Source organism: Amborella trichopoda, chromosome 2 (genome assembly GCF_054954075.1).
Source record: "Amborella trichopoda isolate Santa Cruz 75 chromosome 2, AtrichopodaSantaCruz75HAP2 v2.0, whole genome shotgun sequence".
NCBI lineage: Eukaryota > Viridiplantae > Streptophyta > Magnoliopsida > Amborellales > Amborellaceae > Amborella > Amborella trichopoda.
The window spans coordinates 2,011,291-2,121,792 of NC_142337.1; the positions used below are offsets into that span (position 1 = coordinate 2,011,291).

At 34.1% G+C, this 110,502-nt stretch overlaps 5 protein-coding genes across 10 annotated transcripts; 2 read left to right on the plus strand and 3 right to left on the minus strand.

The window, feature by feature from the left end:
• Nucleotides 1–6,439: 6,439 nt before the first annotated feature.
• LOC105420111 (pentatricopeptide repeat-containing protein At3g26782, mitochondrial-like) lies at nt 6,440–8,827 on the plus strand. Its single transcript, XM_088857338.1, has 2 exons — nt 6,440–8,266; nt 8,369–8,827. The coding sequence occupies exons 1-2, from the start codon at nt 7,933–7,935 to the stop codon at nt 8,605–8,607; spliced, it is 573 nt and encodes a 190-aa protein (XP_088713464.1). The 5' UTR covers nt 6,440–7,932; the 3' UTR covers nt 8,608–8,827.
• A 1,102-nt stretch (nt 8,828–9,929) lies between these two features.
• On the minus strand, nt 9,930–21,658 carry LOC18427218 (Tetratricopeptide repeat (TPR)-like superfamily protein). Its single transcript, XM_006836272.4, has 7 exons — nt 21,440–21,658; nt 20,447–20,759; nt 19,301–19,591; nt 18,696–18,944; nt 11,158–11,282; nt 10,824–10,922; nt 9,930–10,724 (listed from the first exon to the last, which is right to left on the minus strand). Exons 1-7 carry the CDS (start codon nt 21,487–21,489, stop codon nt 10,136–10,138), a joined length of 1,716 nt encoding a protein of 571 aa, XP_006836335.3. The 5' UTR covers nt 21,490–21,658; the 3' UTR covers nt 9,930–10,135.
• Nucleotides 21,659–33,082: 11,424 nt separating this feature from the next.
• LOC18427217 (polyamine oxidase 2) lies at nt 33,083–42,335 on the minus strand. Of its 2 annotated transcripts, none has more exons than XM_006836271.4 (10): nt 41,892–42,335; nt 39,260–39,375; nt 39,041–39,129; nt 38,824–38,937; nt 37,231–37,318; nt 37,026–37,111; nt 36,791–36,893; nt 36,582–36,679; nt 35,399–35,828; nt 33,083–33,598 (listed from the first exon to the last, which is right to left on the minus strand). In XM_006836271.4, exons 1-10 carry the CDS (start codon nt 41,929–41,931, stop codon nt 33,287–33,289), a joined length of 1,476 nt encoding a protein of 491 aa, XP_006836334.1. In that variant the 5' UTR covers nt 41,932–42,335; the 3' UTR covers nt 33,083–33,286. The 2 variants fall into 2 exon arrangements, with proteins under 2 accessions (XP_006836334.1, XP_088713465.1); XM_088857339.1 differs by lacking the exon at nt 33,083–33,598 and adding an exon at nt 34,449–34,761.
• A 23,907-nt stretch (nt 42,336–66,242) lies between these two features.
• On the minus strand, nt 66,243–98,469 carry LOC18427215 (putative ALA-interacting subunit 2). 5 transcript variants are annotated; one of them, XR_002279799.2, is made up of 11 exons: nt 98,228–98,469; nt 97,984–98,101; nt 96,690–96,748; nt 96,502–96,576; nt 96,289–96,405; nt 95,874–95,944; nt 93,366–93,663; nt 92,454–92,743; nt 92,243–92,312; nt 67,106–67,319; nt 66,243–66,816 (listed from the first exon to the last, which is right to left on the minus strand). XR_002279799.2 is itself a non-coding variant. In XM_020663004.2 (10 exons), the coding sequence occupies exons 1-9, from the start codon at nt 98,291–98,293 to the stop codon at nt 92,258–92,260; spliced, it is 1,149 nt and encodes a 382-aa protein (XP_020518663.2). In that variant the 5' UTR covers nt 98,294–98,469; the 3' UTR covers nt 66,243–66,816; nt 92,243–92,257. The 5 variants fall into 5 exon arrangements, 4 of the variants coding, with proteins under 4 accessions (XP_020518663.2, XP_011620771.2, XP_006836332.3 ...); XM_020663004.2 differs by lacking the exon at nt 67,106–67,319; XM_011622469.3 differs by lacking the exons at nt 66,243–66,816; nt 67,106–67,319 and adding an exon at nt 84,655–84,867.
• A 5,947-nt stretch (nt 98,470–104,416) lies between these two features.
• LOC18427214 (pentatricopeptide repeat-containing protein At4g35130, chloroplastic) lies at nt 104,417–109,417 on the plus strand. The gene has a single exon (XM_006836268.4). The coding sequence runs from the start codon at nt 106,356–106,358 to the stop codon at nt 108,504–108,506; it is 2,151 nt and encodes a 716-aa protein (XP_006836331.4). The 5' UTR covers nt 104,417–106,355; the 3' UTR covers nt 108,507–109,417.
• Nucleotides 109,418–110,502: the final 1,085 nt, after the last annotated feature.

A 110,502-nucleotide genomic window follows, 5' to 3' on the forward strand; every position in this document is an offset into this window, starting at 1 on the left:
CCAAACATATTCACAATATAACTATTTACAATATAATATAGGGAAAATATATTCATACTTTTTATTTTTAAGTTTTATATCTCAATAGACCCAAAGTTTCAAAACATATATTGGGTCAAAAAAAATTTGAGTTTTATATCTTTATTTTAACCCCTTAAGTTAATTTTATCCACTTTAAACTTATTTTTTTGCCCCAAACAAATATAAGAAATACATATCATTTCTAAACACCATCATTTTTTTCTCTCTACGTGAATATATCACGTAAAGAAAGAACGAGTTCAGAATGAACATATCTTTTTTATATTTGTTAAGGCTAAAAAAATAGTTAAAAATAATAAAGTTAGTCAAAGAGTTAGGAGATACATTTTGAATCGGTCTATTGAGATAAGAAAACCAAAATAAAGGGTACGGGGATATTTCTCCTATAATATATTATATAATATTTTATTTATATATTAAACAATATATGTATAATATATCCACCCTAATACATAATACTTGTATTATTAATATAATATAATATAGTGTAATTATAATATTACATTATAATATTATATTATATTATATTATAATTATATTATATTATATTATATTATATATTTATTTTATTAATATAATTTGTTTTATATAATATATTTATTATATTCTATATAATATATAAATATCATATATATTATATAAAATGCAAGTTTAGTAATAATAGGTGTAGAGATGAAGAAGTAGCTAAAATTAACGGTCAGGAAGTATAAAAAGACTGCACTTTTGATACCTTGGGTCGATAATCTAGGAAAATTGAGAGATTGGGAAAGATGTTGTAGATAGAATTATACGAATGAAGCAGAAGGGCAAGTTCTATAGAACAACTGTGAGACCACCTTTGCTATGTAGGGCAGAATGTTGGGCGAACAAAAAATAATATACCCATAGAATGAGTGCAGCGGAGATGATGATGTTGAGATGGATGAGTAGCAAGACAAAAAGGGATAAAATTCAGAATGAATCCATTAGAGAGAATTTAGGTGTGACAGTAATAGGAGATAAGATGAGAGAGTGTAGACTTGGGTAGGCCGGCCATGTGTAGCACCAACTAAGCATAACACCTGTTATGAAGCGAAGTTAGTTCAAGTGGAATGACTGAAAAGGGCCTGGGGTAGGCCTAAAAAGACGTGGTTGGAAGTAATCCAAAAAGATATGGGGAGTTATGAACTCATTGAGAGTATGACCTTTAATAGAGTATGACCTCAATTAATTGAAAAAGACCATGATGATGATGATATAAATATAATATATTAGATTATGTTATACATTATATATTTAATTTACATTTATATTGTTAATATATATTTGTTATTAAACACAATTACCCAAAACTTCTTCCCCGCAAGTTACCAAACACATGTATTCAAAACTTCTTTATACTTTTATAACATTCCACTTCCAAGAAAGAAGAACTTTTTTCCAGAAAACATTTATGTTCCAACCAGCGTTTTAAAAAACGCCGAGTCGAACCGGACTCGCCCGGTTCGACTCGAAAATAGTGAAAAAGGAACCGGATCGCCCAAAAATCGGAAATCGTCCGGTTCTAGAGAGAACCGGACGATTCTGTACAGTGAATCGCCGATTCACTGTACGGAATCGGCGAGTCCGAACAGTGAATCGGCGATTCCGTACGGATTTTTTTTTTTTTTTTTTTTTTTTTTTTTTTTTTTTTTTTTTTTTTTTTTTTTTTTTGGTAATCCATGATAGATTTTTTTTGTAATCCATGATCGAATTTTTTGGTTTTTTGTAACCCATAATAGAATTTTTTGTAATCCATGATCGAAATGTTTGTTTTCTTTTCTTGTAATCCATGATCGATTTTTTTGTTTTTTTTTTTTTTTTTGTAACCCATGATAGAATTTTTTGTAATCCATGATCGAATGTTTTGTAATATATGATCGAAATGTTTGTTTTTTTTTTGTAATCCATGATTGAAATGTTTGTTTGTTTTTTTTTAATCCATGATTGAATTTTTTGTTTTTTGCTTTTTTTGTAACCCATGATAGAGTTTTTTGTAATCCATGATTGAATTTTTTGTAATCCATGATCGAACTATTTTTTTCTTTTTTTGTAATCCACGATTGAATTTTTTGTTTTTTTTGTTTGTTTTTTTTTGTAATCCATGATCGAATTTTATGTAATCCATGATCGAATTTTATGTAATCCATGATCGAATTTTATGTAATCCATGATTGAATTTTTTGAAAATTTGTGATTTTTTTTGTTTAATCCATGATCGAATTTTTTTTTGTAATCCATGATAGAATTTTTTGAAAATTTGTGATTTTTTTTTTAATCCATGATAGATTTTTTTGAAAATTTGTTTTTTTTTTTTTTTAATCCATATTATTCAAAGAGAAAACGAGAGAGATGATGATTCTGAGGCCACCCTATCCCAGCCATATTATTCACATATCGAGTCCCAACAACAACAGTGTAGGGATGAGCACGAAATACTGTAAATTAAATGCTGAATGGCGGTTCATGCAGGGAAAGAACATATCAATATTCGCATATTCATTCAAAAACATGAAAATTCTTAATGGAGTACCCTCATTTTTTATTGAATTCCTAAAAACCAATATTTATAATGAATTTTAATAATTTTTTCGGATTTTTTTGAAGCTTTATTCTGACCGATTCACCCGATTCCGATCCGGATCGCGGATTCGCCGATCCGGATCGGTTTTTGAAAAGCCCGATCCGGGTCACCGATCCGGTTTTTAAACCATTGGTTCCAACAAAAAAACGTGCTTGTAGAAAGAATCATTTGCCAGATTTGTTTTTTTCCTTTTTGAAACATTTTTTTTTTTCCATTGCTAAAATACAGAGGAGGTCCATGTCAAATTTGGGGTGAAGGGTGAAAGAAACACCGCAATGCCTAGACATAATGTCCCACACCCTCCATTCCCAGTACTAAAATACCCACCCTCCATTCCCACTACTAACATATCGAGCCTGTAAGAATCTTTGCATGGGACAGTTCAGAGCAAATGCAAAGAGCTGAGGGATGAGACCTCTAGCAAGTATCTGACCTTGAGCTGCAATGTCCTCTGCTTGGCCTATGGCTATCAACACCGACCCGGAGAACCAGTAGAGGAAGCAGAGCACGAAAGAGGCCAGGAGCATGATGATCATGGCCTTTTGGCATATGATCCCCAACATGCTGTATTTTTACGCACCATAAGCTTGCCCGCATACTGTTTGTACAGCGCTCGCCATGCCCAACTGTTTGTGTTTTTTTTTTCTCCGAAGAATGCCGCAGTTAGAGCCATAAATTTGTTCAAAATTTGGAAGATTTCTACTAAATTTTGTGGATTTTGGAGTATAGAATAATGTTCACATGTAATTTAAACATTTAGAGAAATTTATCAAAATACACCTAATAACTATTTAACGATTTTCTCATTTTTCAATTATTCTAACTCATAATTATGTGAATTTTGATAGTGATGTGCTTTCTGAAATTAAGTAAAAATGGAAAAGTGTTAAATAATAAACCTTTCAGGTGCATTTTGATAAATTCTGCAAAATTATAGATATATATAGGAAAAAGATTATGTATGCCCATGGGCGTACTGCTGAAGTGTTTGAATTTTAATTTTTTAATTTTTTTATAAATCCAAATCACTTGAAATTTTATGTGCGTGTTCTTCAAAAACAGGCGAATTTACGAAAAATATCAAAATAAATTGATCAAAATACCCCCAAAAAGTTTTGGGGGTATTTTGGTCAAATGTTTTTGCAAATTTTTATTTTATTTTATTTTGTTAGGTGCGCTTTGATAAGAAAAACACACGCCTAAAATTTCAAGTGATTTGGATTTATAAAAAACAAAATTAAAATTAAAATACGAAATACGAAATGAGGTCGTGAACGTCAGATCGGTCTAGATTCAATCTAAGCCATTTGGCATTTACTGTAGCGGTCAAAGACTGAGCGTACATAATCCACTCCCATATATATAGGAAAAAAATCCATGTATGCCCATTTGTGTACTGCTACAATAAACACCCAATGGCTCAGATTTATTTCATGTAAATTTTTTTTTGATATTTGTCGAAGATTTACCTAGTTTTGATAAACACGTGCCTAAAATTTCAAGTGGTTTAGATTTATAAAAATAAAATAAAATTCAAACACTATCAGACACATGTGATAGCTAGATCGGTCCCGATTTAATATGGGCCGTTGGGCTCATATGTTCATATGAACCAGTGGGCTAATCCCAGCTTTTTCCATATATATATATATATATATATATATATATATATATATATATATATATATATATATATATATGTGTGTGTGTGTGTGTGTGTGTGTATGTGTGCGTGCGCGCACCCGCACGCACATTGTAGCATTTCGGTTTCAAACAGTTAGTTAGCAACTTCGCGATCGTCACATCCAGCCCAGGCCCTGGCCGACTTCTATGGTCCCGGCCCGATCGCCCAGCGCTTTGCCACTCCTAAGATATGGGAATGATATCATGAGCGAGGCCCATTGGTATTTAAATGAGCCAGCATATGGTTTTCTTAAATATTAGAATTAATATGTCTACAGTTAATAATTAATACATTGACTGAGCAAATGGGCGTTCGATGTTGGTACCTGCTCTGAATTTTTAAAATGTTGTCCAATGTAATTGCATTAATCCAACTTAACTTGGTCTGAATTAGCATGGGTCATTTAAATATCTAATAAATTGAATTTTTATTTATTCTATGACGAAAAGTTTTATTGCTGAAAGTAATAATTGTTGCGCAAACTTAATTCATCACAGTATGGCCCTAAAAAAACTAGGGCCTGGGCCTGGGCAACACGGCCAGAAGGTAGGACTTGGGCCAAGGCCGGTGCGGCCCTACCCGCCCCTCTTTTTTTAGTTTTTTTTGTTTTTAGGAAGAGCCTTGGCCCTGGCCTTCTTGGTTTCGCTCGGTTATGGCCTCGGCCGGCCCTATTGGGACTCGGGCGGAGGCTAGGGCTGGCCGGTTAGCAGCCCTAATTATGAGGCTCCCCATAAGTATCACAGTAAAAATAATAATAATAAAAAAATAAAAATAAAAATAAAAATAAAAGAGATAAAAATTGGTTAAGTACCTAATTCTAAAAAGAGAAGGCAGATAATGAATGAGATTTCAATATCTTTCCATATGCTATTTATCCGAAGTCTCTGCCTACTTCCATTACGTATCAAGGAATTTGATATTTCCTAACAATGTTTAAGAAATGGATCGGTAACACCAACCAGTCTCACCCATATCTGTGTCGGATGGGTGGATTGGATTGGAAAATCGGCTGAATCAACAATTTTTGTTTCATTTTTTTTTTCAAAAAATCAATATAACTTTTTAAAATAATGTTTTTTAGTTTCTAAGAAATTAGGAGTGATGTTGTATGTACTTTCATTACTTTGTAAAAGTAGGTGAATATTGAGAAGATGATTTCATGTCTGGATGTCTGTATAATTATTAATTATAACATAATATTATAACATTACATTTATATAATTTTAAAAAATTAGAAAAACACTTCCATATTATAAAATTAGATAAACAATTTTTCATATAAAAAATAATATAAAACACTTTCATATAGGAGGTTTTAAAAAAATATATATTATAATTTCTCAAAAATTTAATTTTGTAAGTTTCTAAAAGAAATAGTGACATTATTATTGTGTAAAAAATATGAAAATATTGAGAACTCATCGCATCATGAATGTATGTTGTTTATTAAATTTATTTTATAATCAAAATAAAGTTTAAAATACAACATGACAATAAAATAAATCTCTCTAATTTAATTTATTTATTTTTATTATATTAATTCAGGAGTTTTGATTTTTTAAAAAATTATATAAAACAAATTTAATGGAATAGATTATTACCAGAGAAAGAGAGAGAATTTTACTATAATTATTTATTTACAATTACTTAATATAGAGAGAAAGAAAGAATTTTAATAGAGTTATTAGTAGAAGATACTTTTGTAGAGAGAGGGAAAGGTTGTTAAGAGAGAGACGCATGGTGGGGGGAGGTGCGGGCATAAGGCAGTGCAAAACCTAACACACAATATGCTTTATTGCATAGGTGATTGAAAGTATTTTGAGATTCTATTTTGACCTATCAGATCAAAACGTGACATTACGATTGGAGCCATCCTAGCCGTCCATTCAGAATGGACAGTGGGATAAAGGAAAATATATAAGTTTTATATTGTAAGGGAAGCATAAAAAGCTTAAAAAAAAAAGAAAAAAAAAGCCGTAACTCTATGTTGGTCCCTCCTACACAAAATCCTAGGAGGGGTGAGCTGGAGTCACTCCTAACCTTTGGCTTTTTATGCACAAAGTGGCCGTTAGTACTCGAACCCGCACACTTGGCTACCCAAACCTTTTACATCCTTACGGTCCATTTGAGATTCCCGCTATCGTGGAGAATCTTAACCGTCCATTCAAAATTGCAAGCTTCATGGAAACCCGGACTTTAAAATTGGGGCTCCAACTAAAATGTTTGCTGAGTTTTGGTTGACACAAATTGCTCCAACATAACAACGCAGTCGGACCTTTTAGGACTTGAACCTAACTCTTTAGGTATCTTGTAGGGTCCAGGTTAAGTGGACCCTGACCCCACCCTACGGCTTTATCATTGATTATGGGTATTTCCACTACCTAATCCTGAGGAAATTTCACTCTTTAAGGCATTACCTCCTCTCAATTACTCCACCTCTGCTAAAATAGGGAAGAGCACTTTAAAACTAGCTGAGCTCTCACATGGTAGGCTCATAGAACAGAGACTCACTCTCTCTTGCACAGATGTAGCACCCTTAAGCAACTCTACCAGATTCATGCCCCAATTTTCACTGAAAATCTCTCTCAAAATTGCTTCTTACCCCCGAAAATCGTCGCTTTTTGTGCCATTAAAAATAGCATTGATTACACACGCCCACTCTTCAACAAGATGCTTCAACCAAATGTGGTCCTCTATAACACTATGTTCAAAGAATAGGTAGAGAATGGATATTTCTTGGAAACACTAGGGTTGTACAAAAACATGCATTCTAGAGATGTTGGACCTAATAATTTCACCTTCCCTTTCATTCTGAGAGCATGTGCTAAATTCTTTCATTATGAGAGCCTGTGCTAAATTAAATTAAGAAGGAGAATGGATTCATTGTATAATTGTTAAGACCGGACTTGAAGATAAATTTTTTGTGGGCACGGCATTGATTGATATGTACTCAAATTGTGGAAGGATTTTGTCGGCTCATTGGGTGTTTGATCAAATGCCTCAAAGAAATGTGGTTTCTTGGACCTCAATTATACAGGGCTATATACTCTCTAATGATTTGGTATCAGCTCGTTACTTTTATGATATTGTGCCTGAGAATGATGTGATCTCGTCAAATATCATGGTTGGGGGTTATGCAAAATTGGGGGACGTGTGTGGCTCGAGAGCTTCTTGATTCAATGGTGGAGAAGGATGCAATTTCTTGGAACACACTTTTGGTGGGTTATGTTGATAATGGAGATTTGGGGTCAGCTTTAAAGGCTTTGGGAGAGATGACTGTTTTCTTGGAACGCCATACTTGGGGGCTATGCACATGGTGGTTTTCACTGTGAGGTTTTGGAAACGTTTAGAGAGATGCTAAGGTTGAATGCAAAGCCTAACAATGCGACTCTGGTGATTATGTTGTCAGCTTCTGCTAGATTAGGAGTTCTGGAGATGGGTGAATGGATCTTTAATTATGCTAACAATAATGGATTTAAGGGGAAATCACTCATTTCTAATGGATTGATCGATATGTATTTAAAGTGCGGGTGTATAGAGAAAGTGGTTTGTGTGTTCGCGGAGATAAGAGAGAGAGACAGAGAGAGAGGTCACTTGGAATGTCATGATCGGTGGGCTCGCAATGCATGGCCATGGCCTGCAAGCATTAGCAATCTTTAGAAGGATGAGAGAGGAGAGAGCAAGGCTAGATGGCATTACCTTTGTGGGGGTCTTATGTGCATGTACACATGCTGGTTTGGTCGATGAAGGCTCTAGAAACTTCCATTCTATGACCCATGACTACCATATTACTCCTACAATTGAGCATTATGGATGCATGGTTGATCTTCTGGGGCGAGCCGGAAGGATTGAAGAGGCACTGGAGTTGATAAAAAGGATGCCTATTGAAGTGGATAGTGTAGTTTGGAGCTCATTACATGGAGCTTGTCGCACATTTGGTAATGTAATGGTGGCTGAATATGCTATAGAGTAACTTATTAAGATAGAGCCTACAAACCCTGCAAATTATGAGTTGTTATCTAAAATTTTTGCGGCAGCAGGCAGGCGGAAAGAGGCTGCGAGAATGAAGGTGGTGATGACAGAGAGAGGGATTCAAAAGATACCAGGGTGGAGTTCAATTGAGGTGAATGGTAGTGTTGCTAAGTTTTACTCTTCAGACAAGAGGAACCCAAGATCAATTGAGATCTTTGAAGTGTTAAGTGGGTTAACACAGTCATTGAAGTCTATAGGATATGATTCAAAGATTGATATTCTACATGATGTTAGAGAGGATTCCTAAATTATGTTTTTTTTTTTTTCCCCATTTTTTTCATGTAATCCTAAATTATGTTTTTTCACCATTTTTTTCATGTAATCCTAGATTATGATTTTTCACTATTTTTTTTCATGTAAACTTTGCTTCAAGGATAATCAAAGTGATTTTGAATGATGTAGGTATCAGAAAAATGGATTGCTTAATATGTGAAGTATATAGAATACAATCCAAAGTTATATTGAATGATCTAGATGTAAAGAGAAAATGTATTAGATTATATGATTTGATTTTGATATAGCCTTCAGTTTTTAAACCCTAGACCTCTGATAAGGTTTTGCATACTTGATTTAGGTGTTAAACCTTCATCAAACGTTTTAAGATATAGAATCAACACTTCCCTAATACTTCTCTTAAAGTACCAGACTTCAAAGGAAGTGTTGAGACTCCAGATGAGCAGCAAGTACTGGCTTCAAAATGAGAAATACTTCACTTAGGTATCTAAAAGGCACATGAATATGTAGCACCATTGTTAGTTTTGTGTCCCTCATTTCACAAATTTCTTGAATGACTTGTCATTTTATGAAGAAAATATTATGATGAACAGTTGGACCAAAAAGGCGTCCTAAAAATGATATCAAATAATGGATCCAAATACCATTGTAGTTATCTCCCTGGAGTTTTTATTTGTCCTGAAAAGTAGAATTGCTGGAAAATATTAATGGTAAACAGTCATCTTGTAAATCTTGAGGTCCTCCCAGTTTTCTGGTATTACTAATATATGCTGTACTTACATGTTGGCATATATGTGCTGATTGTCATTTCTTTGATGATTCAAGTGCACGTGCGTATCGGGTGTGAAACTTGCTAGAGAATTCCCAACAAGTTGCCATCATGTGACTAAATTGCAATAAATCCATGCATATATGTAGGCATCCATGTGACTCTCATATCACATTCCAAGAAAAATTTTCTTTTTTAAAAAAAAAAAAAAAAAAAAAAAAAAAAAAAAAAAAAAACCTTGAAAAGGTGAATAGCTGAAGATATCAAGAAAAGGGTGAGGTTTGTATAGAGCCTAAGCTCTAAACAATCACATTAGAGCCTACCTTCAAATAGTGTCGAGAAATGTTGTTTTACTACTGGAAATCTTTGTGATAGCCTTAAAATATATTTTCATATTTATTTATAAAGTTCAAAGCTTCAAAAATAGTATAGATCGACAAATCTATGAAATCTTGAAAATTGACGGTCTAAAAATGCGTTATAAAATACACTATTTCCAAAACTTGAAATCCATTTTTTTTTATCATGTCCATATATCTTGATGTCGAGATGTCAATTTGAAGATATTTGGGCATCAAAACAATCTCCTCTAGTGAACTTTTTGAGGTAGGCACAAATTTGATTGTTTAGAGCCTCGGCTCTATATAAACTTTTCCCTCAGGAAAATCAGTTTGTGACTATGTTACATGGAAACTAGTTCAAATCAAGCTCTGCTATACCATAGAGATTCTCGCCTTTTAGCATCAACAGGAACTATGGAAAGTTGTTGCCTCTATTCTTGTGAAACTTTTTCAAAGACTCCCACAAAAGGATATTCTGCTGCAATGTCGTCGTCGTCGTCATCATCATCGCCATCATCATCACCACCACCATCACCATTGCCATTATCATCATCATCATCATCATCCGACACAAGATGCAATTCATTAACCGTTCCATCCACGTGTTCTTTCATGGCATCACTCATCAGTTCCTTCGCTTCCTTTTGTTCCTCTGGTGTTTTTGCCAGAGACAAGAGGATATTCTTTGCTTTTTGGTCAGGCATGCACCCATTGGACTGCATCTCCTTGTACCAAACAATACCACTTCCAAAATCTTGCTTGCCATGAGCATCCATGAGAATTGTAAAGATTGTCACATTTGCCTTGATCCCATGCATCCTCATCTCATCATATATACCCATCATCTTCTCTAGATTGTTCACTTTGGCATAACCTTTCATGAGTGTACCATATGTCACGACGTTGGGCTCAAAACCATCTCTCTTCATTCTCACAAAGAACTTCTCTGCTCCGTCCATATCAGATGCATTCACATATGCAGCTAACATGGTGGTATACGAACATAGATCAGGGTGGCACCTAGAGAGAGAGAGAGAGAGAGAGAGAGAAGCAATAGGGTCAAACAATCATGGATTGATGCCCACCCAAAACAGAGATGAAATGAGAAGAAAAGATTACTTGTCTCTTCTCATGCTTTTGAACGCAGTCCTAGCCTCCTCTACCATCCCAGTTAAGGCGAATGCGTCAAGTAGAATATTATATGCTTTACGAGTGGGCCTGAGAAGATAACAATGGACAAATGGTAACATTTCAATCAGGTGCAAAATCGTAAAATCTCTCTCTCTCTCTCTCACTCTCTCTCTCTAACACACACATCATCTATTCTATCTACCAACACATGCACACCAAGACAAATTTAGAGAGAGAGAGAGAGAGAAAACAGCCAATCAATCAGAAATTAAAAACAAAATACAAATAACTAACAAACTAATAAAACTATAGAACTACCAACCTCACACCGGCATCCAACATCTCCTCAAATACCGCAAGTGCTTCATCTTCCCTTCTGGCCTTTGCATAAGTACTTATCAGCAGTGAATAACTTGCAACATCAGGCTGAAGGCCAGCTCTTTGCATCTGATGGTCACATATTTTACTTAAGAATTAGGCCATGAATTCTTACTCTAAGCAATAAATCAAAATATCTCAATAAAACATTAGTGGCTATTCATAGATATGCATCTAAAAAGATATAAGGATATACTTGTTAACCACAAAAAAGCATTACTAGGATGTGTCAATAGAACATTACCAGGAAAACTAGTGAAATGGCAGTAAATCCATAATTAAGCATGACTAGGATTGATGGATCACAATTTTACAGCACGTTATTTTGTTTTTTGTGAATGTGTTGAAGCCTTGATCTTTTTTCCCTTATATTGGTACATAAGCCCAAAATGCTTAAGATGCCCCATATAAGTTCCACACTTCACACACAAAGCAATTAAGAATGATAGCCAATCCGCTCCTGATTTAGGGCAAAGGGACAAAACCTCCACATGGTCTTTATTTATCTAGAGAAAGCTTATGATAGAATACCTCGAGATTTGATTTGGCGGGTGTCAGAAAAGAAAGGAGTCTCTAGACACGACATTGCTTGGTGAAAAATATGTACGATGAAGCGCTAACTAGTATACGAACAACTGGTGGAGAGATGAGTGAGTTTTCAGTAACAATAGGTCGACATCAAGGGTGAGCATTGAGCCCGTATCCCTTTGTCTTAGTTATGGACGATTTAACTAGGCACCTACAGGATGAGGTACTGTGGTGCATGTTGTTCGCAAATTGCATAGTTTTGATCGATGAGACTCGAAACAACATCAACACAAAGTTAGAACTTTGGAGGGATACTCTAAAATCCAAAGGTCTTAAAATTAGCTGGACTAAGACAGAGTATATGGAATGCAAGTTTAGTAATAATAGGAGTAGAGACGAGGAAGTAGTTAAGACTAACGGCCAGGAAGTACAAAAAAGACTGCACTTTCAATATCTTGGGTCGATAATCCAGGAAAATGGAGATATCGAGGAAGATGTCGCACATAGAATTAGAGTTGGGTGGGCGGAGTGGAGATATGCAATTGGAATTTTATGTGATCGCCGCATACCAATGAAGCTGAAGGGCAAGTTCTATAGCACAGTTGTGAGACCGGCTTTGCTCTATGGGGCGAAATGTTGGGCGGACAAAAAACAATAAACCCAGAGAATGAGTGTAGCAAAGATGACGATATCGAGATGGATGAGTGGTAAGAGAAGAAGGGATAGAATTCGAAATGAATCCATTCGAGAGAATTTAGGTGTGGCACCAATAGGAGATAAGATAAGAGAGAGTAGGCTTAGGTAGGCTGGCCATGTGTGGCACCGACCAAGTAAAACACCTGTTAGGAGGTGCGAGTTAATTCAAGTGGAAGGACTGAAAACGGCAAGGGGTAGACCTAAAAGGACATGGTTGGAAGTAGTCTGAAAACATTTGAGGGCTTATGGCCTCACTGAGGGTATGGCCTTTAATAGAGCAAAATGGCGGACCAAGATTCTTGTAGCTGACCCTAATTAATTGGAAAAAAGCTATGATGATGATGATGAGCCAAACTGCCCCTGATTACAGATGCAACATATATGCAAGTGCTCATGACACCCACCCTCATACATAAGCATCCGTAGATGCAAGACAGTTTATTCACAAGGTAATTATGCCTATTATGGATATGGTTAGAGACTTGATAAACATGTCAGCTATTTATTCTGAAAAATATGATACCAGTAAAACTGGTCTGTCTCAAAATGAAGCACAAATTACCGACATGAGTTTCATTTGTCATTCAAGATGTGAGGCGATAAGAATAGCACATTTATCTCTCTCATGAAGATCTAAAAGCTAGAAACTCAAACACTAGATGGACCTAAAGCTTGGGGCCACACAAGCTCTCTAGAGGCAGCTGACAAGGATCTATACCCCATCTTGGGATTGGACTTATTATTCTTTTCTTGATAACCAAGAAACAAGTGAATCTGACAATAAATGACAGTACCGCGTTGTGGATTCCCTTCTATCTGGGTTGTTGTCCAATCAAAATATGCATAGGCTGTCAAGTGAAGATCTTAAGGGCCCGTTTGGGTACTTGGCAGTGTTCGCAAAACCGGCCAATCTAATCGCTAACCGCCCGGTTAGATCGAAACCAGCCATTGGCCGGTTTCGGCTTTGGGCAGTTTTGGTCATCAACCGGTATTTTAAACTTTAAATAGAATACTACTTCAAATTCATATCAGATATATCAGAATGGTTTACTGGTTAACTTTGACGATTAAGTTTTATCTCAATCACGGTTCAATTCCGCCGCTTTTTTTTTTTAAGACTTCATTTCGTTGGACTTCAAAAGAGTTCTTCAAAAGAGTTCAAAAAAATTACCTGCCCACCGGAATCGAACTAGAAACCTCTTATAAAGAGGCCCTTTAATATTAGGCGCATTAACCAATACGCCATTTACTACTTGGTTGACAAAAAGAAGGGCCTATATTATATATAACTTAATTTTTTCTTCATTTTCTTTTAAAAAAAAAGAGTTGGTAACACTATTTTAATATTCTTTACATTATGGTAAAGATTAAAAATTGTTTTGGGCATTAACACTCACTTTTATATTTCCCATCTTTTTCAAAAAATTTTAAAAATACCCCTAAGCACAAATAGATTCGTTAAAATCCATTTTTTTCATTAATTTTCAACTTCATTTGAGTGTGTTTTGTTTCAATCACATTCTTTATATGCTTTTCATATTTTAGTAGGATTTTTTTTGTATCTTTTCTATTTTTTTCAACACTTTTTTTATTGTTCTGAACTTGCCCGGTTAGAGCGGTTGAATCAGCCGGTTTACCGGTTAGGCCGGTTAAATCACTTCCGGGCCCTTGTCCAGTTAATCGTTCCGGTTCGATTTTGCGAACATTGGTACCTGGAGAAGCCTATCCTGGGAATAGGCTTCTCCTGGAATTGGGTTATCCTAGAATTGGTCTGTCCCTGGGATAGGGGTGTCTGCCGTTTGGATAGCATCTAATAAGAAATATGGAATATGCATGTCCACTATTTGGATTGCTTGGAAGATGTGAATCCATGGATATTCAATTGCAATTTTTATGTTATTACCCTACATTTAATTTTATACTGATTAACTTCTCCCATTGATTCCAAACTTCAATATTATTTCTTAACTAAGATGCAATCCTTATTTTTTTTCGTATTCCTTTCATTGTATCCTGATGTATAGATATCCTACATTCCAAAGATTCTATTAGGAGGGTACGTTTGGTTTGTGCATAAAGTATTCCTTGAGAAATATTTACATATGTAAATCGCATTTAATACGTTAGGTTCGTACAAATGCATATGCAAATAAAATACCATGGTAAAAACTTTTACCATGAAATGGTCTAATCCATTGTAAAATAAAACACCTATTGAGGTGGGGAAACATTCCCTGTGCACTTGTTTTCACATGTGGACACAATATTCACCATTCACTATTCATAATTTATAATATAATATATTATGGACCTGGTTAGCATGTGGGCCAAGCCTGCACATGTAGAAAGCCTCTTAAAAATATTTTTTTGAGATGGATTTTTGGACTTAATTTTTAAGAACATGTAATCTCTATCATGGAGATCATGAATATGAAAAATAAATAAATTTTAAAAGCTAGAAATAATAATTTTATTAAGAAAACATTTGGACTGTTAGTTTCTATTGTTTTTAGATGGACCACCTACTTGCATCCATCTTTAAGAGGGATGCTTTACACTTCTGGACTGTATATGTAGAAAATCTTTTTTGAGATGGATTTTTGGACTTAATTTTTAAGGACATGTAATCTCTAACATGGAGATCGTGAATATGAAAAATACATAAATTTTAAAATCTAGAAATAATAATTTTATTAAGAAAACATTTGGAGTGTTAGTTTCTATGCTTTACACTTTTGGACCGCATATGTAGAAATGTGGTCCAGCCTGCATGAAACAATTTTTCATATATTATTATAATATTTTATTTACATATAAATTATATACTTAATATATAAATTATAATGCAATAATAATTAATATATAATTTATAAATAATATTTTATTATTTATATATTAATAATATTCTATATATATAATATATTATTTTATATGATACTATAGTTTATAACATTAGAGGAAATATATAATATTATAGTATAATACATAAATATGTTATAAATATTTTATAAATTATATTATATAATGTATATACTATAGAACAATAATACAAAATAGTACAATAATACATTATAAGATAAATATATAATAGTATATTATATAATATATATATATATATATTATAATTTGTATCATATTATATGTGTTATATATTTATATTTATTTTATCAATGTAATTGTTTTATTTTTAATATATGTAATATATGATATTTATATACTATAGTATATATTATGGGCGTGGTTTGTATAGAGCATAGGCTCTAAACAATCAAATTAGAGCCTCCCTTCAAATAGTGTCGAGAAATGTGGTTTCATAATTGGAAATCTTTGTGATAGCCTTAAAATATATGTTCATATTTATTTATAAAGTTCAAAGCTTCAAAAATAGTGTAGATCGACAGATCTATGAAAACTTGAAAATTGACGGTCTTAAAATGCGTCACAAAATACACTATTTCCAAAACTTGAAATCTATTTTTTTCTCATGTCCATGCATCTTGATGTCAAGATAATCAATTTGAAGATATTTAGGCATCAAAACAACCTCTTCTAGTGAACTTTTTGAGGTAGGCTCAAATTTGATTGTTTAGAGCCTCGGCTCTATATAAACTTTTCCCATATATTATACAATTAGTATATATATTATATATAATATATATAACATAGAGGAAATATATAATATTATAGCATAATGTATATTATACATGTTATATAAATATATAATAAAATATGATGTATTTAATATACTATGATATAAAATTATATATAATATACTATAATATAAATTATAAATAATATACTATAATATAAATTATATATAATACATTTTATATTATATTATATTTATTTATTAATGTAATTGCATAATTTTTAATATATATTTATTATGTATAATATATGTAATATATGATATTTATATACTATAGTATATATTATACAATTAGTACATACATATTATATATAATATATATATATAACATGGAGGAAATATATAATATTATAGTATAATACATAAATGTATTATACATATTATATAAATATATAATAAAATATGATGTATAAAGTATACTATAATATAAATTATATTATATATAAATTATATTTTATTATATCTATATTTATTTTATTAATGTAATTGTATTATATAATCGGAAATGTTTATATAGAGCTCAGGCTCTAAACAATCAAATTGAAGCCTACTTCAAAATTTTCATTAGAAGAGGTTGTTTTGATGCCCAAATATCTTCAAATTGATCATCTCGACATCAAGATGCATAGAAATGAGAAAAAAATGGATTTCAAGTTTTGGAAATAGCGTATTTTGTAGCGCATTTTTGGAACGTCAATTTTCAATATTTTCAAGTTTTCATAGATCTGTCGATCTACACTATTCTTAAATCTTTAAAATTTATAAATAAATATGAAAATATATTTTAAGGCTATTACAAAGATTTCCAGTATTGAAACTACATTTCTCGACACTATTTGAAGGTAGGCTCTAATTTGATTGTTAGAGCCTAGGCTCTATACAAACCGCACCCTTATATAATATATGTATTTATATACTACTATATGTTATATAATTATATATTATATATCATATATATTGATATATAATATAATATTATATATTGATATATAATATAATATTGTATATTATGTATAATATAATATATATCCATAATATATATATTACTATATATAATATACATGTTATATACATTATATATAATCTATATATTACTTGTATCGTATATGATATTATATATTATATTATAAAAATATTATATTATATTATATAACAAAACTACTTTCTCTTTAGGAGGTGGAGAAATATATATTAATAAATAATACAAAATACATTATATTACAGATTATATTATGGTATATATATTACATATTTATATTTATGTTATTAATATATATTTTATTATAGATAATATAAATATTTATTATATTATATGTAAAATATATATTAATAACATAAATATAAATATGTAATATATAATTTTATATTTAAGTAAGATGTCTTTGTGATTCGTGGACTTTAATGTTCCAAATTAACTTGAATGAATTGTAAAATTTCGGGTCCGACGGGGATTGGCCAATCCAAAAAACCGTGGATGGCCCTATTCACCCATTTTGGTGGAATAGCATCCTCCACGTTTTTGGCCCAAAAATATAGATCGGCCACTATCCGGGATTCAGCTATCCACGCAGGATTGTATTACCCAAACAAGGGATAAGGGCCCAATACCTGAATAGCCTTACCCTGGAGAGTCCAATCCAGGTACCCAAACAGGCCCTAAGAGAACAACACAGGAAGCTCTTATGTCATGCATTGACATATGCATGACATGATAAGAAGACAACCATTAAGAGAGATATCTGAGGTGACTGAAGGAACTGATTACATGACTTGCATAAGAGACATCCATTCTTTGAGATAGCGACACAACACTACAAAACAAACACTTGTATACATAGTGTATCAGAAAGGGTAGACCATACTCTGTTCATGCTGAACATTCAGCTTGAGAAGTGTATCAATCACCTCATTATTTGTAAGTTGAACACAAGATGCATACGTATTGCCATTGAATGGTGAGGATAACGTAATTGTAGTGAAGAGCTACAAGCTCAAAGAAATAAGAAAGCTAGCCTGGATGATTCATCAGAACCTATTGTTCTTAAAAACGTTGAGACAATTAACCCCTTTTGGCAGTTCATGAGAAGAAACTGATCAACCAAGTCTATGGAGCTTGCTTGAGACAATAAAGCGCCTTCCATAGACAAATAACTTAGAGATAGATCGGTAAATCAAGAGTGAAGTGATATTGGAGCAAAAGGCATATTGGATAGGCAAAATAAAACCCAACACTCAAACTGGTTCTAGTACCATAATAGAATATATGTTCAGAGAACAATTACAGGAGAGAAGATTATAGATTTGCATTGCAAAAAAAACAATGGCAAACAACATGAAAGCCTATCAATTATTCTCATATCAACAATGAGAACGAAAGATCTGGTTGATACATGTATTAGCTGCACTGAGCTGTAGCATGCTATAGGAAAGGTAGCAATCCTGCATGAAATTGACAATGAACACCCGCACACATATTTATATATGTAAGGAGGGAATGAGGGAGGGAGGGATGGAGGGATGGAGGGAGCAGGAGAGAAGGAGAGGGAGAGCCCACACACTCTTGAGAGAGAGAGAGAGAGAGACAGAGAGTGCGTTCAGCCATATATTACCTGGTCATATGTATTCGAAGCCTCCTTGAAATTGGTCTCAAAGGACATTAAACTGTTAAAAGTAACAGTAGATTGTGTCATTCCTTTAGCACCCATGTCTGCAAATAATTTACGAGCTTGCTCATAGTTTCCTGCTTTCCGATACATGAAAATCATCATGTGGTACATTTTTTGATCAGGCTTCAGTGGTGCATTCTCATTGTCCAGAAGGCTATTAAAGATCTCCTCCGCCTCTTTGAACTTCCCAGCCTACGACATCCCATTCACAGGCTATTTAATTAGAAGATATACCATATAGAACCAAAACCTCAAAAGCACCATAGAAAAAGTAAGGAGGGATCACAGAAAGTTGAAAAGATCATTCGGCCTCACACTTAGTGAGGCCAAGCTTGTAAGTATGTGGGGGTGTAATTCCAAAGTTAAACTTGAAAGCCCATAGAAAAATTAATCAAAGATATTCTGCTAATAAATAGCAATTTATACTTCATTACAATTAAGAATAATATATGGGCTCTCACAGAAGGAAAAAAAAGTCATATAGGTGATTATAAAATTCCTGAGGAAAGATAAAGAGTGAGTATTGGTACAAAGACAAGCATACATACATCAACAAAAGTCTTGAGTATTATTTGATATGTCAAGGCTGAGGGTTCAGGGCCAGAAGATTGCATTCTTCGAAATATGGCTTCTGCCTTGTTGTATTGACCAGCTCTCCCATATGCTTCCATAACGGCGGTGTGAGAGCCCACATTGGGAGGATATCCCTTCTTGTTCATATATCTTAAGACCCTCTCGGCTTTATTGAAATCCCTAAGTTTTCCATAAGCTGTAATAAGCATTAGGAAATCCATCTCATTGAAGTCCCACCAATGTTGGCACCTTAGCCATTCCAAAATCTAACATAGAAAGAAGGGTTCAAATGTTATGAATTTTAAAACACAAACCATGTCCATACAAAAATCAAGATAAAGAGTCTGTATAAAATGCTCAAATGACAATAAAATGAACCACCAAGCCAGTACATATATATCAGGGACAAATTCCAATTACCCCCAAAAAAGCTTAAACCCAGATCAAAGGCAAGATACGGAAGACAAAGAAAACAATTTCCAAGTAATTAAATACATGGACAGTTAATTTCACTGATCTTGGTACAAAGTCTAAATGGAAGTGAAAATCAGACTATACTAACTATCACAAATTCTCCAGTGATTTATCAAAAAGAATAGCCATGGTGATTACTTAGAGATCTGAAACACCAAAAAAAATGGGGAATAACGTAATAATGCATACATTGAACTGCTAATTTTTCTTAAAGGAACATGTTTTGATACCGTATCAAGATAAGTAAAGTTTTGGCGTTGGAAAACCTTCAAATCAATCATCTCGGCCTCTACCATTATGGTTGTGAAAGAAAATTAGGATCTCAAGCCCTAAAAATAATGTATATTGTAACACATTATCTAGACCATTCATTTCGCCCCAAAAAAATCAATTTTAGAGCCATCATGATATTTCCAATGCCCAAAGCATTTCTGGATGAGGATTCGAGGCGAAACTTTACCTTGTTTTCATAAAGCCTAGGCCTTATTGAAACTGCATCCTTTCTTAAATGGAACAAATGGAAATTCAACTAATATTCACCTTAATTTCTTTGTAGACTTGCCTGTGCACGCGCTGAGCATGCGTGTGTGTGTGTATGTGTGTGTGCGTGTGTGTTTGTGTGTGTGTGAGAGAGAGAGAGAGAGCACCTCACTGACAAGGTCCCATTTCTTAAGCTGCTTGAATCTCATTAGAGTGCCCAAAACCAGGTCTTTCGGCAAAGCTTGACCTCTCGACCTTTGGTTTCGGAGAACTGAGACAGCTGAACCTGACTCCTCAATGTCTCGCATCACTTTCCTCCAATTCTTCTGGTCGGCCTCATCTGCCTCATCCTTAAAAACTTCTATTTTTCTCCTCCTTTGCATAAACTTTCTTGGTGCTAACATCCCAAGGCAAACCACCTCTCTTCTTTTAGAGGTTTCAATTTGGTGGAGGAAGGGAGTTCCATTAGGTCTTGGCTTCCTGATAAAAATAAGCAAATGCCATATTAAGAATCAAACAAAACCTTAAGAAGAACTCCAATCATGGTTTTTTTTTCTGTTTTTTTCTTTCCTTGAAGAAACAGACCCATGTAGAATGTCACCAGCCCAAATTGAACTGAAAATCGAACCTTCTTTCGAATTGTTACAAAAAGAGGAGGGAAAAACACAACCACCACCCAAACAGCTGCATATATTCTGAATTTTGAAGGCATTTGAATTGGGTTTCTACACAAGCAGCCAAACCCAAACTCATAAAAGAGGAAATGCATTCGAAAAGTTAAGGTGTGGCAGTGTGTTGCCGAAGAGAAGGGTAGAAAACCCCATTTCAGGAAAAAAAAAAAAAAGAGAGAGAAGCGATTTGTAGTGAGAGAAACAGCAGCACCCATGTAAATTTATGAAAATTATATCAGAAAAAACACAGTAATGTCTGCAAAAAAGCAACAAAAGTAAAGCTAAGTATTATGAATTGAGAGAAAACCAGTGATAAGTACAGAGGAACAGCGAACCTGGGAATGAATCACACAAGCCACAAAACGAGAGTAAAACCAAAGGAGCAGAGAGAGAAAGAGAGAGAGGGGAATTCAGGAGGATGGCTCAGCATAGGCAGAGAAAAACGAGAAAATTCAGAGGGAAAGTAAAAATTCGATGGGAGTGTCTTACCTCAGATTGGATGAGAGAGATATCCAAGACTGCATTTTGAGGGCATCCATCTCCTCTAGCAAATAAGAGAGAGAAAATAAGCTCTAAGTAGTGAGAGAATGAGGAGGCTCCATGGTTTTTCAGTACCAAGTGTGGGAAGACATAGGACACGAGCAAAACACACTCTGCCTGCCTTATCAAAAGCACATAGAAGGGGGCACACCTTTTGGGATCGTCTGCAAAGAGGCTATATGAAAAAGTGAAAAAGTTTATATAAGGTTGCAACCTTAAAATATAAAATTAAGGTGGACTAGTAAATTCATCATAAAAATATCGAAAAAATTCTTTAATCGATCATCACTACATCGAGATGAATTACTATAAAAAGTTGAATATAAAAAAAAAATATATTTTAAGCTCTAAAAAATATATCTTATAACTTGACCATCCATTTTCACTATTTTTTAGTATTTATTGATCTACTTGATCTGAACCATTTTTGGAGATTAAAATTTTATAATTAAAGGTAAATATTGTTTCTCAAATCATCTTAAGAAATTTGACACCAGAATTTTATTTATGATAAAATTTCAAGGTACATCTTAATTTAATTGTTTAATGTTGTAACCTTATACAAACCATACCTTTTATATTTTGTAAATGGAGGTCACAATCATTCTTGTTCCTTAAATTTCAAAACATGTAGTTGTAAGAGTGTCATTGAATAAATATAAAATCCCAAAAAAATTCTCAGACTTCGTGACTCATCTCAAGTCATTAAATTTGACATCTAATAAGTGATAATGATTATGAACTCCATGTAGAAAAATAAATACTCTCTTTATAAACCATCCCATATTACTTTTCCTATATTTTTTATAGTAATACCCTTTCATCTAGAGATATTAAAATTTAAGAGAGAGAAAAAAAGGTTGCAATAAAAGAAAGAGCTGCATAGGGTACACCTTTAGCATGAGGTTGCAACCTTATATAAACATTTCTTATTTCACAAGGTTTTCATGAATTTGTCCACTCATCTAGTTGTAGATGAATTTTGGTACAACAATTTTAAAGGGTTGACAATCCATAATGTGCTGAATAAAAAAATCAATTTTAAAACTAAAAAATAATAATTTTGATGCATTTTTTCAGATTATTAATTTGTAGGTTTTGGTGGGCGAACACCTTTTTACATCCTCCTTGAGATGGATGTTAAGGTACACAAGGAACGTATTTGTAGAATTGCATCCCCTGATGCACGCTACACTTTTCCTTCGAGAGAGGAAAAATTGTGTTCCCACCGGAATGACAAATTTTGAATAAGGAAAAAGTTTATATAAGGTTGCAACATTACTTTTACAGCTGCGGATGCACCACAAAAATCCATAAGAAAACATAGTTTTAATGTAGAAAAACCTTTTGATTGATCATCTCGACATCGAGATGTACGACCCTGTAAACTAAAGAGATTTTAAGTATAAAAAATAGCGCATTTTACAACATATTATCTACACCATCTATTTTCAAGATTTTCATATGTTTATGGATCTACTTGATTTTAATCATTTTCAAAATTTAAAATTTGATAATTAGATATAAAAATAGATTTTGAGATAATCTCAAGAATATTTTACATCAAAATTATATAACATGATAAAATTTGAAGGTGCACCTTACCTCTATAGCTACGGATGCATTTGTATGCCAACTGCACCCTTTAAATAATTGCATGGCCCATAATATGTAAAAAAAATTTGGTTTTTTTTTTAAATTTTAATTTTGCCTCTTGAATTCTATTCGAATTGCATATCTGAATCATTGGCTTTGGGGTTTCACGGGATTCAGCCAATTGTCGCGATCGTGGGATATCATTGAGAAATAAGAAATCGTGTTCTCAAATAATTTCCCGCGATTATTCCTAGTATGGAATGAGTCAATCATCCACTTTGGTATCTTATCGAACCAAAATCATATTCTTGTTCCTCCATTGATCAATAATGATCTAAAGATTGATAAGAATCTTTTTTATATAAAAATTAACAATTGAAACGTAAAATCGAGATTTTCAAAAGAAAAAAAAAGGATGCCATTTGTTTTTCTTATTTTGCCCAAAAAGTTATTTTGCTCCCTGGCTTGGGTTCTATTCGAATTACATGTCTGAATCATGGACTTTGGTACAGGGATGCTCCTGGGATCATCGAACCACTCCATACTTACAAATATTTTAGATATGGGGTGGTGTGATTTCTCCAACACCGGAGTCCTCGTACTTTAAGTATTTTTAAGGTATAGAATAGTGTGATGGCTCCAACATCGGACCGCTGTTTTTTTGTTGTTTTAAGTGTTGTTCAATCTTTCCAAATTGAAAATCAAACGGCCGAAGGAGTTTGGGCATAAAAGCCTCAATGTAGTCTAATCTAAGTATATTGGAGATATCAAACTATTTTATACTTAACAAAAATTCTCAATGTGGTGCAGACCATTGTTCCAATATTGGATCGGTCTATATTTGAAAATGAAGCGGTGGAGCATTGCACTGCTCTAGAATTTATAAAAACAAGAAATAAAAAATAAAAGAAGTTCAATTTTTGCAACATCACGTTGAGGCTAAATTGAAATAAAAACAAGAAAAATGACTTAACTATAAAAGTTTACAAATATGACCCCTATGGCATTTCTGCATTCGTTTTATGGTCCTCACGTAATTTTTGCAATGTCCAGACTGGAAATAATTTATGGAGTTTGTGTATGGTCTAAAATTTCTCTAATTTTACTCCCATCTCTTTCTTTTTTTTTGTATTATCTTTTTTTTCAATGTTAAACTTTTTTTTTTTTTGTTCTTTTTTTTTTTTTTTTTTTTGCAAGTTTTAAGGAAGTTTGATGTTCCAAATATCGGACCGCCCCATATATAGGGGTGATTCGATAGTGATTCAAAAGTTATAGCATCGTTTTTCTCTACTTGAATGAAGTTAAACTTTGCCATTTTGGTTTTTTATAGTGAGAGAGTGAGGAGGCTCCATGGTTATTCAGTATCAGATGTGGGAAGCCATGAAACGTGAGCGTAACCTTCTCCATCTCGTCCAAGACACATAGAAGGGCAGCAGATTTTAATGGATAAATTTGTCTGCAGAGCCCCGCGGTTTGGAGAGAATGTGTAATTTAAGAGAGGGAGAGAGAGTTCATCGCCTATAGATAACTTGGAAGAGAGAGAGATTGCATTGTATATTTAGAACTTAGGGGAGAGAGAGAGAGACAGTGAGAGAGAGAGAGAGAGAAATTTAAGTTGTAAAAGGAAGGTTATTAGGTGAGTGCGCATGGTGGTTTTAGGGAGGGAAGGTTATTAGGTGACTCAACTCATGTATGCCCATGGGGGTTTTAGGGAGTGTTATTTGGATTAGATTGGCCACTCAACTGGTCAAGCATTTGGTCCAGTCAAAACCTATCTATCTACTAGTTGAATGGGTTGGATCGGATTCTAGAAAAAAGGAAAAAATAGATGTAATATTTTTTAAATATAAAATGTATTAAATTTTTTTTTCAACTTCGTTTAGCTGGTGCAACCAGTTAAAAATAGGTAGCCTAATAGCTTAAAATAATTTAAATATTGGTTTTGACTGACTTTCGACCAAACATAGTTTGTCTTAAACTAGACCGGGATTAGATCAGCTAAAGCACTGGCCTACAGTATAACCAGTCGGACCACCGGTTCAATCTGGTTTTGATAACTATTGTTTTAGATCTCATCTGAAACCCATGATTTTCATGCTATGAATACAATCCAAAACTAATGATCTTTGAAGTATTGAAATAAACAATTTAAAAAAATAATACAAAAGTAACCATTTTAAATGTTCAAGATTCATTTTTTTATCCAAATTCATGATGGTTGTACTTGAGATATATAATTAAGTTTTGGATCTAAATCTATTTACCGCTTGGATTTTCTGGATCTAAAATCTTTCTCCATCACTTTCGCAATCCCGTTACTTTCTTAATAAGGGTAATACAACAAGGTGCACAGCCCCACCTTGGAACCCCACTGGGAAAAGTACCTTCAATAGAGCAAAAATTTTATCATTTCGGTGGACATGAAAGCTCTAAAAAATATGTAGATTTGGCAAATCTATGAAGACTCAAAATGGATGATATGTAGAAATCTGCTTTTCTTTCAAATCCATATTCTTTGAGGTGAGATGATGCATTTCCAGAGTTTTAGACACCAATTTGATGAGATATAAGCTGGGGCTATATAATCCATGCCTTAAATATACTTTTCCTTTAAACAATGCATTAGATTCCACCCTAGAATTGCCAAAATAATACTACACTGTCACTTAAGACTCTCGTTAGAATTGTAAAAGATAATAATAAGTTTCATATTCAGAAGTATAAAGTTTTTTGAAGGGAGACATACGTTATATCATATATTGGTATCGCTCTAAACATTGAAGTGCTCAAGGAGATATGATGACATGAGGCCTTTTGGTTACTTTTTTATTTCTCTTCAGATTTTTTTTGTGTGTATATAATGAATGGGATTGTTCACAAAGAGAACATTTCAATAGATGAAACTAGTGTCTTAAACAACAAGAACTCCCAAACTACAAGATTAGATAATGCTTTGCCAAAAAATAAGCCCCTCAAGTTGAATGTTGGATAACAACCCAATCTCATCCCTCTATAAATTAGGGCTTCATGACCATTGAAAAACATAGAGAAACAAAAGTTATTCTCAATTGTTCTGGAATAACCTTGGTTCTGTATGATGTTAAGTCCAATAACGCTGTCAATCAATACCTGAGACTTTTTGCGAGTTCATCTCCTCCTTTTTCCCCAACAAGAGCACCTCCCACACCTACAAATCCCGCATTCTAAAGGGAACTAACATTAAAATTTAGAAAAAATTACATACATATCCGTTATAGTTGCCGTTATTACGGTTCTACCAAATAGTTTCCGTTATTATCATTGTGTCCGTTTTTTTCACGTCAAAACAAAAATTTAAAAAAAATACGACTTTACTTTTTTTTTTATTGTTGAACAACCAAATTCAAAGTATTTTTGGAAAACGGGCAAATTTCGGTTTTTGAAGAACCCAAAATTTTTTTCTCGGATGTGGGTTTGTCTATCTTCTTTCTACCTCTGCTACATTACATGGGTAAAAATGGTTTTTTGGGATAAGTTCATAATCTCTTAGATTTCTTCTAAATTTAGGGGCTCAAACTAGCTGTTGCCCCCTAATTTTATCGTAGAGAGTGAATAGGCCACAAGATTTCTCCTAATCTTCTAATCTCATAATCCCTTGGATTTCTCCTAAATTTAGGGGCTCAAACTAGTTGTTCCCTTTTATTTTATAGAGGTAGAGAAAATACGCCACGAGAGAGATAAAATATTTTTGGTGAATCAATAACCGAAAATACTTTGAATTTGGTTGTTCAAAAAATGGTAAAGTCATTTTTTTTATAAATTCTCATTTTGACATGAATAAAACGGATATGGTGGTAATAACAGAAATTATTTGGTAGAGTCGTAATAACAGAAACAATAACGGATATGTATGTAATTTTCCCTAAATTTTAATTAACATCCAAGTGGTGCAGCTTCCATCTAATGACCAAATGAAATTGGGTTACAGGGTCTACAATTGATTATTGAACATTGATTTAAAATTGCAATTTCTACCCATGATTTTTGAGCCCAAAATTATATGAAAGATCGGACAAACTCATGCATATCCACCTCCAACATTTGTTCACATGTATAACTTCATAGGTAAAAGTAGGCACACCTTAAAAGTCATAAAAAAAAAAGAAAAAACGATTGTTCCAATCTTAGAACAGCCTCCAATTGATCATATCGACCACAAGATTTATGGATAAGAAAAGAAAAGAAACTCAAGTCCTAAATGTAGTATATCTTATTATATATTATCCAAAATGGCTATGTTCAAGATTTTCAAGTATTTAAACATATGTTCGATCTACACCATTTTTTAGCTTTGAATTATAATTAGACGTGGAAATAGATTTTCAGGTCATTTTAAGAGTTCTCAAAAGTGAAACTGCATCAAGGTGCAATTTACTACACCTTATATAAACCGCACCCCCTTTGCTTTTGCAGGAATCTATTTTTTTTTTCCTATAACTCGCCACCACTTTCTAATGACCTCGACAAGTCTTGGCAGAGATATATATTTTCTCATGAAGTTCTTATATTTGAACATTGATTTTCGAGGCTCGGGCTGCGAACAAGAAACGTATGCACAGTCTGATTCTTGCTAGTCAGATCGAGGTGTTCAAGAACTCAAAATCCCCCATTTGTTTTTGTTTTTTGTTTACTCATCTATTGATTAAATTTCTAATCAACCAGATCCTTGGAAGTGGGGGCCAAATGTACAATTTGCTCCAGTGGGAACACAATACACGCACTCTTGATTCTTTAAAATAATTCAGGCCATCTTATGAAAATTAATGTTTAATTGCTTCGAGAAGTAGAAAACCAGGAGGCCAGTTTTTTACATTATTTTGCTCATGTACTTAGTTTTGAAATTAAGGACGTTCATTTTTTACTTTCCAAATGAGGGATTGCCTCTCTAAAAGTATTTCATTAAAAATGATTAGAATATTGCACTGGAAATGTAAAAATAAATTTGTGACAATCTTATATATATATATATATATATATATATATATATATATATATATCGAAAACATTTATATAAGGATGCAACCTTATAATGTAGAACTACAGATGCATCTCAAAAATCCATTGGAAAAGGTAGTTTTAATGTTGAAAAACCCTTTGATTGATCATCTCGACATCAAGATGTATGATCATGACAAATAAAAAGATTTTAAGTCTCAGAAATAGTGTATTTTACAACATATTATCTATATTGTTCATTTTCAAGATTTTCATATGTTCATAGATCTACTTGATTTTAACCATTTTTAAAATTTAAAATTTTATAATTAGATATAAAAATAAATTATGAGATAATATTATGAACATTTTACATCAAAATTATATATATATATATATATATATATATATATATAAGAAAAAGCTGGGATTAGCCCACTATCTCATATGAACATATGAGCCCAACGGCCTAGATTCGTTCAGATTGAATCTAGACCGATCTGACGATCACGGATGTCCATTAGTGTTTGAATTTTACTTTTTTTTTCTACAAATCCAAATCATTTAAAATTTTAGGAGTGTGTTCATAAAAAATAGTTGAATCTTTGGAAAATATCAAAAAAATATATTTTACATGAAATAAATCGACCAAAATACCCTCGAAAAGTTTTGGGGGTATTTTGGTCATTTTTTCTTGAATAATTTTTTTTTATATTTTTATTATGTGCATCTTGATGAGAAGAACACACGCCTAAAATCAAATGATTTGGATTCGTAGAAAAAAAAAATTAAAATTCAAACACGAAATGGAGTCGTGCCGCCAGATTGATCCAGATTCAATCTGGGCGGTTGGGCTCATATGTTCATATGAGCTAGTGGACTAATCCCAGCTTTCTATATATGGGATATTCTAAACTTCACAACCCTTCAAATTACAAAGGTTCACGATAGAGAGAGTTGTGAAGGATGGATTTAATTTGTAGTTTATTTTTTTAAAAAAAGTTATTTTTGTGGGGGCAATTTTGTAAATATTACTACAACACAAAGGGTATTTTTGTCATCTCCATAAGGGGTAAATTGATATTTTAACTAAAGGACAAGGGCACTCTACAAATAAAGTTTCAAAACACTAACTTCTAAAATGCCATTATACTTTTTGTAAAATTTCAAATTTGTCCTTGTTTAATAATAAATTTACCTATTTAAATAATTTTTAATAAAAAAGTAATGATCGTTTTGATAAATACACTCATCACAACCCTTTCTAACTTGAACCTTTGTATTTTGAGAAGTTGTTAACTCTAGACAAACCCTATATATATATATATATATATATATATATATATATTGTCTGCCCACAGGTTGATAACTACACTATCAGCCAACGGCTCAGATTGAAGCTGGGCTCAATTTAATGGTCACGACCTCATTTCGTATTTGAATTTTCATTTTTTTATTTAAATCCAAATCACTGGAAATTTTAAACATTTATTCTTAAAAAATAGGAAAATCTAATAAAAATATAAAAAAATAATTTGCATAATATAAATTGATCAAAATACCCTCGAAACATTTCAAGGGTATTTTGGTCAATTTATATTGTGTCAATTACTTTTTTTATATTTTTATTAAGTGAGCATTGATAAGTAGAATGTACGCTTAAAATTTCAAGTGATTTGAATTTATCGAAAAAAAAAATGAAAATTCTTATACAAAATAAAGTTGTAACCATCAGATCCACTCATATTCAATCTGGACCGTTGGTTAACATTGTAGCTGTCAGCCACTACGAAACGCCTATGGGTGAAAGTGAAAGGTGTTTTCGCCCATAGGCTCGGCACCATCTGATTTTTTCAAGACGGTGTGGATTAAAAGACCGCAATAGACCTACTATGTCTATTGCGGTATTTTTTTCACACAAAAAAACATGGGCAACCGCCATGCCTCCTGTAGATCCGTGGCAGTTTTTAAAGCAAAACCACCACTGACATAGCATGTTTATAGCAGGGTGAAAGACTATACAATTTTGCTTATAAGTGTTTCTAAGAGTTTTCCATATATATATATATATATATATATATATATATATATATATATATGTAAAGTTTATCTAAAGTTAACAACCCCTCAAAATACAAAGGTTCAAGTTGTAAGGGGTTGTGATCAGTGTATTTATCGAAACAATCACTATTTTTTTTATTAAAAAATTATTTAAATAGGTAAATTTACCATTAAATAAGGGCAAATTTGAATTTTTCACAAAAGTACAATAACATTTTGGAAATTAGCGTCTTGAAACTTTATTGTAAAGTGCCTTTATCTTTTAGTTAAAATTTCAATTTTACCCCTTATAGAGATGACAAAAGTATCATTTGTCTTGTAGTAATATTTACAAAATTTCCCTCACAAAAAGTAACTTTTTTTAAAAAAAAATAGACTACAAAATTAATAAATCCACCATTCAAAACTCTCTCTATTTTGAACCTTTGTAATTTGAAGGGTTGTAAAGTTTAGAATCTCCCATATATATATATATATATATATATATATATATATATGAAAAAAGTTGGAGTTAGCCTACTAGCTCATATGAACATATGAGCCCAACGACTTAGATTAAATCTGGGCCAATCTGACGATCACAGATGTCCGGTAGTGTTTGAATTTTATTTTATTTTCTACAAATCCAAATTACTTGAAATTTTACTGTATGTTATTCTCATCAAGGCGTACCGAATAAAAATATAAAAAAAATTATCCGTGAAAAACAAAATAACCAAAATACCTCTCGAAATTATTTCGAGGGTATTTTGATCAATTTATTTCATGTAAAATATTTTTTTGATATTTTTCGAAGATTGACCTATTTTTATTAACACACAATTAAAATTTCAAGTGATTGGAATTTGTGAAAAAATAAATAAAATTCAAACACTATCGGACATCCGTGATCGTCAGATCGGCTAAAATTCAATCTAAGCCGTTCAACTCATATGTTCATATGAGCTAGTGGGCTAACCCCAGCTTGGACTAAGATCTAACTTGACGGAATCGGATTCAAGTGAAATACCCGGAGCCAAGTTAGGGACCCGACAGATCAACCCAGCCCCCTTCCAATTGATTAAGGACACTAATGCTTCGCTTTTTCTTAACTTAAAAAAGGTGAGAAGGTGGTATCACATTCAAATTTAAAGTTTCCCAAAGCAGAATATGCCAACATATCAAAGATGCCCCTCATTATAATCTAAAATAATACTTTATTTTTTATTTTAAAATAATAAAAATTTTACAAATTGATTATCTCGACCTCAACAATCATATATCTAAAAAAAACTTCAAACCCTTCCAAGCCCTAAAAATATTGTATCTTGCAACATCTTTCTGAACTATCCATTTCGAGTGTTCACATATCCACTAGATCTACACCAATATTGGATTATCAAGTTCCAAAATAGGGCAATAAGCATATTTCTAAGCTCATCACAATGCTTCTTGTGCAAGGTTTTGAGGTCCACCTTCCCCAAATATAAAAGGCTGCGCTCTAGGAAATAGTAAAAGGTGCCCACGTTATACTATACAAGTACTAAATTTTGTTAGAAGATGCAGGTTCGATGTCAAAAACCTTACTATGGCGTGAGAATCTATATCCAAAATTATGGAATTTAAAATTTCAAAAACAATACATATCAAGTATGTCCACGAACACTTGAAAATCTAGAAATACACGGTCCAAAAAACTGTTACAAGATGCACTATTCACTTAAAATTTTGTTTTTTCTTTATATCCATACATATAGAGGTTGAGATCAATTAGAAGGTTTCCCAACTTCGACACTCTTTTCTACTGGATTTTTAAGATACACCTTACTTCACACACTAGGAGTGGCGGGTTGGGTCGGCCCTTCAAAAAATTATAAGACCCGGACCCGACCCAAAAATAAAAAAAAAAATATTTAATAAATATTATATAAAATATATACATGTATTATTTAAATATTATAACTAAAATATATAGTTGTATTTATTTAAATACTATAACTAAACGATATAGTTGTATTTATCTAAATGTTATTTAAATATTAATTAATATTATTTAAATAATAACACTATTCGTATCGGGTCCACATGAACTTGGACCCAGACCCAACCTGCCAAGTCCAATTTTTTTACTCATACCGGACCCGGCCTACTTCACACTCTTTTCTAACTGATTTTTGAGGTCCACCTTACTTCGAAGGTTATGGTATAAGGAAGGTTGCAAACTTATATAAATTTTTTACCAAATATAATAAGCTGCCCACTTTTTCTTTAAAAGGTATCACATAATAAAGAAAAAAAGAAAAGAAAAAGAAAAACATGTCATCTCAAAGCACTATCAATCAGTTTTTAAAAGTTTCTCTTTACATTTTTTTTTACTCCATATTGAAGTCCTACGATCAAAGAAACAATATTGGCATTATGGGTATTTCTCGCTGCCTCAAATACGATCATAATCATCTATATATCTCTAAGCAGTAGACATTACCATTGCCTCAATCAGGTTGGAGGAGCAACTATTTAATCTCTTCACATTGTGCATAAAGAAATATATTGGCTCTCACTTGCCTGCATTTAACGGCAATAGAGCTTTACACCTCTGATATTGAATTCCATTTACACAATGGGTCAATTCCTCTCCAAACTAACATTATATATAACTGCCAAATAGCACTTAACCAGAAATTTTTACTAAATGGGTCATCTCCCCATGCTTGAAATACCATATAGAACTTCCATGAAGTTATCAAATTGTATCTCTCCTTCAGTCATAAAACTATAGTGAATAAGGATTATTGGCTTAATGGGTCACTTCCCTTCATAAAATATCATCCTAAAATTGTCATATATCAGTGTGGTAGGCCAAGCAATATTGGCCTTAATGGGTCACTTCCCAATACCTCAAATGCTATAAAGAATTGCCCTAGCTGATAGTGAACAAGAATTATGGCTTGGATAGTGGGCCATTTCTGGTTCCTATAAATATCATCACAAAACTGCCATATATTATTCAAAGTGAACCAAGTAATATTTTCAGCTAAATGGGTCTCCAGCGTCAAATATCATCATAAAACTGTCATATCTATAATAGCATTCTAGCCGCAAGTGTATATATTGTTCTTGAGGCCAAGTAAAACTATATAGTAGGTCTCCAAAGCACACAATTATTCGTATATGTTAGCATAGTCTTTACATCCTTGATATGAGCAAGGGAACAGATATTGCATCGGCTTCCTCTGCCATCACAGGCTGAAACAGGTCTAGCTCTCCATACCTTTCTTTAACACGCATAAGGCAATCTTCAGCGGCCATTAATCCAGTAGAGAAAGCACCATGAACGGTGCCGGGATAGCTCATGCTTGTTGCTTCACCTGCGAAGAAGAGATTGTCCACAGGGATGCGGAGGCGCTCATAGAGGTCATGAGGCTTTCCTACTGCGTCGTAGCTGTAGGAACCTAGGGAGTTAACATCTGTGCCCCAATGAGATACTAGGTATTGAATCTGAAGAAGGCACACGAGATTGTTATTTTTTCATGGAGAAACTTTTGAGTCGAAGTGCTTGACTCGAAGAAATAGATTGACTGCTTGATAGACAAATGGGTGGAGAAAGATAGAGAGAGAGAGAGAGAGAGAGAGAGAGAAAGAGAGATGAAGCACAAAAGCAAATATCATTTGTGCATGTGTGCATAAGAGAGAGAACGAGATATCGCACAAAATGAGTGTACACATCGTCAGCAAATGTATATACTACACACGAAACACAGCACGCTGTGATGTGATAATTACAAGTAAGGTTCACAAAAAATAAGAAAGATCCAGATCTGCTAGGGTCTATGGTGATATAAGCTAATATATTGCAGCTGATACACCTTCAAAAGACAGATCATAGTGCCCAGTATATCCAATTTTGTGATCATTTATTGAAACCTTGTGTACAAGTTCATAGAAAGCCACTTGCACAAAGAGTGCTATGCCACTTGCACAAAGAGTGCTGTGAGATCCCACACATGTGACCTCGATGTGAACGATTCTCTCTCTCACACACACACGCGCTCAACGCATGCACTTACAGGCACACATATACACACTGTCAAGAAATATGAGCCAAAAGTTTCTGAGAAGAACTCCAATTGCTAAACTCTCTCTCTGAAGTTTCAATATCACGTTTTCCTATAAGTCCTGTAATTTTGTAAGCACCAACAAATTTTCAAAAAATAACTACAGCGCTTTACAAATTTTACCACAAATATGCCAGGACGATATCACTTTTAAGGTATTGCCTCTTTTTGGTTAAAACACTAAATTTGTGAGTGAGAAACTTGTGTACAGAATTTCGCATTCAACAACAGAATGAAGAATATGGATGACTAAATTACTCTTGTGAGGAAGTGTCCAATCAAGGACAAGAAATAAAATGACAGAAGACAAATAACCTTTACACAATTTACCATGGATACACACAAATAATCAATATACAATATCTACACACACACTCACACAGACACCCACACACACACCCACATACATGAACTCCTACACTAAAACTCAATATGACAAGTAGAGATGAAGGGGAGGGTTTGACTATTGAAAGCTCATGCCAGCCACTGGCCAATGAGAGGTATGTAGCCTTCTGAGAAGTGAAAATAAAATCTAATATACAACACCTGCACACAGAACACTATTAATTGTGTGTACAACCAAGAACAACCAATACAGCAATAGAAGACATAATACCCATTATCATGAACTTGTACATACATAGGATACATGACACTGCCTTTCAAACTGACCCTGAAAGGAAGACACTAAGAAAGGAAAGTTTGATTATACCTAAACACATGCCAATTGTTAGTCTGAGATGACCAAAAATGTCTACTAAGTAAAATGTATATAAGATAAACAGCACCAAAAAGAACTGCTCTCAGTAAAGCAATATCCATACTCAATGTGCTTCATTTGCAGAAGATGTACATCCTCCAACCTTTTTTATCTTTCAAAATGGTATGAATTTAATCCTCCTCATTTTTTAAAGTCCAGAAAACAGAATAGAAAACCCAAACAGAAAATCGATATGTCAATGAGTGTGTGCATGGTAAATGCAGCTACATAATACAAATATACATGCAACTTTCATACAATTAGGAGGATGTTATCCGTTTAGCGCTAAAAATAGGCCTCAGCACAAAAGAATTGATATCAGAAAGTATTAAAATGCAAAAAGAACAGGAAGGTGAAGAGATTGGATCAATAGTAAATGATAAAACTAGGGGGAAAAAAAGGAATATATAAAGCTAGACTTACAGGATCAGATGCATTGGGCAAAATTCTCTTCAGTTGTAAAACAGCAAAGTTAGCAGCAGCTTCATCAGACATCTTCTCAATGTCATGAGCCAGCCGACCAGCAGGCATGTATACAAGGACAGGGTGACCAGTTGCCTTGTGAAGATTTAGAAAGTAGCTGCACTCATAAGTGGTTGGAGCAACCACTCCCAAGAATTCTACGTTGGGCCAAAAGACCTTATCAAAGTGTAATGCAATTTTGTTTTCATTACCAAATCCAAGATCTGATATCGCCGCTTCTTTCCACTCTGGTAGTCTTGGCTCAAACTTTATGGAATTGGCTTTCAGTACCCCAAGGGGTACTGCTACAACAGCTGCATCAGCTATGAAGGTTTTACCATTCTCGACAGTGACTCTTACTCCATGGTAATGACGAGAGATTTTTATAACCCTGTTTTCCAAATGAGAACAAAATAAGGCAATCCTGGAAATTCCTTGACCAACCAATGAACAATAAAATAGCTGTCCTCTACATAAATGTGCGCAATCGAGCCAATGCACACATTGTGTGTATAGGAGAGAGAGTGTGAAGGTGCTAGAGAAAGAGAGAGTTGCTAGCATGTGCATTGCATGAAAACATGAAAATATATAATTTAAAAAATGCTAAAAATATCGTGGGATGGATAAACAGCTGTAAATAAAAGAATGGGATAAAGTTACTTTCAACAAGGGAAAGAAAAAGAAAGGAGAAACAAATAGTATGATTCAATGGACTAGGAGAAAAATCATAGCATATTGGATAGTCACTGTCCATTAAAATAAGGGAAGGCAATGGAGCGAAAGTGACACTTACCAGTTGGCTTGGCCTCAATAGTGGGTACCACCATATCTCTATCAGTGACCATCTTTTCATTGGACAGTGATGACTCAATAGACTATGGGCTTTCTGTAGCCCATTTGATTACTTTCCCAAATGAAAATGTCCACAAGAATCCAGTTACTTGCTATAAAGGGATATACTAATTACTAGAAAGAAATTAAGGCATGTTTTTCACTTGCAAAGAGTGGGGTGCTTTGGTGATGCCTTACGAAATACGAGGAAATTAAAAGCCAAAGATAAAATGGTAATTTAAACGAAACAGAGGCTATACAAATGTGCACATGAAAATAGAGTAATTCAACTGACTTATTATAATTTACATACCTGTGGCCAAAGCGAATATCTATGCCTTTAGCAAGGGTATTTATAACTGAACAATAACCACGGACCATTAGACCATGGCCCCCAGCAAGCAATTCTTCCTGTGCCATGAATTAAAGAAACAATTTTACTCAGATATCATTACATGAACCATTCAATTATACTTACAAATTGCATGAAATGTGTATCATTTGGAATATGAACTTTCTTACCTGATCCCAGCTTTTCAATGATAGGTTATCAGCATCTGTAGCAAACCAACCTTCCATTCTGCATAAGTACCATTGCAATACCTTATGCGCAAGTCCTTCTTGTCTGGAAACCAAAGGCATAGCATGTCTAATCAAAATAGACAATAAGCTCAGAAAGAGCTAGCAATGACAATAGCTACATAGAATCAGTGTACAATCTGTATGTGTGCATGTGAATGACCTATTCTTATCAAACCTTAGATCTGGACGTCTTTCCAAAACGATTGAAAATGCCTGCTGTACGGACATGTCTTCACTGTTTTCCTCCCTTACTTTTATTGTCTGTAATCATCAAGAAGAGCAAAAGTGAGATTAATCTCGAGAAGAAACAAATTTTTAAAATTTACAGATACTATATAAGAAATCTTGGCTAGGCATGGAAAAAAGGAAAAGAATCATGCCTCCTTTAGGATGCTCTCGAATAACTTGCCGACCTCCGTGACTAGTTCTTGAGGGACTTGATGCCCATCCATGTCAAAAAGTGCATAGCTGAAAAAGTAAAACAGTGAAGGTGTAAACCATATGAAGAGTTACCCAAAATCCCCTAAGTACAAACCCATATTATTCTCTATATAACCTTCATCATTCAGCAATTGTATTGTAAACATCACGCCATATGCTTACCAAGATTCAAGGTAAAAGTTGTCCAAAAGATAAAACATAGCAGCTCTAATTTGGGTTTTCTTTTTTGAAATTGAAGTTACTCGAGGATCTTCCCCAAACTGGTACTCTATAGAAATTATAGAGAGGAACAACCATCATCATCAAAACCTTTTCTCAACTAATTGGGGTTTACTACACGAATCCTGGTCTGCCATTCTACTGTATTAAGGGTATCCTTAGTGAGGCTGTAAGTCCACATGTCTTTTCTCACTACTTCCAACCATGTCCTTTTGGCCTACCCCTTGCCCTTTTTGAGCCTTCCACTTGAACTGACTCGTACCTCCTAACAAGTGTTGTACTGGGTCTGTACCACACATGGCCAACTCACCTAAATCTCTCTTCCATTTTATCGCCTATTGGTGCCACACCTAAATTTTCAATGAATGTATTCATTTCGAATTCTATCCCTTCTTTGTCTTGCCACTCATCCATCTCAAATCCTCATCTCCTCTACACTCATTCTATGGGTTTCAGATTATGTAAGCTTCAAATACATACGTGCATTACCCCAAAAATATCTGACAAGGACGCAGCTCGACTGTTGTACAGCAGCTAAGCAAAGAATTCTTTGGACAATAGGATAAGGTTTATGTACCAAAGCAATTTCCATTTCACAACTAATACTTACAGGTGATTTCATGGTGTTCCAAACCTCAAATAAAATTTCCTTTTAGAAGATAGAGATCCGATCAAGAGAAAGAAAAGGAAGCCACAACAAACTGCTCTTAGGGCTGCATTTTAAACAAAAAGTTCTAATTTTTCTCATCTCAAAGAAAAGGTGATGACATCATAGACATGTTAGATGGGAGATTCCTGAGGACTTAACAAATGTATTAGTATGGAGGATAACATGTTCATTTAGGACCCATAGAAAATTATGATGGCCCAATAATTATCTTATCTCAATATGCTAATATCAGAAAGCCAAATTCATATTAGCAGTTAATCAAGTGTTCATCAATTTGCGTATTTTCTAAGCAACCCAAGTGTATAATTAATACCTATTTTTTCCCTCTTTGTGGTCAGTAATCCCTCAAAAGTTATAAAAAAGTGAACATTATTCCAACGTTAATTTCCTGATTTTTAGATTCTGCAACTTGTTCATTTAATGTGTGATGCAGCACTGCCACTAGCAACTATCATCAGAGTACCCCACTTTTATCTTTTTCTTTTCTTTTGATAAGTCAATCCTTGCCACATGTATGAAGAAAATGCAACTGATTATTCTCTTTTAGAATCACAGACCATGAGAAGCAGCCACTCTTTCAAAGATAAAATACTTCACCACACAACGAGAATCTCTCAAAAAATTATGATTCTTAGATACTTACCTCTCCAAGTCATGGTCATACAAAACAGAGTTGTCACCACTGGTACGGTAGAGCGGTAGTCCCAGTCTTCCAATCAGAGGAGCCAACGGATTCTCTTTGCAAACACCATGCAACCTGAGAAACCAATATGTTACATACACACCAATATTAGTATATTTTTTTGATTGATGGTACCAAAGTAAACAAAATATAAGAACCACGCAGCATTAGTGCTTACCATGATGCTCCCATATCAACTGGGAAACCAAATGAGTGGTCAGTGTACACACGGCCACCAATTCTGTTTCTTGATTCCAGGACAACAACCTGAACATTATTAGGTTAATTAGGTTCAGAAAAAGAGAAGAGCGACCAATGTGATACTGAAAACTGGAAGAATTTTACTTCATAAGTAATATTACCAAAAAGAAACCTAGGGAAATTATTTGCTAGTCACCTGAAAAGAGGCATCATGAAGCACACGAGCAGCTGCAAGGCCTGCAAACCCACTGCCTATGACGATGGCAGAAGGAGATGAGGACTGACGTCTCCCAGTATTAGAATTGCAAGGCACTACAAAATAGAGAGGCCAAAGCTTGTTACAATTCAATCTCTAGAGAAGCTAGTTCGAGACTAGCAAAGGTACAATTGCACGAGAGCTTATGATATGCACCCAAGCAACTAAATATCTTCTCTCTTTGACCGTTGAAACTTAGAAATACCGCCACCATTGAATGAGAAAATATGTAGCATTGATGAATAATTGAATACCAAGTCCACTACATTTCACAGTTAAGCCATTCACCTCAATCTTAATTTGAAGATTTAATCATTGTTAAGACATGAATAAAATCTATGTCACAAGTTCATAGTTTTAGATTAGAAATAAAAGGAGCTAACACTATGATGGGTCTTGGACTAGCAAGTAGAAAAGTCAAGATATGTAACAGATAATCCATTCAGCTTAACCTAATTGAAAACTTAAGAAATTGCTTCTTCTTTACAACACACAGAAAGTTAATATGTCAACTTGAATTTGAATTTAATAACAGAATGAGTATCACATGGAAGAAAACCCAGCATTGATTTCATGGGTCCATTTTAGATTACTTCTTTTTTTATTCCAATGTGTAAATCCATATGAAATATTATAGCTTGTCACCGCATGTGCAATTACGTATCATCATTTATAAACATATATGAACTTGTGCATCTTAATCAGTAGTTCAAAAACTCATTCTGAGTCAAGTTGGCTCAGCCAATTGGGTGAATGAGTAAGTTTTATTGTGGAAAAACCCAGGTTTGGGCTAGTGTTTCAGTTTTTTAATTAAATATTTTTCAGTCTTTTAATTAAATATACTGAAATTTATACATAAAAGAATTGGCTTCAAGTTCAAATCTTAGGCAGGGTTAAAGATAGACATTTTATTACAAAAACGTGGAACAGCACCAAGGTTACTATAGAGGTCAATGGGGAGGTATTAGCTAATGTTCGCCAACATCAAACAAAATGGAGTGGCTTTCTGAAATGCCACCCCCTAGATACAAAATAAAATATTTGGAAAGAGCCCTTGGATTCTTTCCATCTCTATTGTGATTTCCCCAACAAAGCACGGGAACTCTCATGTTAGGCATCCTAATGCAGAATCGCAGATTGCTTTTGAATGTTAACTTTGGACTTGGTGAGTATGGAACTCTAGGCGTCGTGTTGTGGCACTCGCCACCTTGACCGCCTAATTCTCAGAAAACGATGCCTTATTGTCGGAACAAAACCTTGTTTTCCAAAACAGAAGAACTTGTCAAGTTTCTTTTCTAAAATTGAAAACCTTAGGCGACTTTATTCTGTTTTGGCTCTGTCCAAGTCCAGGATTCATGTTAGCTTGGCTAGATGAATCATGTTTGGTTTAGGATTCATGATATGATGTTTCAAAGTTCTACGCTGGCTACCAACCTAACCAACCCACCTCCTTTATAGGGCTTGGGACAGGTTAAGGGAAAGTTTGAGTCATCATTCAAAAAGAATTATCTAAGACTCAGACATTGCAATGCACCATATCCAGTGTGCATAATTAATTATCATGCATATTTTATTCAAAAACATTGATGCATATCGCATTGTCATGGATGCACATGCGCAATTCAGTAAATAGTGCATAACTGCATATATTACAAAGAAGTATAACGAAAAAGGAACACAAAGTTGTGTTTCTTCCCCAAGAGGCAATCTGCAATGGCAGTCATCCACATTTAAATCTTAAATTTGTCCACACCAAATTACCTTTAAATCCTAAATTTGTCCGTACCAAATGAAAAAAACTTGTAGAAGGTCACACGCCTGATTGTATCTCAAAATTTTATAGCTCCAAAGAACATAAACAGATTTATCAAACTTGAAATACCCAATGAATCAAACATTTAACAAATAAAAAATTAAACTTTTTAAAACTCAAAAAAGAAAAGAAGAAAAAAAATATATGATTTTTTTACTGCTTTAAAAAATGATTAAAAAGTAGCATAGATTCATTAAATTTTTAACAATATGTTATTTACATATAATTATTAAAATCCTTTTTTTCATTTGTAGAATCTCATGATAAAAAATAAAAATAAAACCACCAAAAGCTAATGGCTATAGGATTTGCAAGCAATAGGCCAGATACTTTTTGACTCAGGTCCTTAAAACTTCATGATTTAGTCTCCAGTTCCATGCTTCCCTAACCATGTACTAATTAACTATTAAATTATTAAATAGTAAAATAATTAATTATACACAAAATAAAATAATGCACGATAAACTCCTTTTAGCTATAGTCATTTGCTATCAACTGCGAATAATAAAAAAAAAAGCAGCTTACACAGAACTTAAGCATCAGATCCCAGTAGTTTGGAGCTATCGAACGCAAAGATCAAAAGAGAAAAAGGAACAATTTAATCTTATTTCAAATCCAAAATACAGTTAAAATCAATCTCTACAAGCAATTAGTATTAAGATATGCAGTAAAAAAAGTTAAAAAAAAAAAAAAAGACAAACTACGAAAAACCCATATATATTTGAATTAAAAGGGATGATAATCTAAATCTCAACTTACTTCTCTTCAATTGAGCACTCTCACGTTTTCTGAACTCCATCTCTCCAGATATAACCGATGATTCAGTGGTTTTTCAAAATTAGAAGGTAATTGAGGGGAAAAATGGAGGATAAAAATCAAGAGACAGGTTATAATAAAATGTATCGAATTTGAAAAAAACCCTAGGTTAACGAACCAGTTCATACGTATGACCACACAGAGGACTTAGGGTTCCTGAAAAGGAGATTGAAATTCCCCTAGAAAATAGGGTCAAAATACAGGAAAAAAGCTATTTTCCGAGAGCTACAGCTAAGCTCCCTGCCATGGAAGAATCAGAGGAAAGAGAAGAAACCTATAAAAACCAGAAGAGAGATAATGAGAGGAGAGAACGAAGAGGGAACGAAGAGGGAACGAAGAGAGAGAAAGTGGAAGACGAAGAAGCTTTTTCCCCGTGTGGAGTGGGATTCGGGTTCTGAAAAATAGGAGGCATTTTATAGAGTTTCGGTTGTGAGAAAAGGACGAAAATACCCTAGTTCGTTTACGAACATATCGGTGAACTTCGCTGAGTTTTATTGGAAGCGCGTTTGTGGTAGTTAGGGTAGTTTTCGTTTGTACGACCCCAACAATGAATAAAATATCAGGCCCATCCCTTGTTTGAGAAACCAGATCCGGTGAAATTATCCAAATTTAAGAAAAGTTTTGGCCAAACTAGGATGATAGAGGTGCGTCTTACTATCTAATATCTATACCTAGGGTGTGGCATTGGGCTGGTCATGGTCTACCTCATCGGCCCGCTAAATCAAAAAAAAAATAAAAATAAATTATAGACTAATGACAAATACCTAATTAATATGACAGAGATCTCGTTTTGTAGGTTCTCTACCTCCATTATAGTCTAGGGATTTGACAAAGATTTCACTGCAATTGGACAAAATACGGGCATGTGGAAGTTTTTAGATATTGTTGAAGATAGATACGGGCATCTAGATCATAAGTTTTTTAGATGTCGTTGAAGATAAACAAAGTCAAATTGCTTGATCAAGTTGGTTATTGGGAATAAGCATTATATTATTTTCTTCTATCTCCAAGATTCATTGTGATTGTCCTTTATATATAGAGGCACGTATTTGTATAATCTTTTATATTTTCTTCTATCTCCAAGTATAATCTTTTATTATTTTTTTCTATCTCCAAGATTCATGGAGATAATCTTTTATTATTTTTTTCTGTCTCCAAGATTCATCGTGATTGTCGTACGTATATAGAGGCACGTATTTGTATAATCTTTCATTCATATAGTGAAGATGTATTATTTTTTTCTATGTCCAAGATTCATTGCGATTGTCGTATGTATATAGAAGCACGTATTTGTATAATCTTTTATTCAAATAGTGAAGATGTAGCTATTGGACGTAAGGTTTTAGCCTGAACCACGTAAATCTTGTGTTATATCTCTTCTTCTCTTCCTATAATCTTATGTTATTTTTCTTCTTCTTGTATTGATGCTCTCTCTTCTCTTCTTCTTATGTTGATGCTCTCTCGAACTTTAACATGCTCTCCCGAATTTCGAACTTTAATATATACTCTCTTAATCTTTTATTCAAATAGTGAAGATGTAGCTATTGGGTTTTGGATACTCTCTTAATCTTTTGTTCAAATAGTGAAAATGTAGCTACTGAGCTTTGGATTCGTGGAGGTAAGGTTTTGGCGCTTTACGTGTTATATCTCTTCTTCTATTTCCATAATATCTTGTGTTATATCTCTTCTTCTATTTCCATAATATTTTGTGTTATATCTCTTCTTCTCTTTCCATAATCTTGTGTTATCTCTCTTCTTCCTGTAAAGATGTTCTCTCGAATTTTAACATGCTCTCTCGAACTTTAACATGCTCTCTCGAATTTCGAATTTCGAACTTTAATATATGCTCTCTCAAACTTATGGCCCAAACTTTCGGCCCCAAGTATTATGCTGCTTAAAAAAGCCTCCCCTGCGCATACTTGGTTCGCGTAAAAAAAAAAAAAACCTCCGCGGGTCCCGTAAAAAAAAAAAACCTCTACCCTTTTGCCGCCCAAAAAAAAACCTCCGCCCTCCACCTACCTCCGCCCACCAAGTGTTGTACCGTGCAAAAGAAAACCTACTTCCGCCCACTTACCTGCGCAAAAGAAAACCTACTTCCGCCCATTTACCTCCGCCCCAAGTGTTGTGGGAGCAAAAGAAAACCTACCTCCCCTAAGCCCCAAGCCCCAAGTACCAAGTACCAAGTGTTGTACCGTGCAAAAGAAAACCTACTTCCACCCACTAACCTGCGCAAAAGAAAACCTACTTCCGCCCATTTACCTCCGCCCCAAGTGTAAGTGTTGTGGGGTGCAAAAGAAAACCTACCTCTGCCCTAAGCCCCTCAATCCCCAAGTCCCAAGTGTTGTGACGCAGAAAAGAAAACCTAAACCTCCGCCCCAAGTTTTGTGTGGCACAAAAGCAAACCTAACCTAAACCTTAACCTCCGCCCTGACTGTTGTGGGCCACAAAAGAAAACCTAACCTAAACCTCAACCTCTAACCTAAATACCTAACCTAAACCTCCCTCTGCCCCAAATGTTGGGGCGCACAAAAGAAAACCTAACCTAAACCTCTGCCCCAAATGTTGTGGGCACAAAAGAAACCTCCGACACTTGAGTGTTACCTCCGCCCAACCTCCGGCCCTCCGGACACTTGAGTGTTACCTCCGCCCAACCTCTGGCCCTCCAGACACTGGAGTGTTACCTCCACCCAACCTCCAGCCCTCCGGCACTTAGTACTTGAGTGTTACCTCCGCCCAACCTTCGGCACTTGAGTGTTACCTCCGCCCGCCAAAAGAAAACCTCCGACAATTGAGTAGCCGCGCACCCTCCGGCACCGGCACTTGAGTGTTTTGCGCGGCAAAAGAAAACGTCCGGCACTCAGGCCGGCACTTAAGTTGTTGTGCACTTAGTGTTTTGGTTGGCAAAAGAAACCCTCCGGTACTCTGGCCAAGTGTTGTGCCATGCAAAAGAAAACCTCTAACGTTGTGTCGTGCAACCTCCGGCACTTGAGTGTTTTGCGCGGCAAAAGAAAACCTCCGACACTCCGGCAACTTAAGTTGCCCGCGCAAAAGAAAACCTCCGGCACTTGAGTGTTGTGCTCAATCTTCGACACTTGAGTGTTGTGCTGCGCGACCTCCGACACTTGAGTGTTGTGCTGTGCAACCTCCGGCACTTGAGTGTTGTGTTGCGCAACCTCAGGCACTTGAGTGTTGTGTTGCGCAACGTCCGGCACTTGAGTGTTGTGTTGTGCAACCTCCGGCACTTGAGTATTGTGTTGTGCAACCTCCGGCACTTGAGTGTTATGCTGCGCAACCTCAAGCACTTGAGTCTTTTGCACGGCAAAAGAAAACCTCTGGCACTGTGCTGCGCAACCTCCTGCACTTGAGTGTTTTGCATGGCAAAAGAAAACCTCTAGCACTATGCTACGCAACCTCCGGCACTTGAGTGTTGTGTTGCGTAACCTCCGGCACTTGAGTGTTGTGCTGCGCAACCTCCGGCACTAGAGTGTTGTGCTGCGCAACCTTCGGCACTTGAGTATTGTCTTGTGCAACCTCTAGCACTTGAGTGTTGTGCTGCGCAACCTCCGGCACTTGAATGTTTTGCACGGCAAAAGAAAACCTCTAGCACTCTGGTACTTAAGTCTTAAGTTGAGTGTGAACTAAGTCTTAAGTTGGGTGTGAACTCTGGCACTCCGGTACTTAAGTTGAGTGTTACCTCCGCCCCAAGTCTTGTGCCGCGCAAAAGAAAAACCTCAAAACCCCGGCATACAAAATAAAACCTCTGGCACTAGTGTCATGCAAAAAAAACCTCCGCAACCTCCGCAACAAAACTCAAAAACTCTGGCCCCAACTCGAAAAACTCAAACATCAACTCGAAAGAACTCCGGCCCCCAACTCGAAAAACTCAAACATCAACTCGAAAGAGCCGAGTAAAAACAACTCAAAAACTCAAACATCAACTTGAAAGAACTCTGGCCCCAACTCGAAAAACTCAAACATCAACTCGAAAGAGCCGAGTAAAAACAAAACCATCAACTCGAAAGAGTAAAAACAAAACCATCAACTCGAAAGAGGCGAGTAAAAACAAAACCACTTCGCTTCACTCCGTACACCAACACCAACTTGAGGGGAGTGTTGAAGAACACCAACTTGAGGGGAGTGTTGAAGATAGAGAAGTTAGTTATTAGTGATAACATCTCCTTCGAATAAAAACAAAACCATCAACTCAAAAGAGGTGAGTAAAAACAAAACCAACTTGAGGGAGTATTGAAGATAGACAAGTTAGTTATTAGTGATAACCTCATATTATTTTCCTCTATCTCCGCCAAGTAAAAACAAGACCATCAACGTGAAAGAGGCGAGTAAAAACAAAACCACTTCACTTCACTCTGTGTACCAACACCAACTTGAGGGGAGTGTTGAAGATGAGGAGTCTTGAAGATAGACAAGTTAGTTATTAGTGATAACCTCGTATTATTTTTCTCTATCTCCAATATTCTCATATTATTTTCCTCTATCTCTAAGATTCATTGTAATTATTCTCTATATATAGAGGTACGTATTTGTGTAATCTTTTATCCAAATATTGAATATGTAGCTATTGGGCTTTGGATCCGTGGACGTAAGGCTTTGACCTGAACGACGTAAATCTTGTGTTATCTATCTTCTTCTCATCTCCATAATCTTGTGTTATCTCTCTTCTTTTCATAATCGTGTGTTATCTGTCTTCTTTTCATAATCTTGTGTTATCTCTCTTCTTCTCTGTGCTCATGCTCTCTCGAACTTTAATAGAGGTCATTCAATATCTAGCATTCTGCAAGTTGCAATTATCGTTAATTAGTATTTTGCAAGTTGTAATGGTAGTTAATTAGTTAATTAGTTAATTAGGAATTAAATTCAAGACATGTACCAGCATTGATCCAATTAGTATTTTGCAAGTTGTAATGTCGTTAATTCTACATGATTTAAAAGACAGTCAAATAGATGGTGGATCACGGTGGATCACAAGTCAAAGCAGCCAAGACAGCAACCCCTTTTTCTTTTTTTTCTAATGGAAATGTAAACGATAAGACTATTTACCTTTGGTATAAGAAGATACAATCATTATTTGGAACGTGTCTTTGATAGGGCTGGTAATGGATCCGTACCCAACCAGTCATAGGGCTGGTAATGGATCCGTACCCAAGCAGGGACCCGGTGGATATACCTGAATCAGGTCCCGGTGCGGGTCCAAATTAGGACCCGCTGGTAGGGTCCGGGTTCAACGATGCATACCCAAACCCTAAATCCCCAATTCCCTTCCCAAACGCAAACTATTGTTCGTAAAATTACATGATCTAACCGCTAACTGCCAGTTTAGATCGGAATCGGAACCGGCTAGTGTCTGATTCCGGTTTTGGGCGTTTAGCGTGATCAACCGATATTTTAAAAAAATAAATTCAAAAAAATGTATATAAATTCTCAAAAATTAGGAATTTGATTTGTAATGCATTTTTAAATATTATTTACATTATGGTGAATTAAAATTTGTTTTGGTCATTAAAACTCATTTTTATATTTTCTCATTTTTTTTATAAAATTTTTAAAATAGCCATTGGAAAATATAAAATGAGCTAAAATCCATTTTTTTTATTAATTTTTAACTTCATTTGAATGTGTTTTGTTTTAATCATTATTTATATATTTTTCATATTTTAGTCTTTTTTTTTTTTTTTTTCAACACTTTTAACTACTCAGGACTTGTCTGGTTAGAGAGATTGAATCGGCCAGTTTACCGATTAGCCCGGTTAAACTGCTTCTAAGCCCATGTCCAATTAAACGTTCCGGTTCAATTTTACGAACTCCTATTTGGCTGAAGCGTTAACGCTTTAAAGCTCTCTCCCTTTCTCAAATCGAAGCTTCAACCACAAAAACCCTAGTTGGCCTCTGAATCTATCCGATCTTCGAAGCTGTAACTGTAGATTTGCATTTTCTCTCTCTATCATACAATGCGGCCGACCAAACCCTATTTCTCCTCCAAGCTGGATCTTTGATAAGCAAAAATGACAAGTCTTTATTTGATTTTTGTGTATTCTTTTTGTGAGTTTTTATTTGATTTTTGTGCATTCTCCTTTTGGCATCTTGATGTCAGCAACAATGGCAAGGTTTTATTTGACTTTCATGCCTTCTTTTTTTGTATCTTGATGAGGTAGAAGATCAACAAAAATTGAAAGTCTTTATTTGATTTTTGTGCTTTTTTTTTGCCATTTTAATTGGTTTTTTTTTTAGGAACTTTCTATCTGCGGAAGAAGATGCATTAAGAAAATTTGGGAGATTTTTACAGAATTATGCATTAAAAACGAAATTTGGAAATTTTTACAGAATTGTGCATTAAAAATAGGATCTACTTATTTTTGTCATGGGTCCAGTTCTTGGGTCTTAATTCATATCCCGAGTACATGTACAGGTCTGGATTCTTTGGACCCATCAGGTACGGGTCCATTAGTGGTATTCCAAGTCTAGGTATGCATCCGGTGTGACCCGACCTATACCTGACTCGGTTACCACCCTTCATCATTGATTATGTAAAAAGTATAAAATAAGATTTCTCGATTGTTGTGGCACACTTTAAATCGTCGGATTTCATATCAAATTGAATAAGAGTAATTATCACCACCTTGTACAAAAAATAAATCGTCTCATACAATCGATGCATCTCACTTCCACAAGAAGCCCTCTCATTCAAACGAAGGTTGTAATTGTTATATTTGAAAAAAAGTGAGGACATTTTCGGAACACATGAAGATTGAGTAGTTGGGGCATGTGGACAGTTCGTTAGGGTTATTTTAGACTTTTTACTTTCAGTTAGAGTAAATCGAACTTCTGTTTTGACACGCCACATTCCCTTGGATATCTTCCGTCAATCTAGTCCGTTGGATCTGCCGCGTATGAGTTTAGACGAAATCCGCCCGCGTAAGGGCAATATTGTAAAGTGTAATTTAAAAAGGTATTTTTCATCACAGGTATTGTAAAGTCATTTTCTTGTAAAATATATATTTGCCCCAACCTTTATCAAAAACACAAAAACTGTAAAGAAAAATGGTTTGATGCGGGCTAGATCACATTTCTACACTATGCGGTCCGGATGTATAAAGCATCCATCTTAAAAATAGATGCAAATAGGTGATCCATCTAAAAATATTTGTAACTAATGGTTTAAATGTTTTTTAACATAATTATGATTTCTATTTTTTATTTTGTTTATATTCATGATCTCCATATCAAAAATTATATATTCTTTAAAAATTAAGATCAAATTATATTTAAAAATATATTTATTGCCAAGCCTGCATTTCTAAACTATGCAAGTTGGCGCATTGAAACCATGTCCAAAGCTCTCTTTAGTGGAACTTCAAGGACACAAGTTTCTATGAGTCCCTATAAATGAATCACCTCTTAAAATATTATTTTTGAGATGAATTTTTAGAATTAATTTTTAAAGATACGTAATCTCTAACATGGAGATCATAAATATGAATAAATAAATAAAATTTGAAAATTATAAATAATTTTATTAAAAAACATTTGGATAGTTTCAAATGTTTTTAGATGGACCACCTATTTACATCCATCTTGAAGTTGGATGCTGTATCGCTTGGGACCGTATATTGTAAAAATGCGGTCCGCCCTCGTGAATCAATTTTCCATATAAGAAAGCTTAGTTTTGACAAAAGAAATCTAATGAAGCTTGGGGATAGCGTGAGGCCGCGGCACTATGATCATAAAAATACAACCGCACCTAATAGATCTGCCTTAAGATACCGTCCCAGTGTTGAAACCCTAATGATGGTTTAAAATCTCTAATTTATGCCCTTGATTACAAATCTACGAACACTTGAAAATACGGAGTCGAGATCAATCTTTTAAAACTCATATTGATGGTTTGGTCACAAATCCATGTTGGATCATTTGATCGGCAGTCCAAATCAAGTCTGAGTTGGTCCAAATTGCAGATAAAAAAATATTAAAAAATAAAATGAAAATAGAGGCTTATGGGTAGAGATTTAAAGGGACTTTTAAAAAAAAATATTAAACAAGTTTAAAAAATAAAAATAATAATAATATATAAGAGGGAAAATTGAGCTGTGACCCACACCATCCGATAACCAATTTAATCTTGAGCCATTCCCATCCGAATCGACAATCGGGATAAAAAATCGTCCAAATGCAATGGGTATAGCTTATAGGGCTTGAAATTGCATGAGTTGTCAATCTTAAATAACCTTGGATATACGAAAAGGAATCATTAAAATATCAAATTAGGGACGTTATTCTGTCTTAAATTGAAAAGGTAAGGGTACTTTCTGCCTCTCCCATCTTGAGATATTTTGCTTTCCAAAAATAACGGAAATCTTTTCTAAAATGAGGGGCAAAATTCTAAATTTTCGGCGAAATTTCGGTGCTGCATTAACGTGTAAAGGGCGGACGAATTTCCCGTGAGAATAACTGGAGAGGGTAATAAGATTCAGGAAAAGCATATAAAAATGAACAATAGCGTTAAAATTTTTGGAAGGAATAATAAATGATGAAATATAAATGGCATGAAGTGGGATGAGTCGGTGGAGAAAGTGGCACTCCAATAGATACAAAATGTCCATTAAGATAAGCTTTTTTTTAAGGGTGCAGTTGTCATACGGATCCATCCGTTGGTGTACAGGTAAGGTGTATAAAATTTTAAATTTCAAAAATGATTAAAATCAAGTAGATTTATAAACATATGAAAATCTTGAAAATGGACAATGTAGATAATATGTTGTAAAATGTACTATTTATGAGATTTAAAGTCTTTTTATTTTTTATGGTCATACATCTTGATGTCGAGATAATCAATCAAAAGGTTTTTCAATATTAAAACTACTTTTTTTTGATGGATTTTTTAAGTGCATCCGTAATTCAACATTATAAGGTTGCATCCTTATATAAACTTTTTCCTTTTTTAAATTAGGGCATGGTAAAATCAAATAAAATCTCTTTTTCCCTCTCAAAGATTTTCCCTTGGGAAAGGTTATGAGGTCGTGGTCGTATAATAGACCTTATATCTCAGTTGCATTTTGCATCTTCTATTTTCACACTCATATTTCAGTGCACGGCTTCCATTTCCACTGACAATATAAAAAATTAATTAATTAAAAAACAGGTAGGGCCTGTCATCCACATTGAATTAGCCAAAAAAATGTCATCCACATTGAATTAGACAAAAAAACCAAAATCTCTCAACAAAGTCGCAGAGGATTTAATGGGTCTAAAGACTCTCTCTGCATAGGATTTAATGGGTTTAAAGACTCCTCTCTCTCTTACACAACAAAAGTGGCATAAAATTTAATGGGTCTAAAGGCTCTCTCTCAACAAAGTGGCATAGGATTTTTTAATGGGTATAAAGATTTTTTTATATTTTTAGGTAGTTTCCTGAAAAAGACATGTCCGTACTTGTTTTTTAAAAATAAATTAAATGTTAATTTTTTCGAAAACATCAGTTTATAATGTCGGTGGAATTGAAAACCACAACATGATAACTAAATAGATGGGTGCTACCACCACGACACAGCCCCTGTCCCAACAAAACAAAGGTTTAGGGTCTACGGACTGTCTCTCAACAAAAGTGACATGATTTAATGGGTCCGACTCTCTCACTCTCTCTCAAGTAAAGTGGCATGGGTTGTAATGGGTGGAAAAGCCATCTAAGCTTTGGAATTTTTGACATGCCTAATTGATGAAGGTAACTTCAAAATGTCAAATATTTGCTAAACCATTATGCATGCGTGGACACCCCTCATATTAGAAGAAGAGAATATAATGGATAATCAAGATTGATTTATTTATTTTATTTTATTTTATTTATAAATTAGATTGAAATGAAATTTAAAAGGTATATATCATGCTTAGGAATATTTAAAAAATATGAAAAGATAATTAAAAAATAAGTTAATCAAAATATCTTTGAATGTTTCTTAGATATTTTGGTTAATTTTTTTTTGTAAGTTTTATTTATATTTTGTAGGTGTGGCTTATTGAGAAGTATCGATGGCTAGAAGGTAAACAAATCCAATTTATACAACAATTAAACATTAAAATACAATCGTGGTCATCTATTTTCTTCCTTTTTAATCTAAACCATTAAGAAAGTGCATGAGAAAATTATAGTAAAATCTAAAGATTGAAAGCTTATCATTATCAGAGTTTCATTTTCAAACTACTTACTACAACAAACAATAAATATTTTAAAGGAATTTCCTCTTGGCCACATGAATATTAAGCAAAACACATCAAAATGAGGTTAAAAAAAGTAGTAAAAAAATAGCTAAAAAAAAAACAACTGTGACTGGGGATATTTTTGAAATATTCAAATGAGATGGAAAATGTAAACATAAGTATTTATAGCCAAAACACTTTACAATCTTTATCAAAATGATAGAAATATATATAAGAAAAGGCTTTTGTGAGCTAATGGGCTCACAACAAAAAATGAGCTCGATAGTCCAGATTGAATCTGGGCCGATCTAACGATCACGGATGCCCGATAGTGTTTGAATTTTAATTTTTTTTCTACAAATCCAAATCACTTGAAATTTTAGATATGTATTGATAAAAAATAGGTGAATATTTGAAAAATATTAAAAAAATATTTTACATGAAAAAATGATAAAAATACCCCCATAAATTTTTTGGGGTATTTTGGCCATTTTTAATTTTACAGATTATTTTTTTTATATTTTTATTAGGTACGGCTTGATGAGTAGAATATTTATAATAAATTTCAAGTGATTTGGATTTGTAGAAAAAAAAATTAAAATTCAAATACTCTCGACTGTCAGATCGGCCCAAATTCGATATGAGCCATTGGGCCCATATACTATTATGTGAGCTAGTGAGCATCTTCCATATCACAAATAAATTTCTTATTTTTTTAGATTTTATTATATTTTTTAAAAAAGTTTAATATACCTAGACACCTAACTTGGAGAAACTCGGGCTAATCATGGAGGTGAGATCAAGTACTTGGAACTCGGACCAAATGGAGGTGAGATCAAGTACTTGGGACTCGAACCGAATAGTCAAATACTGGGCTGAGTAGGGATGAAAAACAAACAACTATTGGCTTTTTTTTTTAAATATTAGAGGGCTTTTTTCCCAAGATATTAGAAGGAATAGAAACTGCATCGTGATAACTAAGATGTAGGGGTGCTACCACCGTAACCGAGCCACTGTTCTGAAAAATGTCATTGTCGATGAACAAATAACATCTAAGATAACGATAATATTTTATACCCAGCCTCTCTTCCGAAAAATGTCATTGTCGATGAACAACAAATAGCATCTGAGATAACGATAATATTTCATAGCACGTGCCTTTGTTGCAGGGTTTCTCAAGTACTTATATGGAAATTTGAAACCACCAAAATTGGTTAAAAAAATAGTTCTATAACATGGCCTTAGTATTTGGAGAGTATTTCACTATTCGAATTTAGGTCATATGGCAAGAACGAAACTAATGAGTAATAGGAAGTCATCAATATAGAATTCAATGGTCATAAAGGAGATGATATTGAAGATTCAAAATAGTTTATTGAAAGATGGAATGATAAAACCGACAAATTTCCAGTCAACCTTAAATAGAGACGTTACATATTACCCGTTTTCAACTATTCCAACTCACTATCAAGTGTTCTAGGGTGGTAATGGACCTGCGACCAGACCCGATAAGGGACTTGAGGGATAGACAGGATATGGATCTAAAAAATTGGACCCAACAGGTCATGTTTGGGTTAAAATCTTGGATCTGAGCACTATTCAAGTCTAGATCTGGGTTCGGGTCCCATATTATTTTTTCAGGTTCGGGTCGCCAGACCCGGACTCGACCCAACCCGTAGCCACCCCTAATGTGTTCTTTATCAATTTTTGTAATTAAATAAAATACAATTTTATCAAATGGTTTAGGATATATTTTAAAAAAATTCTCGTAAAAATTGTATCACATTAGATAAAATATCGATGGCCACTAGTAAATTTTCATCCAAATTAATTGGTGGAATACCATTATCTCATTAAAGTTTCCAAAACTAACGATATCTTAGAAGGGAATATGATAAGTTTCGCAACAAAGTTTATCATAGTTTTTTAGGAAAATTGTCATTCAAGGGGTCAAGTCTCTTCATAAAATTATAGGATGGTCAAAATATCCTAATTAATATTAGAAGGATTTATTTTTTAATTTTTATTTTACTTAATTTTATCCTTTTATAATTATATTAAAAATAAAATTTTGTGGGTGAGGTTTGTATAAGGTATCAACCTTATACTATTGAAGTAACGTTTACCTCAAAACTATGTTGAAAGTGGAGTTTTGGTTCCACAACTCTTGGCAATGACATGAAAATCTATTGTTTTTCCCGATTATGAACTTTAAAGTTCCAGAATGATGATAATCAAGCAAATCTATAAACACTTGAAAATCTTGAAAATGAACGGTTTAAATAGTGTTAAAAGATAAACTATTTTTAGGATTAGAAATCCCATATTTTTCATGTCTATGAATCTCAAAGTCGAGATGACTGATTTGAGAGTTTTTCAACATCAAAACAACCTTCTTTAGTATTTTTTTAGGTGCACTTTACTTGTACAATATAAAGGTGACACCTTGTATAAGCTTTTTCCATTTGTAAATTAGTTTTTAGGTATTTGACCACTTAAATAATTTTTTTCCTTTTTAATGATAATGTTATTTATTTATTTATTATTATTATTGTGAATCAAACAAAGAAACATCGTCAATGGGAATGTACGTATTAGGTAGGTTAATTCCTTACTTTTCCTTCTTTTTTTTGTACTCATAAGATCAATGGTGCATGGTTAAAACACATGCGAAGGCTGTGTTTTCAAGATCATATTGGCTATTGAATTTGTGAGAGTTTTGGTTCAATTAAAATTAGTCTTACTGTTGGTTAAACACTAAAAATAAATATAATAATTTATAAATACATAATATATTTTAAAAAAAAGTTACCTATTTTGTTTGGCCGATCGAGATAGTCTAAACCAACCAAACTGCTTAAAATGGATCAAACATTAGTGTTTGACCTTCTTTTACTAAATCTAATTTTATTCTAGGCTAGACTGGCCAAAATACTAGTTATTAGTCTAATCAAACAGACAGTCAATCCGTTCCGATGTTGATAACTACGTGTGAAAGCATCAAATCCATCTAATCAAAGAGAAAAAAAAAAAAAAAAGGGAAAAGGTATCAAAATCCATATAAAAGATTAAGTATTCAATATTTTTCATGGGTATCTTAAAATTGAAGCAAAGGTTAGGTAAGGTATTAAATTGTTCAGCTAAAATGATAAAAATTTTCAAAATAAAAACTATATAAATATGTTTAGTGAGTCACAATTTGCTTGCGTGCTCCGACTATTAACCCACAATGTAAAAGCTTAACCAACAACGTGTCGAAGATGGTCGGTTAGATTTGTTTTTTATTTAATATGCAAGGGACAAGATACACTGGCTCTAAAAGTCCCTTTTTTTCTTTTCTTTTTTTTTTTCGTTTGCATGTGCATGCCGGTACGAGCGGGGACGGAGCCGGGCTGACGAATATGTGACCGAAATTTCGGGCTTATCGTAGAGGTATAAAACATAGGAAATTAATAAAAGAATTCATTTTTATTTTCAAAAATAAAAAATAGTTTCACTATATTTCTATAGTGAAAATTGTATATTAATTTTAATATTTTTTGTATAACCGATTAAGTATAAATTTTAAGCATTCATATTCTCACCATAATGTTAAATTAAATAAAATAATCAAAATACCATGACAAATAATTTGGGGTTACCTTAACCCATTGTTTTATCTATTGTAAAATATTTTTAGTATTTTTTTATAAACGTGAGATGGTGAGAAGAATCAACTCCTAACATTTGAGTTTAATATAGAAAATAAAATAAAATTAAAATAAAATTAACATAAAATTAAAATAGAATGCACATTTTAAAAAAAGGGAAAAGTTTCTATACTTCCCCTATATCATGGAAGATCTATGCTTCTTCTACCACCCAGCAGTTCAATTTTGATCAAGAAAGCCACTTACCATTTGATCTTAGATCCGACATCTCAAATATTTTATTTTTAAAATCTTTTATACAAATTGTATAAATATGAAATTTGGTACGTACCATCTTCTCATTGGGATGCGCCTATAAAAAATATTAAAAATAATTTTTCGATAAAATATTTCATATTCATACAATTTGTATAAAAAAACTAAAAATAAAATACTTTGAGACATCAAATCTAAGATCAAACAGTGAGTGGCTCTCTTGATCAAAATTGGATGGCTGGATGGTAGGGAAAGCATAGATCTTCTATGCCATTGGAAAAATATAGAAACCTTTCCCCTTGTTTAAAATGTGCACTGGATTTTAATTTATTTTATTTTCAATATTACACTCAAATTTTTGGAGTTGATTCTTCTCACCATCTCACGTTTATAAAAAAATACTAAAAATATTTTACAATAGATAAAACAATGGGTTAAGGTAACCCCAAAATTTTAATATTATTTGTCATGGTATTTTGATTATTTTATTTAATTTAACATTATGGTGAGAATATAAATGCTTAAAATTTATGCTTAATCGTATATACAAAAAATATTAAAATTAATATACAATTTTCACTATATGTACCAAATTTCATATTCATACCATTTGTATAAAAAAACTAAAAATAAAATACTTTGAGACATCAGATCTAAGAAAAGATCTAAAATCTATTTTCTTTTCTTTAGCCAGTCGGACCAAGATGATGGCAGGAAATATGTTAATACTTTGTATTTTTAAAGAAAAAAGTTTGTATATGGTTGCAACCTTAAAATGTAGATTTAAGATGCACCTCAAAAATCCATTATAAAGGAAAAACTTTTAAAGGAAAATGTTTCTGAGGTGCATATTAATTCTACATTTTTTAAGTGCATCATAGTTCTACATTTTAAAATTGTTCTTTAAAAATCTCGAAAATCGATCCGAATCAGTGAATCGGCAGTCTAGATTGTCATTTTATTGTATAGAAAAAATAGTGAACCAGTGAAAAAACATGTGAAAAAGCAGTGAATCGGCTTTATTGTATAGAAAAAATAGTGAACCAGTGAAAAAACATGTGAAAAAGCAGTGAATCGGCTAAAAACCGGTCCTGATAAGTGAATCGGCGGTCTAGATCATCGTTTTACTGCAGATAATCATTGTTTTATTGTGCGGAACTGCCGGCTCCCCTCTAAACTTGACCGTTTTCTTATATATATACAAAACCATAATAGGGTGACCATTCCCGGGTCGGATCGGGCGATTCCATGCCAACCCGACATTTTTTAAATTACTAGTTTGGAATTCAACGACCGCCTCACAATGGGGAGGAGAAAAATAATTACATTCAAAATGAGAAATTGCTTCGTAGATTAATCTTCTAGAAACAATAAAATAAAATACACTGTTGGGATCGTTGAAGCAGCCCTCAGACCAGATCAAGAGGCAGCGACTCCAGACTGTATTTTTTTTTTGTTAAATGTGAATTTGGTTAGACTCAGATTCTCTTAGTCATACTGAGTGTATGACCTTTGATAGAACATAATCCATTTAACCGACCCCAAATAATTAGGATAATGCTCGAATAATGGTGATGAAGAGACTTAGAGCCGTACAAGTCAAATGGGTTGGTTCAAAATCGCCTAGTTGGGGTCCAGTTCTGGATTCTAGAACACTACTTTCAATATTCCCACCCTAAATTTAGGCGATAATTCTACCCCATTGACATTTCCACTCATGTTTTGGGTAAGATTAGCAAAAGGAGAAGTACTTAAAAATTAATTAGGAAGTATAGATGAGAATGCTTGCCTTGCTCTTTTAAAAGTTTGTCACCATACAAATGGAGGCATAAGAAACATGAGGTCATGGGATTTGATGGTGCCTTTTATGGTGGACATAAAAAATAAATGGAAAAAGTTTGTATAGAGCTGAGGATCTAAACAATCAAATTAGAGCCCACCTCAAAAATTTCACCAGAAGAGGTGGTTTTGGTGTCCAAATATCATCAATTTGATCATCTCGACATTAAGATGTATGGACATGAAAAAAAAAAAATGGATTTCGAGTTTTGGAAATAATGCATTTTATTATAATGCATTTTATTGCGTATTTTTGGATCGTCAACTTTCAAGATTTTCAAGTTTACATAGATCTACTCAATCTACACTATTTTTTAAGCTTTAAATTTTATAATTAAAAATAAAAATATATTTTAAAATTATCACAAAGATTTTCAGTATTGAAACACATATCTTGACACTATTTGAAGGTGCTCTTTACTTTAATTGTTTAGAGCCTCGACTCCATACAAACTGCACACAAAATAAATGGGTCTAACATATGAATCACGATGACCCAAAAGTGAAGGTTAGGTCCGTCCATATCATGCAAGGTTTCTTCTAATCTTTAATGTTGAAAGTGATTTGGTATCTTAAAATATCGTGGTGAAAGAGATAGTAAACAAGGGCCTCTCCATCAAATGAATTATTGTTCATGGGTTTTTTCTATGGTATTAATCTTTTTTATTCACAATTTTTATTGTTTAATTTAACATATGGTGTACATGGGGTTTTATGGTGGGACAAGAGGTGTAATGCACTCAAGAAGCTCCATTGAAACTAAACACAATTGTTTTATAGCTTGTTGAGTAGGGGATTGAAATATGGCAAATACACGTGCCACATACACAGGTTTTCGTGGCAAAATTCAATGAATAAAAGAGGTGGGGTCATCAAATATTTGGTCCTTTTTTGTTAAATTAACTAGCTTACCTACCCAAGAGAAAATCTTGTTAAATTAACTACCTGACCTACCCAAGAGGAAATCTTTTAAGGGGTTGATAAATTGACCTGCTGGCCCACCCAAAAAGACACCCAATTTTTATAGGAGAATTCACCTCAAAGTTCCAAAAAGACACCCAATTTTTATAGGAGAATTCACCTCAAACTTGTGAATACCTCTTATTCAAGGTTATCACTAATCTCACTAGTCATTACAAGTTGAACAAATATGAATGTAAAGCTTAAATGGAAAATGAAAATTTTTTTGCAATATAAAGCTAAAACTTAAGTAGAAAAACTCGGGGATGAAAATCTAGAATGTTCTTCCACCTCAACGACTTAAAAGAAACTCCATATCATCTACTTCTTCTCTCAAAAAAATAAATAAAATTCAAAGCTTGAAAAAGTTCCAAATCGATTGCATGAATCTGGACCATCCATCAAAGGCATTTTGGATCTTCATATTGATCTTATTTGGAGAACCCGCTCTATATATATATAAAAAAAACCATGAAAGAATAAAAAAAGAAAAAAGAAAAAAAAAAAAAAAGAAGAGGTTTTAGAGCTCAAAAAATGCTCCAATCATCATAATTAGCATTTGAAAAATCATAATTAAGGGTTTAGAGTTTCTCTAGAACTTTATATCAAATCTCATTTAAGATGATCATGATTAAGAGATAATTTGGTGGCTCCAGTACCTTTAATATATATATCTTTATTAGGCTACATCACTTGTGGTGTAGACTTTAAGGTGTGGTGTAGGCCTTAAAGTGCTCAATATTTTTAAACATTTAGATACTATTATCTTATAGTATAGTAATTTTTTGTTTATGGGTATTTTAAGTTATTAGTCAAGAGTAAATTAGAAATTCTTAATAGAAACAAAAGCATTTATTAACAATAGTAGACAATAACATCACCGATATGTTGTATGACATCACTTATAAGATGCATTAATTGTTTTTAATTTCTAATAGAATGCCACTATTTTTTATAAAAATATCCATTCTACCTTTCTAAATAATCAAAAATGCCCATATTTGAAAATTTTTGTATTACAGGTATTTTAGTATCCAAAGATGTTGAGCACTTAAAAAGTCAACACCACTCGGTGATGTAGCCTAACAAAACTATTTATATATAATTTATTTTTAGTTATTTTTGTTGACATGTTAATTGAGGCATCAGCCCGCTAACCACTGATGCCCTAAACCAGGTATGATCTACTTGGCTAAGACATTTGGACTTCGATTGAACAGCGTGCGCCCTAATCTTTGGAGAAGAAAAAATTGCAGTTTTTTAGTTGCATGTGTGAAACACACATCAATCGAGAAAGGAATTAGTATAATAAATATTAAAAATAATTTTCAAAATTCGTATAATAAGTGTTTAAAGATGCATTAATTAAGAAAAATCAACATCATTAAAAACATGAGAAAATACTCATTGTTTACTACAGGCTAATATTTCTTATAATTAGCAATAATTAACGGGATTAAACAATGTCCCCAATAGTTTGCATTTTGTCGGATCGGTGGATCCGTGCTCCGGTTCATGATTCCTTACAAAGCACTCTAGAATTATTAGATCTAAACCGCTCGTTGAAATTCCTATAGGGTTCTAGAACTAATAGTTCTGAACTATGGTATTTTGAAAAAAATATATGTTACAATTTTTTTACCTAATGTCAAACAGCCTTGATCAAATTTCAAATAGTCCATCAAATAACACATCAAATTGGGTTATAAAATTTATCAAATTACAAGAGGTGTAAACATTAAATATTCCAACTTTTTAAAGTATTTTGATAAATTTCCCTAAGTTTTATTTTATTTTCTTCCACCTTTCTTTTACCTTGCACCCTGGAGCGCGAGAAAGGACTTCTCTGCCACAAGGCCATTGAAGAAACCACCAGACACTGATTAAAACTTGTTATGGTACTTTTCAATAATTTAGAACAATGGGACCCTCATGACCGACAATTTAATGCCTGCCCAGAAGTATTATTGGACACCTCATTATCTAGTTACTGTGACTAATCACCCATTTAATTTTTTTAAATTTTTTTCTTTTCTTTTTTTTTTCTCAAGGAACTAGGTTGGATAAACAACCAATTCGGAACCGAGAACCAAGAACTTCCTCACTTTTTCTCAGCTATTTTGTAAAGTAGCACAAGTTTGTACAGGACTGAACCATCATTTTTTATTTAGTGGCCAGGGGCTTCGGAGTGAGCAACGGGATTTAAGACACCTACTCACTTAAGGCCACATGCTTCGGGCTATTTACGTGCCTCGCGGTTGCACCATGATAGCTTACAAATCTGTGTGCTAGATGGTGCAGCGGCTTGCATACTTTGTGTCGCCATCAATGGCCATTGTCCTCACGAAGAGGGAGGACATGCTTCGGGCTATGCACATGCCTTGTGGATGCACCATGATAGCTTACAAATCCGTATGCTAGATGCTGCAGCACCCTGCATTCTATGTCGCCATCGAGGGCCATTGTCGCCGTGAAGAGGGAAGGAGAATGGTCATGGCAGGGACTCAAACACCATGTGACACATTTAAATGTGTTCCCTCTTTGAAAATCTATCTCAAATCCATCTCGAGATGGATTTGAGATATGGAATACATTAAGTCACTCTGGATGCACTTCTACTTTGGATCCATGACTTTGCCACTCAGAAAACATAGTAAATTTGATTGTAAGCACATAGTTAAAATGAGCAATGATGAATGGTCCAAGAATAAAATCAAAAATAATTTATTGTGAAGGGTCAGATTATTATTATTATTATTATTTTAATTAAAGATTATAGTTGTATGAGATTATTTACCTATAAAATTTTAGGTCCAAAATCATGTGGAAGATAGATTTTTTAAGAAAACCGACCAAAACCTTGCCATTAAAATGTCACTTATATTAAGAGATTACATATTTTGTTTGTTTGCCTACGTGAGTTTTATTGTAGCAATGAGGGCATGTCTGCATTAGCAAAACATCTTGCAATGCTTTTGCATTTACTCTTTAAGTAACAAACCTTTTTCATTAACAGTAAATTTCAGTTTTTTACTACAATTCCCATTCTTCCACTCACCGTTCAATTGGTGAGCTTTTACATGTCTCCACAAACATATAATTTGTATGTGTCTCGTAATACACGGTCAACAAATCAAGCTAATTGACAAAAAAATTACAAATTAATTATGCCCACCAAAATGATTAGCACCGATTTATAACATTGTTATCAACTCAATCCTAGTCATTCAATCAAAATATCAGACAACCATAATTTCCATAAACTCATATGCAATCTTTCTAATTCTTTTGACCCACATCTCTCTCTCTCTCTTCGATTTCTCCATGGAGATTCACTCATTTTTTTTACCCATAAAACCTTCTCTGCCAATTTCTCTTTTGTGTTTCTATTGGTTATAACTTGCACATGTTATCTCCATATGAAATGTTTGGCTTTGTCCAAAGTCCCAACAACTATTTTGTACCATGTGCGTGCCACTTGCTAGTTATGTACAAACAACATGTGAGTAATTTAATTTAATTTATTTATATGTTCTCATGATAAAAACATGGGGATAGCTTTTATTCATATATTTTTATGTTAGAAGACGTGCACAATGTTCATTGTTGAATTGGAGAAATAGTTGCTACAGGATGGGTAGACCAACGTTTTTCTATATATATATCTCGAAAGAAGTAAACTTATGAAGTCTAAGCATTTTTATGCTTAGTGAATGATGAGATTTATAGAAAAACTTAGGCATTTGGAACTCTAACTTCGGGTGAAAAAGAAACTCAAGGGTTTTTCAAGTTATTGCTTGTATTGGTCATGAATTATTGTTGTTTTTCTGTTTTTTCAAATTTCCCTACGTTGGAATCCTACTGCTAAGTTGTTGAAATAAAATGAGGGAAAAAAGAAAAAAGAATGGGGGTGGGAACTGGACGGGTCGGGTCTAGGTCCAGGTCTAGGTCTAGAAATAGATAATGTTGTGCCTTGGAGCTCGGTTTTGAGTCTCAACCAATGAATTGGGTTCAATTCCACACCATTATCCACTTTAAAAATAGAAATCGAAAAGACAAACAAAAAGATAATTAGAAGCATGTGTATTTTAGTTACTTTAGTTAGTCTTTGAAATAATTGAAGCCGGCCCCACCTATGAATCAACTTTTTCTTCGTTGCTGTCTTTGAAATATCAACGAAAGAGAAGCTTTTTTATGTACAAACATCTTTTGTATCATTTTATTACCATTCAATGTTTTTTTTTTTTTGAAAATTATGAGGACCTCTCACCCAATATAATTTTTTTCTCCCAAATTGCTCTCCGATCCAACAATAACAACACCATAGAGGTGATAAACCCCACACCTCCTTAAATACTGTGTGGTTAAATTAAAGAAGGGACGTACTTTTGGGGGAGTATAGTAAAGTTTACTAAATATTGAAGAAGGGACAAACTCTCAAGATTGAATAAAAAACCCTCCGATTATTAGAGGGGAAGATTTAAGTGTTAAAAAACTCAAATTTCAAATTTTAACAGTTGAAATTAATCACTTAAGTGGATCCAAAATTTTAAATTCGAAAAAATCCCAACTAGGTCTTTTTTCCGAGGGAATAAACTTATTTTATACTCTCTTAGAAGTGTGTCACTTCTTTAATTGAACCACACTGCATTTAAGGAGTGTGTGGGTTTATCACAACTCCGGTGTTATTATTACTGGATAGGAGAGCAACTTAAAAGAAAAACACGGTGGAGAAAGGCACTTCCCATAATTTTCGAAAAAAATAACAACAAATGATAATAAAATGACATAAAAATATCCGTACATAAAAAGCTCACAAAAGAATTAGAGCCGGCCCCACCTATAAATCAACTTTGGGTTTTAAGGTAGCCATCCAAAGACCAAATGCTTTTCATATTTTTGTAGATTTTATAGGGGTAAGTCTCACTTTCGTTTTCCACTACCCAAGGACATTGATTTTGCAGTGATTGGCAACTAAAAATCAAATTTAAGACTTAAATACAAAACCGTTTTGTGCTTGAGGTGAGAAACTTGTGAATTGAACCCAAGAGCTTTGTGCCTCTATTGAACATAAGAAAGTTATATAGCTCTTCTCTTTTGTAGGGATATAATGGGTCGGGTATAGATCGGATTCGGGCCCAAATATACGTGGGCGGTTGGACCTGGATTTGGCCAGGTCAGACCCAAATATAGATGGGTGATTGGACCTAGACTTGGCTAGGGCCAACCCCAATATAGATGGGCGACTGGACTTGGACATGGCTAGGTCCAACCCCACTACCTAGAACTGGACTAGGTCAAGTCCAAGCCCCCTACCTCGGTTCATCCTAAATACTCAACATCTCACTTATTTTAGGTGAGGTTTGATAAATTTCCCTTATACACCCATGCTGCATCATTACATCAGGTCACGGATCAACTAGACCCAATACGCACCACTACTCTTTTGGGTTCGGTTATACTGTTTTATGTAGGGATGGGAATGGCTCAGGCCAGAACCGACCCAGCCAGTTATAAGTTGGACCCTAACCCGACCAAGAACTAGGTTGGGCCCAAGTCAATTGGAACGGACCCTGCCCAATGGGTCGGGTCGGACCTATAAACCAAAACAATAATAAAAAAACTTAATATTTATTTTATATTATATACTTAATATGATCTATATGTATTTATACGAATATATACCAAGCCGGGTTGACCTTGACTCGGACCTATTCCAACCCAGCAAGATCTAAGTTGGACATGGACTAAACCCTGCTCGGGTCAAGGTCTAGAACCAGATCGACCGGTCAGGTTCATGGTCCGCCCGATCCAATTCCCACCCCTACATGCGGTTGGATTTTTGGAAGAGTGTATACTGTATAGTACAGTCTTTATGCCCAACAACTAAGCCACGAAGACCTCAAATTTGTAATTGACCGATGACAGTTCAAGTTAAAAAAAAAATGGAAAAAGTTTACATACCAAACCAGAAATTTTGATGTGATGGACCCAAAATGGATAAAAAATTTGAGTGGAAAAAGAAAAAATTCGAATCGGCACTTGTGTGTCCGTCATAGGCCACAGTCAAATCAGATCAAAGTATTGGTCCAATCCACTAGACTTCAAGACTGTTGGGTTTGAGTTTTTAGCGTATCTAGTATCTCAAGGAGTTTGTGTGGCCTGTAATGGGAGCACAGAGAAAAGATCTTTGATTTGCATGGTCCTTTTCAAAGAAAAAGGAAAAAATTGGAGTGTTAGGCCACTTAAGAAACTCGATAGGAAATGTTGGTACTTCATTCAGGGGTGGCAATGGGCCGGGTGGCCTGGCCTTGAAAAACTACTGACCCGGACAACCACAACCTGGGGGTAGGGCCGGGCTAGCGTTTTCTTTGTTTTTTTTACTTGGCCAGGCCCCAGTCAGGTTGGGCCCTTACAGGGCTAGGACCAGGCTTGGGCTAGAGCCTTTTTAGCCAGTTAGGGCTGGGACAGGCCTCAACCATCCTTATTAAGACTAGGGCTGGGCTAGGGCAGGGGTGGCTCGGCCAGTTGCCACCCCTGTTTATGGAGCCTTTTGCTAATTTGGACCAAAAGTATGAAAAAGCAGCAATCTTTTAGATAAGCACTTCAGATTTTTTAAAGAAAGGGTGCGGCTCGTATAAAACTGAGGCTCTAAACAATCAAAGTAATGTGCACCTTCAAATAGTGTCGAGAAATGTGGTTTCAATACTAAAAATCTTTGTGATAGCCTTAAAATATATTTTCATCTTTAATTGTAAAATTTAAAGCTTAAAAAATAGTATAGATCGAGCCAATCTATGAAAACTTGAAAATCTTGAAAACTGACAGTTCAAAAATACGTTACAAGATGCACTATTTCCAAAACGCGAAATTCATTTTTTTCCGATGTCCATGCATCTTGGTGTCGAGATGATCAATTTGAGGATTTTTGGGTATCAAAACACCTTCTTCTAGTCAAATTTTAAAACACCCTCTTCTAGTGAAATTTTTTAGAGCCTAGCTCTATATGAACTTTTTCCTTTAAGAAATCGTTTACTTTTTTAACTTAAGGGCAAAAAGCAGACCTTTATGTTATGCGATCTTTATATAGAAAGAATGAGAAGAAAAAAGGGACAAGAGTATTCGGGCAAAAAGCAGACCTTTATGTTATGCGATCTTTATATAGAAAGAATGAGAAGAAAAAAGGGACAAGAGTATTCAAATATCTCATTCTTTCTTTTTTCTTTTCTTTTCATCTCTTTTCTTTTCTTCTCTTCTTCTTTTTTTTTTTTTTTTTTTTTTTTTCAGCGCTTTAAAATATCTCATTATTTCTAGAAGGAAAGAACATATGAGAAGAGATACAAGATCTTTTCAACAGAGGGTCCACTAATTTACCCAAAGAAAAAAGAAAAAGGGAGGGTCTACTACTGCTCAATATATTGCTCTCCAATACTAGATTGTGAGATCCACATGACTTGCATTTGGAATGGACAATCACAGTAGATGTTATTGCTACACATTGACATGGTATACAACATCCCGGTAATGTTTGAACGAGGTCACATGAAAGACTAAAAATATCAATTTATATTTAGGGGAGAACCATGCCCGGACAACCATACCATCCTTAAACCAATTTGATCATGATCGGTTCCCATCCGAATCTACGATCCGCATAGAAAATCCCCTTTAGAACATTGCCTTCTAACATTTAAAACCAAATCCTAATAAGACCTGGCTAACCTTTGGTTCACTATTGGACACCGACACCGAAAATTAGGCATCTTTCTATTTTCTAGGCTTCCCTCCAATTAGTAAAAAGATTGGGATTTGGGATCAAAGGCATATAAAGGAGTGTCTCTTTCTTCCCAATATAAAAAAGACTATGGTCCCCAAAGAGCAAATCCTTCTTTTCAAATCTCAGCCCTCCACGCAAGCACCCCAAAATCTCAACCGTCCATTCACATGGCACCACCAACCTACAAAAACTAAACTTCATAAACTAGAGAAAGGAAACAAAGAAAAAGGATCAATTTCAAAATGCCTCAAAAGGGGAAAAATGAAAACAATTATCTTAAAAGAAGTGACAAAAAGAAACCACCAAGAAAGCATAAGATTTTAAAAGATCAGAAACAAAGAAAATATTATCAAAAATCATTTCAATACTCCTTCAAATGGGAAACAAAGTCCAAAGCCTCAAAAGCTTTACTTTTTGGACTCAACATTTTTTTTTATGCAAATTACAAGCCAAATGGTATATATACTCACCCACAGTTGCCATCTTCTCTGCAAACTCATAGCTTCTTAAATCCTTAGAACTTCTAAGCCTTTATTTTTGCAAGGGACCCTTGGGCAAACCGAGTTTGCATGGCTCTAGAACAAAAAATTTGCGGTGGAATGGCAAAGGCATCAATGAATTTGCAGCCATGGGATGAGAGCGCTCCTGCTCATATGATAACTTCAGAAAAGTCTTCTAAAGTTCCTAAGTTGGAGATCATAGTAGAGAAGAACATAGAATCAGAAGAGAATTCTCATGGGTTTCAAGCGAACTGGTAGCAATTCCCGAGAAAGATTATGGCAGGGCAGGTGACGATTATTGGATCTAAAGATAAAAGAGATAAGAAATATCGTCCATTGCAATTCATAGGGCTGAGAATTTACCCAGTTTGGATTCGAAAACCTGAATTTTGGACCCTATCCGATTCCAGGTATAGATCCAATATTAGGATCCTATGGGTCAAATCCGGATCTCAATAGTATTCAGATTGGATCAAAGTACATGTGAATCCAATCTAGATCAGACCCAATTATTACAATATTATATGTTATTTTATATATGATGGATTTTCCTATGGGTCGGATCCGGATCCAAATAGTAGTCACATTGGATCCAAGTACATGTGGATCCAATCCAGACCAGACCCAATTATTATGTTATTTTATATGTGATGGATTTTCCAACATCAAAACAATCATTCATGATAGATCTTTAAGGTGCACCTTAATTGCATTCTAAGGTCGCAACCTTATATAAACCATTTCCTTGTATATATATATATATATATATATATATATATATATATATATATATATATATATATATATATATATATATACCACCATTAAATTTGACATGGATCTCTAGAAAAATTATCACATAAATATGAAACTTGACATTTTTAGAGATCCATGCCAAATTTAATGGTGATGCTTTGGGGTCCTACACACATGGGTGGGGGAGGGTCGTATAAGATCATTTCTCTCTCTCTCTCTCTCTCTCTCTCTATATATATATATATATATATGGAAAAGTTTATATAAAGCCGAGGCTCTAAACAATCAAATTTGAGCCTACCTAAAAAATTTCATTAGAAGAGATTGTTTTAATGCCCAAATATCTTCCAATCGATCATCTTAACATCAAGATGCATGGACATGAGAAAAAAATGGATCACAAGTTTTGGAAACAGTATATTTTGTGAAGCATTTTTGGACCATCAATTTTCAAGATTTTCAAGTTTGCATAGATATGTCGATCTACATTATTTTTGAAGCTTTAAAATTTATAAATAAATATGAAAATATATTTTAAGGCTATCACAAAGATTTCCAATATTGAAACCACATTTTTTTGATACTATTTGAAGGCAGGCTCTAATTTGATTGTTTGCAGCCTACGCTATGTACAACCACACCCATATATATATATATATATATATATATATATATATAGTTGCAACAAATTACAGTTTTGAAACATCAGCTCTTATAGACTCAGGAGCTGACTTAAATTGTATAAACGAAGGACTTGTACCTTCAAAATATTTTGATAAAACAACTCAAATATTAAATACAGCAGATGGTAGTAGATTATTCATTAAATTTAAATTATCTAACGCCTCTGTATGTAACAATCACCAATGTATTGATACACCATTTATCATGGTCAAAGGATTAAGCCAATCAGTAATCTTAGGAGTTCCATTCCTAACATTACTCTATCCTATCACCATAGATGAGACAGGAATTTCATCAACAATTCAAAATATTCCAATACATTTCAATTTCATACATAAACCTAAATTAAAAGAATTAAACAATGTCAAAAGTCAATTAAAAAATAAAGAAAAATTTATCTGCACACTCAAGCAGGAAATTAAATATAAAGTAATTGAAGAACAAATACAAACTCCTTCAATTCAACAAAAAATTCAATCACTACAAAAACAAATAGAAACGTCAATATGCAGTGAACATCCTAATGCTTTTTGGGACAGAAAAAAGCATAGTATAAGCTTACCATATGAACCAAACTTTAATGAACACCAAATCCCTACAAAAGCTAGGCCAATACAAATGAATACTATTCTATTAGAAATGTGTCGAAAAGAAATAGCAGAACTCCTACAGAGAAAACTCATAAGACCAAGTTCGTCACCTTGGAGTTGTGCAGCTTTTTATGTTAATAAAAATGCTGAAAAAGAAAGAGGAGTTCCTCGACTGGTTATAAATTATAAACCATTAAATAAAGTTTTAAAATGGATAAGATATCCAATTCCCAATAAAAAGGATTTATTGGATAGAGTTGCTCAAGCTTGTATATTTTCAAAATTCGATATGAAATCCGGATACTGGCAAATCCAGATCCAAGAGCAGGATAAATATAAAACTGCATTTAATGTTCCATTTGGTCAATATGAATGGAATGTAATGCCTTTTGGTTTAAAAAATGCACCATCAGAATTTCAGAAAATAATGAATGATGTATTCAACTCTTATTACCATTTCATGATAGTTTATATTGATGATGTCTTAATATTCTCCGACTCCATAGACCAACATATTAAACACATTAATACTTTTATCCATGCTGTAAGCCAGGCCGGCTTAGTTGTTTCTGCCAAAAAGATTACACTTTTCAAAACCAATATCAGGTTTTTAGGACACATGATCCACCATGGCACTATTATCCCAATCGACAGATCTATAGCTTTTGCTGATAAATTTCCTGATAAGATTCTCGATAAAACTAAACTACAAAGGTTTTTAGGATGCCTCAACTATGTTAGTGATTTCTATCCTAATCTTGCATTGGATTCTAAACCATTATATGATAGACTCAAGAAGAATCCTCCTCCTTGGTCTGACATTCATACGCGAGCAATACAGGTAATAAAGAGTAAGGTTAAAACCCTTGAATGCCTCTCTCTTCCACATCCTACTGTTTTTAAAATTATTGAATGTGATGCCTCTGATAAAGGGCTTGGCGGTATATTAAAACAACAAATTGATTCCAAAGAACAATTATTACGTTATACATCTAAGGCTTGGAATTCCACGCAATTAAATTATTCAATGGTCAAAAAGGAATTATTAGCCATAGTTCATTATGTCACCAAATTTCAAAGTAATGTTTTAAACCAACATTTTCTTATACGAACTGATTGCAAAGCCGCCAAAGATATTCTGCAAAAAGATGTCCAAAATTTGGTTTCTAAACAAATATTTGCCCGCTGGCAGGCTATTCTCTCTGCCTTTGATTTCTCTATTGAACATCTTCCCGGGTCTTCTAACTCTTTACCCGACTTTCTGACCCGTGAATTTTTGCAGGGGGGCAATACTGACGCCAACGACGAATCACCACTTTCACTTGCACTCCAATTATTCCAAGAAAATTAATCTGATAAGGATCTTTCATCCTTAAATATGGGCTCCCGAGGCAATACTCGCCGGGGAAAACAACCCATGCATTCTTTAGTTCCTTATGAAGGGGAACCTTCACCCTTAAATATTCGCTCACCATCTCAATCCCCAATCCATCAAATCACTTACCCAGACGCACGAACTTCAACTCCTACATTTTCACCAGCCCAGTCAAAATCCATTCCTCCTACCAATATTCCAAGATCCGAATATTACCATTGATGAACATCAAGTTCACATGGATCCAAGCAAGCTTGCACCATTATACCTACTTAATCATCTTAATCCTATCAATGGGGTTAAGACTCGAGAGTATTATGAAGCCATCCTAATGGAAACAGGGTCCATCTCTGTTGTCCACTACTTTCAACAGAATACTCGGATAATAGCCTATTCAAAAGTCCAGATAAAGAAACTTCTTGCATATACTGAGTGGGGTTCCAATCCCGCACAAGGAAAGAAATTGCAAAATCCAGAGTTTTCTTATAAGTATTTTAAATATGCTGAGTACATAGAGGCTTGGCACAAATTTTTCTATTATCAAAATCCTAACAATACACATAGCTGGTATTTACAGTTCCGGCTACCTATTTTTGAAAGGTTCCCCACTTGGTTTCAAAACTGGTATTTCGTGTGGGGATCAACTGCTATGATTTTACCTCCTGCTTTTAAGGAGTTGCAGGAACAATTTATACAATACAATAATATTGATAATTCAGTTGACACTCACCTTTACTTTATGGCCTTGTATCAAATCCCTTGGATTATGAAATGGGATTATACCATATCACCCAATACCACAAATGATTATACATACATCCCTCGTCTGGGAAAAACCATATCTGTTAAATGGTGGGATATCTTCCAAATGGATCTCACCAAAGCCACTCCAAAAAGAATACCACCCAAAGCACCTAAATACCAGGAAAACCCAAATACTCCAAATACCTCTTTTGATTTTCCAACTTACCTTCGAAATATGCTTCAAACCAACCCACATGCCTCCAAAGAAGAACTGGAGAAACAAATGAAAGAAATTTTTGCTGAAGCCAGAAGAAAACCCACATCTTCCGAAAAAACAGTCCAATCTTCTCCACTCCACACAAATAGGTACCTCCAACTCAGTCAAAAGGATCCAGAAGAGACAGATCCAGAAGAGACAGATCCGGAAGAGGATGATCCAGAAGAATTCAGTCAGAGACCATAACTTCATCATCCATGATATCACCATCCAGAGAAGCAATAAGAGACAAGATATCAAAATACCATATGGGACAAACAAGGGTCCCACTGCCGACAGCAAACACTGTACTCCAATTGTAATAAGGCCAAAAGCGCCACTGTGTATAGATGCTTTTACTTTTTAGTTTTTGTCTTTTTATTCGAGGAGCATCTTGTTATGCTCTCGCTAGCACCTCCATTATTTCTTTTTTGTCTTCTTATCCATTCACCACTCTCTCTCTTTTGTCATCTTCTGCCAACAAAGCATCTCTCTCTTTTGTCACCTTCTGTCGACAATAAATCTCTCTCTTTTGTCACCTTCCGCCGACGATATCCTGCCAACCTGTCCATCTTATCACCCCAGAGATTCCTTTAGAGTCTCCACTATAAAAGGGAAGCCCCTCCTTTTCTTCGAGGCAGGGCCTCACTCTTCCCATATCCTTTCCTAGCCTCTGCAACCTCTGAGCCTCTACAACCTCTAAACCTCTGAGCCTCTGCAACCTCTGAGCCTCTACAACCTCTAAACCTCTGCAACCTTTCAGACCTCTGCAACCTTTCAGACCTCTGCAACCTTTCAGACCTCTGCAACCTTCCAGACCTCTGCACCTATTTACTCTCACAGCAATAGTTCTGAAGCTATCTTCGCCCTCATAGCTCAATCAGGTTCTCTCTTACCTTGCTTTATTACTTATGTGTGATTGTAATATCCAAGATTTACCTTCATACTGCCCTCATCACTGGAAGTTATTTTCCAGTTACTGTTTATGTGCTCAGTAAGTTTCCTATCTCCCTGTTTCAAAAACTACTCTGTTAATCTCTCCGTTTACCGTTTATCTCTCTGTTTATTTCTCTGTTTTTATTGTTTCCTCTATATAATATCTTTCATGTAAAATTGCTTGTACAATAATAAAGTATGAACTCAGTATGTGTTTACTTATGTTTGCATATTATGCAATTTAAGATTTTATTTAATATTAAAATAGGCAATACTAGTTATGCTCAGTGGATAGTACTTGATATCTCAATAGTTCCATTAATAGGAATCATAATGTTCTGTCTTAATTATTATAGAATTTTACAATCACTAGTTCAGTACAACAGTTCGTTGTTTACATATATATATATATATATATATATATTATGTTGGCAGCACAGTGCCTGGTTTGTCGTATGTGTCGGCAGCTTTGTCGCATGTGTCGGCAGCTTTGTCGTATATGTTGGCAGCTTTGTCGTATGTGTCGGTAGCTACAGTGGAGGGTATCTTGATATAGTGGCTTGAGGTGACATGTGGTACGGAAAGCATCTTGGTACAGTATATGAGGTGACATATATGAGGTGACATGGTACTGTGTAGTATCTTTATGGCCTTTGGCTGAATTCATTGGGGTCTTCTTCTTCTGAGTCTGTTTCTTCTTCTTTTGGGTCTGCTTCTTCTAATGGGAAATATCTATTGTTGTGCAATGGTGAGGATTGTACGGTTTCATCTTATGAGACCGGTTTTTTTCTTGCTTCTGCAAAGATTTCCTTCATTTGTTGTTCCAAGGTTTCTTTGGGAGCATTTGGGTTTAATTGGAGCATATTTCGTAAATATGTGGGGAAGTCAAATGAAGTATTGGTTGTATTATGTTCACTTGGACTTGGGTTATATATGGGTTTTTGTGGAGGTATTCTTTTGGGAACTATGGTTGTGGGATCCATATTAAAGATGTCCCACCATTTAACTGAGATGGTTTTGCCCAGTTTTGGAATATAAGTATGATCGGCTGTATTATTGACAGAGATTGAGTATTCCCATTTCATAATCCATAAGAGTTGGTATAGTGCAACAAAGTATAAGTGATTGTCTGTTTTATTATCACTATTATTGAATCTCACGAATTGTTCCTGCGCTTTTTGGAAAGCAAGAGGTAAAATTGCAGTAGTTGATCCTCAAACTAAAAACCAATTTTTAAACCAGTTGGAGAATCTTTCGAAAATGGGTAAACGGAACTGAATATACCAACTATGAGTATTGTTTGGATTTTGATAATAAAACATTTTACGCCATGTTTCTATGTATTCGGCATACTTGTAGTATTTATATGAAAAATCAGGATTGTGTAGTTTTTTCCCTGGAGTAGGATTGCAACTCCACTCATCATAAAAAAGTAATTTTTTGATCTGAATTTTGGAATATGCAATTACTCTAGTATTTTGTTGATAATAATGGACAACAGAGATGGATCCTGTTTCCATGAGAATTGCTTCATAATACCCTCTAGTTTTGACTCCATTGGTTGGATTCAGATGGTTTATCAAGTATAATGGAGCAAGTTTGATAGGGTCCATATTCGTATGGTGATCATCAATGGTAATGTCCATAAGATATGCTCTTTCGATGTATGCAGACTTAGGAAAATTAGGCCTCTGGTTTGATTTGGATTGCGCTGGAGTATAAACGGGAGTGGATGTATTAGCCTCTAGGTAGGTGATTTGGTGAATAGGAGAATTGGAAGGTGAAAGGGTTGCCAAACGCGGATTCTCACCTTCAAATGGTATTATAGTCAGAGGGCGTTTCTCATTGCGAGAAGAATTGTTACGAGAGCTCATGAGAGTAGGTGGATTGGATAGAGTAGTATTATTTTTATTAGCTGCAAAGAACTGTAGTGCAAGTGATAGTGGTGAATCGTCGTTGGCGTCAGGTGCTGACCTTAATTATATCAATGAAGGATTAGTACCGTCAAAATATTTTGACAAAACAACTCAGATCCTAAATACTGCAGATGGCAGTAGACTCTTTATCAATTATAAATTATCTAATGCTTTTGTTTGTAATAATCACCAATGTATCAATACACCATTTATTATGGTTAAAGGACTAAGCCAAGCAGTTATACTTGAAGTCCCATTTCTTACAATACTATATCCCTTATCAATTGATCAAACAGGAATATCTTCGAATTATCAAAATGTACCAATACACTTTGATTTTATTCAAAAACCAAAAGTAAAAGAAATCAATAACGTCAAAAGTCAATTACACAATAAAGAAAAATTTCTTTGTACTTTAAAACAAGAAATCAAATATAAATATATAGAAGAACAAATACAGAATCCTTTGATCCAACAAAAGATTCAATCAATTCAACAACAAATCGAAACTTCTATCTGTAGTGAACATCCCAATGCTTTTTGGGAAAGGAAAAAGCATAGTATTAGTCTACCATACGAACATAGATTTGATAAAAACCAAATACCTACTAAAGCTAGACCAATACAAATGAATACTTTTCTCAGAAGGGTGTATACTAGCAGTAGTGGTACCATCCGTACTAATATATGTTTTTTCTTCTATGGTTTGAAGAGCATTAAATGGAGGAATGTTAATTTTCTATTGAGTACATATTTTCTTGTAACCATATAAAAAATCTTTTTGTTTCTCTTTCTTTTTTAAAAAATTTATTATATTTTTTATGGAATAATTCTATTAACCTAGGTTGGAAGGTTTGAAGATACTATTCCCTAATACTTTGATTTTCTGAAGAAAGATAATATTTTTTGATATAATTAATATCGATTTTTCTCTTTTTTCGTTCTAATTTAGCAGCTAAATATATTGTTATATATGTATCATATTCATTATTAATATTTATTTCTCCTTCTATATCATCTTCTATTTGTAATGTAAGTATTTGAAATTCCTCAATGTCAGGTTCAGATGTATATGTAGGAATGACTACATGATCAGCTGTTCTTTTGACTCCTTGCAATTGGAAGTCTGAAGATGGTGTAGGTGTTGAAGAAAAAGGAACTATGATAACATCGGGAGTAGAATGACAGGATTTTCTAGCAGGTATTAATGGTTTTTTATTTCTTTTCTTATTAATATTTATATCATCTTATACTATAGGTTGCTGAAATTTTATTTCAATATTTCCATCCTAATGTTCTATTATTTGGTTTGGAATATTATTTCTAGGTACTTCCCTGGGCTGGTTTGCATGTTGCAATGCCCATGATTGAGGCAGAATAATATCGGACCAAGTAATTGTTTTTGGTATAATTGTATTGGATTTTTCTATATTTGTTTGAAATAATATAATTAAATCCTTTTTATCAGCTTGCATAATATTAGGACAAAGGGTATTCATTACCTTATAATAAATTCTGTATACTATTGCTAAATTCTGAGAACCATGTATCATATTGAATCAATGAGTTTTAAAATTTATAGTTAAGATATCTAATATATTTGGGTCTGTTAAAGAAACAGAAAAATTTGGAAAGCAATTAAAATATATAGGTCCACTACATAGGGTGGATTCCACCATGCCTAGGAGTGAATCTGAGAAATTAGTGTATCTTGTATCTCTTAGGCATACAAGCATTGAAGTGTTTAACCCTAGACGGGTTAAAAGTTTAATTGCTATTTGGATTAATCCAATGTGCAAATATTTATAATTATTTTCTTTATGTTTTTCAATAATTTTTCTTGATAATAATTGAAAGTCTTCTTGGTTTTGAGTTACAAATAGACTTTTTTCTACTGTTTTTATAGCATAACCTAATTTGAATTTAAATGATCCTTTCTGATAAATATCTTTTATTGGTACTTTAGGAATATTTCAATTTTGGATATGATGTTCAATATCATTTATAATAATCTCCTATTTATTTTTAACTCTTAATGTTTGAGATTGAGTTGCAGTATTACCTTTAAGATTCCTAATTAAATTTGTCAACTGTAGGTTGCGGATAATGACAATCTGGACGATCACGGGTCTAGCGTGTTTCCCTAAGCGGCTCTTTCTGGCCTTGACGGGTACTTTGCCTAGACTTGTCCGTTCGTCTCTTGCCTGAACTCTCGGACCAACTTTCTTAGATGTAAATTTAAGTAGGTTTCTACAGTAATATTGTAACTTTTACTGTTAACAGTTTACTATATGGCTTTGATACCAAAACGCGCCAAGATCTACAGTATTTTAACAGTCTTGTGAATTATAACAGGTAAGCAAAAAGCATACTATTATATTTAACTAATTCTTGTAATATCCGAATATAATTAAGGCAAAATAAGATTATTATGATAAAATGAATAACAGAGATATCGATAACAAACCACGATGTGTGTGTGTGATTACCTATTTTAATACTGAATACAAGTTTAAACTGCATTAGATTACATATCAGATGTATGCATAAAGATTACAAACCATTTGTATAAAAGCAAACTAACTGTATAAAACAAATCTTATAGAAAAAACGTGAATAAGCACTTACAGCTTACAGAGACAATAACTGGAGAATAACTTCCAGTGGTGAGGACAGTATGATGGGAGTGTATGGAAGTTACAGTCACACATTTAAACAAAGGAATATAAGATAAGAGGATAAGAGAGAACCTGGTTTTGGTGTATCAAAGGATAGGGAAAAACCTGGGTAGCATGAGCTAGGTTCTAGCTGTGAGGTCAAGACCGCAGCTGTGGAGCAATAGTAGTCGTGGTCTTGAGACCAATAGAGCAGAGAGATGAAGAGAGCAGAGAGATGAATAAAGCAGAAGAGAGCGGAGAAGGAAGAAAGCTCTTCGACCTGCTGAGAATGAGGAAGGGTGTTTCCTTTTATAGGCGAAGGTTGAGGTAGCTTAGCGAGCAAGGAAGAGAAGTGAAGTGACTTGATTTGACCAAAAGAGGGAAGAAGGGACATAAAGCAAAAAGGAAATGACAAAAGAAAAAGAAAGATGCTTAAAGGGGCATCTTAAACAGTAATATTTTTGTCGTCTTATGTTGGCAGCACAGTGCCTGGTTTGTCGTATGTGTCGACAGCTTTGTCGCATGCATCGGCAGCTTTGTCGTATATGTCGACAGCTTTGTTGTATGTGTCGGCAGCTACAGTGGAGGGTATCTTGATATAGTGGCTTGAGGTGACATGTGGTACGGAAAGCATCCTGGTACAGTATATGAGGTGACATATATGAGGTGGCATGGTACTGTGTAGTATCTTTATGGCCTTTGGCTGAATTCATTGAGGTCTTCTTCTTTTGGGTCTGTTTCTTCTTCTTCTGGGTCTGCTTCTTCTAGTGGGAAATATCTATTGTTGTGCAATGGTGAGGATTGTACGGCTTCATCTGATGAGACCGATTTTCTTCCTACTTCTGCAAAGATTTCCTTCATTTGTTGTTCCAAGGTTTCTTTGGAAGCATTTGGGTTTAATTGGAGCATATTTCGTAAATATGTGGGGAAGTCAAATGAAGTATTAGTTGTATTATGTTCACTTGGACTTGGGTTGTATAAGGGTTTTTGTGGAGGTATTCTTTTGGGAACTATGGTTGTGAGATCCATATTAAAGATGTCACACCATTTAACTAAGATGGTTTTGCCTAGTCTTGAAAAATATGTATGGTCGGCTGTATTATTGACAGAGATTGAGTATTCCCATTTCATAATCCATGGGAGTTGGTATAGTGCAACAAAGTATAAGTGAGTGTCTGTATTATTATCACTATTATTGAATCTCACGAATTATTCCTGCACTTTTTGGAAAGCAGGAGGTAAAATTGCAGTAGTTCCTCAAACTAAAAACCAATTTTTAAATTAGTTGGGGAATCTTTCGAAAATGGGTAAACGGAACTGAATATACCAACTATGAGTATTGTTTGGATTTTGATAATAAAACATTTTATGCCATGCTTCTATGTATTCGACATACTTGTAGTATTTATATGAAAAATCAGGATTGTGTAGTTTTTTCCCCTGAGCAGGATTGCAACCCCACTCATCATAAGAAAGTAATTTTTTTGATCTGGATTTTGGAATATGCAATTACTCTAGTATTTTGTTGATAATAATGGACAACAGAGATAGATCCTGTTTCCATGAGGATTGCTTCATAATACTCTCTAGTTTTGACTCCATTGGTTGGATTCAGATGGTTTATCAAGTATAATAGAGCAAGTTTGATAGGGTCCATATTCGTATGGTGATCATCAATGGTAATGTCCATAAGATATGCTCTTTCAATGTATGCAGACTTAGGAAAATTAGGCCTCTGGTTTGATTTGGATTGCGCTGGAGTATAAACGGGAGTGGATGTATTAGCCTTTGGGTAGGTGATTTGGTGAATAGGAGAATTGGAAGGTGAAAGGGTTGCCAAAGGCGGATTCTCACCTTCAAATGGTATTATAGTCAGAAGGCGTTTCTCATTGCGAGAAGAATTGCTACGAGAGCCCATGAGAGTAGGTGGATTTGATAGAGTAGTATTATTTTTATTAGCTGCAAAGAGCTGTAGTGCAATGGTATCCCCAATAAAAAGGATTTATTAGATAGAGTAGCCAATGCTTGTATCTTTTCCAAAATTTGATATGAAATCAGGATATTGGCAAATACAAATTCAAGAACAAGATAAATATAAATCAGCATTTAATGTACCATTTGGCCAATATGAATGGATTGTAATGCCATTTGGCCTAAACAATGCTCCATTGCAACACCATATAAAGTCCTACCTAAAGAAATAGGTAAAAAATAAGAACTAATACCGCATATAGTGGAACAAAACATTTATACTAATTTATATATGCAATCTTTAGGAAAACAAACAGAACGTATAGAACGATTAGTTACTCCTCAATCTAAGGGAATAACTCCTTCTCTTCCTAAAGCAGTTTTGTTTAAACCACCTCCAGAACTCAATAAAAATAAATTCTATATCGGTGAAAATAATAAAACCTTAATGGATCAGTTAATAGCCAAATTAGCCCAATTAGATATTAACGGAATTCCTTCTCCCAATTAGATATTAACGGAATTCCTTCTCCCAAACTCAGTATTCCTATACCCAATATACATGTTCCTTTACCAGAATCTTCAGATAAGGGAAAATAAAAAATACCAGAGCATGAAACAATGATGCTCCAAGAAGTGGAACCAATTATAACAGATACCATACAAAATCAAGAATATGATTTTATGTATACTACACCTATTGATATAAATTGAATAGCCTATGGTAAAACATGGAAACCAATCACAGCTTTACCATATTATAAAAGACTTACACCTGTTGATGTACAGCTTGAAGAAGATGCCATACAACAAGTTGTTTCATATTCAGGAAGAGCAATAGTTAATTGGACAATAGATGGTTTATCTGAATTAAAGATATTAGATGTCATGAGACATATGACAATGTTTGCTTCAGCAAACAAAATGGCAGGCAATCCAGACCAAGAAGTTGCTAAGGCAATAGTAAATGGGTTCACTGGCTGGTTAAGAGGCTGGTGGGATTTCTATGTTGATGATGAAACCAAAAATAGGATCCTCACCAATACAAGACAATGGAACGCTAGAAATGAAAAAAATCAAGAAATAATTTACACTGAAAGTGATGCAGTAAACACCTTAATGTATACCATTACACTACATTTTGTAGAAAGTACGGCCTTATTGGCAGCAAGATCTGCTATCTAATCTTCGTTGCCCTACATTATCCCATTATAAATGGTACAAGGATGTCTTTTTCTCAAGATTATTAATATGAGAAGATTGTCAATTAGACCATTGAAAAGAGAAATTTATTGCCGGTCTACCCTACTTATTTGCAGAAAAAGTCAAAGACAGACTTAGACAGAAACATAATGGTATTATAGTATACTCAGCATATACACTTGGAGAACTCTCAGCAGAAATATGTGCTGAAGGATTAGCTTTATGTACTGATCTTAAACTCAAAAGACAGCTAGATAAACAGCAAATTACCAAGCGCAAAGAACTTGGTGATTTCTGTGAACAATGTGGATACCATTTAGATAGAAAAAATAAACCTAAAAAGTTATATAAGAAAAAGAAAAAATATAAAAAAGACATATAAATCCAAATCCAATAAAGTATATAAACAATATAAAAAGTCTAAACAAAAATTTATAAACAAATTTTCTCCAAATACAAAAAATAAAAAGAAACTTTCAGTATGTTATAAATGTGGAAAAGTTGGTCATTACAAACACCAATGCAAATTAAAAAAGAAAATAAAATCATTACACTTAGATGAATCAATCAAATCAAAATTATATAATATAATCAATTATGATTCTATATCCTCAGATTCTACTGAATCACATATAGAACATATTCAAGATGATGACCTTTTATGGACAGAATCATCTGATTCTTCAGATTCTTCTACAAATACAGAATCATCTCATCCAATGAACGAATCTAATTGTACCTGCCCTATATCTACGCATAATCTTCACATGCTTACCCAAGAAGATAATCTGATCTTAGATCTTATTGAAAAAATTACATATTCAGAAGAAAAAAGATCTGTAATCACCAAATTTATTACTTTAACTAAAACAAAAGCAAAAACACCTCCTATTAATAAAACACCTGATAAATATAATTTTGCATCTATTATGAAAAGAGTAAGTGAACAACATATTACTCAACAAAAAGAACCTTCTATTTCATACTTGAAACATGAGATTAAAGAAGTCAAAAAAGAGGTTCACCAATTAAAACTCTAGAATTACAAAATTTATCTCAACAAGAGTCAAATACAGACGAACTAGAATTCAAAAATCTTATTAGAACATATAGTCCTGATCCACTGGAAGAAATACCAGAAACCTCAGAAGCCAAACCACTTCTGATAATAATTCTTTCTGTAAATCTGATAGATAAAATTATGATTCAAAAATGGTTTGTTTAAGTCACTATCATAGTAGCAGAAGATTATCGCTTTCAAACATCAGCTTTAATAGATTCAGGTGCTGACCTTAATTGCATCAATGAAGGATTAGTACCGTCAAAATATTTTGACAAAACAACTCAGATCCTAAATACTGCAGATGGCAATAGACTCTTTATCAATTATAAATTATCTAATGCTTCTGTTTGCAATAATCACCAATGTATCAATACACCATTTATTATGGTCAAAAGACTAAGCCAAGCAGTTATATTTGGAGTCACATTTCTTACAATACTATATCCCTTATCAATCGATCAAACAGGAATATCTTCGAATTATCAAAATGTACCAATACACTTTGATTTTATTCATAAACCAAAATTAAAAGAAGTCAATAACATCAAAAGTCAATTACACAATAAAGAAAAATTTCTTTGTACTTTAAAACAAGAAATCAAATATAAATATATAGAAGAACAAATACAGAATCCTTTGATCCAACAAAAGATTCAGTCAATTCAACAACAAATCGAAACTTCTATCTGTAGTGAGCATCCCAATGCTTTTTGGGAAAGGAAAAAGCATAGTATTAGTCTACCATATGAACATGGATTTGATGAAAAACAAATACCTACGAAAGCTAGACCTATACAAATGAATACTACTTTATTAGATATGTGTAGAAAAGAAATTGCTGATCTCCAAACAAAAAAGTTAATACGACCAAGCTCATCACCATGGAGTTGTGCAGCTTTCTATGTCAATAAAAATTACTATTGAACACCTTCCCGGGTCTTCTAACTCTCTTCGTGATTTTCTCACCCGTGAATTTTTGTAGGGGGCAACACTGACGCCAACGACGATTCACCACTATCACTTGCACTACAGCTCTTTGCAGCTAATAAAAATAATACTACTCTATCCAATCCACCTACTCTCATGGGCTCTCGTAGCAATTCTTCTCGTAATGAGAAACGCCCTCTGACTATAATACCATTTGAAGGTGAGAATCCGCCTTTGACAACCCTTTCACCTTCCAATTCTCCTATTCACCAAATCACCTACCCAGAGGCTAATACATCCACTCCCGCTTATACTTCAGCGCAATCCAAATCAAACCAGAGGCCTAATTTTCCTAAGTCTGCATACATTGAAAGAGCATATCTTATGGACATTACCATTGATGATCACCATACGAATATGGATCCTATCAAACTTGTTCCATTATACTTGATAAACCATCTGAATGCAACCAATAGAGTCAAAACTAGAGAGTAGTATGAAGCAATCCTCATGGAAACAGGTTCCATCTCTGTTGTCCATTATTATCAACAAAATACTAGAGTAATTGCATATTCCAAAATCCAGATCAAAAAATTACTTTCTTATGATGAGTGAGGTTGCAATCCTACTCAAGGGAAAAAACTACACAATCCTGATTTTTCATTAAAATACTACAAGTGTGCCGAATAAATAGAAGCATGACATAAAATGTTTTATTATCAAAATCCAAACAATACTCATAGTTGGTATATTCAGTTCCGTTTACCCATTTTCGAAAGATTCCCCAACTGGTTTAAAAATTGGTTTTTAGTTTGGGGATCAACTACTGCAATTTTACCTCCTGCTTTCCAAAAAGTGCAGGAACAATTCGTGAGATTCAATAATAGTGATAATAATACAGACAATCACTTATACTTTGTTGCACTATACCAACTCCCATGGATTATGAAATGGGAATACTCAATCTCTGTCAATAATACAGCTGACCATATCTATATTCCAAGACTGGGCAAAACCATCTCAGTTAAATGGTGGGACATCTTTAATTTGGATCCCTCAACCATAGTTCCCAAAAGAATACCTCTACAAAAACCCATATATAACCCAAGTCTAAGTGAACATAATATAACCAATACTTCATTTGACTTCCCCACATATTTACGAAATATGCTCCAATTAAACCCAAATGCTTCCAAAGAAACCTTGGAACAACAAATGAAGGAAATCTTTGCAGAAACAGGAAGAAAACCGGTTTCATCAGATGAAACCGTACAATCCTCACCATTGCACAACAATAGATATTTCCCACTAGAAGAAGCAGACCCAGAAGAAGAAGAAACAGACCCAGAAGATAAAGACCCCAATGAATTCAACCAAAGGTCATAAAGATACTATACAGTACCATGCCACCTCATATATGTCACCTCATATACTGTATCAGGATGCTTTCCGTACCACATGTCACCTCAAGCCACTATATCAAGATACCCTCCACTGTAGCTGCAGACACATACGACAAAGCTGCCGACATATACGACAAAGCTGCCGACACATGCGACAAAGCTACCAACACATACGACAAACTAGGCACTGTGCTGCCAACATAAGACGACAAAAATATTACTGTTTAAGATGCCCCTTTAAGCATCTTTCTTTTTCTTTTGTCATTTCCTTTTTGTTTTATGTCCCTTCTTCCCTCTTTTGGTCAAATCAAGTCACTTCACTTCTCTTCCTTCCTCGCTAAGCTACCTCAACCTTCGCCTATAAAAAGAAACACCCTTCCTCATTCTCAGCAGGTCGAAGAGCTTTCTTCCTTCTCCGCTCTCTTCTGCTTTATTCATCTCTCTGCTCTCTTCATCTCTCTGCTCTCTTCATCTCTCTGCTCTATTGGTCTCAAGACCACGACTACTATTACTCCACAGCTGCAGTCCTGACCTCACAGCTAGAACCTATCTCATACTACCCAGGTTTTTCCCTATCCTTTGATACACCAAAACCAGGTTCTCTCTTATCCTCTTATCATATATTCTTTTATTTAAATGTGTGACTGTAACTTCCATACACTCCCATCATACTGTCCTCACTACTGGAAGTTATTCTCCAGTTATTGTCTCTGTAAGCTGTAAGTGCTTATTCATGTTTTTTCTGTAAGATTTGTTTTATACAATTAGTTTGCTTTTATACAAATGGTTTGTAATCTTTATGCATACATCTGATATGTAATCTAATGCAGTTTAAACTTGTATTCAGTATTAAAATAGGTAATCACACACACACATCGTGGTTTGTTATCGATATCTCTGTTATTCCTTTTATCATAATAATCTTATTTTGCCTTAATTATATTCGGATATTACAAGAATTAGTTAAATATAATAATATGCTTTTTGCTTACCTGTTATAATTCACAAGACTGTTAAAATACTGTAGATCTTGACGCGTTTTGGTATCAAAGCCATACAGTAAACTGTTAAGAGTAAAAGTTACAATATTACTGTAGAAACCTACTTAAATTTACATCTAAGAAAGTTGGTCTGAAAGTTAAGGCAAGAGACGAACGGACAAGTCTAAGCAAAGTACCCGCCAAGGCCAGGAAGAGCCGCTTAGGGGAACACGCTGGACCCGTGATCGTCCAGATTGTCATTATCTGCAACCTACAGATGGCAAATTTAATTAGAAATCTTAAAGGTAGTACTGCAACTCAATCTCAAACATTAAGAGTTAAAAATAAAGAGGAGATTATTATAAATGATATTGAACATCATATCCAAAATTGGAATATTCCTAAAGTACCAATAAAAGATATTTATCAGAAAGGATCATTTAAATTAAAATTAGGTTATGCTATAAAAACCGTAGAAAAAAATCTATCTGTTACTCAAAACCAATAAGACTTTCAATTATTATCAAGAAAAATTATTGAAAAACATAAAAAAATAATTATAAATATTTGCACATTGGATTAATCCAAATAGCAATTAAACTTTTAACCAGTCTAGGGTTAAATACTTCAGTGCTTGTATGCCTAAGAGATACAAGACACAATAATTTCTCAGATTCACTCCTAGGCATGGTGGAATCCAGCCTATGTAGTGGACCTATATATTTTAATTGCTTTCCAAATTTATCTATTTCCTTAACAGACCCAAATATATTAGATATATTAACTATAAATTTAAAAACTCATGGATTCAATATGATACATGGTTCTCAGAATTTAGCAATAGTATTTGACATAGAAAGCTGCACAACTCCATCGTGATGCGCTTGGTCTTATTAACTTTTTTGTTTAGAGATCAGCAATTTCTTTCTTACACATATCTAATAAAGTAGTATTCATTTGTATTGGTCTAGCTTTAGTAAGTATTTGTTTTTCATCAAATCTATGTTCGTATGGTAGACTAATACTATATTTTTTCCTTTCCCAAAAAGCATTGGGATGTTCACTATAGATAGAAGTTTCGATTTCTTGTTGAATTGATTGAATCTTTTGTTGGATCAAAGGATTCTGTATTTGTTCTTCATATATTTATATTTGATTTCTTGTTTTTAAAGTACAAAGAAATTTTTCTTTATTGTGTGATTGACTTTTGACGTTATTGATTTCTTTTAATTTTGGTTTATGAATAAAATCAAAGTGTATTGGTACATTTTGATAATTCGAAGATATTCATGTTTGATGAATTGATAAGGGATATAGTATTGTAAGACATGGGACTCCAAGTATAACTGCTTGGCTTAGAAATACAAAATTTGAACGTATAGAAAGATTTCCTTCATTTGTTGTTCCAAGGTTTCTTTGGAAGCATTTGGGTTTGATTGGAGCATATTTCCTAAATATGTGGGGAAGTCAAATAAAGTATTGGTTGTATTATGTTCACTTGGACTTGGGTTATATATGGGTTTTTGTGGAGGTATTCTTTTGAGAACTATGGTTGTGGGATCCATATTAAAGATGTCCCACCATTTAACTGAGATGATTTTACCGAGTCTTGGAATATAAGTATGGTCGGCTGTATTATTGACAGAGATTGAGTATTCCCATTTCATAATCCATGGGAGTTGGTATAGTGCAACAAAGTATAAGTGATTGTCTTTATTATTATCACTATTATTGAATCTCACGAATTGTTCCTGCACTTTTTGGAAAGCAAAAGGTAAAATTACAGTAGTTGATCCCCAAACTAAAAACCAATTTTTAAACCAGTTGGGGAATCTTTCAAAAATGGGTAAACGGAACTGAATATACCAACTATGAGTATTGTTTGGATTTTGATAATAAAACATTTTATGCCATGCTTCTATGTATTCGACATACTTGTAGTATTTATATGAAAAATCAGGATTGTGTAGTTTTTTTCCCTTGAGCAGGATTGCAACCCCACTCATCATAAGAAAGTAATTTTTTGATCTGGATTTTGGAATATGCAATTACTCTAGTATTTTATTGATAATAATGGACAACAGAGATGGATCCTGTTTTCATGAGGATTGCTTCATAGTACTCTCTAGTTTTGACTCCATTGGTTGGATTCAGATGGTTTATCAAGTATAATGGAGCAAGTTTGATAGGGTCCATATTCGTATGGTGATCATCAATGGTAATGTCCATAAGATATGCTTTTTCAATATATGCAGACTTAGGAAAATTAGGCCTCTGGTTTGATTTGGATTGCGCTGGAGTATAAGCGAGAGTGGATGTATTAGCCTCTAGGTAGGTGATTTGGTGAATAGGAGAATTGGAAGGTGAAAGGGTTGCCAAAGGCGGATTCTCACCTTCAAATGGATTGCCTGCCATTTTGTTTGCTGAAGCAAACATTGTCATATGTCTCATGACATCTAATATCTTTAATTCAGATAAACCATCTATTGTCCAATTAACTATTGATCTTCCTGAATACGAAACAACTTGTTGTATGGCATCTTCTTCGAGCTGTACGTCAACAGGTGTAGGTCTTTTATAATATGGTAAAGCTGTGATTGGTTTCCATGTTTTACCATATGCTATTCTGTTTATATCAATAGGTGTAGTATTCATAAAAGCAGATTCTTGGTTTTGTATGGTATCCTTTATAACTGGTTCCACTTTTTGGAGCATCATTGTTTCATGCTCTGGTATTTTTTATTTTCCCTTATCTAAATATTCTGGTAAAGGAACAGGTATATTGGATATAGGAATACTGAGTTTGGGAGAAGGAATTCATTTAATATCTAATTGGGCTAATTTGGCTATTAACTTATCCATTAAGGTTTTATTATTTTCACCGATATGAAATTTATTTTTATTGAGTTCTGGAGGTGGTTTAAACAAAACTGCTTTAAAAAGAGAAGGAGTTATTCCCTTAGATTGAGGAGTAACTAATCATTCTATACGTTCTGCTTGTTTTCCTAAAGATTGCATATATAAATTAGTATAATTGTTTTGTTCCACTATATGCGGTATTAGTTCTTGTTTTTTACCTATTTCTTTAGGTAAGACTTTATATGGTGTTGTAATAATATCATATAGAGATTGTGGTGGTTCTCCTTTGCTTAATGGAGTTATGGCACCTTTGAGTATTATACTTTTCTCAGGAGGGTGTGTACTAGCAGTAGTTGTACCATCCGTACTAATATATGTTTTTTCTTCTATGGTTTGAAGAGTATTAAATGAATGAATGTTTATTTTATATTGAGTACATATTTCTTGTAACCATATAAAAAATCCTTTTAATTCTCTTTCTTTTTTCAAAAATTTATTATATTTTTGATGGAATAATTCTATTAACCTAGGTTGGAAGGTTTGAAGATATCATTCCCTAATACCTTGATTTTCTGGAGAAATATAATCTTTTTTGAGTTAATTAATATCGATCTTTCTCTTTTTTCGTTCTAATTTAGCAGCTAAATATGTTGTTATATATGTATCATATTCATTATTAATATTTATTTCTCCTTTTATATCATTTTCTATTTGTAATGTAAGTATTTGAAATTCCTCAATGTCAGGTTCAAATGTATATGTAGAAATGACTACATGATCAGCTGTTCTTTTGACTCCTTGTAATTGAAAGTCTGAAGATGGTGTAGGTGTTGAAAAAGAAGGAAGTATGGTAACATCGGGAGTAGTATGACAGGATTTTTTAGCAGGTATTAATGGTTTTTTATTTCTTTTCCTATTAATATTTATATCATCTTGTACTATAGGTTGCTGAAATTTTATTTCAATATTTCCATTCTGATGTTTTATTATTTGGTTTGGAATATTATTTCTAGGTACTTCCCTGGGCTGGTTTGCATGTTGCAATGCCCATCATTGAGGTAGAATAATATCGGACCAAGTAATTGTTTTTGGTATAATTGTATTGGATTTTTCTATATTTGTTTGAAATAATATAGTTTGATCCTTTTTATCAGCTTGCATAATATTAGGACAAAAGGTATTCATTACCTTATAATAAATTTTGTATACTATTGCTAAATTCTGATAACCATGTATCATATTGAATCCATGAGTTTTTAAATTTATAGTTAATATATCTAATATATTTGGGTCTGTTAAAGAAACAGAAAAATTTGGAAAACAATTAAAATATATAGGTCCACTTCATAGGCTGGATTCCACCATGTCTAGGAGTGAATCTGAAAAATTATTGTGTCTTGTATCTCTTAGGCATACAAGCACTGAAGTGTTTAACCCTAGACGGGTTAAAGGTTTAATTGCTATTTGGATTAATCCAATGTGAAAATATTTATAATTATTTTCTTTATGTTTTTCAATAATTTTTCTTGATAATAATTGAAAGTCTTCTTGGTTTTGAGTTACAGATAGACTTTCTTCTACTGTTTTTATAGCATAACCTAATTTGAATTTAAATGATCTTTTCTGATAAATATCTTTTATTGGTACTTTAAGAATATTCCAATTTTGGATATGATGTTCAATATCCTCTTTATTTTTAACTCTTAATGTTTGAGATTGAGTTGCAGTATTACCTTTAAGATTCCTAATTAAATTTGCCATATGTAGGTTGCGGATAATGACAATCTGGACGATCACGGGTCCAGCGTGTTCCCCTAAGCGGCTCTTCCTGGCCTTTGCCTAGAGTCGTCTCTTGCCTTAACTCTCGGACCAACTTTCTTAGATGTAAATTTAAGTAGGTTTCTACAGTAATATTGTAACTTTTACTCTTAACAGTTTACTATATGGCTTTGATACCAAAACGCGCCAAGATCTACAGTATTTTAACAGTCTTGTGAATTATAACAGGTAAGCAAAAAGCATACTATTATATTTAACTAATTCTTGTAATATCCGAATATAATTAAGGCAAAATAAGATTATTGTGATAAAAGAAATAACAAAGATATCGATAACAAACCACGATGTGTGTGTGTGATTACCTATTTTAATACTGAATAGTAGTTTAAACTGCATTAGATTACATATCAGATGTATGCATAAAGATTTCACGAACAAATACTCAGGTAAACCTCTAAAGATTGGAATCCAGCCCAACAAAACTATTCTATGGTCAAAAAAGAATTACTTGCCATAGTCCATTGTGTTACTAAATTTCAAAGTGATATTCTCAATCAAAAATTTCTTATTCGAACTGATTGCAAAGCAGCTAAAGACATTCTGCAAAAAGATGTTCAAAATCTTATTGCCAAACAAATATTTGCTTGCTGGCAGGCTATCCTGTCCGCTTTTGATTTTACTATTGAACACCTTCCCGGGTCTTTTAATTCTCTTCCTGATTTTCTCACCCGTGAATTTTTGTAAGGGGCAACACTGACGTCAACGACGATTCACCACTATCACTTGCACTACAGCTCTTTGCAGCTAATAAAAATAATACTACTCTATCCAATCCACCTACTCTCATGGGCTCTCGTAGCAATTCTTCTCGCAATGAGAAACGCCCTCTGACTATAATACCATTTGAAGGTGAGAATCCGCCTTTGACAACCATTTCACCTTCCAATTCTCCTATTTACCAAATCACCTACCCAGAGGCTAATACATCCACTCCCGCTTATACTCCAGCGCAATCCAAATCAAACCAGAGGCCTAATTTTCCTAAGTCTGTATACATTGAAAGAGCATATCTTATGGACATTACCATTGATGATCACCATACGAATATGGACCCTATCAAACTTGCTCCATTATACTTGATAAACCATCTGAATCCAACCAATGGAGTCAAAACTAGAGAGTACTATGAAGCACTCCTCATGGAAACAGGATCCATTTCTGTTGTCCATTATTATCAACAAAATACTAGAGTAATTGCTACCTCAACCTTCGCCTATAAAAGGAAACACCCTTCCTCATTCTCAACAGGTCGAAAAGCTTTCTTCTTTCTCCGCTCTCTTCTGCTTTATTCATCTCTTTGCTCTCTTCATCTCTCTGCTCTCTTCATCTCTCTGCTCTATTGGTCTCAAGACCACGACTACTATTGCTCCACAGCTGCTGTCCTGACCTCACAGCTAGAACCTATCTCATGCTACCCAGGTTTTTCCCTATCCTTTGATACACCAAAACCAGGTTCTCTCTTATCCTCTTATCTTATATTCATCTGTTTAAATGTGTGACTGTAACTTCCATACACTCCCATCATACTGTCCTCACCACTGGAAGTTATTCTCCAATTATTGTCTCTGTAAGCTGTAAGTGCTTATTCATGTTTTTTCTGTAAGATTTGTTTTATACAGTTAGTTATATATATATATATATATATATATATATATATATATATATATATATATATATATATATATATATATATATATATATATATGTGTGTGTGTGTGTGTGTGTGTGTGTGTGTGTGTGTGTGTGTGTGTGTGTGTGTGTGTGTGTATGTGTGTGTGTGTGGAAAAGTATGGGATTAACCCACTAGCTCATATGAACATATAAGCCCAACGGCTTAGATTGAATCTGGACCGATCTGACAATCGCTGATGCCAAGTAATGCTTGAATTTTATTTATTTTTCTACATATCCAAATCACTTGTAATTTTAAATATGTGTTCTTCTCATCAAGGCGCACTTAATAAAAATATAAAAAAATTAATCATGAAAATAAAATGACCAAAATACCCCCAAAACATTTCGAGAGTATTTTGATCAATTTATTTCATGTATAATATTTTTTGATATTTTTTGAAGATTCACCTAATCTCAGATTGAATCAGGTTCGGATCTTAATCCAAGTCCAAATATTATGGATCCGATATAGTCCAGATCCAATATCTACTTTTTGGATCCGAATCTAGATCCCAATGGATCCGAACCTAATCCTACCCATTCTCAACCCTAGTAATTCATTGTTTGGTTCGACTCAAAGTTACCGGGAACCAAAACAAGAATGACTCCAGAATCGTGGACGGGATTGTCAGATCAACATAGACCCCAAAAGTTTCGATAGTCCAGGATCAAGATGAGTACAACATATCTAGCTTGGAGCCAGATCCCATATATAAAGGATCACGATCCCAACGCTCATGGGATCTAAATCCCCCCCTTTATTTCTTTCTTACCATTAATAATTAAAGATTTGCATCCCATTTTGCAACGACCACTTTCTGACTTTTCATGCAATCCCAATCCCAAATACCCAGGGACCGCGATCTATATAAAATAAGTCCTTGATCCATAAATATAAAGGATAGCAGTCCCAATGCTCACACAAACTAGATCTCCTTTCGGATTCCCTCTTCCTATTATATCAAATGCTCTAATTATTTGAGCTCTTGATATGCTTTAATTATTTTAATTGTGCGTGTGGGTGTGCGTGCATGTGTGCGTGTGCATGTGAGTATGAGTGGAATTCTGATGTTAGTCGGGCTTCTTGAATGTTACATAAAACTATTGTAGATGTTCAATTTTGTCTAGGTTTCCCAGTCTTGAGAGACCCATCAACTATAACTTGATAGTTGGAGTTAGGACAATACAAGTTTTCTGAGAGAGAGATAGAACTGCTACAAAAAAGCTATTACTGAATGATCCTAAAGAATCACAATCAATCACTATATACTTACAGGGCCACTCAGTCCCTAGGCAAAATTGCTTTTCCTGTCCAAGGTTAAGTAGGTCGGATCACCAAAAGTCCTGCCAAAGGAAAAATAAGCAAAACCCATAAACATAAAATCTTGCAGAGATGCTTAACTAAACAAAGATGAAAGAGGAGCTTTTACTGCAAGAGAGAGAGAGAGAGGGAGAGAGGTGCCTAGTTGATCTCACTGTTTCTACCTTGGGTTTCTGACATGGAGAAGTACGAATAGCAAGGCCATGAAGATACAGGAAGACCCAACAGCAAGACAGGCCACCCCAAGAAAGTTATTCTTCCCGCCCAACCAGCTCTTCGTCGAGAGGACCAACCTCTTCTTCCCCCCAAAACTGTAAGTGTTGTAATTGTTAGAGAGAAAAACTGTGAGAATCTCATCTGCATCTAGATCAATCTCTATCACTCCATACAACTTTCGAAAGCTGGGCAGTGCAGCAGTGCGCATCCACACCATGAGATCCTCTTGCTCACTTAGCTGCATAGAAAAATAGATCAAAGAAATGAAGAGAATGGGGTCAGGTCTTTCTCTGAATGTAAGATTCTCTGAAATGTCGAAAAATATAATATGATCCATATGATCATAGAGAAGCAGTGGTCATAAGTCTCAGTGCAATCCAATCAGTTCCATCATGACTGCTGGACAACGAATTGGACCTACCACTTCCATTATGTCACGTTCTAGCAGGTCCAAGTTCATTCCATTCTGTCCATTTAAGTAGTAATGTTCTAGTGGGTCCAGGTTCATTCAAATACACGCGTTTCCTGAGCGGATATGCTATAACATTCTGTAATGTGCATAATCTGTAAACTAAGAGAACATTCCCGTTTTTGGTAGGTGTTTAGTGGTGGAACAATTTTGGCAAGATGTGATGGACATTTAGGCTACAAATTGGCATTTATCAGGTAGTGCCATTTCAACATTAACCCAAATGGAGCATTTCTGACACAGCACTAGCTATCAAATGCTTGCCTTCATTTGAATTCTCATTTTCCTGATAAAAGAGTTATCATTCAATGATGATTTTTTTTTCTTAATTATTGAACCACTCAACATGAACTTCGTACAACTTGTAAGGATATCAAGAAGGGACAGTTACAGGAATTTGGGGGTCAAGTTTTGCTCCACCAATTAAGGATCCATTCTGAAAATTGAAGGGGTAAACATCCTTCCCAAACTTGTGTTCTCGGTCGCTCTTCCAAGCTATATTTTTCCGGTTCACCTTTAGTTCTACTGACTCATGAACAAAATTGTAGGTGTCATTAAACAAGCTCCAGGCGACCAAACCACATGGGACGATGGGTAGTCCATTGCCGGTCTCTTCAGGTTTGCATGATGCAGTGTCCGTGTATTTCAACCCATACAAAAGCTGGCGGTCACTTCTGCTTTTAACATACCTGCACAAGATTTAAAATGTTTTCAAGTAGAATTAAGTTTACTTGTGAAAATAAAACATAGTATTACATAGCCAGTTGGTGCACCACGAACAAAAACAAGAGAAAATGGGAATATGTACCATAATCCAATGAAGTATGTTGTAAGTACTCCATCGAGGTATACATAATCCATTGCTAGTGACCGATAGAGATTAAATTGTAGGGACTCCACCATGATACCACCCAAGCACAGTTGCCTCAATTATCATCAGGAATGGATGATGGAGACACCTACTGACTTTGTACCATACGCCATTTGATTATGGTACAGTTTTGCGAGATTTTTAAAATGTAGTAGTTTTGTGGAAAAAATATGTTGAAAGGTTTTCAAAGATATTAAGAATAAATAACAATATGCCCAAAAAACAAAAAGAATTAAGTAAATTTCAGACAGGTTGTCCATTGTTATCTGCTGGAAATATGTACTTAGGTAACTTCTGCTAAAAAAAATGTGGACTTCACTTTAAAGCAATTTAAAGAAAGAAACCACATGTCGAACACTCGAAGTTCATCATTTTTTCTATTAGACAAGGAACCAGTAGACACCCAGTTCATTACCATCCAACTCACCATTACAATGGAACACCTTTATAAATCAATTAAACTGATAGGAAGCGAAGAAAATAGAATCATAGGGAGGGGTAAAAAAAAGAAAAAAAAAAAAAAAAAGGCAGATTGCGGGCATATCGCCGCATACCTTCTCCTCCTAATTGAACGTTTTTCTCTTGAACTCTAGTAGTACATTCTCAGTGTAATACTCTCTATTTATCTCTCACAATACACTTCCTCCGTTCTCTATCTTTCCCTCCACCTCTTCAGCTGAGTTCTCCTAGCTCTTATATAAGCTCTTGTTGTCTCAATTTGGAGGGAGCAATCAAGGCTAAATGAGAGCAATCAAGACTAACTGAGAGCAAAAATGGCGAAACAGAGGGCACAACAACTTAGATCAGGACTCAGAGAGATTCCGAGGGTCTGTGCTGTATGCGCCGGGTACTGTGGCACTAGTCTGAGAGAGTCTGCACCACACCCGTCGGCACAGTTCACTTCCAGACCTTGGAAGGGTCTGCAGTGAGTTGTGGTGCTTCCTATTCCGTCTAAAGCTTTCTGATATGCCTCTGGGTGGCAAACCAGGGACTTTCCAGAGATGATCACAATATAATTTTGACCGAATCTCATACTTAACCTAAGCTCGACGAGCCCCACGGTGGGCGCTAAACTATTTACACAAACTCCCAATTCCTGTCCTTAATGTCCCCGTGCAACAGTACCAAACAAAAAAGGAACTTCCAAGGTGCCTCAATTGGACTAATATAAACACTTGACAGGTGTACCAAGCAAACAGCTATGACCTGCCATGGTCCATAAAAGAAAAGAATGTATAGAAAAAATTTCTCTGCATAAAACCTATCATAAGCTCGCTATTTCTTGCTTTATTTTCCTCCCTTACCATATCTTATCATTAAGTACTTCAAAAACTTGGGTTTTTTGCCGCCAAAACACACTCGATTGTTGTTTTTTCTAGATGCTTATTCTTTCTCATTGAGATAAGCTTATCTGTAAAACAATTCTTACGATAATCGTCTCCATTCTGATCCCAATACCTCTCTTTAAAAGTAGCCAACTTTACTAGTTGCTTCCCATGCCTCAAATTAACTTGAAAGAATTGTTCTTTCCTCAAACTTCCCTTATCTCCAATTATTCCCCATTCCCCACAATCTCAGTCCATTGGATCCCCTTCTCACAAACTCCCCAAGGCCTCTCCTTAATAATGTCCAGGTGAAACATATTGCTTAACAAAAAAGAAGTTCTAAAGTGTCTCAATTGATACAGGTTTATATCAACAAAACTTACAAGTCTAACCAGTAATTCGACGCTTGAAAATGAGGAAAGGAAAAACTACGTCTGTTCATGGACGTATGGAACTAGCTTCCCAAAGCAAAGTGGACATCCCATTCCTTTTCAATTAGAAAAAAAGCAGTATGATAAAAGGACCATATCTGCAGATCTTCCCAATCAGCATCCATGGACAGATTACGCGGTTCTATGATAAATATAAAGATCTCTAAAAGAATCCAGATAAATCAGAAAGCTGAAGCTACATCTGAATACTAAATTTCAGTAGCTAAGCAGTCAGAAAACCTATAATGGCACACCAAAAAGAGATCACATACCTCCGATGGTTCTGATAGAAGCTATCAAGCTGATAATAGACATAAATTGGAGCTTTCATGTAGCTGGGAACCTGCACAAAACAAAGTAAGCCTCTCTGGGGGTTTTTAATTAGGTATGCCCACGTTTGTGTGTGTGTGTGTGTGTGTGTGTGTATTACACAAAACTCATGAAGAAAGAATCCACTCTTAAACATCCATAAAAAGGTTCAGGTATTTAATGATAAACATGTTTCGGTAATCATCACATGCTACTAAAAGAACCTAGCCTGTAGCCTGGTCCATGCTTCACACCGCGTGCTATGAACCCAACTTGTGAACTAGTTCGGATATTTGGTTCAGAATTTACTTTGGCTACTTGAGCCTTAATGAATTACTGTTATTAAAATAATTTGCACCAGGAAAGAAAAAGAATCACCTTCAAAATTCGAGTACAGTTCTTAGAAATAGAGTCATCTTTGATATATGCCACTTTGTTGTCTCTGAACACCTCAGGTATACATTCTGTATCATAACGGTCTACAATCTCCACAACCTGAATATTAAGTTAACAATTAGCATCCCCAAAACAACATTGAGCCTAGTTGCAAATGAATTCTGCGGTGATAAAGAAAAAAAAAAGATTATATACACTTTGAGAGGCCAGGAGAGCAGCAACTCCAATAGGAATGCAGATGAATCCAACAGACAAGAACATAGTGATAACCTGGAAAACAGCAAGCCATAACTTTTTGATTGAAAAATGACAAGCCATATATAATTCTTATCCACCATAGCATAGATGAGAAATAAAAAATTACATAAAACGACATAACTCACCCATCCTGGTGTCAATACAGGCTTACATGCTGGAAGGTTCTGCTGGGTGAACCCGTAGACTACAAAAGCCATGCATAATAAGGTTATTGGCATAATACAAGTAAATCTCAATAAGAACATCCCAAAGTAACAGGAGTGTTTTAATGCGAAATTTGATATAAAACACACTTCCACAGTAAGAAATGTCACAAAGTGGTAATGTCAAACCATAGCAATTCTTCAAAAAGTGTTTGTATTGTATTACCTTTGAGGGAATTTTATGTCTTTCCTATCTTACAGTTTGTAGATAAATGAGATGTATCAATACTAGTAAATGAAATGCAATCTCCACAATTTTCGCAAGCATCAGAAATGAATAATGAATTAATAAGCATGATAATCTAGTACACGATGTCCATAATAAAAATCTTTAACCACATACATAAGCAAAAGCAATAAACCTCAGAGAACAGACAATGGACAAATAGTCCAAAATCATCAGAAATAAAAATGGAGAGAACACCTTGAAACAAAACTCATAGGTTATTCTGGTTAGATGGTCGTGAAAATAATCAAACAGCAATCAATGGGAAATCAATGAGCTCGTATGCTTGCCAACTAGCTCTTCTATTGTTAGAAACCCTTGGTCAGAGTGTTGAAATCAATAACTAACCTATATGTATAATAAATCAATAACTAGCCAAACTGGGTTGTTCATCAATACATTTTGTTTTTGAGTAAAGATATTCATCTATAAATTTCATGAGGTTTCAGGAAAAATTCAAACTTGAATTTTTATTTTGTATTTTTTCTTTCAAAGAAGAAGGCCAAAACCATCTTGCATTTTTTTAATTGATTTTCCGGCTAGGTCAACAGGCAATTCTCTATTAAAATCGCGTTCCAATTTTCTTTGTCTAGAGTTATCTTAATTTTTCTAAAACTATCAGCTCCATAAAACTATCAGCTCCATAACCAATTACGAAAATTCATCACCACCGCTTAAACCAATTCCAAAAATTCATCGCCACCACTTAAACCAATTCCAAAAAATCATTTCTGCTGTATAAATGAATCAATGAATGTTGCAGAATAATTCAATCACCTTATCTTCAAATTCACCAGCAAATTAATTCAAAAAATAGGTTGCGTAACCCAAAGATTAACAGAGAAAGAGGAGAATTGCTCTTCAAAAAGAAAAGAAAAGAAAAAAACAGAGAGACGAGAAGAATTGCAGTACAACAAATTTGGGCATAAAAACAAACAATAATTATGCACTAAAAATGAGAGAGAGAGAGAGAGAGAGAGAGAGAGTTACCACTAGAATGCAATGTATTGCGAAACCCAGAGTGAATTTCTAAATTTGATCCAGATGTACTAGCCTCGTCGTTATCCATAGAACCCAAAATGGAACTCCTATCTTCTACATGTAATTCCTGCAATCAGAAAACGAAGAGAGAGAGAGAGAGAGAGAGAGAGAGAGATGTCACCTATTGATCGCATAAATTGAATAAAGCCAGGGTTTTTAATCGAAAAAATCCACGAGAAAGAGACATGAGTACCTTTAGGACCTGATCTTGGTAAACTGGCCTCCGCTGCAACCATCCCATACAAACCCTAGATTTCATCAATTCCCCTTGGCATTGCACAGAATTTGGGTGTTTTCCATCAACTCTCCTTGCTTACATGGACGTCATATCTTGAAGACGAGAAGGATTCAACCAAATTTCATCACAACGGGTGAAATTAGCGAATGTCAACAGAACTCAAACACACACACTCTCTCTCTTGGATGCGTCAACACCAATGGTTTAAAAACCGGATCGGTGACCCGGATGGGGTTTTTTAAAAACAGATCCGGATCGGCGAATCGGCGATCCGGATCGGCGAATCGGCGATCCGGATCGAAATCGGGTGAATCGGTCAGAATAAAGCTTCAAAAAAATCCGAAAAAATTATTAAAATTCATTATAAATATTAGTTTTTAGGAATTCAATAAAAAATGAGGGTACTCCATTAAGAATTTTCATGTTTTTGAATGAATATGCGAATATTGATATGTTCTTTCCCTGCATGAACCGCCATTCAGCATTTAATTTACAGTATTTCGTGCTCATCCCTACACTGTTGCTGTTGGGACTCAATATGTGAATAATATGGCTGGGATAGGGTGGCCTCAGAATCATCATCTCTCTCGTTTTCTCTTTGAATAATATGGATTAAAAAAAAAAAAAAACAATTTTTCAAAAAAATCTATCATCGATTAAAAAAAAAATCACAAATTTTCAAAAAATTCTATCATGGATTACAAAAAAAAATTCGATCATGGATTAAACAAAAAAAATCACAAATTTTCAAAAAATTCAATCATGGATTACATAAAATTCGATCATGGATTACATAAAATTCGATCATGGATTACAAAAAAAAACAAACAAAAAAAACAAAAAATTCAATCGTGGATTACAAAAAAAGAAAAAAATAGTTCGATCATGGATTACAAAAAATTCAATCATGGATTACAAAAAACTCTATCATGGGTTACAAAAAAAGCAAAAAACAAAAAATTCAATCATGGATTAAAAAAAAACAAACAAACATTTCAATCATGGATTACAAAAAAAAAACAAACATTTCGATCATATATTACAAAACATTCGATCATGGATTACAAAAAATTCTATCATGGGTTACAAAAAAAAAAAAAAAAACAAAAAAATCGATCATGGATTACAAGAAAAGAAAACAAACATTTCGATCATGGATTACAAAAAATTCTATTATGGGTTACAAAAAACCAAAAAATTCGATCATGGATTACAAAAAAAATCTATCATGGATTACCAAAACCATAAAAAAAAAAAAAAAAAAAAAAAAAAAAAAAAAAAAAAAAAAAAAAAAAAAAAAAAAAAAAAAAAAAAAAAATCCGTACGGAATCGCCGATTAACTGTTCGGACTCGCCGATTCCGTACAGTGAATCGGCGATTCACTGTACAGAGTCGTCCGGTTCTCTCTAGAACCGGACGATTTCCGATTTTCGGGCGATCCGGTTCCTTTTTCACTATTTCCGAGTCGAACCGGGCGAGTCCGGTACGACTCGGCGTTTTTTAAAACGCTGGTCAACACTCAACGCTCCACCACTTGATACTAAGCTCTCTCTCTCTCTCTCATATCATCACTAGTTGGGTGGCAATGGATCCCGACCCACCCGATATCCCTTTGATAGACCCGACCCGAATCCAAATATATATTTTTTTAATATTAGTCAAAAATTTGGACATGGGGCGGGTTCAAATCTTGGACTGAAATAGTATTTGGGTCAGGATCCAGAACCAGGTTCATGTAGACCTAACCCAAACCCAACCTGAATAGTTATGATATTTAAATAATATTTAAATAAATATAATTATTTATATTTATATTTATAATTAGAATATTTAAATTAAAAAAAAGTGTATATGAGGTTGCAACCTTGAAATGTAGAATTACAAATGTATTTCAAAAATCCATTGGAAGAGGTTGTTTTAATGTTGAAAAACCCTCTAATTGATCATCTCGACATCGAGATGTATGAATATCAAAAAAAAAAAAAAATAGATTTTTACTCCCATAAATAGTACATTGCAACACATTATCTAGACTATCAATTTTCAAGTTTTTCATAGATCTACTTGATTTTAACCATTTTTAAAGTTTAAAATTTTATGTTTAGATATGACAATAGATTTTCAAATAATCCTTAAGAATTTTTAACACCAAATTGCATGATAAAATTTGGAGGTGGGCTTTAATTGGATTGTTTAAGGTTACAACTTTATAAATACCACACCCTTCATATAATAAATATATAAATATTTTGATTTTTGAGCCAGATCTGGGTCCAGGTCCTTCATTATACTTAAGGGCCAGAGTCCAGGTCTGAGGATTCTAAACCCAGTTGGGTCTAGGTCTAACTCCATGTTTAAATCTTATAGTATATTTTTGGGTCAAGATCAAGGTCAAGGTCCTGGTCCGGGTCCGACCACCCCACACACACTCACTCTTTCTCTCTCGCTCTCTCTTGATCGACAGAGATGAAGGCCAATGGTGAAAAGTCTCTCCCTCTCAGAGGTAGACCTATCTCTCTCCTAGTTTAACAAAAATCTCTCTCTCACCTTGATGCAAGGCCAAAAAAAGTTCCTAAGGACTTGATTTTGAAAATACGAAGTACTCCTTGGACACAGCAAGCAAACGGGCTTGGTGTAGGCCCAAAAACAACTCCAGAGAGTACTTTGGATTTGGAAAACTCTATGGATGCAACAAGTACACTAGTACTTTGGATTTTAAATCCGAAATGCTCTTTTTGATGCACCAAGTGCACAAGCTTGGTGATACGAAAAGGTTTTCAAAAATTCTTTGAATTTTAAAATATGATGTTCCGTGAACTTCAAATTTTGAAAAAGGGATTATCTACAAAGATATTATTTATTTTTGGTACATGGATGTCACAATCACTCATACTCATTAGATGTCAAATTGGATGGCTTGAATTTTTTTATATAAATTATTTTGACACCAAATTTTGGGCGTCTAATCCTCTATTAAACTGGCACTTGTAAAAAATATAAATTTTAAGGGGTATTTTCATAATTATATTTTATCCAAAAATTATTTTTAATATTTTTTGTAGGTGCATCTCAATAAGAAGATGTCACGTGCCAATTTTCATATTCATGCAATTTTTATAAAAAATAAAAAATAAAATACTCTAAGGCATCGGATCTAAGATCAAACGGTGAGTAGCCCACTTGAACAAAATTAGACGGCTGGATGATAGGGGAAGTATATATTTTCTATGCTATAGGGGAAGTATAAAAACCATTCATTTTGAAATTTAGGAAAAGTACAGGACCATTCATTTTGAAATTTAAGAGACAAGAAAGATTGTAACCTCCATACTCATTTTGAAATTTAAGGGACAAGAAAGATTGTGACCTCCATGCTCATTTTGAAATTTAAGGGACAAGTAAGATTGTAACCTCCATACTCATTTTGAAATTTAAGGGAAAAGAAAGATTGTAACCTCCATTCTCATTTTGAAATTTAAGGGACAAGTAAGATTGTAACCTCCATACTCATTTTGAAATTTAAGGGACAAGAAAGATTGTAACCTCCATGCTCATTTTGAAATTTAAAGGATAAGAAAGATTGTAACCTCCATGCACAAAAGATAAATAATATTGTCGAAAGATTGTAACCTCCATACTCATTTTGAAATTTTAGGGACAAGAAAGATTGTAACCTCTATGCTCATTTTGAAATTTAAGAGACCTCCATATTCATTTTGAAATTTAAGGGACAAGAAAGATTGTAACCTCCATGCTCATTTTGAAATTTGGGACAAGAAAGATTGTAACCTCCATGCACAAAGATAAATAGTATTGTCGAAAGATTGTAACCTCTATACTCATTTTGAAATTTTAGGGACAAGAAAGATTGTAACCTCCCTGCTCATTTTGAAATTTAAGGGACAAGAAAGATTGTAACCTCCATGCTCATTTTGAAATTTAAAGGACAAAAAAGATTGTAACCTCCATGCACAAAAGATAAATAGTATTGTCGAAAGATTGTAACCTCCATACTTATTTTGAAATTTTAGGAACAAGAAAGATTGTAACCTCTATGCTCATTTTGAAATTTAAAGGACAAGAAAGATTGTAACCTTCATGCACAAAAGATAAATAGTATTGTCTTTTTTTCTTTTGGGTGAGTCAATAGGGAGAGGGCCCCTTCCCTTGTTAAGAATTGAGCCAAAGACAAATCGTTGTAAATCATCATGCGCTAACCAATTAAGCCTAGGCTCTTTTCCTAAGATGAATGGCATTGTACAAAAGATAAATGGTATATTTGTAGACAACCCCTTTTGAAATTTGAAATTCCCTCCAAATTGGATTTCAAATAATACTTTTGACTTTTCCAAATTTGAAGTCTTTTGGACTATGGATTTTGAATATCTAGAGTTCCCTCTAGATGCAGCAATCACATATTCTTGTTGCATGGCCAATAGGACCCACAAAGAACTCCAGATTTTTCAAATTCCAAGTTATCTAAAATTTGGATATTAAAAATCCATATTATATTAAAAACATGAGATATGCTGCAATGTCTTTAGAATCCTATGACACTGCAACAACTCTCCCATTGTATTCTTGATCAGCTCATAAAGCTGTTGAATATGGTCACATTTTATGCCAGAGAAGGAAAACTTGGAAGTTTTTTAGCACTCATTTATAGCAAACCCCAAAATAATATATTTCCAAGAAAGTAAGAATACACATTTGATGCATTTGTCATTACATCTCAAGATCGATTCCTCTCGTTGAACTAGTAAAAAAAAAAAAAAAAAGCCAAAAGATATTTTACTCTTACGGGAACCGAATGTCCATTTACTCCCTCGGGTAAAATCTGACCTAAAATTAATTTTAAGACCCCAAATTTTGGGGAAGTAACTTTTTCAAGTTTCAACATATAGATTTACCCTAATAAATAAAAAAAACCCTAATAGTATCCTCTATGCACATGAAAAAAATGGCGCCTCGAGATTGAATAGAGACCATCCAGTTTTTTAGATGGTGAGGTCTAAATCTTAGAAAATTCGAATTTCAAATTTTTGTTTTAAATAATCATCTAGTAATTCTTAGTTCTTAAATTTTCAAATTGAAAAAATGCTCTCAAGTAGGTCTTCTAATTGAGGGAGTAGGAGTAAATTATAAATTATACTTCTGAGGGAATATGGTATGCATGCTAAAAAAAAATACATCATCAAAGCTTTTCCCAACTAATTACATCTTAGAAATAATAATAATAAAAGAATACATGCTCGACAAAAACTACACTCTTGCAAAGAATCCATTGCTTCACATCTCATAAAATTCATAGGTCCTTTACTTAGCAGAGTACCAAGTACCATACACACCAAGCTCAAAAAACATGTGCAACACAAAATATAATTCATTGACAATAAAAGTAGAAGTTTTAAAAACTTCATAGCCCAAATATAAATCTCATGTTCATATTATAGATAAAATTGCATATGGAATTAGATTATAGAGCTAAACAACCCAAATCTATAGTTACATCAATCCGAAATTTCAAAGACCAAACAGTAATGAAATATGTTTTTTGAAAGTAAGTCAAAAAATATTTGGGATTAACAAGAAATTTACAAAAATATCACTTTAAAGTTACTGCCATTTAAAAATAGGGAAATTTTCATATAGAACCCTAATTCCTCATATTATTTCATGATAGACCATCTTGCCGTTTTTCTTTCAAGCCGCATAAGTATTTCACTATATCCCTTCATCTCTTATCTCCATTTTTATTGACTTTTGACCCTAAAAATTTTTCCCACCAAATCTTTTTATACCTTTTCATATCAAAAACTTTTTTAACCTTTTGTTTCCCTTTCCACCCATTAAAAATGTTTTTGGGTTGAAATAATATAAAAAGATTTGTTAGGGACGCATTAAAAACGTGTTTGGGTTGAAATAGTATAAAAAGATTTATTGGAGCTAATTTTTATGATAAAAAATCAATAAAAGAAGGAGATAAAAGATGAAAGAGTACAGTGAAATATTTAGGAGTTTTTTTATGCTGCTTGAAAGAAAAACGAAATGAGTGTCTACTATGAAATATACGATAAATTAGGGGTCTATACGAAATTTTCCCTAAAAATATCTTTAAAAATTTAAATATTACGTTCATACTTTTTTTTTTTTTCTTTTTTTTTTCTAATTTTTTCCTGCTTGAAATATCCTTTTGGGGGGCAAGTTGAGAATCTTTAGGCATTACTTGTTAATTTAAAGGGATGTTTTGAATTTATACTTTTGGAGATAAGTCGAAAATCTAGACATTTCTTGATAATTTAAAGGGATATTTTCAAGTTATACTTTGGAACGATATTTAAAAACCTAGATCGGCATGGTGAAATTGGCCATTTGAGATACCGGTTTAGGTTAGAAAATTGCCGGTCCCTATCAAGGGATGTGGCCAAGAGAATCAGCCATTAAAAGATAAAAAAGAAAACAAAATATAAATTATAAATAATAAAAAATAAAGTATAGGATTGGACAGGCTTTTTCCAAACCAAACTAGTGAGTTATGTTAGAGAACCCACTGGTTCAAAGCCGGAACCACTTAGTTTTCGCTATATTCAAGAAACTGAGACGGCCTCGCATATTCCCGCGTCGGATGAGGTGATTCCAATCTGAACAGCAATTTTTTAAAAGTTAAAACATAGCTTCGGAGGCATAGCTAGCAAGTTGGCCTTTAAAGCTAGAGTTTTTTTTTTTTTTTTTAATGGCGCTTTCATGGAAAACGTTTAAAATGGCGCTTTATTTAAAAGTTCAGCAAAAAAAATGTTTCTTTAAAAAAAACGTTTAAAATGAGATTTTAAGAAAAACGAATTAAAGTGAACCAAAAAAGTCGTATCCTTTATTTGACCTGTAATTTTTTTTGAAAGATAAAAAACTTTTTTCTATGCTGTTATTTTCATACTTTCTAAAAAAAATATTATTTAAAAAAATATAAAATAGATGCAGATTTTTGTGATTATTATGTTATTATGGAACTACTGTTTATGGCATAAAACCATCATAAATTAGGGCTCAAACCATCGAGATTATTATAAATTAGGGGTCGGACCATCCAGATTATCACAAAGTAGAATAAACAAGCATGAAAAATTGAAAACTATTGAATAAAAAATTCCCAAATTTTGGCTTGACAAAATTCCACCAAAAATTCAATCCAAATTAGGGTTCAAAGTCCTCCAGAATTCCAAATTACCAAATCAATACAACAGCTTAAAAAAAAAACTAGATCAGGGGTTTTTTCATATCCCCAAACCTGTGTATTCTGTTACTTGCTATGTGCATGCTGCTTCTATCTATCTCACTCAATCCCCAAATGGGTTTTTTCATATCCTCAAACCCATTCCTTTGTGCTTGCTGCTTCTCTCTCTCACTCAATCCCCAAACAGGTTTTTTTTCATTTTCTCAAACCCATAGGAACTGTGTGTTGCTCCCTCTTTGCATGCTGCTTGTCTCTCTGTATATACTGCTTCTCTGGTTCTCCCTTTCTGAGTGCTGCTCCAATTGGGGTTTTCTTCTTCTTCATCTCTGTCCAGAACTCCATAAGCTTCTTGCGGCTGTTTAAACTTTGAAGTAACGGGTCACCAACTCACCATACGGTAGTTATCATATCTCCGGATGCTTCCAACTCACCATACCGTAGTTATAATATGGCGAATCCATATGGTGTGTTTATCATGGTGTATCCGTATGCTGTATTTATCATGGTGTATTCATATGGTATATTTTTTTTGGAACCTACTAAATAGGTGTATTTCACAATTTCTATTATTTTTAAACTTAACCTATTTTTTTACTCCGATTTGTTGATCCTAGGGCGATATATTTGTGATATCTTTCTATGAAATATTTTTTGTGAATTCGTACTTTTCACCAGATTTTTTTATCCAACTTTAAAAAAAAAAAAACGATTTATTTCTAATTTTATGGTGAACCGAATTATTGACAGTCCCTCGACATGCTATGTTTGGAGGTAATTCAAAAATCTTTTCAAAAACTGCATCCAAATGACATGAAATGTCCTTTTTGAAATTACAAGCCATCTATATGAAATGCCATGAAAGCATTTGCTCCATCGTTGATGAAGAAACTATTCATGACGCCAAACAAGCTCTCTTCAACCAAAACTGTGAGTTTGAGCTCCTTAGCTTCTCTCTTAACTGAACCCATTAGCGTCCAATTTGTCCAACAATTTCATGCTAGATACATCATTAATGGCCTCCACCAAAACGCGAGTATAGCTTATGAGCTAATAAACTTGTATTCTCTCACTAAAAACCATGGCTATTCCCAAAGGATTCTTGACACTGTGACAAACCCAACTCTTATTTTGTTCAATACCATCATCAGAAACCATTCGAACAATGGATTGTTTGATGAAATTCTGCAACTGTATAGGCGAATTTTTGTGAATTCTATGTACCCAGACGAGTTTGCTTTTCCATTTGTGCTTAAATCTTGCTCCTATGTACTAGCATTTCAGTATGGTGGGAAAATTCATTCTGATATTGTTAAATTAGGCTATGAATCCTTTGTTTTTGTGAGCTCTGCACTTCTTCATTTGTATCTTAAAGCTGGCAAGCTTGTAATTGCAAGGAATTTGTTTGATGAAATCCCTGAGAGAAATTTGATATCTTGGAATACAATGATAGAGGGTTGCAATTTGTGTGGGGATGCTAATGGGGCTTTTTCTCTTTTTAGAGAGATGATCGAGAAAGGTATTCGTCCAGATTATGTTACTATGACGTGTATGTTGCGTGTGTGCATTAAGCTTGGGTGTTTACAGTTAGGCCTGGCTCTTCATTGTGTGATTGTTTTGAATGATCTAGAGGGAGAATTAACTATTGGTACTGGTCTTGTAGCAATGTACACTAAATTTGGAAGTTTAGAAATGGGTCGTCGGGTTTTTGAAAGAATGCATGAGAGAGATGTAGTTTCATGGAATGCCATGATAGGAGGGTATAACCAGAACAATCTACCAGTAGATGCACTAAACTTGTTTAGAGAAATGGAAATTTCAGGCATCAAGCCTGATCACATCACAGTGGTCATGGCCATCATAGCAGTTGCTGAAATGAGAGCTGTTGTATTGGGCAAGCAGCTCCATGCTCATTCAGTAAGAAACTGTATCGCCTATGAAGTTACAGTTCAGAATTCATTGATTGATATGTACTCAAAATGTGGGGATTTAGAGAAATCTCACTTGATTTTTGAAAAACTATCGAATAAAACAGTGGTTTCCTGGAGTTGCATTGTACAAGGGTATGTGCGCCATGAAAGAAGTGTTGAAGCTCTAGCTCTCTATGCGCAAATGATGCACGAGGGCATGAGACCTGATTCAATCACACTGGTTAATGTGTTGCCTGCTTGTGTGAGCTTAGGAGCACTTCAAGTAGTGAAGAACATACATTGCTATATGACCAAATACAATTTAGATTCTCTCACTTCCTTAGTCACATCTCTCTTGGTGAGCTATACCAAATTGGGCTGCATAGAAGCTGCGCAGGAGCTTTTCCACAGAGAATTGTTAAATAGAGATAGAGATGTTGTGGCTTATAATGCGATGATCGGAGCTTACGCCATGAATGGGAATTGGGTCATGTGCAAGGATTTGTTTGCGCAAATGAAGAGAGAGAAAGTGAGGCCTGATCATGTTACATTCTTGGGGCTTTTATCAGCTTGTGCCCACTTGGGGATCTTGTTTGAGGGCTGGGACATATTCAATGGCATGAGCCTTAGCCATGGCTGTGAGCCTCAACTGGAACACTATGCTTGCATGGTCAATCTTTTGGGTCGAAAGGGCAATCTTGAAGAAGCTCTAAGGCTCATAGAGACCATGCCATTTGAAACTGATTCTCGAATATGGGGTGCACTCTTAAGTGCTTGTAAAGTCCACACAGATACCAACATTGCAGAGTTTGCAGCCGAGGAGCTTCTCAAGAGAGAGCCATCAAATGCAGGGAATTATGTTCTTCTCTCTAACATCTATGCATCCGCTGGGAAGTGGGAGAAAGTGGCTAAGCTAAGGGCTATGCTCAAGAATCGAGGTTTGAGGAAGAACACAGGGTTCAGCTGGCTTGAGATGCGAGGGCGAGTGCATGCTTTCAGTGCAGGAGATCAGTCTCATTCGAGATCAGAAGATATTTACAGTATCCTGGATGCCTTGAGTTTACAAATCAAGGAGGAAGAGGCATGGCTACCTGACTGAGCTAGCATTCTCTATGATATTTGAAATGAGATGGACAAAGTTAAAATTTGAAGGAAAAAAGGATGTATTACTGAGCTAGCAATCTCTATGATATTTGAAATGAGATGGACAAAGTTAATATTTGAAGGAAAAAAGGATGTATTCTCTCAGATGTTACTTGTGAGAGAATCAAAGACATGGAAAACTCCTTCTTAAGCTCACATTCCATGTAGATTTGCTGAGCCACACACTTATAAAGTGTCGATACATACTCAAAAATTGCTGACATCATCAGACACATATGATTAAGTGTCAGTGGCGGTCTGTGCATGTCGACATGTGTCTAACTGTCCATACATGTCAACACACGACACCAAGAAAAATATGAAGTGTTCAGGTAACGCGAGAGTGCAAATTGAAGAAGAGCCATGGTTAAATTGAGCTAACATTCTCTGATAATATTGTGAAAAATGACGGCATGAAAATTCGTGCTTGAACTGACATTTTCTATTAGATTTGCTGAGCCATGGGAGGACTAAGTTCTAGGAAAGGCTGGCAGTTAGATCGATAAGTGTTTCTTTTAGTGTAAAGAGCGAATGGGTTTTTCTTGGTCAGTGTAAGTTTGATTATTTGGCTATAGCATGGAGAGCTATGGCGAGCTTACCTCATGATCATGATGCTTAATAGAACCGAAACAAAGCTAGAAAGTTAAAAGACTTGCAATTCATACAAGCCGACTAGCCTTTGGCACAATATAGGCTGGATGACCCAGATTGGATTTGGAGGAGAGGGGTAGACGAAGAGCCAGATACAGGGATAGGCAGGAATAGACGAAGAACCACATGGGATCGGATGGACTCCCATTTCTGGACACGTGTATATCTGATCTAAATACTTCAAATAAAAATAAAAAGATCCTGGTTTCTTGAAAATATCGTGGTAAAGTGAGTCCACTCTTGTTGCCTGTTTTGATTCTCTTCTCCTTCAACTTGGTTTTTCCAACTTATACTATGCCAATTGGCTCACAGAAATCATCTTCCTTGTTTAAGTTTTCTTTTTTGGAATCTCATTATAAAACTATTTTAGTATAACATGGAACTTTACCTCATCTCTATTCTGAATGATGCTGGACATCGTATGTCTCAAAGGCCAATTATGGGGCAGCATTTCTATAACTCGTATTGTGTTAGACATTGTTTCAGATATCCGTATCTTTGTGTAACATTGGTGGTACAAAACTTCATCTTGGTGACCTCTCCTATGTTGACACCTTTGTATGGAAAAAAGTTTATATAAGGTGGCAACCTTAAAATGGAGAATTAAGGTGTACCTAAGAAATCCATTGTAAAAGATTGTTTTGAAGTTGGCAAACCCTCTAATTGATTGTCTCATCATTGAGATGTATGAATATGAAAAAAAAAAAGATTTAAAATCCCAAAAATATTGTATTTTGAACCATATTATATAGACCGTCCATTTTTAAGATTTTCACGTGTTTATAGATCTATTTAATTTGAACTATTTTTTGAAGCTAAAATTTCATAATTATTGATGTAAATGGATTCTTAGGTCATCCTAAGAATTTTTTATACTAAAATTATATCTTGCAATAAAATTTGGTGGTGCACCTTACTTTAATTGTTTATACTTTATGCAAACTACACCTATATAATGATACGATTTACCTTTAGTGCAAGGCTGTCACGATTACTTATAACAATCCAAAGTGAAATTTGATAGCTTGAGCATATCACAAAGTTGAAAAACTTTTTTTTTTTTTTTTTTAATGTTGAACTTGGTCAATAAAATGAAAGTAACCACCAAATTTCACATCTAATGATCAAGATTAAATGTGACCATCTTGTACTAAAGGTATACCTTTCCTTTAGAAAAAGGCAAACATCAGGATTTGGGACCATGCAATAAAAACATTGTAATTTTTTTAATGATAAATGAAAAAGGGAAAAAAAAAACAAAAAGCAAAAAAAAAAAAAAAACATGTTAACACTTGATGTTT

Bases quoted from the DNA above. Each gene is read 5' to 3' on its own strand.
- LOC18427217 (XM_006836271.4), bottom strand. From the start codon at position 41,931: ATGGAGTTCAGAAAACGTGAGAGTGCTCAATTGAAGAGAA. The intron at 39,376-41,891 runs GTAAGTTGAGAT...TCTATTTTGTAG, and splicing joins GAGTGCTCAATTGAAGAGAA to TGCCTTGCAATTCTAATACT. The intron at 36,894-37,025 runs GTTTGATAAGAA...TTTGGTTTCCAG, and splicing joins GAAAGACGTCCAGATCTAAG to ACAAGAAGGACTTGCGCATA.
- LOC18427215 (XM_020663004.2), bottom strand. From the start codon at position 98,293: ATGAAATCTAGGGTTTGTATGGGATGGTTGCAGCGGAGGCCAGTTTAC. The intron at 96,406-96,501 runs GTATATAATCTT...CTTAATATTCAG, and splicing joins CTCTCCTGGCCTCTCAAAGT to GTTGTGGAGATTGTAGACCG. The intron at 92,744-93,365 runs GTAACTGTCCCT...TTTTCTATGCAG, and splicing joins AACTTGACCCCCAAATTCCT to CTAAGTGAGCAAGAGGATCT.
- LOC18427214 (XM_006836268.4), top strand. From the start codon at position 106,356: ATGAAAGCATTTGCTCCATCGTTGATGAAGAAACTATTCATGACGCCA.
- LOC18427218 (XM_006836272.4), bottom strand. From the start codon at position 21,489: ATGGATGCCCTCAAAATGCAGTCTTGGATATCTCTCTCATCCAATCTG. The intron at 20,760-21,439 runs GTAAGACACTCC...TATTTTTATCAG, and splicing joins TCTCTCTCATCCAATCTGAG to GAAGCCAAGACCTAATGGAA. The intron at 10,725-10,823 runs GTAATCTTTTCT...CTCTCTCTCTAG, and splicing joins AAAAGCATGAGAAGAGACAA to GTGCCACCCTGATCTATGTT.
- LOC105420111 (XM_088857338.1), top strand. From the start codon at position 7,933: ATGATCGGTGGGCTCGCAATGCATGGCCATGGCCTGCAAGCATTAGCA. The intron at 8,267-8,368 runs GTAATGTAATGG...TTGCGGCAGCAG, and splicing joins TGGAGCTTGTCGCACATTTG to GCAGGCGGAAAGAGGCTGCG.